Raw genomic sequence first — 144179 nt, forward strand, 5'->3', positions numbered from 1 at the left:
GGGCCCGTCCACCATTTTCCTTGGTCATGCCTACCTTAGGACTGTCAACTCTAGGGGGCGCATTCTCCACATTACTACCTCCCATGTAGAAAAATCAGCCGCACTCTTATGGTATATCTTTGCAAAAATGTGATGTATTTATTCACATGTGTTGAGACAAATTTTTTATATATATATATATATACTAGATTGTGGCCCGATTCTAACGCATCGGGTATTCTAGAATATGCATGTCCCCGTAGTATATGAACAATGATGATTTCAGAATTCGTGGCAGACTGTGCCCGTCGCTGATTGGTCGAGGCAACCTTTATGACATCATCGTCGCCATGGCAACCATTATGACATCTACGTCGATACTGTGCCCGTCGCTGATTGGTCGATTGATTTCCATTATGACATCATCGTCGCCATGCTGTGCCCGTCTCTGATTGGTCGAGGCCTGGCGGCCTCGACCAATCAGAGACGCGGGATTTCCAGGACAGACAGACAGACAGACAGACAGACAGAAAGACAGACAGACAGACAGACAGACAGAAAGACAGACAGACAGACAGACAGACGGAAAAACCCTTAGACAATTATATATATAGATATATATATATATATATATATATATACACACACAGCAGGGAGTATAAACGGAGTAGTAACGTTTCGACCCTGCCTCGGGTCTTTCTCAAACTGCGTTTTCTAGATAGTGTGCAAAATAAGAAGTGTGGTCCCTTTAAGGGCTCCTATTGTTGTGGTGTCAGGACGTCCTGCTTCTGTGGGCGTGTGCCCATTCAGGTCCATACAAAGGAACCATGCATAGGAACCTGTGACCCACACCCTGGTCACATTAACAAGCTGTAACCACTACCATAGATGGGTGGTGTGTGTGTGTGTGTGGCTAGTTCAACCCACACAGCTCTCAGAACTATCCCTGCCAGCCTCTGTCTAAAACAACACAATTACTTATAGGTCTACAGGTCCAAGAACAACCTTACTTCAGGCTGACAGCGCAGAGCATTTCCTGTGCGACACACATACCGGCCATTCACAATAATGCCGGCCTTTGTCTCATCACCATAGTTATGCCTGTGACTGCCATGCATTCCTATGGCCTCAATACGCCTCCATGCGTATTCTGGGAAGACCATGCAGCGCCCCCTACCTGTAACAGGGGTCACTGCATCACACATCCCTTATTACACAGTGCCTTCTTTTGCTATGTACAGCACCATCCCTTACATATCGTATTATTTATAGTGCTCTGTTCTTTATTACATACCGTCCTCGTTTGTTTGATATGTAATGCAATTATAGCTGATGGATCATTGGAAAGCTTCTTTTCTAATGGAGAAGGCTGATCTTCTGGCCACTGACTACTTCATCAGCAGCTATTTTATATCTAACAAGGGAGTACTATGTAATAAAAGACAGCTCTGTGAATTACAAAAACAACAAGAATACACAATGTAAGGGACAGCATTGTACACAGAAGCAGAGTAAGCTATAAAATAAGGGACGGCATCATATATAACTAGAGACGATGGTATGTAATGAGGGATGGTGTTATACGTAATAAAAGAGGAAACTATGTAACTATGTAACTAAGGCACTATACATATAAGTGAGCACACTATATACTAAGGGACTGTGCTGTACAAAATAAGGCTAAATTCCTGTATCTGTGTGCAGTGTTGGATCAGAACAGGACGTTCTATGACCCTCACCGATAAGAGTCCATGTGCCATCCAATAAAAAAAATCTGGCAGCACATGGACATTTCACACAAATTTGAGAATGCAGCCTAAAGGATCTTACAAATAACATTATCACTCCAAGTCATAAAGAACAGATACAGAATAATATTTGCATCCAGGTACTTATCGCTGGCGTCTCGTTTGATTACAGCCATTTTCTACTATTGCAGCCCTGAAAATAACATGGTCACATTTATTGTATACATACAGTACATGTGTCACCCTCGCACTGTGCCCCCGACTACAGATATTTACTCCCACCATTATTATGCTAGTAGCCATGCACCAATCAAAATATAAAGTGATAAGCAGCACTGGGCCCCCCGAGTGGCTATATTCTCTGCCACCCAATAAATTTAAATTATTCAGTCTCTGTGACTCTCCCCAATTAACTTTAAGGCTATATGAACACACTACCTTTTTCTTACAGAATATGTCCAAAGGTTTACAGTACAAGCAAAGTGAATGAGATCCCTGAAGTCTCATGCACACGTTGCTTATTTTTTTCCTTGCCGATTTGCAGAAGATCAAAATCTCCAGTATATCAATTCTTGAATTGTATTTCAACCATACTAATGAGTGGGGGAAAATATGCAACAAGAGCATGTCAATAACGTTGCAAAAAAAATTATTTTATGCAGCGTTCTTCCTGCCAACACATTAGGATATGCTGCAGAATTTACTGCTGCAAATCCTGAATGTGTGCACATAGCCTAAGTCCCTGTCCTGTGTCCTCCCCATTCACTATAAAGGTACCATCACACTGAACAACTTAACAACGATATCGCTAGCGATCCGTGACGTTGCAGCGTCCTGGATAGCGATATCGTTGTGTTTGACACGCAGCAGCGATCAGGATCCTGCTGTGACATCGTTGGTCGGAGCTAGAAGGCCAGCACCTTATTTCGTCGCTGGATCTCCCGCAGACATCGTTGAATCGGCGTGTGTGACGTGGATTCAGCGATGTCTTCACTGGTAACCAGGGTAAACATCGGGTTACTAAGCGCAGAGCCACGCTTAGTAACCTGATGTTTACCCTGGTTACCAGTGTAAATGTAAAAAAAACCAAACACTACATACTTACATTCCGATGTCTGTCGCGTCCCCCGGCGTTCTGCTTCCCTGCACTGTGTCAGCGCCGACTGGCCATAAAGCAAGGCACAGCGGTGACGTCACCGCTCTGCTTTACATCCGGCGCTTACAGTGCAGGGAAGCAGAACGCCGGGGGATGCGACAGACATCGGAATGTAAGTATGTAGTGTTTGGTTTTTTTTACATTTACACTGGTAACCAGGGTAAACATCGGGTTACTAAGCGTGGCCCTGCGCTTAGTAACCCGATATTTACCCTGGTTACCCGGGGACTTCGGCATCGTTGGTCGCTGGAGAGCTGTCTGTGTGACAGCTCTCCAGCGACCACACAGCGACGCTGCAGCGATCGGCATCGTTGTCTAGATCGCTGCAGCGTCGCTAAATGTGACGGTACCTTAAGTCCTTGATAGCATTGTAATGAATTAGGAGTGGGACAAGACATTGTCAGGTACTTAACACCTTTTGCCACCACCCAATTCCTTCCAAGTCCCTGATAGCATCTTCTCCCACTTTTCAATTCATTAAAAAGTGTCCTATGCACCTTACCCCCTCCTCTCCCACTCCCTCAGGCTCCAAGGCCAGATTGCCCTAATTATTAGGGCCCTGCAAGGACCCCCCTCCACCTCTGGTCTCCAGTGCAGTTGTACTGCACTGGCTATATGTCCATCCTTGTGCTATTTTATGCATAGTTCCCCATCAATAGTTTTGTATTATCATCATATTTTCCATACACTTCAGTGAGTTGCTCAAAATAATCTATGTTGGGATTTATTAGACATGGGATAACATTATGATCGGCGAGAGTTTGACCACTGTGATCCCCACTGATCCAGAGTATTAGGGCTTTGAAGAGTCCCCTGTGAGTGAAACAGTGGTCAATCCATTAATTCTAATGGGAGTGCCAAAGACCATTTGAGTTCTGTGCCATTATGGTGTCATCCCCACTCATCATCTTTGTGGAGTCCTCAGTGTCTTAGGGAACAGCAGAACAGCACAAATGTCAGACATTCATGCCCACTCTTCAGTTGTTATGTTGGAGCTGGCGTTCAACAACTGGCCTCTGCTGCTCACAAAGCCTTGTCAGCATGTGCAGTGTGGAGTTACAACACTTGGTCATGTCGCACACCAGTTGAAGAGCTGGCACTTGTATGCACAACTGCAGCACTACCAGAGCGACGGCAGCTGTTGGTGAAATTTGCGGAAATTGTCACTGACACGGCCTACCTTGAACAGAAGCACTACCAAATGTGGGTAGGTTTTCATAAACTGCTGAACCATTGAGTTGAGAACGTGGGCCAAGCATGGTACGTGTGTGAGCTCACCAAGCTTCACAGCCACCACCAGGTTACAGCCATTATCACACATGACCATGGTTGGTTGGAGGTTCAGCAGCGAGACCCACAAATCTGACAAATCTGTCTATTATTCCTTTCAATAACTCTGCAGTGAGATCTTCTTGGCAAATTAGCTTCAGTAGAGCCTATTGCCGCTTCACTGAGGCAGTGTTACAGAGCTTCCTTCTTCCTGCTGATGTGAATGAAATAAATACATTGGAGATGGAGGCTAAGAAGGTGCAGGAGGGGGTGCAGGAACTCATTTTGGAGGTGGGGGGCACCTGATAGAAACAGGGCCAGCAATCCTCGGCGCTTACAGCATATGTGTCGTGCCAGGGTGGGACTGGGTCCCAGCTTCCACAAAGTTCACCGAGCGTGCCATCAGGAAAATGTAGCATCCCTAGCCACAAACGCTTGTCCACGCGTCAATCGTTAAGTGGACAATCCCAGTAAGTGCATTGATAAGGCACGGATAATGTTACTGGACGCGTGCTGGTGCAAGGAGGGGACGCCACACCAGTAGAAATAGTGACGGCTGAGGACAGAGTGCCAAGTGACAACTGAATTTCCTCTCCTTCAGACCCTGGGAACCATAGTATCCTATTGCGCTGCATTGGGTTTCGTGTTTCGGCCGACCCCGACCCCGACTTTTTTATAGGATCGGCCGATTTCACTCGACCCGATTTTTGAGAAAGTCGGGTTTCGTGAAACCCGACTCGATCCTATAAAAATAAAAGTCGCTCAGCCCTACTGCCGAGAACACAGAAAATTTAATTTCTCCATCTTCTCCATTGTCTCTGTTCACTGTGAGGCAGTAAGGCGGTTCATATACGAGGGTCATTACGTGTCCCTCAGGATTTGCATAGAAACATACTGAACCCGCTGAAGAGCATAATTACAGCCACAGCTGTGGCTACAGTGCAAAATAAAAGTGAGTGTGGACTGGGTCTAGATATTTGGCCAAAGCAGATTTAGGAAAACCTGACATGGGTTTTTATTTTTGGAGAGATCTGAAGAAGATAGTAGGATGGATCTCTTCTTGCTTTCCGGGTCTTGAGAGTCGTTCATGTCCACGATTCCCATTTAAACTTTCAGTTAAGTTTTGGGTGTGTCATTATTTGATTTTGCAAGCACAGAGCAGAAGATCTGTGTATGTCAGGTCTTTGTGAGACTGAACAAAGGTCAGAGCCAGAGGGAGCAAAGCCATTGTCGCACCCACGAGTTACATGGTGGTTCAGTTGCCCACAGCAACAATTGATACGGACTGTTATGGACAATTCCAGCTGTGAACCGGAAGATAACGTTTAAGATTATTTTTGTAAGTTGTCAAAATACAGACATTTGAGCTGGACTATCTTGGGTCACTGCTTCATTACTGTATTGCGTATACATCGAACTGCTCTTGTATGGCATCCGAGTGCAGTGATATATTTCACATGCATCCACATGCTTGTAGCTTGTAGCTGAACAGTTGAGCCCCGCAGTTGATGTTACTGGTGTGCCCTTGGCACACCAGTCTGACACTGCCTCAGGTTATATAAAAATTCTATTTCCAATGCAAAATTACATATTGGAGTGCCCCGTGGCATCAGTCCCCAGTGCACTTGCCCAGGTTGTTCTCCCTAGCTTTGCCCCACTTGCAATAAATAAAGAGAAGAAGGTCACAGACAAAATTGCAGCATTAGCAATGATGATTTACCTGGGTATGCCATATTAGCGGAAAACATGCATATGAATGTTGTAAGAATATTGTCGTGTCAGCCGACTATTTTATCTATAGGACATCTGGAAAATGAAGCATACATACACTATATGTTTGGACTTTGTATGTGTCTCATATTTAACCCCTTTCTGACATCAGACGTAATAATCCGTCCATGTACCATGGGCCAATTTTACCAGGAACGGATTATTACATCATTTCGATCGCCCGCGCACACAGGTGGTGTACGGACGATCGCCGCCGGGTTTCAGCTGATTCTGACAGCTGAAACCCGGCACTTAGTGCCAGGAGCGGTCATCACAGCATTCCAGAAGCCGACAGAGGGCTGACAGCCTCTCTGCCTTTGGATCGGAGACCCCGTGGAGTGACAGAGGTCCCGATCGTTGCCATGGTGACCCCATGTCGTCATGACAACATCCGGGTCACCAGAACTAGGAAACTTGTTGATCATGCGCAGTGCATGATCAGCTACTTTCCCTTATAGTGCAGAGCTGACAGTTTATACAGCATGGGAATGTTGCTGCATCCCCGTGCTGTAGAAGCGATCAGCCTGCAGAAAATGATAGCCCCATAATGGTACAAAGTAAAAAAGTAAAAAAAAGTTTAAATAATCGTAAAAATATATATTTTTTTAAATCAAAGATAATAATAAAAAAATCAAAAGATATTGTATCTATAAATAAATATTTGAACGAAAAAAATCAACAATAAAAGTACACATATTTGATATCGTTGCGTCTGCAATGACCCAACCAATAAAACTGTTCCACTCTTAGCCCCTTTAGTTAACACTAAAAAAGACAAAAAACAATGCTTTATCATCATACCGCCGAACAAAAAGTGGAATGAAACACGATCAAAAAGACGAATATAAAAAAAATGGCACAGCTGAAAACGGAATCTTGTCCCGCAAACGTTAAGCCACCATACAGCTCCATCAGCTGAAAAATAAAAAAGTTATAGCTCTCAGAATAAAGCGATGCAAAAGTAATTATTTTGTCTATAAAACAGTTTTTATTGTGTAAAAGCGACAAAACATAAAAAAAGATATATCATTGTAATCATACTAACCCAAGGAATAGAACTGCCTATAAATTTTACCACACATGGAACGGCATAACCCCCACCCAAAAAAACCTCCTGAATTGCTGTTTTTTGTTCTTTCTGCCTCCCAAAAATTGGAATATAGGGTGATCAAGAAATGTCATGTCGCTGAAAATGGTACCAAAAAAACGTAATCTCATACCGCAAAAAAACAAGCCCACACATGACTAAATATGGGCCAAAATATGGCAAAATTATAGCTCTCAAAATATGGTGATGCAAAAACTATTTTTTGCAATAAAAAGTGTCTGTTTGTGTGTGACAGCAACCAAACATAAAAACCTGATATAAATCTGGTATTGCAGTAATCACACCGACCCAAAGATTAAAACTCCTAATTACTTATATCGCACTAGAGTCAGCACAAACTGAATACAGCAATACCTATTGTGAGGCAGTGACTGGTGTTACATGTGAGGGTCACTGTTTGTTCCCGCCCAGGATGCACACGGAGGCGTATTGAGGTCATGACAGGGCATTACAGTCACAGGCGTACCTGTGGTTGCAATGCAGACTAAAGTGAGTATAGGTCTTCGACATGCTGGTTGTCCAAGGCAGATTTAGGGAAAACTTGCTTTGGGTTTTTGTGGTTGAAGCAGACTACAGTATGGTAGTGGTGCAGTCTGTTTTATTCCCGGCCAAAGTTTTCCATGTGGCCCAAGGCCACAGGTTGCTAGTTAAAAACCCTGCAGTATATGGTTTGGGTGTGTTAGTGTCAGTCTGGTGTTTGGAGGAGTATAGAGCAGTCGGCTCTGCACTGCTCCACCTGTGTGAGGCAACACAGGCCAGCAGAGCCAAATAGTCAGGGGAGCTGAGACACCTGGCACCCACAGCGTACACAGCGGTGCAGTCACCCATGGTAACTGGTCTCAAAGGTGGACTTTCTTGTGCCCAGCAGTGAACCGGAGGTAGACTGTCCTGTGCCCGAAGGAGGACTGGCGGGTTTAGTGACTGGATGCAGTCGCCCATTGTAACTTGTCTCAGGAGGTGGACTGGTGTGTTTAGTGACTGTAATCCAGAGGATATGTGCCCAGCTGCAATCTGGAGGCTATCATGTACTGTGTTTATATGAGTTGGACATTAATATAATTATACTTTGTTGTATTTTTTATTTTATATTCCGAGTATGGGCACATGTTTTTGATGTAGTACTACCTTTTATCATTTCTGTTTAATAAAAGTGATTTTATTTAAATATTTATAGTCCTGGTATTTCCTTTTAGACCATAAGTTTGAGGATTTCTTATTCAGTTTCTTATACCGCACTAGGAACGGCGTAAAAAATAAATAAAACCAATTCTTCACCTGCTGTTGAATTTTTCATTCTGCCTCCCAAAGATTGCAGTAAGGTTCAGCGCACATTTATCCTGTACTCTGCGCTGAGTGCTTACCCGGGGGCTTCTGTGTAAATTTCTGAAATACGTTATTCAGATGGCGTAAGATTCCCTATAATGAGGATGATGGAGGCACTGTGGATGCCGCCTGACCTGTGATCCGACGGTCGTTTTTTTACAATTGCATAAAAAGTGCCTTCAGCCACAGTTTTGTGCACTTCTGAAAAGGACACCGCTGATCAGAAGCCAGCCGGAGTCCAGAGTAACTCTGCTGCTTCATTATAGTGAAAGGATCCCTTGGGGGTTTCATCTGAATCCCATCAGAGATTTAGATTTAAACGTTATGTAAAATGTTCCCAATAAAAGTTTCAACTCAATCCACAGAAAAAGCAAGTCCCCACTCAGGTCTGTTATGTTACCTTAAATATAAGGGGCTTCCATGTTACTGATAGTACAAAGACTGGAAAAGCGAAACGACTCCTCAAGCACCAAAAGAAATTCAGCAAATTCTCCCCTCTCTTCCCCTCTCCCTTTCGAGCCTCACAGTGTACCTAAACCAAATATTACATCCACGGTTGGCATTTCTGAAGGGATGAGAGTATAGGGTATTGTCACATTCAGTAGAAATTGTGGGACAAAATTTGATGCAATTTTTACCCACTTCTTGAGTGAAAATGTAAAACATGTGACTAAAACAAAATTTTGGTGGTAAAAATGTAGTTATTTTGTCTTCACTGCCCAATGGTATAAAATTCTGTGACGCACCGTGGTGTCAATATGAGCACTGTGCCACTAAATGAATTCATTAAGAGGTGTAGTTTGTAAAACGGGGTCACTTATAGAGAGTTCTGCTGTTCTGGCACCTCATGGGCTCTCCCTAGGTCATGGCACCTGCAAACCATAACATTAAAATCTGGTGCTCCTTGGCTTCTGAGCTTTGCACTGTGAATGAAAAATATTTTCTGATTACAAGTAGGGTATTGGCGCACTGAGGCAAAAATGCACCTCAGTTTGTTGCAAAAAAAATTCTATTAGCCCTTAGAAAAATTTTAAACTTGGGGCTAAACAACATTTTAGTGGTAAAAATGTAATTTATTCTTTCTTCACCGCTCAGTGGTATTAAATTCTGTGAGGCACATGTGGTGTCAATATGATCACTGCACCCCTAGATCAATTCATTGGGGAGTGTTGTTTGTAAAATGAGTTCACATACAGGGGGTTTCTGTTGTTCTGGCACCTCGGGGGCTCAGCCAATGTGACATGGCATCCTCAAACCATTCCAGCAAAATTTGAACTCAAATATGGCACCTCTTCCCTTCTGAGCTTTGTCATTGTGCTTCAAAAGTAGTATTTCTCCACAAATGGGGTATCGGTGTACTCAGGAGAAATTGCACAACAAACTGTATGGTGCAATTCCTCCTGTTACTCTTATGAAAATGCAAAATTTGGGGCCAAAATAACATTTTTGTGGGGCTTCACGGCTCAACGTTATAAACTTCTGTGAAGCACCTGGGGGTTCAAGATGCTCTCCACACATCTAAGAACATTCCTTGAGGGGTCTAATCTCCAAAATGGGGTCACTTGTGGGGGTTTGCACATCAGGTGCTCTCCAAATGGGACATGACGACCGCTAATGATTCCAGGAAATTTTACATTCAAAAAGTCAAATCACGCTCCTTCTCTTTCGAACCCTGCCGTGTGCCCAAACAGTAGTTTTCTCCCTAATATTGGGTATCGGCATACTCAGGAGAAATTGCACAAAAATTTGTAGGTTGCAATTTCACCTGTTACCCTTATGAAAATGCAATATTTTAGCTAAAAACATATTTGTGGGGAAAAAATTTTATTTGTTAATTTTTACGGCTCAATGTTATAAACTTCTGTGACGCACCTGAGAATTCAATGTGCTTACCACACTTCTAGATCAGTTGTCTGAGGGGTCTAGTTTCCAAAATGTTGTCACTCTTGGGGGATTTTCATTGTTTAGGCACATTAGTGGCTCTCCAAATGCGACATGGCGACCGCCAATTGTTCCAGCAAATTTTGCATTCAAAAAGTCAAATGGCGCTCTTTCACCTCTGAGCTCTGCCATGCATCCACACAGTAGTTTTCTCCCTCACATGGTGTATCAGCATGCTCAGGAGAAATTACACAACACATTTTGGGGGCCATTTTTTCCTGTTACCCTTGTCAAAATAAAAAAAATGGATCTGAAGTAATTTTTTTTGTGAAAAAAGTTTAATATTCATTTTTTTTCCACATTCCAAAAATTCCTGTGAAGCACCTGAAAGGTTAGTAAACATCTTGATTGTGGTATTGAGCATCTTGAGGGGTGCAGTTTTTAGAATGGTTTCACTTTTGCGTATTCTCTATCATATCATATCATGATCATGATCATATCATATCAAAGGGACTTCAAATGTGATGTGAGAAATTACTGATCAACTTTTAACCCTTATAACTTCCTAACAAAAAAGAAATTTGGTTCCAAAATTGTGCTGATGCTAAGTAGACATGTGGGAAATGTACAGTACTTATTAAGTATTTTGTGTGACATATCTCTGTGATTTAAGGGCATGAAAATTCAAAGTTGGAAAATTGCGAAATTTTCGCAAATTTCCATTTTTTTCACAAATAAATGCAAGTCATGACTAAGAAATTTTACAACTATCATGAGGTATAATATGTCACGAAAAAAACTTCTCAGAATCACTGGGATCTGTTGGAGCATTCAAGAGTTATTACCTCATAAAGGGACAGTGGTCAGAATTGTAAAAATTGGCCTGGTCATTAATGCGCAAACCACCTTCCAGGGTAAAGGTGTTAACCCCTTCCTGACATCCGACGTACTATCCCGTCGAGGTGGGGTGGGCCCCCATGACCGCCGACGGGATAGTACGTCATAGCCGATCGGCCGCGCTCACGGGGGGAGCGCGGCCGATCGCGGCCGGGTGTCGGCTGCATATCGCAGCTGACATCCGGCACTATGTGCCAGGAGCGGTCACGGACCGCTCCCGGCACATTAACCCCCGGCACACCGCGATCAAACATGATCGCGATGTGCCGGCGGTGCAGGGAAGCATCGCGCAGGGAGGTGGCTCCCTGCGGGCTTCCCTGAGCCCCCCGCAGCAACGCGATGTGATCGCGTTGCTGCGAGGGTCTTACCTCCCTCCCTGCCTGCTCCAGACCCGGATCCAAGATGGCCGCGGATCCGGGTCCTGCAGGGAGGGAGGTGGCTTCACAGACGCCTGCTCAGAGCAGGCACTGTGAAGCAGCCTGCACCTCTCGCAGATCGGTGATCTGTCAGAGTGCTATGCAAACTGACAGATCACCGATCTGTATTGTCCCCCCCTGGGGCAAAGTAAAAAAGTAAAAAAAAAATTTTCCAAATGTGTAAAAAAAAATTAAAAAAAATATTCCAAAATAATGAAAAAAAAAAAAATATATTATTCCCATAAATACATTTCTTTATCTAAATAAAAAAAAAACAATAAAAGTACACATGTTTAGTATCGCCGCGTCCGTAACGACCCCACCTATAAAACTGCCCCACTAGTTAACCCCTTCAGTAAACACCGTAAGAAAAAAAAAAAAAAAACGAGGCAAAAAACAACGCTTTATTACCATACCGCCGAACAAAAAGTGGAATAACACGCGATCAAAAAGACATATATAAATAACCATGGTACCACTGAAAACGTCATCTTGTCCTGCAAAAAACAAGCCGCCACACAGCATCATCAGCAAAAAAATAAAAAAGTTATAGTCCTGAGAATAAAGCGATACCAAAATAATTATTTTTTCTATAAAATAGTTTTTATCGTATAAAAGCGCCAAAACATAAAAAAATGATATAAATGAGATATCGCTGTAATCGTACTGACCCGAAGAATAAAACTGCCTTATCAATTTTACCAAACGCGGAACGGTATAAACGCCTCTCCCAAAAGAAATTCAGGAATTGCTGGTTTTTGGTCATTCTGCCTCACAAAAATCGGAATAAAAAGCGATCAAAAATGGTCACGTGTCCGAAAATGTTACCAATAAAAACGTCAACTCGTCCCGCAAAAAACAAGACCTCACATGACTCTGTGGAGCAAAATGTGGAAAAATTATAGCTCTCAAAATGTGGAGACGCAAAAACTTTTTTGCTATAAAAAGCGTCGCTGGTTTCACACTTGCGTTTTTGTCTGCAGCGTTTTTTGCACAAAAAAACGCATGCGTTTTTTCCCTATATTTAACATTGAAAACGCATGCGTTTTTTTTGTACACGTTTGGTCGCGTTTTCAAACGCATGCGGTTTTTTTCTGCATGCGTTAATTTTCAGAAATACAACCTGCAGTATTTTCTTGCGTTTTTAAGCACATGCGTTTGTTTGCGTTAAAAACGCATGCATTTTTATCGAAAAAAAAACAGAAAACACACTGAAAAGCCACCCACCACCATCATTGTGATAAAGGGATCCAAACCCTAACCCTAACTCTACCCCTAACCTCACCCCTAACCGTTTAATGAAAAATTTAATTTTCTGACAGTCATAGTGCCACGTATTTCAGTGCCACGTATTTCAGTGCCACGTATTTCAGTGCCACGTATTTCAGTGCCACGTATTTCAGTGCCATGTATTTCAGTGCCATGTATTTCAGGGCAACGTATCACATATTTCAGTGCCACGTGTTTCAGTGCCACGTATTTCAGTGCCACGTATCACGTATTTCAGTGCCACATATTTTAGTACCACGTATTTCAGTTGCACGTGTTTCAGTGCCACGTATTTCAGTGCCACGTATTTCAGTGCCACGTATTTCAGTGCCACGTATTTCAGTGCCACGTATCACGTATTTCAGTGCCACGTATTTCAGTGCCACGTATTTCAGTGCCACGTATTTCAGTGCCACGTATTTAAGTGCCACGTATCACGTATTTCAGTGCCACGTGTTTCAGTGCCACGTGTTTCAGTGCCACGTATTTAAGTGCCACGTATCACATATTTCAGTGCCACGTATTTAAGTGCCACGTATTTAAGTGCCACGTATTTCAGTGCCACGTATTTCAGTGCCACGTATTTCAGTGCCACGTATTTCAGTGCCGCGTATTTCAGTGCCACGAATTTAAGTGCCACGTATTTAAGTGCCACGTATTTCAGTGCCACGTATTTCAGTGCCACGTATTTCAGTCACGTTTAGGGTTAGGGGTAGGGGTAGGGTTAGGGTTAGGGCTAGGGTTGGAGGTAAAGTTAGGGTTGGGGCTAAAGTTAGGGTTGGGGCTAAAGTTAAGGTTGGGGCTAAAGTTAGGGTTAGGGTTTGGATTACATTTACGTTTGGATTAGGGTTGGGATTAGAATTATGGGTGTGTCAGGGCTAGGGGTGTGGTTAGGGTTACCGTTGGGATTAGGGTTAGGGGTGTGTTTGGGTTAGGGTTTCAGGTAGAATTGGGGAGTTTCCACTGTCCAGGCACATCAGGGGCTCTCCAAGCGCGACATGGCGTCCAATCTCAATTCCAGCCAATTCTGCGTTGAAAAAGTAAAACAGTGCTCCTTCCCTTCCGAGCTCTCCCGTGCGCCCAAAAAGGGGTTTACCCCAACATATGTGTTATCAGCGTACTCGGGACAAATTGAACAACAACTTCTGGGGTCCAAGCTCTCTTGTTATCCTTAGGAAAATAAAAATTTGGGGGGCTAAAAATCATTTTTGTGGGAAAAAAAAGATGTTTTATTTTCACGGCTCTGCGTTATAAACTGTAGTGAAACACTTGGGGGTTCAAAGTTCTCACAACACATCTAGATAAGTTCCTTGGGAGGTCTAGTTTCCAATATGGGGTCACTTGTGGGGGGTTTGTACTGTTTGGGTACATCAGGGGCTCTGCAAATGCAACGTGACGCCTGCAGACCAATCCATTTAAGGCTGCATTCCAAATGGTGCTCCTTCCCTTCCGAGCTCTGTCATGCACCCAAACAGTGGTTCCCCCCACATATGGGGTATCAGCGTACTCAGGACAAATTGGAAAACAAATTTTGGGGTCCAATTTATTCTGTTACCCTTGTAAAAATACAAAGCTGGGGGCTAAAAAATCATTTTTGAGAAAAAAAAAAAAAAATTATTTTCACGGCTCTGCGTTATAATCTGTAGTGAAACACTTGGGGGTTCAAAGCTCTCAAAACACATCTAGATAAGTTCCTTAGGGGGTCTACTTTCCAAAATGGTGTCACTTGTAGGGAGTTTCAATGTTTAGGCACATCAGGGGCTCTCCAAACGCAACATGGCGTCCCATCTCAATTCCAGTCAATTTTGCATTGAAAAGTCAAATGGCGCTCCTTCCCTTCCAAGCTCTGCCATGCGCCCAAACAATGGTTTACACCCACATATGGGGTATCAGCGTACTCAGGACAAATTGCACAACATTTTTTGGGGTCCAATTTCTTCTCTTACCCTTGGGAAAATAAAAAATTGGGGGCGAAAAGATCATTTGTGTGAAAAAATATGATTTTTTATTTTTACGGCTCTGCATTATAAACTTCTGTGAAGCACTTGGTGGGTCAAAGTGCTCACCACACATCTAGATAAGTTCCTTAGGGGGTCTACTTTCCAAAATGGTGTCACTTGTAGGGAGTTTCAATGTTTAGGCACATCAGGGGCTCTCCAAACGCAACATGGCGTCCCATCTCAATTCCAGTCAATTTTGCATTGAAAAGTCAAATGGCGCTCCTTCCCTTCCAAGCTCTGCCATGCGCCCAAACAATGGTTTACACCCACATATGGGGTATCAGCGTACTCAGGACAAATTGCACAACATTTTTTGCGGTCCAATTTCTTCTCTTACCCTTGGGAAAATAAAAAATTGGGGGCGAAAAGATCATTTTTGTGAAAAAATATGATTTTTTATTTTTACGGCTCTGCATTATAAACTTCTGTGAAGCACTTGGTGGGTCAAAGTGCTCACCACACATCTAGATAAGTTCCTTAGGGGGTCTACTTTCCAAAATGGTGTCACTTGTAGGGAGTTTCAATGTTTAGGCACATCAGGGGCTCTCCAAACGCAACATGGCGTCCCATCTCAATTCCAGTCAATTTTGCATTGAAAAGTCAAATGGCGCTCCTTCCCTTCCAAGCTCTGCCATGCGCCCAAACAATGGTTTACCCCCACATATGGGGTATCGGCGTACTCAGGACAAATTATACAACAACTTTGGGGGTCCATTTTCTCCTGTTACCCTTGGTAAAATAAAACAAATTGGAGCTGAAATAAATTTTGTGTGAAAAAAAGTTAAATGTTCATTTTTATTTAAACATTCCAAAAATTCCTGTGAAACACCTGAAGGGTTAATAAACTTCTTGAATGTGGTTTTGAGCACCTTGAGGGGTGCAGTTTTTAGAATGGTGTCACACTTGAGTATTTTCTATCATATAGACCCCTCAAAATGACTTCAAATGAGATGTGGTCCCTAAAAAAAAATGGTGTTGTAAAAATGAGAAATTGCTGGTCAACTTTTAACCCTTATAACTCCGTCACAAAAAAAAATTTGGGTTCCAAAATTGTACTGATGTAAAGTAGACATGTGGGAAATGTTACTTATTAAGTATTTTGCGTGACATATGTCTGTGATTTAAGGGCATAAAAATTCAAAGTTGGAAAATTGCAAAATTTTCATAATTTTCGCCAAATTTCCATTTTTTTCACAAATAAACGCAAGTTATATCGAATAAATTTTACCACTAACATGAAGTACAATATGTCACGAGAAAACAGTGTCAGAATCGCCAAGATCCGTCAAAGCGTTCCAGAGTTATAGCCTCATAAAGGGACAGTGGTCAGAATTGTAAAAATTGGCCCGGTCATTAACGTGCAAACCACCCTTGGGGGTGAAGGGGTTAATATACCCCATCAAACATATTTCTATTGGGTTGGAAAAATAATGTTGAAATTTCAATGCAGTCATAATCTGAATACAGTACTACAAAACATGGAAGAAGTGCAGCTAGAAATTCTTATCACACATACAGTATGTATTTATATAAAGCCAAATCACTGAGATCTACGCCTACCATAGCTGTTGGACAAACACTAGGCGTGAGTACATATTTATGTCATCCAAGAAAAGGAGACAAACTGCTGCCAGACATAATTGACAATGGTTTATTCATTTTCAGGACAAAAGATCAGGACCTACAATTCCCCTTACAACTGCCATTGGGGCTCAGTCCAGAGGCCTCAATACACAGTAGCGTGTTAGGCTACTTTCACACTAGCGTTTTTTTTGCATACGTCGCAATGCGTCGTTTTGGCGAAAAAACGCATCCTGCAAAGTTGTCTGCAGGATGCGTTTTTTCCCCATAGACTAACATTAGCGACGCATTGCGACGTATTGACACACGTCGCAACCGTCGTGCGGCGGTTGTGTCGTGTTGTGGCGGACTGCCGGCAGCAAAAAACCTTACATGTAACTTTTTTGGTGCCGACGGTCCGCCATTTCAGACCGCGCATGCGTGGCCGGAACTACGCCCCCACCTCCCCGCACCTCACAATGGGGCAGCGGATGCGTGGAAAAACAGCATCCGCTGCCCCCGTTGTGCGGCGCTTGGACAGTATGCGTCGGTACGTCGGGCCGACGCAGCGCGACGGCCCCGTACCGACGCTAGTGTGAAAGTAGCCTTAGCGGATCCTGCCATAATGCAGCCCGCACAAGACCTGCTTAACACACAACATACAAATAGGGCATTGGCTAGAAATGAAAGGCACTGTACACACATATTAGTATGCAAACACATAACTTAGTATGCCAAAAGGGTGATGTTATACCCTCACAAGCCAATTGTGAAAATGAAATTCTAAGATTTGCTCTTTAAATCAGATTTTTTATTGTATGGAAGTGTCTGTGAAAAACAGAATGAGCAGCAGATTCTCCTCCATACAGTGACATTTCTAGCTAAAGCACAGATATGTAATTGACATTTATCAGATAATTATAAGAATCTAAGTGTGAACTGACAGTCATTAGCTGTCGTGTGCTTGTCACCGAATATCTGTCATTATTTCCATATGTTATCACATTAAATGAAAGATGACTAGCTGCTGTGCGGAGATTGCATTCTCAAGATATTTATAACCTGCTGTAAAAGAAATTACAGAGAAGTATATTCATTGCTCAGAAGCCCCAAATCTTCTTTGTTATGCTTGATACCTTACTCTTCAGCACCCTTCATAAACTGAACACATAGAGGCCTGTTTCGTGGACTGGAAATAAAGACACATATGTGATAAGCTTGATCCATAATATTTGGGCTATAAATGGATGGATTACTGTTTGTTAGATAAACAAGGAGAGCGGCATCATTCACAAGAGAGGTCCCCTGACTTCTATTATCATAACCAAAGTCAATGGGAAAACTAAACACTGTATTACATTAATGGAACCTAAAAGATGCTGGATATTCTGCATAATCACAGGACCTTGAAAAATAATTATATAAAACATCTTCTAAAGAAACTTTCTGAAAGGAAATTTGAAATACAATATTAGAAACAAACTTTTTTTTAAATTAAAATAAAAGGTATTTTTGTAAGCAAGCTACTTGGATGCAACAGCACAGACAATGAAGAGACAGTGGTACTTAACCAACACTTATTATTTGACTAGAGCACAAAGAAAATCTATCAGTATACAGGTGCGTCTCACAAAATTAGAAAATCATCAAAAAGTTAATTTATTTCAGTTTGGAGCGGCCCCCAGACGCAGGACCACGGGGTACTCGGATCCGGGTCTCTCGGTTCTGAGGATGTCACGGTGGCCCGACCCGGTCCGTGGTCCTGCTAAGGGGCGCCCAATAAAAGGTGTAGCTGGTGGTGTAGGTCATAGTAAATAACGAGGATACAGGGTTGCAGTCTCTTTACCTCTTTACTGAAGGCTTCTGCATCCGCAATCCAGAGCACTGTTAACAGGGCTGGCTGAGACCGGCCGGTCCGAAGGCACATCCAGAGCTCCCTTTGCAGGTGGAAATCAGTGCCTACCTACTAGCGCCTGGGTGTTGTAGTACTTCCCTGCTGAGCACCACGGGATAGTCCTCACAACTGTCGTGTATGTTTCTGTTCTTTCTCTCCGTCCCCCAGATGATATGGATAGGACGCACCCGTATGTCGGGGTAGGCCTGGAGTTATTCTGGGACCCTAGAGACGCCCCTCTCCCACAATTGCTTCCGTTGTCTTCATTAGGTGATTTAGGTGAGGCAGCCAACCTAAAATTAACTGCCCTGCCGTTGGTTTAAAGTAATGCGTAGAACCCAATACTTCCTCGACGTTCCGGCCGCCGGCTACGCGCCTCAGTAGGATGTTGCCGATCTCGGGGCACGACACCTACTGGTTCTATCGCCTTTGTGCTGTGATCTCGTTTCTCACTTCTCCACAATATACTTTGCTTCGTTTCCTTTCTTAAGATGCCGCCGCAATGAAGTGCAGGCGCGGCTCCGTAACGATCTGTCCTTTCGCTAGGCCTCTATCAGGATCACACCCCTGACAGGGACCCCCCTGGATCTTCCCAAGCAACGCTCTTCTCTCACTAGATTTTACTTGTCAAAACCCAGTCAGCTTCTTTCTAACTTCCTATCCAACCCCCAGTTTTACCAGAGTGTGAGGAGTGGCCTAATACATAGAACCCTTTGCTCCCCCTGGTGGCTGGAGTGTGAAGTGTAATGTGTGACTGTGATACCAGGTCAGGTGAACTCCTTTAGTGCCATCAGATGTACCATCACTCCCCTTAGTGGCAGAGCGACAGTACTGCAACGACCAGGACTCTGGGGCGCTGCACTCTTCCCCGGTTAAATCCAGTTCTCCCGGTCTGGGAAAGAAGAACAACAATACATGTTAGCAAAAGACATACAAAATTTTGAAATGCAAATAACAAGTAAATTTAACAGTGCTTCCCTTTATGGGAGGTGAGGACACTTGAACGTTACAAACAAAACATATCTACATAGTGCTTAAGATTTTAAATAACACTTATTAAATAACTGACTATAAATAACCTTTATTACCCAGCCGGGTATACTATCCACTATCTACTTAAGTGCAAACTTTTCTCGAACAATAATTTAACTTCTCCTTTAAGGGCGTAAGGCAGGGACCCACTAAAGGCATACTACAAGACTAAAAGTGCAAATCAACATTTTCCTAAGCTCTCTTTCTCCTATGCAGGACTCTCTGGTCTACCCCCACGAGCCTACTGCAACTTTCCTTGGCTCTCTATCATTAGTTCCGATAATCACTTTAACTTCAATTTTATTCACATATCATTATCAACATTTCGATTCCTCATCACTATTTTTCTATCTACATACTACTATGTAAAACATTATTACTAAACAACTTTCTTAAAGCAACATTATATTTTGGCTAATTGCAACAGTGAAAGTTCCCTTTAAGAGGGACATCTCAAGTCTCTTTGAGGTAGTGCAAACTATCAATTTGCAAGTCTGATAAAGCAAGAACTTCTGCTCTGTAATCCGGAACAGTCTCTTCAAAAAGCTCTTCTTTCTGTAAAACCAGTAGGGGGCACCTTTAAGAAGGTGCAACTATTTACAGCAACATCATTCACCGTCCATGATTTGGCATTCTTTTAAAACAGTGATGAACTTTGTGCAAAACAAACATAAAGCAATAGGGATCCCGGGTAAACGAAGGGATCCCTTTAAGAACTAACGCTGGTCGGGTTTAAAACAGCAAGGAACACACAGTTAACTATTTACAGTTGTTCCGGTTCTGAGGTTTATCTTTACAGTAAGTTGCAAGACACCAGCCGGTAGCGAACACTTCCTGACCGGGGAAGTTTCGATTCCCTGTTCTTGGCTGATGCGGTGTCAGTATCAGTGGTTCGTCTCTCAGGTGCGGTCAGGTCACCCGGTGTCTGGATTCGAATGTCAGCTTTGGTTGCAAGTTCGGTAGCAGCAATTACGCACACAGTGGTGATAGTGGTAGAATTTGTCAGGTCAGAGTTAGTCGTAGTCAGGACAGCAGGTGGCGCCACTGCAGGCTTACATCGTTGGACGTTCCGAGCGCACCATCCTTGCGCACTCCGATGGCGAGTGTAGGTCACCTGGTCCCCTTTACATAGTAGTGGGTCGTCACATCTGTTGCGGAACGGGGTCTTCACATTGTAGCTGGTAAAGAAGACTTCAGTCGGCAGTCTCGGTTCTTGTATAGAGCTCCAACCTCGTTTCAGGTCATTGTCGGGATGGGGAGCGGTCACGGGAGCAGGATCGGTCGGGGGAGCAGGGGCGCTTTCCATACCTGCATCTGATGTGTTTCCACCGATGCCGGTCTGTTCCACTGATAAGGACACTGGAGTTGGCAGCGGCTCGGACCGCGGTTCTTCCGGCGCGACCCTCTGGGACAGCTCTGACTTCCATTGCTTCGCACCCGCTGGCTCCATGTCCGGGATAGGTTGAAGCGGCTCCCCGCTGGCGTCTCCAAGAAGTTCGGGTCCTTCAGCTGCGGTGGGTTCAGATCCACTTCTGGCCGGTGGGGATAATCCGGGATCACTTCGTCGTCGTTCAGGTACTCGCTGGTCACCCTCGCTGTCTCGAGGTCGGCAGCTGCACACGCACCTGGCTCCGCCATTTCTCGGGGGTGGAGCTCTTTCTTGTCTTGGTTCCACCCGTTGCAAATTAGGGGGCGGTTCTCCTCTGCTTCCGGGCAGGTCATCATCTTGCAGCAGTAGTCGGAGGGGGCGGTCGCCACTTTTGGCACCGCTTTGATAGTCTCCTCCCATGGCGCGCCCTTCTTCTTCCTCTGTGATCCTCGTTGTGCTGTAATGGCGGCGGTTTTGGCGGGAATTTTTGGCGGCAAATTGCAATACACAGTCTTTGCAATAAATGACGGTTCAAGCACAATTCAATCACAGTTCCAAGGCACACATGACCTGATTCGTCAGGCTTAAGTAGATCCTGTTCGTGACACCAAGTTGGAGCAGCCCCCAGACGCAGGACCGCGGCGTACTCGGATCCGGGTCTGTCGGTTCTGCGGATGTCACGGTGGCCCGACCCGGTCCGTGGTCCTGCTAAGGGGCGCCCAATAAAAGGTGTAGGTGGTGGTGTAGGTCGTAGTAAATAACGAGGATACAGGGTTGCAGTCTCTTTACTGAAGGCTTCGGCATCCGCAATCCAGAGCACTGTTAACAGGGCTGGCTGAGACCGGCCGGTCCGAAGGCACATCCAGAGCTCCCTTTGCAGGTGGAAATCAGTGCCTACCTACTAGCGCCTGGGTGTTGTAGTACTTCCCTGCTGAGCACCACGGGATAGTCCTCACAACTGTCATGTATGTTTCTGTTCTTTCTCTCCGTCCCCCAGATGATATGGATAGGATGCACCCGTATGACGGGGTAGGCCTGGAGTAATTTTATAAAGACCCTAGAGACGCCCCTCTCCCACAATTGCCTCCGTTGTCTTCATTAGGTGATTAAGGTGAGGCAGCCAACCTAAAATTAACTGCCCTGCCGTTGGTTGGAAGTAATGCGTAGAGCCCAATACTTCCTCAGCGTTCCGTGTTATGATCTGGTGGCCTAGGAGCAGCATGGACGAGCTCTGGAGTAGGTGGCCTCTATACTGACCGCAGACCCTGAACTTAACACCACAACTATAAGTAGCCGTGGGATGTTCCTGTCACTCCCTCGACACCTCGTCACAGCCGGAGGACTAATTATCCCTAAAGAAACAGGAAAACTATCTTGCCTCAGAGAAAATCCCCAAAGGAAAGACAGCCCCCACAAATATTGACTGTGAGAGGAGAGGGAAATTACAATCGCAGACTGAAAACAGAATTTAGCAAAGGAGGCCACGCTACCTAGAAAGGAAAGACAGGACAGAGTACTGTGCGGTCAGTATTAAAATACTACAAAAATCCACCACAGAGAATACAAAAATCTCCACACCTAACTAAAGGCATGGAGGGTAACTCTGCGACTCCAGAGCTTCCAGCTTGGCTGAATAAATCCTTACACAGACAAAGCTGGACAAGAAAAAACATAGCAATTCACTGAACTATAAAGTCCACCGCATGTGGACTGCAAAAACAAAGCCAGGACTTATCTTTGATGATTTGGACAATCCAGCAGGAGAAACCAAGCAGAGATGTAAATCCTCCAGAAAAACAATGGACAACTGGCACTCACTAAAGGGTGAAGCCAGACTAAATAGCCCCGTCCAAAGTGGAAGCACCTGATGACTGCTGTGAAGGACAAACAGCAGCACTACCACTTATAACCACCGGAGGGAGGCCAAGAGCAGAACCCACAACAGAATTCACAACAGTACCCCCCCTTGAGGAGGGGTCACCGAACCCTCACCAGAGCCCCCAGGCCGACCCGGACGAGCCAAATGGAAGGCACGAACCAAATCGTCAGCATGAACATCGGAGGCAACAACCCAAGAATTATCCTCCTGGCCATAACCCTTCCACTTGACAAGATACTGAAGCCTCCGTCTAGAAAAATGAGAATCCAAGATCTTCTCCACAACATACTCCAACTCCCCATCAATCAACACTGGGGCAGGAGGATCAACAGAGGGAACCACGGGCACCACATATTTCCGCAACAAAGATCTATGAAAAACATTATGGATAGAAAAAGAGGCTGGAAGGGCCAAACGAAAAGACACTGGATTGATAATCTCAGAAATCCTATAAGGACCAATAAACCGAGGCTTGAACTTCGGGGAAGAAAAATTAATAGGAACATGACGAGAAGACAACCAGACCAAATGCCCAACCCGAAGCCGGGAACCCACACGCCGACGACGGTTGGCAAAACGCTGAGCCTCCTCCTGAGACAACACCAAATTGTCCACAACATGAGCCCAAATCTGCTGCAACCTGTCAACCACAGAGTCCACCCCAGGACAATCAGAAGACTCAACCTGCCCTGAAGAAAAACGAGGATGAAACCCAGAATTACAAAAGAATGGTGAAACCAAGGTAGCCGAACTAGCCCGATTATTAAGGGCAAACTCGGCCAATGGCAAGAAAGCCACCCAATCATCCTGATCGGCAGACACAAAGCATCTCAAATAAGTTTCCAAAGTCTGGTTAGTTCGCTCGGTTTGGCCGTTTGTCTGAGGATGAAATGCGGAAGAAAAAGACAAATCAATGCCCAGCTTAGCACAAAAGGACCGCCAAAACCTAGAAACAAACTGGGAACCTCTATCGGACACAATATTCTCCGGAATGCCATGCAAACGAACCACATGCTGAAAAAACAACGGAACCAACTCAGAAGAGGAAGGCAATTTAGGCAAAGGTACCAAATGAACCATCTTAGAAAACCGGTCACAGACCACCCAGATAACAGACATCCTCTGGGAAACAGGAAGATCCGAAATAAAATCCATAGAAATATGCATCCAAGGCCTCTCAGGGACTGGCAAAGGCAAAAGCAACCCACTGGCGCGGGAGCAGCAAGGTTTGGCCCACGCACAAGTCCCACAGGACTGCACAAAAGAACGCACATCCCGTGACAAAGAACGCCACCAAAAGGACCTACTAACCAAATCTCTAGTACCAAAAATCCCAGGATGGCCAGCCAACACAGAACAGTGAACCTCAGAAATCACTTTACTAGTCCATCTGTCAAGAACAAACAGTTTCCCCGCTGGACAGCGATCAGGTTTATCAGCCTGAAACTCCTGAAGAACCCGTCGCAAATCAGGGGAGATGGCAGAAAGAATCACCCCCTCCTTCAGAATACCAACCGGCTCAAGAATCCCAGGGGAATCAGGCAAAAAACTCCTAGAGAGGGCATCAGCCTTAACATTCTTAGAACCCGGAAGATACGAGACAACAAAATCAAAACGGGAGAAAAACAGGGACCATCGGGCCTGTCTAGGATTCAGCCGTTTGGCAGACTCGAGGTAAATCAGATTCTTATGATCGGTCAAGACCACAATACGGTGCTTGGCCCCCTCAAGCCAATGTCGCCACTCCTCAAATGCCCACTTCATAGCCAACAACTCACGATTGCCGACATCATAATTGCTTTCCGCAGGCGAAAACTTTCGAGAAAAGAAGGCACACGGTTTCATCAAGGAACCATCAGAATTCCTCTGAGACAAAACGGCCCCTGCCCCAATCTCAGAAGCGTCAACCTGAACCTGAAAAGGAAGAGAAACATCCGGCTGATGCAACACAGGGGCAGAAGTAAATCGGCGCTTAAGCTCCTGAAAGGCAGAAACAGCCTCAGAGGACCAATTAGCTACATCAGCGCCCTTTCTCGTCAAATCGGTCAGGGGTTTAACCACACTGGAGAAGTTGGCAATGAAACGGCGATAAAAATTAGCAAAGCCCAAAAATTTCTGAAGGCTCTTCACGGATGTGGGCTGGATCCAATCATGAATGGCCTGAACCCTAACCGGATCCATTTCTATAGATGATGGAGGAAAAATGAAGCCCAAAAAAGAAACGTTCTGTACTCCAAAGAGGCACTTAGACCCCTTCACAAACAAGGCATTATCACGAAGGACCTGAAATACCATCCTGACTTGTTTCACATGAGACTCCCAATCATCTGAAAAAATAAAAATATCATCCAAATATACAATCATGAATTTATCAAGATAATTCTGAAAAATATCATGCATGAAGGACTGAAACACAGATGGGGCATTAGAGAGTCCGAATGGCATCACAAGATATTCAAAATGGCCCTCGGGCGTATTAAATGCAGTTTTCCATTCGTCACCATGCTTAATACGAACAAGATTATATGCCCCTCGAAGGTCAATCTTAGTAAACCAACTAGACCCCTTAATCCTGGCAAACAAATCAGAAAGCAAAGGCAAAGGGTATTGGAATTTGACTGTGATCTTATTCAAGAGGCGATAATCAATACAGGGTCTCAAGGAGCCATCCTTCTTGGCAACAAAAAAAAAACCTGCTCCCAATGGAGAAGAAGATGGCCAAATATGCCCCTTCTCCAAAGACTCCTTTACATAGCTCCGAATGGCGGCATGTTCAGGCACAGACAGGTTGAAAAGTCGGCCCTTAGGAAACTTAGAGCCTGGAATCAAGTCAATAGCACAATCACAGTCCCTATGCGGTGGAAGGGAACTGGACTTGGGCTCATCGAAAACATCCTGGAAATCTGACAGAAACTCAGGAATTTCAGAAGAGGGGGAGGAAGAAATTGACATCAGAGGAACGTCATCATGAACCCCCTGACAACCCCAACTAGTCACAGACATTGATTTCCAATCCAACACCGGATTATGTGCCTGTAACCATGGAAACCCCAGCACAATAGCATCATGCAAATTATGCAACACCAGGAAACGACAATCTTCCTGATGGGCTGGCGCCATGCACATGGTTAACTGTGTCCAAAACTGAGGTTTATTTTTAGCCAATGGTGTAGCATCAATACCCCTCAAAGGGATAGGACTCCGCAAAGGCTGTAAGGGAAAACCCCAACGTCTGGCAAATTCTAAGTCCATCAAATTTAAAGTGGCGCCTGAATCCACAAATGCCATGACAGAGAATGACGATAATGAGCAGATCAGGGTCACAGATAACAGAAATTTAGGCTGTACAGTACTGATGGTAACGGAATTAGCGATTCTCTTGGCACGCTTAGGGCAATCAGAAATAACATGAGCAGAATCGCCGCAGTAAAAGCACAACCCATTCTGACATCTGAATCCTTGGCGTTCAGCTCTAGACACAATCCTATCACACTGCATTGGCTCAGGACTCCGCTCGGAAGACAATGCCATAGTGTGCACAACTCTGCGCTCACGCAAGCGCCGATCAATTTGAATGGCCAGAGACATAGAATCACTCAGACCTGCAGGCATGGGGAAGCCCACCATAACATCTTTAACAGATTCAGAAAGACCCTTTCTGAAAATTGCCGCCAAAGCATCCTCATTCCAATTAGTAAGCACAGACCATTTTCTAAATTTCTGGCAATATGATTCTGCCGCTTCTTGACCCTGACACAGGGCCAACAAGGTTTTCTCAGCATGATCCACAGAATTTGGTTCATCATACAATAACCCAAGCACCTGAAAAAAGGTGTCTACATTAAGCAAGGCTGGATTCCCAGATTCCAGGGAAAATGCCCAATCCTGCGGGTCGCCACGCGACAGAGAAATGACCATTTTTACCTGCTGGATGGGATCACCAGAGGAACGGGGCTTCAGAGCAAAAAACAGTTTACAGTTATTTTTAAAGCTCAAAAATTTGGACCTGTCCCCAAAAAACAGATCGGGGGTAGGAATTCTAGGCTCTAAAACAGGAGTCTGCACGATATAATCAGAAATACCCTGTACTCTAGCAGCAAGTTGATCCACCCGAGAAGCAAGTCCCTGAACATCCATGTCAGCGCCTAACTCTTGAGCCACCCAGAGGTGAAGAGGGAAAAAAAAAACACAACAGAGTACAGAAGAAAAAATGGCTCAGCACTTTCTTTCCCTTCTTTTGAGATGCGGTTAACTAACTGTTGGCCAGTTGTACTGTTATGATCTGGTGGCCTAGGAGCAGCATGGACGAGCTCTGGAGTAGGTGGCCTCTATACTGACCGCAGACCCTGAACTTAACACCGCAACTATAAGTAGCCGTGGGATGTTCCTGTCACTCCCTCGACACCTCGTCACAGCCGGAGGACTAATTACCCCTAAAGAAAGAAACAGGAAAACTATCTTGCCTCAAAGAAAATCCCCAAAGGAAAGACAGCCCCTCACAAATATTGACTGTGAGAGGAGAGGGAAATTACAAACGCAGACTGAAAACAGAATTTAGCAAAGGAGGCCACGCTACCTAGAGAGGAAGGACAGGACAGAGTACTGTGCGGTCAGTATTAAAATACTACAAAAATCCACCACAGAGAATACAAAAATCTCCACACCTAACTAAAGGCATGGAGGGTAACTCTGCGACTCCAGAGCTTCCAGCTTGGCTGAATAAATCATTACACAGACAAAGCTGGACAAGAAAAAACATAGCAATTCACTGAACTATAAAGTCCACCGCATGTGGACTGCAAAAACAAAGCCAGGACTTATCTTTGATGATTTGGACAATCCAGCAGGAGAAACCAAGCAGAGATGTGAATCCTCCAGAAAAACAATGGACAACTGGCACTCACTAAAGGGTGAAGCCAGACTAAATAGCCCCGTCCAAAGTGGAAGCACCTGATGACTGCTGTGAAGGACAAACAGCAGCACTACCACTTATAACCACCGGAGGGAGCCCAAGAGCAGAACCCACAACAGAATTCACAACAATTCCGGCCACCGGCTACGCGCCTCAGTAGGATGTTGCCGATCTCGGGGCACGACTCCTACTGGTTCTATCGCCTTTGTGCTGTGATCTCGTTTCTCACTTCTCCACAATATACTTCGCTTCGTGTCCTTTCTTAAGATGCCGCCGCAATGAAGTGCAGGCGCGGCTCTGTAACGATCTGTCCTTTCGCTAGGCATCTATCAGGATCCCACCCCTGACAGGGACCCCCCTGGATCTTCCCAAGCAAAGCTCTTCTCTCTCTAGATGTTACCTGGGCAAACCCAGTCAGCTTCTTTCTAACTTCCTATCCAACCCCCAGTTTTACCAGAGTGTGAGGAGTGGCCTAATACATAGAACCCTTTGCTCCCCCTGGTAGCCGGAGTGTGAAGTGTAACGTGTGACTGTGATACCTGGTCAGGTGAACGCCTTTAGTGCCATCAGACGTACCATCACTCCCCTTAGTAGCGGAGCGACAGTACTGCAATGACCAGGACTCTGGGGCGCTGCAAGTTCTTCAATACAAAAGTGAAACTCATGTATAGAGATGAGCGGTGTTCAAGTCGAACTGTTCGCCAATTTCAAATTCGAGCTGTTTTGGGCGGTGTTCGAGTCATTCGACGAACCCGAAAAATTTGCTTAAAATTCGGCTGTTCAAGTTTCTGTTCAATAACTGTTCGTTCACCAAAAGCCTAGCTTGATTTGCACATTAAAACTGTTTATCATTGTTAATGGACTGTTTCAGTGTATAGGGGGGGGCGGGGGATAGATCTGTGCTGAAATAACGCCGATCTCCATTTTTTTTTCTTTCCTGCATTTACAGAGGGGCGGAGCAGTCTCTCAGCCTATCAGCAGTGCACACACACACACAGCAATGTGCATGTGATGCACACAAGCAAGGCCATGTGTCATTGGCTTTGTATGTCACATGTCCTTGCCCTATAAGAACCAGCCATTTGCCCCGTCGGCATCATTTCTTCACTGCTGCAGCTTAGTGTTAGACAGCACCGCTGCTGTTGTGGGCGCTATACAGACTAAGAGTGTTTTTTTGGAGCGAATTGTCAGAGAGATAGGTTTAGGGAGTCAGGAGGAGTCCGGACTGGTTGTAATATCAGCCCTTTTCAGGGTAGGTTACAGCAGTTCGTAGCACTGTTTGCCAGGCAGGTCTGAGCCAGTGCTGTGCAAGTGTTAGTCGCAGCATTTGGTGTAATCTAGCTCAGCCAATCCTTTTGGGCTAGTAGCATTGTCTGATAGTCATCTGTGTAGCCCGCCTGTGAAGCTAGCTACATCGCCTGTGTATCTCAATTTTTACTGCATCTAACCCAGTAAATCGTTTTGGGGTTTTGGGCTTAGTAGCAGTGTCTGCACATCAGCAGAGTAGCCCGCCTGTGAAACTAACTACAACGCCTGTGTATCTCTATTTTCACTGCATCTAATCCAGTTAATAGTTTAGGGCCTAGGAGCAGTATCTGCACGTCAGCAGAGTAGTCCACCTGTGAAACTAACTATACCGCCTGTGTATCTCAATTTTTACTGCATCTAATCCAGTTAATAGTTTTGGGCCTAGGAGCAGTGTCTGCAAGTCAGTAGAGTAGCCCGCCTGTGAAACAAACTATATCGCCTGTGTATCTCAATTTTTACTGCATCTAATCCAGTAAATAGTTTTGGGCCTAGGAGCAGTGTCTGCACGTCAGCAGAGTAGCCCACCTGTGAAAATAACTATACCGCCTGTGTATCTCAATTTTTACTGCATCTAATCCAGTTAATAGTTTTGGGCCTAGGAGCAGTGTCTGCAAGTCAGCAGAGTAGCCCGCCTGTGAAACAAACTATATCGCCTGTGTATCTCAATTTTTACTGCATCTAATCCAGTAAATAGTTTTGGGCCTAGGAGCAGTGTCTGCACGTCAGCAGAGTAGCCCACCTGTGAAAATAACTATACCGCCTGTGTATCTCAATTTTTACTGCATCTAATCCAGTTAATAGTTTTGGGCCTAGGAGCAGTGTCTGCAAGTCAGCAGAGTAGCCCGCCTGTGAAACAAACTATATCGCCTGTGTATCTCAATTTTTACTGCATCTAATCCAGTAAATAGTTTTGGGCCTAGGAGCAGTGTCTGCACGTCAGCAGAGTAGCCCACCTGTGAAAATAACTATACCGCCTGTGTATCTCAATTTTTACTGCATCTAATCCAGTAAATAGTTTTGGGCCTAGGAGCAGTGTCTGCACGTCAGCAGAGTAGCCCACCTGTGAAACAAAGTATACCGCCTGTGTATCTCAATTTTTACTGCATCTAATCCAGTTAATAGTTTAGGGCCTAGGAGCAGTGGCTGCACGTCAGCAGAGTAGCCCACCTGTGAAACAAAGTATACCGCCTGTGTATCTCTATTTTCACTGCATCTAATCCAGTTAATAGTTTAGGGCCTAGGAGCAGTGGCTGCACGTCAGCAGAGTAGCCCACCTGTGAAACAAACTATACCGCCTGTGTATCTCAATTTTTACTGCATCTAATCCAGTTAATAGTTTAGGGCCTAGGAGCAGTGGCTGCACGTCAGCAGAGTAGCCCACCTGTGAAACAAACTATACCGCCTGTGTATCTCAATTTTTACTGCATCTAATCCAGTTAATAGTTTTTGGCCTAGGAGCAGTGTCTGCACGTCAGCAGAGTAGCCCGCCTGTGAAACTAACTACACCGCCTGTGTATCTCTATTTTCACTGCATATAATCCAGTTATTAGTTCTGGGCCTAGGAGCAGTGTCTGCACATCAGCAGAGTAGCCAGCCTGTGAAACAATCTATACCACCTGTGTATCTCAACTTTTACTGCATCTAATCCAGTTAATAGTTTAGGGACTACGAGTGGTGTCTGCACATCAGCAGAGTAGCCAGCCTGTGAAACTAACTATACCGCCTGTGTATCTCAATTTTTACTGCATCTAATCCAGTTAATAGTTTTGGGCCTAGGAGCAGTGTCTGCACGTCAGCCGAGTAGCCCGCCTGTGAAACTAACTATACTGCCTGTGTATCTCTATTTTTACTGCATCTAATCCAGTTAATAGTTTTGGGCCTAGGAGCAGTGTCTGCACGTCAGCAGAGTAACCCGCCTGTGAAACTAACAACACCGCCTGTGTATCTCTATTTTCACTGCATCTAATCCAGTTAATAGTTTAGGGCCCAGGAACAGTGTCTGCACGTCAGCAGAGTAGCTCGCCTGTGAAAATAACTATACCGCCTGTGTATCTCTATTTTTACTGCATCCTACCAGTTAATAGTTTTGGGCCTAGGAGCAGTGTCTGCACTGTTTGACAAGCCCTGGTGCAATACGTTAAGACAGCCTGGGCCAACGAGCTCAAGAGGTGGGGCAAATCACGCTGCAAGAGTGGTCTCAGATCAGGGACCTATGCACCGTTCTGCACAGTTTTGAAATAGCAATGAAGATGTTTAGTGCTGATGATGCCATTATCAGCATAACCATTCTGGTGATTTACATGCTGGAGCACACCTTACACAGTGTTCGGAGTCAGGTGGTGGAACAAGAGGAGGAGGAGGAACAGGAGGAGTCGTATGCAGAAGGGATAATGTCTCCAAGGTCAAGAAGGTTGGCAGCTCCAAGGCGGCTGGCATTAGAGGCTAGGGAGAGGGATTACTGAGGGCGCATGGTAGCAGCCAAACTGTTGAGTAAGGTGCAGGAGGCGAGGAAGAAGTGGGGGACGAACTGGCGCTGGGCATGGAAGACTCATCAGATGAGGGAGACCTTGATCAAATTTCTGTTGTGCGAGGTTGGGGGGAGAGGGCAGACGAAGGAAGCATGATTCTCACCTCGCCATTACCAAGACAACAAGGACTTGGTCCTCCTGGATGTGCAAGACACATGAGTGCCTTCTTGCTGCACTACCTGCAACATGACCCTCGGATTGTCAGAATCCGAAGTAATGCTGACTACTGGGTTGCCACACTCTTAGATCCCCGGTTCAAAAGCAAATTTGGCGAAATAATTCCTGCCATAGAAAGGGATTCACGCATGCAGGAGTATCAGCAGAGACTGTTACAGAATCTAACATCTTCTTTTCCACAAAACACCAGTGGTGCACGTAGTCAATCTCTGAGTTCTAACTTGCCAACCGTGGGACTATCGAGTCATCACTCTAACCGTAACAGTAACATCGTATCTGGTGGTAACAGCAATTTTTTCCAATCGTTTCAAGATTTTTTTAGACCATCCTTTGCAAGGCCACAGGAGACAAGAAGTCTGACGCAAAGCCAATGCCTAGAGAGGATGGTACAAGAGTATCTCCAAGTTAACATCGTTGCCATGACTGTGGAACTGGACCCTTGCTCATTTTGGGCTTCCAATCTTGAAAAATGGCCTGAGCTCGCCACTCATGCCTTGGAGATCTTGTCGTGCCCCGCAGCCAGCGTTCTCTCTGAACGTGTGTTCAGCGCTGCTGGTGGTGTGCTGACAGATAAGCGCACGCGGCTGTCCAGTGACAATGTAGACAGACTAACGTTCATCAAGATGAACAAATCCTGGATCCGCAAGGACTTTTCTACCCCTGTGTCATCTTGGGGAGACTAAAAGCTTGATGATTTTTGAAAATCACCTCACCAACCGTTTTAAAAAACTCTGGCGAAATTGATGCCACTTAAGTGGTGTCTGTGGCCGAATTTTTTGAAAAAATTGACTCTTTTATTTAGTCCCCTTGCTGAGTTTTACATGACGTTGCCATCGTCAATTCCAGGTGGGTGGTGGAGTCTGCAGAGTTGTTTACTCATACTATGGCCTGGGATTCAGAGGTCTGCTCCAAAGCTTCAGCGTCTGCTAGTCAGCAGAGCAGCCCAACCACCAACCGCCTGTTTACCTAAGTACTATTTTTAACGGCATCTGGCCCAGGAAATCCTTTTGGGCCTAGTAGAATTTAGTGCTACTCAGCAGCGTACCCCACCCATGAAGCAAGCTACACCGCCTGTTTACCTAAGTACTATTTTTAATGGCATCTGGCCCAGGAAATCCTTTTGGGCCTAGTAGAATTTGGTGCTACTCAGCAGCGTACCCCACCCATGAAGCAAGCTACACCGCCTGTTTACCTAAGTACTATTTTTAACGGCATCTGGCCCAGGAAATCCTTTTGGGCCTAGTAGAATTTGGTGCTACTCAGCAGCGTACCCCACCCATGAAGCAAGCTACACCGCCTGTTTACCTAACTACTATTTTGTAATGGCATCTAGCCCAGGAAATCCTTTTGGGCCTAGTAGAATTTGGTGCTACTCAGCAGCGTACCCCCCCATGAAGTCAGCTACACCGCCTGTTTACCCAACTACTATTTTGTAACGGCATCTAGCCCAGGAAATCCTTTTGTGCCTAGTAGAATTTGGTGCTACTCAGCAGCATACTTCACCCATGAAGCAAGCTACACTGCCTGTTTACCTAACTACTCTTTTGTAATGGCATCTAGCCTAGGAAATCCTTTTGGGCCTAGTAGCAATTTCTGCCACTCAGCAGAGTACCCCACACATGAAGCAAGCTACACCGCCTTCTTTCTTTCTCAATCTAACCCCTCGGCTCTTGGGTGTCCTGTCATGATCTCCATGGCCAGAGAACTAGCATAAGCCTATATAGGAACAAGCTCTTGGAAGATGGTAACTGTACTGACCATGAACTAAACCTACCGCACAACTAGAAGTAGCCAGGTAGCATGTCCTACTTTTTATCCCTATATGCCCAGCGCCGGCCGGAGAACTAAATAATGCTAGCAGAGGGAAATATAAGACCTGACTCACCTCTAGAGAAATGCCCAAAAAGGAGACAGAGGCCCCCCACATATATTGGCGGTGATTTTAGATGAAATAACAAACGCAGCAGGAAAATAGTTTTAGCAAATTTGAGGTCCGCTTTCTAGATAGCAGAAGACAGAAAGCACACTTTCATGGTCAGTAGAAAACCCTAACAAAACACCATCCAGAAATTACTTTAGGACTCTGGCATTAACTCATAATACCAGAGTGGCAATTCCTGATCAACAAGAGCCTTCCAGACACAGTAACGAAACTGCAGCTGTGAACTGGAACCAAAAAACAAAAACAAACAAGGACGAAAGTCCAACTTATCTAGTAGATGTCTGGGAGCAGGAACAAGCACAGAGAGGCTTCTGATAACATTGTTGACCGGCAAGCAACTAACAGAGAAGCCAGGTTATATAGCGACACCCAGATCTGATGAGAACAGGTGAACAGGGAAGATGATGACACAAGTTCAATTCCACCAGTAGCCACCGGGGGAGCCCAGAATCCAAATTCACAACAGTACCCCCCCCTCAAGGAGGGGGCACCGAACCCTCACCAGAACCACCAGGGCGATCAGGATGGGCCCTATGAAAGGCACGAACCAGATCGGAGGCATGAACATCAGATGCAGTGACCCAAGAATTATCCTCCTGGCCGTATCCCTTCCACTTGACCAGATACTGGAGTCTCCGTCTGGAAACACGGGAGTCTAGGATTTTCTCCACAACGTACTCCAACTCACCCTCAACCAACACCGGAGCAGGAGGCTCAACGGAAGGCACAACCGGTGCCTCATACCTGCGCAATAACGACCGATGAAAAACGTTATGAATAGAAAAGGATGCAGGGAGGTCTAAACGGAAGGAAACAGGGTTAAGAATCTCCAATATTTTATACGGACCGATGAACCGAGGCTTAAACTTAGGAGATGAGACCCTCATAGGGACAAAACGAGAAGACAACCACACCAAATCTCCAACACAAAGCCGAGGACCAACACGACGGTGACGGTTGGCAAAAAGCTGAGTCTTCTCCTGGGACAACTTCAAATTGTCCATCACCTGCCCCCAGATATGATGCAATCTCTCCACCACCGCATCCACTCCAGGACAATCCGAGGATTCCACCTGACCGGAGGAAAATCGAGGATGGAACCCCGAATTACAGAAAAACGGGGACACCAAGGTGGCAGAGCTGGCCCGATTATTGAGGGCGAACTCCGCCAATGGCAAAAAAGCAACCCAATCATCCTGGTCAGCAGACACAAAACACCTCAGATATGTCTCCAGGGTCTGATTAGTCCGCTCGGTCTGGCCATTAGTCTGAGGGTGAAAAGCAGACGAAAAAGACAAATCTATGCCCATCCTAGCACAGAATGCCCGCCAAAATCTAGACACAAATTGGGTTCCTCTGTCAGAAACGATATTCTCAGGAATACCATGCAAACGAACAACATTTTGAAAAAACAGGGGAACCAACTCGGAAGAAGAAGGCAATTTGGGCAGGGGAACCAAATGGACCATCTTAGAAAAACGGTCACACACCACCCAGATGACAGACATCTTCTGGGAAACAGGCAGATCTGAAATAAAATCCATCGAGATGTGCGTCCAAGGCCTCTTAGGAATAGGCAAGGGCAACAATAATCCACTAGCCCGAGAACAACAAGGCTTGGCCCGAGCACAAACGTCACAAGACTGCACAAAGCCTCGCACATCTCGTGACAGGGAAGGCCACCAGAAGGATCTTGCCACCAAATCCCTGGTACCAAAAATTCCAGGATGACCTGCCAATGCAGAAGAATGCACCTCAGAGATGACTCTACTGGTCCAATCATCAGGAACAAACAGCCTATCAGGCGGACAACGATCCGGTCTATCCGCCTGAAACTCCTGCAAGGCCCGCCGCAGGTCTGGAGAAACGGCTGACAAAATAACTCCATCCTTAAGGATACCTGTGGGCTCAGAGTTGCCGGGTGAATCAGGCTCAAAACTCCTAGAAAGGGCATCCGCCTTAACATTCTTAGAACCCGGTAGGTATGACACCACAAAATTAAACCGAGAAAAAAATAATGACCAGCGCGCCTGTCTAGGATTCAGGCGCCTGGCGGTCTCAAGATAAATCAAATTTTTGTGGTCAGTCAATACCACCACCTGATGTCTGGCCCCCTCAAGCCAATGGCGCCACTCCTCAAACGCCCACTTCATGGCCAAAAGCTCCCGATTCCCAACATCATAATTCCGCTCAGCGGGCGAAAATTTACGGGAAAAGAAGGCACAAGGCCTCATCACGGAGCAGTCAGAACTTTTCTGCGACAACACTGCCCCAGCTCCGATCTCAGAAGCGTCGACCTCAACCTGAAAAGGAAGAGCCACATCAGGCTGACGCAACACAGGGGCAGAAGAAAAACGGCGCTTAAGCTCCTGAAAGGCCTCCACAGCATCAGGGGACCAATTAGCAACATCAGCACCCTGTCTAGTCAAATCGGTCAATGGCTTAACGACATCCGAAAAACCAGAAATAAATCGACGATAAAAGTTGGCAAAGCCCAAAAATTTCTGAAGACTTTTAAGAGAAGAGGGCTGCGTCCAATCACAAATAGCTTGAACCTTGACAGGATCCATCTCAATGGAAGAGGGAGAAAAAATATATCCCAAAAAGGAAATTCTCTGAACCCCAAATACGCACTTAGAACCCTTGACACACAGAGAATTAGACCGCAAAACCTGAAAAACCCTCTTAACTTGCTGGACATGAGAGTCCCAGTCATCCGAAAAAATCAGAATATCATCCAGATACACTATCACAAATTTATCCAAAAAATCGCGGAAAATATCATGCATAAAGGACTGGAAGACTGAAGGGGCATTAGAAAGACCAAAAGGCATCACCAAATACTCAAAGTGGCCCTCGGGCGTATTAAATGCGGTTTTCCACTCATCCCCCTGCCTGATCCGCACCAAATTATACGCCCCACGGAGATCAATCTTAGAGAACCACTTGGCCCCCTTTATGCGAGCAAACAAATCAGTCAGCAACGGCAATGGGTATTGATATTTAACCGTGATTTTATTCAAAAGCCGATAATCAATACATGGTCTCAAAGAGCCGTCTTTTTTTGACACAAAGAAAAAACCGGCTCCTAAGGGAGATGACGATGGACGAATATGTCCCTTTTCCAAGGACTCCTTTATATATTCTCGCATAGCAGCATGTTCAGGCACAGACAGATTAAATAAACGACCCTTTGGGTATTTACTACCCGGAATTAAATCTATAGCACAATCGCACTCACGGTGCGGAGGTAGTGAACCCAGCTTGGGTTCTTCAAAGACGTCACGATAATCAGACAGGAACTCAGGGATTTCAGAGGGAATAGATGATAAAATGGAAACCAAAGATACGTCCCCATGAGTCCCCCTACATCCCCAGCTCAACACAGACATAGCTCTCCAGTCAAGGACTGGGTTGTGAGACTGCAGCCATGGCAATCCTAGCACCAAATCATCATGTAGATTATACAGCACCAGAAAACGAATAGTCTCCTGGTGATCCGGATTAATACGCATAGTTACTTGTGTCCAGTATTGTGGTTTATTATTAGCCAATGGGGTGGAGTCAATCCCCTTCAGAGGAATAAGAGTCTCCAAAGGCTCTAAATCATACCCACAACGATTGGCAAAGGACCAATCCATAAGACTCAAAGCGGCGCCAGAGTCGATATAGGCGTCCGTGGTAATAGATGACAAAGAGCAAATCAGGGTCACAGACAAAATAAATTTAGACTGTAAAGTGCCAATGGAAACGGATTTATCAAGCTTTTTAGTACGCTTAGAGCATGCTGATATAACATGAGTAGAATCCCCACAATAGAAACACAACCCATTTTTCCGTCTAAAATTCTGCCGCTCGCTTCTGGACAGAATTCTATCACACTGCATGCTTTCTGGCGTCTTCTCAGTGGACACCGCCAGATGGTGCACTGGTTTGCGCTCCCGCAGACGCCTATCGATCTGAATGGCCATTGTCATGGACTCATTCAGACCCGCAGGCACAGGGAACCCCACCATAACATCCTTAATGGCATCAGAGAGACCCTCTCTGAAAGTAGCCGCCAAGGCACACTCATTCCACTGAGTAAGCACAGACCATTTACGGAATCTTTGGCAGTAAATTTCAGCTTCATCTTGCCCCTGCGATAGGGACATCAAAGTTTTTTCTGCCTGAAGTTCCAAATGAGGTTCCTCATAGAGCAACCCCAAGGCCAGAAAAAACGCATCCACATTGCGCAACGCAGGATCCCCTGGTGCCAATGAAAAAGCCCAGTCTTGAGGGTCGCCGCGGAGCAAGGAAATCACAATCCCAACCTGCTGTGCAGGGTCTCCAGCAGAACGAGATTTCAGGGACAAAAATAACTTGCAATTATTTCTAAAATTCTGAAAGCCAGATCTATTCCCTGAGAAGAATTCCGGCAAAGGAATTCTCGGCTCTGATACCGGAGCATGAACAACAAAATCTTGCAAACTTTGTACTTTCGTGGCGAGATTATTCAAACCTGCAGTTACACTCTGAAGATCCATTATAGACAGGTGCACACAGAGCCATTCAAAGATTAGAAGGAGAGAGAAAAAAAAAAGAAAGACTGCAGCATAGACAGACTGGCAAGTGATCCAATTAAGAGCACAAAAAAAAAAAAAAAAAAACTCTCAGCAGACTTCTTATTTCTCTCCTTTCTCAGCCAAGGATTTTAACCCTTTAGTGGTCCGGTCAAACTGTCATGATCTCCATGGCCAGAGAACTAGCATAAGCCTATATAGGAACAAGCTCTTGGAAGATGGTAACTGTACTGACCATGAACTAAACCTACCGCACAACTAGAAGTAGCCAGGTAGCATGTCCTACTTTTTATCCCTATATGCCCAGCGCCGGCCGGAGAACTAAATAATGCTAGCAGAGGGAAATATAAGACCTGACTCACCTCTAGAGAAATGCCCAAAAAGGAGACAGAGGCCCCCCACATATATTGGCGGTGATTTTAGATGAAATAACAAACGCAGCAGGAAAATAGTTTTAGCAAATTTGAGGTCCGCTTTCTAGATAGCAGAAGACAGAAAGCACACTTTCATGGTCAGTAGAAAACCCTAACAAAACACCATCCAGAAATTACTTTAGGACTCTGGCATTAACTCATAATACCAGAGTGGCAATTCCTGATCAACAAGAGCCTTCCAGACACAGTAACGAAACTGCAGCTGTGAACTGGAACCAAAAAACAAAAACAAACAAGGACGAAAGTCCAACTTATCTAGTAGATGTCTGGGAGCAGGAACAAGCACAGAGAGGCTTCTGATAACATTGTTGACCGGCAAGCAACTAACAGAGAAGCCAGGTTATATAGCGACACCCAGATCTGATGAGAACAGGTGAACAGGGAAGATGATGACACAAGTTCAATTCCACCAGTAGCCACCGGGGGAGCCCAGAATCCAAATTCACAACAGTGTCCACTCTCCCTCCAGCTCTCTCCTTCTCACAGGTGGACTACTGCATGTTTTCACACTGTGGTGAATCTTTTGGGCCCAGGCATAAGAAGTCGTCGAGGTAATGGATAATATGTGCCACCTTACAAACGTCCATGACGACACATTCGAGGAAGCAACTAAAGGCCTCAAATAGTGAGCAGGATATGGAGCACCCCATGGGTAAACAGCGATCTATGTAGTATGCTCCTTCACAGAAGCAACCCAATGGAAGGACACTATTCGGAGGCACAGGTAGTAACTGGAACGCCCCCTCAATGTCTGTTTTGGCTATTAGAGTGCCCCTTACCAACTTTTTGACCCGCCTGATTGCCTCATCAAAGGAGGTACAGTACATAGTACTGTACTTGGTTCCACGTCAATGTTGTCGTTTCCTGACCTGCCCCTTGGATATGACAAATGGTGGATTAGTCTGAATGTATTGGGTTCATTTTTTGGCACAACTCCCAACGGGGGTACCACTACGTCCTCTAAGGAAAGTGTTCTGAATGGACCCGCCGCCATTCTACCTAAAGATATTTATTTTTTTATTTTTTTTGTCAAGACATCTGGGTATTGGTAGAGTGAGTTTAGATTTTTACTCCAGCCTTTCTTGATTTTAGAAGGGCATGACATGCCTATATCTGTGTCTCCTCCACCTTTTACTCCTCCACCTCTTTTCTTTTCGCATGACTATATGTAGTTGTGACTTTTCCATGTGTTTGTTGTGTCTTCTGAGCAGTTTGTCAGCTTTTGGACACCTTTTAAGGTGTTTTCTATGTGTTTTCCATGTGTTTGTATGTGTTTGTGTTTGCCTGCCATTGGTTTCAATGGCGTTCGACGGTGTTTGTCGAACACAGTTTGTCGAACACGTCCCTGTTTGACGAACCGAACCGAACCTGAACACTAGGGAGGTGGCTCATCTCTACTTATATATTATATTATTATATATTAATTATAGATTAATTTATTTCAAGTGTTTATTTTTGTTAATGTTGAGGATTATGGCTTACAGCCAATGAAAACCCTATATATAAAGTCACTATCTCAGTAAATTACAATAATTACCAAAAAAACACCTGCAAAGGCTACCTAAGCATTTAAAAAGGTCCCTTAGTCCATTTCAGTAGGCTCCACAATCATGGGGAAGACTGCAGACTTGACATGTCCATAAGGAAGTATTTGACACACCCCACAAGGAGGGTAAGCCACAAAAGGTCATTTGAATCTTGCTGTTCAGAGTGATGTATCCAAGCATATTAATGAAAAGTTGAGTGGAAGGAAAAAGTGTGGCAGAAAAAGGTGCACAAGCAACTTGGATAACCGCAGCCTTGAAAGGATTCTTAAGAAAAGGCCACTCAAAAATTTGGGGGAGATTCACAAGGAGTGGACTGCTGCTGGAGTCATTGCTTTAAGAACCACAAACGTATCCAGAACATGGGCTAAAAGTGTCGCAATCCTTGTGTCACGCCACTCATGACCAATGCCAGAAGCGTCTTACCTGGTTCAAGGATAAAAAGAACTGGACTGTTGCTCAGTGGTCCAAGGTGTTGTTTTCAGATAAAAGTAAACATTGTATTTCATTTGAAAATCAAGGTCCCATAGTCTGGAGGAAGCGTTGAGAGGAACGCTTCTTGAGGTTTAGTGTGAAGTTTCCACAATTAGTGATGGTTTGGGGAGCAATGTCATCTGCTGGTGTAGGTCCACTGTGTTTTATCAAGACCAAAGTAAGCGTAGCCATCTAGCAGGAAATTTTAGAGCACTTCATGCTTCCCTCTGCCGACAAACTTTTTTGAGATGGAAATTTCATTCTCTAGCAGGACTTGGCACCTGTCCACACTGCCAAAAGTACCGATAGCTGGTTTAAAAACAATAGTGCACTGTGCCAGCAAGCTCGCCTAACCTTAACCCCATAGAGAATTGTCAAGATGAAGATGAGAGACACTAGACCCAACAATGCAGATGAGCTGAAGGCTGCTATCAAAGCAAGCTGGGCTTCCATAACACCTCAGCAGTACCACAGGCTGATCGCCTCCATGCTACACTGCATTGATGCAGTAATTGATGCAAAAGGATCCTTGACCAAGTATTGAGTGCATTTACTTTAGAAACATTTTAGTAGACCAACATTTTAAAATCATTTTTCAAGCTAGTGTTATGAGGTATTTTAATTTACTGAGATAACGTATTTTGGCCTTTCATTGGCTGTAGCCATAATCATCAACATAAACAGAAATAAACACTTGAAATAGCACTCTTTTCGTATTGACTCTATATAATATATGAGTTTCACTTGTTGTATTAAAGAACTGAAATAGATTAACTTTTTGATGATATTCTAATTTTGTGAGAAGCACCTGTATATATACGAGAAAGTACTATATTATGTGTAACAGTAGCAATGTCAATGCAGTATGTTATGACACTATCAGTGCAGCCAATCAACAAGCTTTGAGACTGTGGGCACCTCCAGAGCCATCACAGCCATTCCTAGAATTGGCATGGATGTGATTGGCCGTTGCATCATGTGACCCAGCCTGTCTAAAGGCCAGATCATGAGTGCCACCACTATTATGCTCTCATTATTGTAGGGATAGGACAGAGCTGGAGTGAGGTACAGATCCTGACTGCGCACTCTACAAGAAACATCTGTGTGTACTCTGCAATGCATATCTCTGGGAGTTACTGTGCTGAACGCCACTGTGTGTACTCTGCAACCCATATCTGTGGGAGTACTGTGCCATTAAGCCACTGTATGTACTCTGCAGCCCCTACCTGCTGAGTACTGTGCCTTTAAGCCTCTGTGTGTACTCTGCACCCCCCACCTGTGGGAGCACTGTTCCTTTAAGCTTCCGAGTATACTGTGCAACCCCACCCGTGATAATACTGGGCCAAAAAGCTGCTGTGTATACTCTGCCCCTTCACCTGTGGAAGTACTGAGCCTTTAAACTACTGTGTGTACTCTGCACACTCCACATGTGTGAGTACTGTGTCTTTAAGAAACTTTCTGTACACGGCCCCCACCTGTGGGAGTACTGTGCCTTTACGCCGCTGTGTGTTTTCTGGTAGTCTGAGAAATAAAAATGTGGCATCATACATCTCATTGCCATTTGTAGGCCAAATAAATAATTTTCCTAAACTGGTATGTGTTTTCTAGTAATCTGGGAAATAAATAATTGGCATTAGCCATCTTGTTGTAATTTCTAGGCCAAATAAATTATTTTTATAAACTGATGTGTGTTTTTTAGTAGTCTGGGAAATAAATAATTGTCATCAGCGATCTCAGTGCCATTTATAGGCCAAAGAAATAATTTTTCTAAATCGGTGTGTGTTCTTTAGTAGTTTGGGAAATAAATAATTGTCATCAGCGATCTCAGTGCCATTTATAAGCCAAAGAAATATTTTTTCTAAATCGGTGTGTGTTCTTTAGTAGTTTGGGAAATAAATAATTGGCATTATTGCCATTTTTAGGCCAAATAAATAATTTTTAGAAACCAGTTTGTGTGTTTTCTAGTAGTCTGGGAAATAAATAATTGGCATCAGCCAGCTCGCGGCCTTTTATAGGCCAAAGATTTTTTTTTCTGGACCGCTGTTTGTTTTCTAGTGGTGTTGCACATAAATAATTGGCATGAGCCATCTTGTTGCCATTAGTGGGCCAAATAAATAAATAATTATTTTCTCTATGCAAGACAAATATTTTTCTGTACCGCTGTCTTTTCTAGTAGTGTGGCAAATAAATAAATGGCATCAGCCATCTTATTTTCATTTATAGGCCAAAGAAATATTTTTTCTAAACCAATGTGTGCTTTTTAGCAATCTGGTAAACAAATAATTGGCATCCACCAACCTGTTGTCATTTCTAGTGCAAATAAAAATGTTTTATAAACCAGTGTGGGTTTTCCAATGAGCACCTGGATGATTCTGTGAGAGATTGTGAGAAAGTACTGTGGTCAGATGAGACAAAAATTGAGGTCTTTGGCATTAACTCAACTCGCTGTGTTTGGAGGAAGAGAAATGCTGCCTATGACCCAAAGAACACCATCCCCACTATCAAGCATGTACGTGATAACATTGTTTTGGGGGTTTCTCTGCTAAGGGCACAGGACTACTTCATTGCATCAATGGGAAAATGGATGGAGCCATGTACCATACAATTCTGAGTGCCAACCTCCTTCCCTCTGCCAGGACATTAAAAATGGGTCGCGGCTGGGTATTCCAGCAAGACAATGACCCAAAACATACAGCCTAGGCAACAATGGAGTGCATCAAAAAGAAACATATTAAGGTCATGGAGTGGCCTAGCCATTCTCCAGACCTTAATCCCATATAAAACTTATAGAGGGAGTTGAAGCTCCGAGTTGCCAAGTGACAGCCTCAAAATCTTAATCATCAACTACAAAAGACGTTTGACTGCCGTGCTTGCCAACAAAGGTTTTGCCACCAAGTATTAAGTGTTGTTTGCCAGAGGGATCAAATACTTATTTCTTGCTGCTAAATGCAAATAAATGTATATAATTTATACAATGTGATTTTCTGGATTTTATTTTTGATATTCTATCTCTCCATGTTACAATTAACCTACCCTTAAAATTATAGACTGTTCATGTCTATGTCAGTGGACAAACTTACAAAATCAGCAAGGGATCAAAGACTTATTTCCCCCACTGTGTGTATGTATATATATATATATATATATATATATATATATATATATATATATATATATATATATATATCTGTAATTGAGAATACAGGGGGTTCCTACAGTTGCTCATCCACCATGTCTTTGTGTCAGTTATTTGGGATTTTATTATATGTTTTTATCTTTTTGTATTCAATAAAGTTCATTAACTTTTAATCTATTATGTTATTATTCTAAATCTGGCGCTTTTTTTATTTTTGGTATTGTTATGATTAATATTGCCCTTTGGGACACCTTACCCCTGCATGGGTTTACAACTCTTTGATGTGTAATCTTAAAGGTAGAAAAAGGGACATAGAAATGCACTGCTATGTGCAGATGCATCTCCATGTATAATATGCATGTGGGTTCAGAGCTTGCAATGCAGATTCAAGTGTACATATTTTTCCCATGATCGTCAGTGTAGGCTGTAGATTTAGCTGCTGGCCGCAATAATACTGATTCTTGGTTCGATTCCTGGATAGATCAGATCACAAGAAAATAAGAGAATTTTTAAATTAATGTAAGAGTTTGCCGAGCAGAGATCCCGGCCCTTTCCCTTGAGAAGGGAGACCTACAGAGCGATAAAGACACTGGAGAGAAGACAGTGAGTGGAAGTCGGGAGAAAGCCTTGACCTGGCAGGTCAGTAGACTGGCTCCTCAAATCAGAACAGTCCCGTTGAATGCGGGATGGATTGGAGCTATGTCTTAAGGGGTTATATGTTATCTTTTATTGAGGCATTTGGACATCATAAAAGGAGGTCATCACTATGAGTAACAACAAAAAGCGCCACTGTGAAAGAGCGACACCTGCTCTGGAGGACTTGAGTTGTCCATGCACTACTGTGATGGCCATTCACTCGAATGCTACATTTTTCTATCTGATCTGTTAATCTTCACCACTGCTGTAACCTGAAAGTGTTTTCTCATGAGTGATTGTACTTTTGGGTAAATGTGATTTTTAAATAAATGGTCATCTTGACATGAAATGAAAATCACATGCACAATGGAGAGACCCTAATAGATTTAAAGGTACAGAGGAAGCTTTGGAGACAGAGGAAACAAGAACTGACAATGTGTGTTTTTCTATAGTAGGAGACAAACCAGGAAAATAAACAGACACAGAACAATCCTATAAGAAAACAATAACGGCACCATGATCCTCTTTACTAAGTTTAATTTGACATGTGTAAAACAATCTCTGATCGTGTCATCAGTGTGGTGCATCAGTGTGCCATCTTCTCCTACACTTTACAATGTTAAACATGGACGGTACAAAGATGGCACACTGATACCTTGTTTTTCATGGAACCATAGATTTGTATTAGCCCTTTTTAACCATACTGCCAGAAAAAAGCGGAAATGTTCCCGTGTGTTTTGGACGACCACACGGTCCATGAAAAACACAGAGATGTGAACACTACTACAGATTATTGTCCAGAGAAAAAAGAGAAAAGGTGGCACTCACCATCCCTTTAAAAGTCCTTTATTGTATGTCCTTAAAACATGATGGCGAGATAATGAAGTGGACACTGGATGGAACGAATGTTTTTTGCGCCTCCTGTGCTTTAATGGGTCCAGTGCATCAAGGCTACACAAGACCTGTTGAAGTGCAGGAGGCGCGAAACGTCCGTCGTCCATCAAGTGTCAACTTAATTCTCTTACTGTCATGTTTTAAGGACATACAATAAAGGGATTTTAAAGGGACAGTGAGTGCCTATTGTCAATTTTACAGTTTGCAGATCTCTTGTACTATGATGATACAATTAAAACTTTCTAATTGAGCACCTCTTTAACAAGACCATCCCCTCATGCAGACCAGATGTCCTTGCAATATTTTCAATTCCTTCTTATATTAGTATATTGGCCATCTTCTTTTACATTTTTACAGGTACCATTTTGGGGTAGATACAATGTTTTGATTGCCTCTTATTGCATTTTATTGCATTGTTGCAGCAGTAAAAAAACCCTGTAATTCTGGCATTTTGAGTTTTCTTATCGTTACGCTGTTTACTAACCAGATTAATTTATTTTATACTTTGATAGATTGGATGTTTACAAACGGAGCTATAACAAATGTGTGAAATTTTTTTTAGTTTTATTTTTATTGGGGCAAAATGGAGGGTGATTTTTTTAAACTTTTGTATTTTTTGTATTTTTTTTTCTAATTTTATTTTTATTTTAAATGTTTTACTGTATATAATAGTCCCCTTTGGAGACTTGAAGTTGCTATCATCTGATCACATGTACTATACATAGCAGTGCATCAGTACAACTATGTATAGTGAAAATGAAGATCTCCTATGAATGCCAGCTACCGGCTCGCTTTTACAGAAGAATTGTCATGACAAGCAGTGAGATCTTCAGTAGACTCTCAGCTGTTATGGCAACCCATTGGCACCCCATGATCACATCACTGGTGCTCAGATGGGCGAGTGGAATGACATGCCCCACTGCCGATGTATGTTAAATGCGGCTGTCCGAGATTGACAGTAGCCTTTAACAAGTTAACTGCCACGGGCAGGGCTCTGCTTCACCAGCACCTGTTAGAGGCACATGATGGCTGAATAAAGCAACCATCATCTGCTAGGAAAGATGCGGTCTCTGTGTGTGAGCACGCATCAAAGTAAGGGACACAACATATGATGCAAAAATACATTATAATATGTAAAGAGTTTAATAAGTCTACATTTCAATGCAAGTTTAGGTTTATTGTTACTCCCAATTGTAAAATATAAAAGATAAAATCAATACTAATCAAAATAATTTCATTGGATATCTTACTCCATTGATTATGAGAAGGGGCTAACAGATGCATCTAGATATCTGAATTTTGCTACTTTGTCATTACTCTGCTTCACAAACTTATATAGAAATATACTTATCTGATAGATACATCATGGGGCATTTTGAAAAGCTTCAATCAAAGCCAAAATTCACAATTCCATTTTTGTAATGACAGCACACGCATGCCACATGGATGGCATCTGTGTGCTGTTCGTTCACATCACTTAACTATTCTTTAAAATTAATGGGTTTGGTCATTGAATTGGACCACACACAGACATGTCTCTACTTTTTAGGCCTCATTCACCCATCCCTGATGCATGTGCATGTTTTATCCATACCCATTATAATGTATGGTGCTATTCATTTGTCCGTGTTTTTTCACAGACCGTGTGCTCATGCAAAACATATAGAGACATGTCTATTTATTTCCAATAGCACAGATAAAAAGAGCTTATCGATCAGTGAAAAATACGGTCAGCACATGGATGGAATCAGTAGGCAGTTCGTGTGCTGAAAGAAAAACAACCATCAGCTCACCGGATTGAGAAATGCCTGGAATGAAAGCGCAGTGCACGGGAGACTTCAGGCTGGTTTCCTGAGCATGAAACCATAGGAAAGGAGAAGGGAAAATCCAGCAACCGCAATAAAACAGTCTAAACCATCACATTTATTGAATAAATATCTGAAAAAGGAAGAAAAAGCTTTGTCATTTATTTATTTATCCATGACACTGATGACACCAGTACCATTTTTTCACCTATGTGTTTAAACGCGGATGTGTGAATGAGGCCTAAAGTGAATCCGTCAGTAGGTTTTTCTTATGTAATCTGACATCAGCATGATGTAGAGGCAGAGAACCAATTCCAGTGATATGTCACATAGTTTACTGGTTGCAGCAGTTATGATAGTCACAGTATTCTCTGCTGCAGATGTAGAGTTCAGTTGTTGCCCTGTGTATAATCCCAACTATACCACAGCCTTATGTGTACATTGTTTAATGTCAAAGAAAGAAAGCTGCTTTTCAGTGCTGGAGGCATGGTTGGACTATGGTATAGAAGGTTAGTTGTCCTGTAGTGATAACTAGGGTTGAGCGACTTTTACTTTTTCAGGATCGAGTCGGGTTTCGCGAAACCCGTCTTTGTCATAAGTCAAGTCGAGTGAAATCGGCCGATTATCGCGCAAAGTCGGGGATCGACCGAAACACGAAACCCAATGCAAGTCAATGGGGAACTTCCTCCTCCTCCTCTCTCCCCCCTGTGACGCCACAGAAACTCTCTCCCCCCTGTGACGCCGCAGAAAGCAAGCCGGAACCTATGTCATCACGGTGCCCACACTCCTTCATTGGCTGAAAAAATGGCGGGGAAAGCGTCATATGAAACGCGACTTTGGCGCGAAGATCGCTGACCACATGGCCGATCCAATAGTGGGATCGGGTCGGGTTTCATGAAACCCGACTTTGCTGAAAGTCGGCGATTTTTGAAAATGTCCGATCCGTTTCGCTCAACCCTAGTGATAACTATGGTGCTCTCAGATTAAGAAGCAAAACCCTGTTGACAGAGTCCCTTTAAATGCTCATGTGCTCTATATTGTTCTCATCACTATAACATGTTCTTTACATTGTACAAGTAAGTAAGTAATGTAGAAAAACCCGCTCACCCTTGGATAAGGCTACGACATTCCTCAGCATGGCGGAAGACACTCCAGCCCGATATGGAACAATGAAGATCAAGATAAAATAATAGACTTCCTCAAGCAGAATTGGAGTGTGGTGCCAAGGGCCCACCAGTAACAAACTCCAGGGCCCCACTTTTCAGTTACATGCAAATGTGACATTCTCCTCAATCACAGATTTATGTAACAATGACAGATTGTGAAATGAATAAGATGCCGCTTTTGTCTGTTCATAGTGGTTCAAATATATTGTGCCAAATACTTCTCATATAAGCGGGTGGTGGCCCACTCTTACACAGGGGCCCACCGGAGGATTCTCTGGTTCTCCTGTGGGCCAGTCCAAGCCTGTCCTCAAGCATATCCACATTTGTATATTCTTTTCATAAGCATTTAAGACTGCAACTCAGTCCTTATTTGTGTATCTAGTCTTAAACGTGTGGGAAAAGGATATACAAATTTGGATATTTTTGTGGATGTCTATCTTTAACTTTTGTTGGAATAAAGCTTATCATTTCTGTCTGGCACATGGCTCTTTATCTTGATCTTTACATTTTACACAAAGTCCCAACTTTTTTGGAATTGGGTTTCTATAAACACTATACCTCTCACTTCTTCATTGTCTTAATGTGAAACCCCTTATCAAAAGTCTGCGCTATTAAATGCAGAGATTAGGTATTTCACATTTTCTCCATTACTCATACATAACAGAAAGTATTTCTTGAGGCTTATCTGTGTGCCAGGGAACGTCTGTCTAGCTTGCTATCTACACCTTGCTTAGAAAACAATAAGGAACGGCGGGCGGACAGCAAGACAAGTGCCTAGGCCTCCTTCCCTTGAGACTGGAAGCAGAGACGGCGGCAGGGAATGAAAGAGGAGAAATCACAAGCCTGTTGGGAAAATAATAGTGCATACTAAGTCACCGTATACAGGAAGGGTGTGAACAGGATCTTGGTACAGCTGCTCAGCTCGCAGCCTCTGTTCCCACACTGTTTGATGTGTGGGCATATGGCATTCTGTGCCCAGAGATAAACATGCTGTCATACTCAGTTAGTTAGTGTTATACATACCTTTGCAATGCCCACATTGTGCAGAGAAATACTGCAGGTTGTTCATTATCTATATTCTGAAAACTTCTAGCAAATTAAAGAGGTATTCCAAATACAGTCATTTATGGACATCATCAGAATATGCCAAAGAAATCTGATAGATACAGATTTCACCTTTGGGACCCATGTCTATGTGGAGATCAGGTTTTTTCCCACTTTCACTAAGCTGTAATTACCGTAAGTAGTTTATAATATAGAAGGTTTTACAGCTGAATCTAGAGTATTGCATGAATATGCCATGTATTCTAAATCTGGAAAAATTGGCACTCCATCAATGTTGTCACATTAACGTCACCACAAAAGGGACCTGACACTTAGGGGAGTTAGTTAGCTTTATTTAATATCTGCCAGAGATATAGACCTTTTGTTTGGTGCAAATTTTATGCCCTTTACCAATGAGGCGTGACTCACGGCATTATCTTGGAAGCAGCAGGCATAAAATAAGAAAACAATCTGGCCACTTTTCACCTGGTTATCTTCAAAGAGTAACAACTGTTTTAATTTTTATTTTGTAAATTGATAGTACACATGAAAATTAGCAACTTTGTAATACAGTATTTGTTAGCATGGAAATCTGCTTCTTTCTTCTCTTGGACTGATCAGTCATTATCAAAACTTTCAATTCACGGTAATATCTGTATTCAGTGAAGATAGATTTTTACATTGGTTAGAAAGGAAATGACAGCTGTTACTGATAAGATAAGATACGATTATGTGTAGACTGGAGGGGACGAGCTCTATCTCAAGCTTCTCCTCCTCACTTGTTCGTAACTTGGATATGTATTGAAGTTGGAAAATGGTCTAGAAAAAGGGAATTAGACCTACCGGTAATTCGGTTTCCAGGTAGTCCCTCAGGACAGCACCATGGAGGACGTCCTTCCTTAACCTATAGCGGGACAGGATCATAGAGAGGTTAAAAGGACCCTCCCACCTCCACCCTCCAGTGTTTTTTCAAAGTACCACCGAAGGATGGAAATAAATGGTCTAAACGTGCCCTTACAAACACGTGTGTAATAACCATTAAACGGCTTCATCTTAATTTTGAGCCATGGTGACCCAAAGGACGAACAATCTGCCAGTAGATTAATCCCGAACAATCCTAAAAACAGAAACATAAGGGAGGCAATTATGGGTGCTGTCCTGAGGGACTACCTGGAAACCGAATTACGGGTAGGTCTAATTCCCTTTTTCCATTATGTCCCTCAGGATAGCACCATGGCTAATACCAAAGCAACTCTCCCAGGGTGGGTACAGAAGCCCAGGAATCAAAGTCCCAGGCAAAAACCAGACTAGATATATAAATGATCTGAAAGATCAGAAAAACCATAGATATCTAAAAAGATCCGCAAAGAAAATCACCGTAGTGAGTGTCTGATATACATCTATAATGGCCAATTTCAGTATGAATGTGGTAAATGAAATAAGCATCAGGAGCAGAGAGTGAAATTCACCCATTGTACTCCAATACCAATAATGAACCACAGCAAGTTGTTTATTGTGATAGATACTTATAGACATCACAGCCCCAGAATAGGGTTAGAAAACCTTATTGCCCAGTAAAATATGGTGAAAGACACAGCCACCACACAATGAGGACTGTACCGACCAATAATAAGCTGCATGTGCTTATAACCCAGGACTGTGCCTTCATTGGACCTTCTGGGCTCAGGTTAAGTCTTGGTTACAGACCAGCTTACCGTACTACAAGGAGACCTGCAGGACAGAGGCCCTGGACTGCGGGAAGATCAAACCAATAACAGTTAGTACATGGATAATGGCACAGCATTGGGATGTACGCACATTACTCATCCAGGAGATCACGTCTATTCCAAATCCTTAGATGTCTAACCCCATGTAAGGGTTATATATTATTGAAACTAAGGAATACACCATCCGGCAGGTAATATATCCTGCCATTACCAATGTCGGGCTTCTCATTAGAAGCGCTGAAAGAGAAACGTGGATCATCACTCCTGTTTTACATGTTAGACACAGGGAGTCCGGACTCTGAATCAATGAAGGTGGTGGTGGTGCTAGTAAAAATCTTCCGACACTTGAAATTATTCGAAACTGCATTTATACGAGTCATTAGTCCAGACATTATAAGTATGTCAACTTATTTGTCCATACAGTATATGCATATATGCACATACATATCCCAAGAGGCAATCTTCTCAGGGATCTTTATACACTCAGACTGCCATTGTGGGAGTAACCATATTCCATGGCTAGAGAAAAGGTAGGTTTCTTCCTCATCACAGAGGGAGATTATCTACTGTGAGGCAGTGAGACTATGGGGTCTTAACAGTAAGAGCCCTGGATACAGTTTCATTTATCTTAGGAGCCGTGACTGCTGTAAGAGCCGCGAGAATGGGATCCTCTGCCACACGACACTGTGCTGCTGCTTCACCACAAGGTACAAAAGGCAGTGCTGATGTCCCTGGAAAACAAAACGCAACAGACTTATGGGACAAGAATCTGTCTATCTGATTGCTGAATGTGGAGTTTGGGAAGGATTAATAATAATTAGTGTTGAGCATTCCGATACCGCAAGTATCGGGTATCGGCCGATATTTGCTGTATCGGAATTCCGATACCGAGATCCGATACTTTTGTGGTATCGGGAATCGGTATCTGGATCGATATTAATGTGTAAAATAAAGAATAAAAATAAAAAATATTGATATACTCACCTCTCCGATGCAGCCTGGACCTTACCGATGTAACCGCCAGCCTCCGTTCATAAGAATGAGCGCTTGAAAGTCCTTAGATGACGTCGCGGCCTGTGATTGGTCGCGGAGCAGTCACGTGACCGCCCAGGCCATCAATGCAACATTAAACCATGCACTCACCTGTGCTGGCTTTATACCTGCTAGAAGACAAGGGGAGCTGGTAACGCCGAGAGCCTACCGTGGAAGGAAGCGGCGTCCCGTCAGGAATGCTGCAATACTGCCTGTGCCCCCTTCTGTGTTCCATCATGCAATGCACGCCAATCCTATGTGCCGGCGCCCCTCTCTGACATCACCGGAAGCGCAACGGCCTTCTCCACCACACGACTTTCGGAAGTAGCGATGTTTTGCCGGTCGGCGTCCGAGCCGAGAGCCCCCACCGGGAGGAAGCAGCTCTACCCAGGAGCCCGTGCGCTTGACTGGTCTCTGGGGCTGAGGGACTCCCCAACGGGGAGTTTCCACCCTGGGCTACTTGACAGGGGGAAGGATTGGACTTGCTGCACGATCCCCCTAAGGCCATTGCACAGGCTGACTGTTCGCTGAGGAACCTCTCAAAGAGGAGTCGGCCACGGTCCATCTGACTGGGAAAAGGGAAGGTTGAGACCCCCAAACTCTGAGTCCATCTGGTACAGCACTGATAGCTGAGGGACCTCTACCCAGTGAGGTGTCGGCCACGGACCACTTGACAGGGGGAAGAGAATCCAGAGGCTATCTTCCCTCTAGGAGCAACCTCTCATACATCCATCCGTGTAGGGACAGGAAAAACACTGGAGGGTGGAGGTGGGAGGGTCCTTTTAACCTCTCTATGATCCTGTTCCACTATATGTGACCTTTGTATAGTCCGGCGACATCTCCCCTGTGATGGGGGGTGGGAATAACCTCCACAAATGCCCTAGAGATCTCCATTTTCCATCAATATTTCTGGTTTCTGCATTTCTGCATCTCAGCAGTGGAACGCTAGCGTCACTTCTGGCCCTTGGACTGCATAAAGTACCCAATGGAAAGCACGTGTGATCAATCCACTCAGCATTTCCGGTTAGCACGTCCCTGCATTTCAGCAGTGGACTGATTGTGTAACTTCCGGCGCTCAGACCGCATGAGCCCCCTCACTACCTACATTTGAGCTGTGGGCAGACCTGTTGTGAATTAGACTTTTTTGGCTCCCTCTTGTGGTCACTAGTGATATGACTCTGGGATTGTCTTTCCTCAGTTTGGCACCCACCTGGGTCGTTAGTCCAGGGGTGTTGCTATATGAACTTCCTGAATTCTCAGTCTGGTTCTTGGCATCGTTGTAATCAGTCCTTTCTGTTTGCTCCTGTCTGCTGGTCCGGGTTCTTGCAAAATTAAGCTAAGTCTTGCTTCCTTGTTTTTTGGCTATTTGCATTGCTCTTATTTTTTTGTCCAGCTTGTACTAAATGTGATTCCTGTTTTTGCTGGAAGCTCTAGGGGGCTGGTATTCTCCCCCCGGGCCGTTAGACGGTTCGGGGGTTCTTGAATATCCAGCGTGGAAATTTTGATAGGGTTTTTGCTGACCGTATAAGTCATCTTACTATATTCTGCTATTAGTCAGTGGGCCTCTCTTTGCTAAATACCTAGTTCATTCTTACGTTTGTCTTTTCTTCTTACCTCACCGTTATTATTTGTTGGGGGCTTGTATCCAACTTTTGGGGTCTTTTCTCTGGAGGCAAGAAAGGTCTATCTTTTCCCTTCTAGGGTTAGTTAGTTCTCCGGCTGGCGCGAGACGTCTAGAACCAACGTAGGCACGTTCCCCGGCTGCTGCTATTTGTGGTGCTAGGATTAGATATACGGTCAGCCCAGTTACCACTGACCTATGAGCTGGTTTTTTGTGTTTGCAGACTTGATATTTATTTCTGAGACCCTCTGCCATTGGGGTCATAACAGTATGCCAAGCCAACATTGAATGTTTAATGCATTGCAGAAGTGGGATAATAAGAAAGGAAATTCTGAGATTTTTTTTTTTTTTTCTTCCTCTCTTTCTTCCTCCCCTTTACCTCTGAGTGGCTTATGCTTGCTGCAGACATGAATGTCCAGACTTTGATTACAAGTGTGGATCAGCTTGCTGCTCGTGTGCAGAGCATACAAGATTTTGTTACCAGTAGTCCAATGTCTGAACCTAAAATACCTATTCCTGAACTGTTCTCTGGAGACCGATTTAAGTTTAGGAATTTCAGGAATAATTGTAAATTGTTTCTATCTCTGAGACCCCGTTCATCTGGAGACTCAGCTCAGCAAGTTAAAATTGTTATCTCTTTCTCGCGGGGCGACCCTCAGGATTGGGCTTTCTTGCTAGCGCCAGGAGATCCGGCATTGGCGAATATTGATGCGTTTTTTCTGGCGCTCGGATTGCTTTACGAGGAACCCAATCTTGAAATTCAGGCAGAAAAAGCCTTGCTGGCTATTTCTCAGGGCCAGGATGAAGCTGAAGTGTATTGCCAAAAATTTCGGAAATGGTCCGTGCTTACTCAGTGGAATGAGTGTGCTCTGGGCGCAAATTTCAGAAATGGCCTTTCTGAAGCCATTAAGAATGTGATGGTGGGTTTCTCCATTCCTACAAGTCTGAATGATTCCATGGCGCTGGCTATTCAAATTGATCGGCGTTTGCGGGAGCGCAAAACTGCTAATCCTCTGGTGGTGTTGTCTGAACAGACACCTGATTTAATGCAATGTGATAGAATTCAGACTAGAAATGAACGGAAATATCATAGACGTCAGAATGGGTTGTGTTTTTACTGTGGTGATTCTACACATGTTATATCAGCATGCTCTAAACGCCTAACAAGGGTTGTTAGCCCTGTCGCCATTGGTAATTTGCAACCTAAATTTATTTTGTCTGTGACTTTAATTTGCTCATTGTCTTCCTACCCTGTTATGGCGTTTGTGGATTCAGGTGCTGCCCTGAGTCTTATGGATCTGTCATTTGCCAGGCGCTGTGGTTTTGTTCTTGAGCCATTGGTAAATCCTATCCCTCTTAGAGGTATTGATGCTACGCCATTGGCGGAAAATAAACCGCAGTTTTGGACACAGGTAACCATGTGTATGACTCCTGAACATCGGGAGGTGATTCGTTTTCTTGTTCTGCATAAAATGCATGATTTGGTCGTTTTGGGTCTACCATGGTTACAGACCCATAATCCAGTCTTGGATTGGAAGGCAATGTCTGTGTCAAGTTGGGGCTGTCAGGGAATTCATGGTGATTCCCCGCCGGTGTCTATTGCTTCCTCTACTCCTTCGGAAGTTCCTGAGTATTTGTCTGATTTTCAGGATGTATTCAGCGAGTCCAAGTCCAGTGCTCTGCCTCCTCATAGGGACTGTGACAGCGCTATAGATTTGATTCCAGGTAGTAAATTTCCTAAGGGAAGACTATTTAATCTGTCTGTACCTGAGCATACCGCAATGTGTTCGTATATCAAGGAATCTCTGGAGAAGGGGCATATCCGTCCATCCTCTTCCCCTCTTGGTGCGGGATTCTTTTTTGTGGCCAAGAAGGACGGATCTTTGAGACCTTGTATTGACTATCGGCTTCTGAATAAAATCACTGTTAAATTTCAGTATCCTTTGCCTCTGTTGTCGGACTTGTTTGCCCGGATTAAAGGTGCCAAGTGGTTCACCAAGATAGATCTTCGTGGTGCGTACAACCTTGTGCGCATTAAGCAGGGAGATGAATGGAAAACTGCATTTAATACGCCCGAAGGTCATTTTGAGTACTTGGTGATGCCTTTTGGGCTCTCTAATGCTCTTTCAGTGTTTCAGTCCTTTATGCATGATATTTTCCGGAAGTATCTGGATAAATTTATGATTGTTTATCTGGATGATATTCTGGTTTTTTCTGATGATTGGGACTCGCATGTAGAGCAGGTCAGGATGGTGTTTCAGGTCTTGCGTGAGAATGCTTTGTTTGTTAAGGGCTCAAAGTGTCTCTTTGGAGTACAGAAGGTTCCCTTTTTGGGTTTTATTTTTTCCCCTTCTGCGGTGGAGATGGACCCAGTCAAGGTCCGAGCTATTCATGATTGGACTCAACCCACGTCAGTTAAGAGTCTTCAGAAGTTCTTGGGTTTTGCTAACTTCTACCGTCGTTTTATCGCTAATTTTTCTAGCGTTGTTAAACCTTTGACGGATATGACCAAGAAAGGTTCTGATGTTGCTAACTGGGCTCCTGCAGCCGTGGAAGCTTTCCAAGAGTTGAAGCGCCGGTTTACTTCAGCGCCTGTTTTGTGCCAGCCTGATGTCTCACTTCCCTTTCAGGTTGAAGTGGATGCTTCTGAGATTGGGGCAGGGGCCGTTTTGTCGCAGAGAGGCCCTGGTTGCTCTGTAATGAGACCATGTGCTTTTTTCTCTAGGAAGTTTTCGCCTGCTGAGCGGAATTATGATGTTGGCAATCGGGAGTTGCTGGCCATGAAGTGGGCATTTGAGGAGTGGCGTCATTGGCTCGAGGGTGCTAAGCATCGTGTGGTGGTCTTGACTGATCACAAAAATCTGATGTATCTCGAGTCTGCTACACGCCTGAATCCTAGACAGGCCCGTTGGTCATTGTTTTTCTCCCGTTTTGACTTTGTGGTCTCGTATTTACCAGGTTCAAAGAATGTGAAGGCTGATGCTCTTTCAAGGAGCTTTGTGCCTGACTCTCCTGGAGTCGCAGAACCAGTTGGTATTCTTAAAGAGGGAGTAATCTTGTCAGCCATTTCTCCGGATTTGCGACGTGTGTTGCAGAGATTTCAGGCTGGTAGACCTGACTCTTGTCCACCTGACAGACTGTTTGTTCCTGATAAGTGGACCAGCAGAGTCATTTCCGAGGTTCATTCCTCGGTGTTGGCAGGGCATCCGGGAATTTTTGGCACCAGAGATTTGGTGGCTAGGTCCTTTTGGTGGCCTTCCTTGTCACGGGATGTGCGGTCATTTGTGCAGTCCTGTGGGACTTGTGCTCGAGCTAAGCCTTGCTGTTCTCGTGCCAGCGGGTTGCTCTTGCCCTTGCCTGTCCCGAAGAGGCCTTGGACACACATTTCCATGGATTTCATTTCGGATCTTCCGGTGTCTCAGGGCATGTCTGTCATCTGGGTGGTATGTGATCGCTTTTCCAAGATGGTCCATTTGGTATCTTTGCCTAAGCTGCCTTCCTCTTCCGATCTGGTTCCTTTGTTCTTTCAGAATGTGGTTCGTTTACACGGCATTCCTGAGAATATCGTGTCTGACAGAGGATCCCAGTTTGTTTCCAGGTTCTGGCGATCCTTTTGTGCTAAGATGGGCATTGATTTGTCGTTTTCGTCTGCCTTTCATCCTCAGACTAATGGACAAACGGAACGAACTAATCAGACTCTGGAGGCTTATTTGAGGTGTTTTGTTTCTGCAGATCAGGATGATTGGGTGACCTTCTTGCCGTTGGCTGAGTTTGCCCTTAATAATCGGGCTAGTTCCGCTACTTTGGTTTCGCCATTTTTCTGCAACTCTGGTTTCCATCCTCGTTTTTCCTCGGGACATGTGGAGCCTTCTGACTGTCCTGGGGTAGATTCTGTGGTGGATAGGTTGCAGCAGATTTGGAATCATGTGGTGGACAACTTAAAGTTGTCACAGGAGAAGGCTCAGCGTTTTGCCAACCGCCGCCGCGGTGTGGGTCCCCGACTTCGTGTTGGGGATTTGGTATGGCTGTCTTCTCGATTTGTTCCTATGAAGGTCTCCTCTCCTAAATTTAAGCCTCGCTTCATCGGTCCTTACAAGATATTGGAAATCCTTAATCCTGTGTCCTTTCGCTTGGATCTTCTGGTGTCGTTTGCCATTCACAACGTGTTCCATAGGTCTTTGTTGCGGCGGTACGTTGTACCTGTGGTTCCTTCTGTTGAGCCTCCTGCTCCGGTGTTGGTTGAGGGCGAGTTGGAGTACGTGGTGGAGAAGATCTTGGATTCTCACCTCTCCAGGCGGAGGCTTCAGTATCTGGTCAAGTGGAAGGGCTATGGTCAGGAGGATAATTCCTGGGTGGTTGCCTCTGATGTGCATGCGGCCGATTTAGTTCGTGCCTTTCACGCTGCTCATCCTGATCGCCCTGGTGGTCTTGGTGAGGGTTCGGTGACCCCTCCTTAAAGGGGGGGTACTGTTGTGAATTAGACTTTTTTGGCTCCCTCTTGTGGTCACTAGTGATATGACTCTGGGATTGTCTTTCCTCAGTTTGGCACCCACCTGGGTTGTTAGTCCAGGGGTGTTGCTATATGAACTTCCTGAATTCTCAGTCTGGTGCTTGGCATCGTTGTAATCAGTCCTTTCTGTTTGCTCCTGTCTGCTGGTCCGGGTTCTTGCAAAATTAAGCTAAGTCTTGCTTCCTTGTTTTTTGGCTATTTGCATTGCTCTTATTTTTTGTCCAGCTTGTGCTAAATGTGATTCCTGTTTTTGCTGGAAGCTCTAGGGGGCTGGTATTCTCCCCCCGGGCCGTTAGACGGTTCGGGGGTTCTTGAATATCCAGCGTGGAAATTTTGATAGGGTTTTTGCTGACCGTATAAGTCATCTTACTATATTCTGCTATTAGTCAGTGGGCCTCTCTTTGCTAAATACCTAGTTCATTCTTACGTTTGTCTTTTCTTCTTACCTCACCGTTATTATTTGTTGGGGGCTTGTATCCAACTTTTGGGGTCTTTTCTCTGGAGGCAAGAAAGGTCTATCTTTTCCCTTCTAGGGTTAGTTAGTTCTCCGGCTGGCGCGAGACGTCTAGAACCAACGTAGGCACGTTCCCCGGCTGCTGCTATTTGTGGTGCTAGGATTAGATATACGGTCAGCCCAGTTACCACTGCCCTATGAGCTGTTTTTTTGTGTTTGCAGACTTGATATTTATTTCTGAGACCCTCTGCCATTGGGGTCATAACACAGACCACAATGAAACAGACACATCGGAGTATATTAGAAATGTGTCCCAATATCGCTGTCTCACAATTCCAGTAGTGTTTTGATTACTCCCCAAGCTCTAGTTGTGATTCAACCGCTTAAATGTTAAATGTAAGATGTACGTTGCAAAATCAGTGTGCATGTAATATAGCTCACCCCCTCCCATATTCCCCACCGCCCCTCTAGGTATGACTGAATTCTCCTCCCTTGACCTCCTAGCTGAAATAATTATCTAGGATGGGTCATAACTTCCTGGGGGGAGTCCAAACGGGATGACTGACGTCTCAACGGCTTTGTTGGGGCTGGACTGATATGGAGAGTCCAAACTTGGGTCGGCTAAGAGGTTCTAGAGAGCCAAAGATAAACTGATAGGGAATTTAGATTGTGAGCCCCATTGGGGACAATGATGATGATGTGCGCAAAAAAACTGTAAAGCGCTGCGGAATATAATGGCGCTATACAGCTCTGGCAAAAATTAAGAGACCACTGCAAAATGTTCAGTTTGTCTGATTTTTCTCTTTATAGGTATATTTTTGAGTACAATGTAAATTGTTCTTTTAGTCTATAAACTTCTGACAACATGTCTCCGAATTTCCAAGCAATGCATTTTGTTTTGGGTTTTTTTGAAAAAGAGAAATGGTCAAAATTAAAAAAAAAAAAAACCCCAGTGCTTTCAGACCTTAAATAATGCAAAGAAAACAAGTTCATAATCATTTAGAAACAACAATACTAATGTTTTAACTCAGGAAGAGTTCAGAAATCAATATTTTGTGGAATAACCATGATTTTTAATCACAGCTTTCACACGTCTTGGCATGCTTTCCACCAGTCTTTCACACTGCTTATGGCGCAAAAATTTAAGCAGTTCTTCTTTGTTTGATGGTTTGTGACTATCCATCATCCTCTTGATTACATTCCAGAGGTTTTCAATGCGGTTCAGGTCTGGAGATTGGGCTGCCCAAGTCCCAAACAACACTGACCTCATGGAACACAGTACTGTGGGCCATTTCAATGTCCACTCTGGCCATAGGGTAGTCCTCACCATGTATGCACCGAATGGCAACTCTTTTTCCCGGGATCAGTTGGAGAAGAAGGGTTGCCCTCACTAATTTCCCGGAGTCAAACAGTGCCATTACCTCCCTCCCATTCACCTGTACAGTACACGCTTGAGACCCCTCGCTTGGGGAACAGTTCACAGTGCAGGCCGGATACTCATAATATGAACATTGGCATCCTATGCTGCAGTCCATCTGCTCTGGGATCAGGGGACAACGTGGCACCTCCAGCAAACAACATCACCCGTAAGGACCTTGGGCACCACCTCCCCTGCCCATTTGGACCTTGGATGCCCCACCCCTTTTGGGCCTCTGCCTTATGTTGGGATTCCCAGTATGGAGTGGGCTGCCTTCCCAAGGAACCTTCAATCCCCTGGTATCTCTCGACCAGTCCGACCAGTTCATTGGCATTCCAGGGATCACCCTGGGCAACCCAAGTCTGTACGGACTTTGGCAGGGAGTGCACAAACAGTCCATCACCACCCATTCTACCATCTGCGCAGGCGTAGAGGACTCTGGTTGATGCCACTTCTGGACCAGGTGCAAGAGGTCAAACATTTGGGAGCAAGGTGGTTTGTCCCGGTGATACACCCAGCGGTGAACCCGGTGTGCCTTGATAGTGATTGTCACCCCCAAGCGCGTGAGAATCTCAGTTTTTAGCTTGTCATACTCTTTGGCATCCTGCAAAGCTAAATCATAGTATGCCTTCTGGGGTTCTCCCATCAAATATGGCGCTAGTACCTCTTCCCAGTTTTCTGGTGGGAGTTTCTCCCTTTCGGCGACCCTTTCAGACACCGTCAGGAATCCCTCAACATCATCCCCAGGGGTCATTTTCTGCAAAGCCCATCTTACCGCCATCTGGACGTGGGCATCATCAGCTGGACTTGGGGTTGGGTGCTCGTTCTTCCCTGGATGGCGGTTGCCAGAAGCTGCATCTGCTGCCGTTGCTCCTGCTGGATCTGCTGTAACAACAGCCTCTTGGTCTCATGCTGTTGCTGCTGAGACTGGACCACTTGCTTCAGCAAGTCTTCCATTTTGTATGGCAATGCTTGCTGGCTTGCGACAGACTTAATCCAGGACATGCAGTCCTTCCTGTAGCAGTCACACGTCTCTGCTGGGAACGCTGCCCGCATGTCTAGCACCAATTGTAGGGGTTTTACTCACTAGAGTGAGACGGGAGGAAAACAGGAGGCTTGTTCTTTTAAAAGTTCACGGGTATATTGCTTCATAAACCCAGAAGAAAAAAAAAAAAAGAAGAAAACAAACAGCCTTTAGGTCAGGCAAACAAAATACAGATTTCCATAGCAGGGCTCTGCTCCACCAGGCCTGTGGGCACACAGGCTGGGGTAATGTCCAGTATTCAGGCTCGGTCTGGAGCCAAACACCCACATGAGGCCTTCTCTCTCCCAACACACAGACCATGGGCCAAACAGCAGCCTCCATTATATAGGCTGTTAACCACACCCAGAGGTGAGGTATGTGGGTAGCTAGACCCGCCCATCTCTTACAGCTACCCACAACCCGGTCCCAGGTGCAACAAACGAACCTCTTGGTGCTTTTATGTTTATGCACTAGAGAAAATTCTCCGGGTTAAATCAAAGAAACAAGCCATCTCTGCGATATATACCTCTTATCGACTACGCAACCATTAGCCACACTACACTGTTCACTTGTATGAGACTCCATCACATTACTATCGCACATACAGGCGGGCTGCCCAGTGCTGCAAAATGCATGCTGTGTGAATAGAGGCCTACAGTTTACAGAGCCATCTTGGTCCGACTGCACCCTGCTAGATAAAGTGCAAAAAACAAACAAACACATATCAATGTATGTAAGGTATTGGTTTATATTAGGGCCTCAATACCTAAGCTGGCAAACCGCGTCAAGGGTCCTTACATTTTGCCAGTCCTAACGCTAAACATTGAGTAAAAGCTCACAGACACAAAAAGAGGGTCCGCTGCACCCTGATAGTGCATTTGTTTGGAGGCTTCAGCAGGTAATCATCTCTGCTTTTTTCTCTGTGACTTTTTTCAATTTTTGGAGGATTTTTAAGTCCTCTTTTTGTGTCTGTGAACTTGAGACTCCATCACACTAGCAAAAAACTAAACTACATAGCATACAGGTCTTTTATATACTTGCTAAATGTATGTATAAAGAACACTATTTAGGGGGACTTTAACATGCTCTTTCACAGGTTTTTTCTTTTATTTTAATCACCAGCATTTTTGTTAAAAAATTGCACATGTGGAGAAGTGGATGTGGTTAGCTAAGCAAATATGACTAAGCCAAATTTAGGAATTGCAACTTGAAATTTATAAATTTGGTGCAAATAGAAACATTGTTTTCATTAAAACTACTGTAACTTCAAAATTCAACTCATATAAATTCACACTTTGGGCTCCTAAATATGACTTTAAAACTTGAGTGCTCTACGTCATTTTAACCCTAACCTTTAGATGATATCTACTGAATTTTCAATTACAAATAATGTAAACATAGTCTGACATCCATATAAAGTTTGCACCTCCACTGTTTATGCAAGTTGTAGAATTTCAGCTTTCAGTAGAATCTTCTGCATTCATTGTAGGAGACTGAACAAGTTTGTTTGTACCATAAAACAAGCACTATCTGCATAATCATAACATGCATGACTGCAAGGACAGAACAAACACACACAAAAAAGTACAGTATGGGCAAAGTTTAGCTACAAAGCGCCATTTGCTGTCTGGTCAAGGTAGTCCCTACATGGCATAAGACTAAAGCTGTTGTCTATTCAAACAATGCATACTTAATCTACATAAATATACTGATAGGTTATTTGGTTTCTTCCAAAATTGACCATAGTGAGGTTTTGATACTTTCATGGTTTCGGTGTATTTTGAATATGTCACATCACAAAATGGCTCAAATTAAAATGTCATCAATGGATTTATTCTGGTATTTTAATTATGTTTAATATTTAATGGCCACAAAGTACTGAATGCATATAGTGTACATGTAATTAATGTTTTTAAATCAGTTTCTCAGCTGCGGGCACAGCTGTAATTCACATGTATGGGGCATCTAATTAGAGATTTAGCCTTGTTAAAACATTTCCTCCTGGTAGTATAAGACAAGACTAGCTGACAATAGTTGTAATCTCTAGTACTTCCTTCTGGGATGTTTCTCAGACAAGTCTACCAGGGACTTCCCTTGCCAGCCTTGATAATAGATTTTGGAAGATCATTTTGTGAAAACAAACAGTGTATTAGAAGAGGTCATTATACAATGAGTTTATATCTACCATATTTTAAGTATTTTTTGACTGCATTATGAGATTTACATGTTTGTGTCTTCTGCAGACAAATGACCATAACCCTATTTACTCAGATTTACATAATGCTGTGTACTTAGTTCCTAGATTAAAAGCATTATGCTAATGATTTTTGTTTTTAACATTTAATATTTTGCAGATGATTTTCTCAAATCATGATAAAATAGAACATTAAGTTTAAAAAAAATAAAAAAGACTAAAAACACAAAATCCTAACATGTCAGCAGGGTTTAGCACTATAAACTAAAGGTATGACCATAATGGTGCTATTACACTGACTAAATTGATACCTTTGCTAAATGAATCCAATCAGTGTTTCTTTTTTATTCATGGTTTTACGTTTTCTGCTGATGTCTTCTGTGCATTGGGGATGGCCTGGCAGGGTTGGGTCTTCTTCTCGTCCGGCCCCTCCGACTGTCCCCTGTGTTTCTACAGGTCACTGATTGTTCAGTTACCTGCCATCATTTTGAAATGTTGTGCTGCCACTGTGTGAGATTCCACCTCTAGTCTTCATTAAAACGATGGCGAAGTCAGCAGATGCGCACATCAATATCTCAACTAAGATTTTAAAACTGAGAAAAGGAGGATGATTTAACCCCTCCATGCCATGTGCTGTACATGTAGGGCGCAAATCAGAAGAGGGCTCAAACTCAGCAGGTTATGGCTATAGATTACAGCAAGAACCTGTCTCTAACAATCGTGGGTTGAGTGGAGCTCCTCCCACGCTTGTTAATCTGTGAAATGCTGCTATCAATCTCTGACAGCAGCATTTAACAAGTGCTGGCATGGGGGCGCGTCATTCCATGCTCACCTCGATGCACTCGTGACCTGATTGCGTGTCGCCACCGGAAAAATTATGTTTTTTTCCAGTAAAATATTATCTTAGCCCCAAGTTTGTAATTTTTACAAGAATTTATAGGAGAAAACGGACCCCATAATTTGTTACACAATTTTTCCTGAATGTGACAATATCCCAAATGTGGCCAAAAAATGCTGATTGGGTACACTGCCGGGCTCAGAAGGGAAGAAGCACCATTTGGTGTTTGGAGTGTAAACTTGGCTAGAATATATTGCAGACACCATGTTTCACTTGCAGAGCCCCTAGGGTGCTAAACTGCAGAAAACCCCACAGACGACACCACTTTGGAAATTAGACCCCTCAAGTAATACATTTAGGGGTGTGTTAAGCATTTCATCTCTGCATGCAAGTTATGTTTTTGCCAATATTTTTACTATTTAATTCTGTACCACGTCTCTGCAAGAGAGTTACAAGTTTGGCAATACATTTGTCAGGATTCCTGTTGTCCTATTGTGCTGCAATTTCACTCCTTTTCTTGAGCACGCTCGGGTGGTCTCCGAGTATTTGTTAGTGTTCGGAGATATTGTTTTCATCAAGGCAGCTGAATGATTTACAGCTAGTAGCTAGGCTGAGTACATGTGGGGGTTGCCTGGTTGCTAGGGAATCCCCACATGTAATCAAGCAGACTAATAGCTGTGTATCATTCAGCTGTGGCAATGAAAACTAAATCTCCGAGCAGTCATAAATACTCGGAGGTCACCCAAGCATACTTGGGAAAACTCGAGCAACGAGTACACTCGCTCATCACTACTCCTTACCACTGAAGGCTGCTGTTGTGTTCATCAACTGCCCTTTACTAAGATGTCATATTCTAAACCTGTGGAATCCATCTTATTTACTGTTTGGGCCTACTTAAAGCCACTGTTCTCATTCATCTCTGGATTGTTTCCTACAACCCTTTGTTATTTCGAAGAACATCTTTTGCCACTTGTTGTTCCTGCTCATGTTCCTTCGGCCACTGGTTTCCAGCAGTGATACTCCAGTATCGTAACAATTTCTGCTATTTAATTGTGCACTACATCTCTGCAAGCAAGTTACTAGTTTGCCAATTCATCACGAATATTCTGTGGCTAACCAAATACCTGCTACCAATTCCTGATTGATTACTTCTCTGCTATTAAGTATGTCCCTACTGGAATTTCCTGATTACATGCTATTAACCATATCCCTGCAACAAGTTTTTGATTGCATGTACTTCTCTGATATTCATGTGTGTGACTTCCTTCCAGGAGAATCAGGTGCTTCCAGCTTTCTTTGTCTATTTGCTGTCCTGCATACTCTGCTGTGCTAGTACTCACTGATCAACAAGCCATCTTTTCTGCTGCATCATTTCCTACTGATCCTGACCTATAGCTTAGAGAATTCACTTCAGCGGTTAAGCTCATAACAGAAAACTCAGGCCATGAGTGCCACAGGAGCAGTGGCATCAATAGGAAATCTCACTTTGTCACAGTGTTTAGTCAAGAGTAGAGATGAGCGGTGTTCGAGTCGAACTGTTCGCCAATTTCAAATTTGAGCTCCTTTGGGCGGTGTTCGAGTCGTTTGACGAACTCGAACAATTTGCTTAAGATTCAGCTGTTCGAGTTACTGTTCGTTCACCAAAAGCATAACTTGATTTTCAAGTTTATCAATGTTAATAGACTGTTTCAGTGTATAGTGTGCGGGGGGGGGGATAGATCTGTGCTGAAATAATGCCGACCTCCATTTTTTTTTACTTTCCCGCATTTACAGTGGGGCGGTGCAGTCTCTCAGCCTATCAGCAGTGCACACACAGCGAAGTGCATGCGATGCACACAAGCAAGGGCATGTGTCATTGGCTGTGCATGTCACATGTCCTTGCCGTATAAGAACCAGCCATTTTCACCATCACCACCATTTCCTCACTGCTGCAGCTTAGTGTTAGATTGCACCGCTGCTCCTATGGGCACTATACAGTATAAGAGTGTGAATTGTGAACGAATTTGCAGTTAGATAGAGAGAGATAGGTTTAGGGAGTCGGGACTAGTTGTAATATCAGCCCTTTTCAGGGTAGGTTACAGCAGTTCATAACACTTTTTGCCAGGCAGGTCTGTGCCAGTGCTGTGCAAGTATTTGTCACAGCATTTGGTGTAATCTAGCTCAGCCAAAACTTTTGAGCTAGTAGCATTGTCTGGTAGTCATCTAAGTAGCCCGCCTGTGAAGGTAACTACACTGCCTGTGTATCTAATAATTTTTAACTGCATCTAACCCAGTAAATCCTTTTGGGCTTAGTAGCAGTGTCTGCACATCAGCGGTGTAGCCCGCCTGTGAAGCTACACTGCCTGTGTATCTAAATTTTTACAGCATCTAACCCAGTAAATCGTTTTGGGCCTAGTAGCAGTGTCTGGACCACAAAGAACAAAAAGACAGTGCCACAATAGATGGTGAAAAAATAGGAGCTTACATTTATTCTGCCTCCTGTAGCGACGTTTCGGTCAACAGACCTTTATCAAGCAAAGGTCTGTTGACTGAAACGTCGCTACAGGAGGCAGAATAAATGTAAGCTTTTCACCATCTATTGTGGCGCTGTCTTTTTGTTCTTTGTTGTCTTGATACTGGCCGGGATGGGCTCCCTGGTTTTGGACGTGCGCCCTTGTGTCCGCTGAGACCTTCAATTTATATATGAAAGGGTGCGTTTGTTTTGACTATGATAGTAGTAGGAGTAGCCCGCCTGTGAAGCTAGCTACACCGCCTGTGTATCTAATAATTTTTTACTGCATCTAACCCGGTAAATCATTTTGGGTTTAGCAGCAGTGTCTGCATGTCAGCGGAGTAGCCCACCTGTGAAGCTAGCTACAACGCCTGTGTATCTAATAAATTTTTTACTGCATCTAACCCAGTAAATCATTTTGGGCTAGTACCACAGTTGGGCCACTCAGCTCTGGTTTCCATCCATCGTTTTTTGTGCCAACAACTGCACAGTTGCCAATGAGTTAAGCACCAAAATGAGTGGCAAAAGGCCTGCTGCTGGTGGAAAGGGGAAAAGGCGTGTTGGAAATTTTAAAAAAGGTTGTGTCCATGGGGCAGGTGGTAAAGCAACAGTAACATCTGCAGAAGAAAGACCATCTTCCAGCCAAAGTAAGATGTCTACTTCTTTTCGTGGACAATCTGATATGATCCCTTTCTTACGACCATAGCTACGAGCATCGCTACAAATTCCAGATGAGGCACAAAAAGAGCAGGTGCTTGAACGGATATCAAGTGCTCCTTCAAGTGGGCTCTCCTCCACCTCAACTTCAACATCACAAATATTCCAGTCCTCAGAGGTGTCACCCAAATCGCACTTGCTTCCTCACAGCTCCCAAGTCTCCAGCCGCCCATCTGAGTATGGGGTAACACAGATGGTTGAGTCTGCAGAGCAGTTTACTCACGAGGAAATGATCTGCACTGATGCTGAGAATCTTTGTGAGTTGGATCCAGGCCCAGATGAGGAAGGTTCTGAGCATAATATAGACCCTCGTTCCCAAACTGTAACTCCTGTTGGTGGAGACAATGAGGAAGATGATGTTGAGACTGAGATACCTGATTGGAACAAAAAACCTGACTTTTCGGTCAGGGCAGAAAGAAGTTGGCTCCGAGGACGACGGGTGTGAGAACACACAGGGTGATGATGATGAGGTTGGAGACCCCACTGTCAACCCACAGTCCGCCAGTCCATGAGGTCAGCAGAGGAGGTGGAGGAGGATGCTAGAGACGATGAGGTTAGGTTGCGCCTTCCTGGACAGAGACAGAGTACTGGAAGCACGTCAACAAGTGCATCCTCAACCACAACTGTGCCACTGAGCACAAATCGTGGTGGCTCTTCAGGTCGCATGAGCTCTAAGCCTTGCATAGCCTGGGCATATTTTGAGATCACAAAGAATGACCCAACTCATGTTGTCTGTAAGATTTGTCACCAAAATCTCAGTAGAGGCCAAAAATGAATAGTTTGAGTACTTCATGCATGAACCGTCACATGCATATGAGGCATAAGTTGCAGTGGGAAGCTTACTGTGATACAATGCGGCCTAGTGGGCCGGGCCAACCACCACCTGCCCCATCGAGTGCGTCTGTGGCCTCTTCATCCTCTGTGTCTGTGGGGACAGCAGTCGCACATGGTTTTGGATGCAGACCTTCCACCTCTTTACCCGCAACAGCCAGTGTGATTGGCAGGTCGTCAGTACATTTGCAAGTGGAAACACCTCCTGGTGTTGAGCGCTCTCCGACATCGAGACCACCACATTTTGATCAAGGCAACATAATATCTCCGCCTGCACCTTCCTCACAGACCAGCAGTTTGCCGGGGACACCCTACTCAACCCCGTTTAAGCACAGCAGCCATCCCTCGGTCCCTCAGATGTGGACAAGTAAAAGACCATTTCCTCCTAGCCATGACAAAGCTAAGAGGCTGAATTTCACCATCTGCAAGCTGTTGGCTACAGAAATGCTGCCTTTCCGCCTCGTGGACACAGAGGATTTTCGAGACCTTATGTCCATCTCAGTGCCCCAGTACCAGATGCCCAGTCGCCACTACTTCTCAAAAAAAGCTGTGCCTGCGCTACACCAGCATGTCGCAACATCACCACTTCCTTGAGAAACTCTGTGTGTGACAGGGTGCATTTCACCACAGACACTTGGACGAGTAGACATGGACAGGGGCTTTACATGTCAGTGACTGGGCACTGGGTAACTATGGTGACAGCAGGAGAAGGGGCTGCTGTCCAAGTCTTGCCGTCCCCACGAGTTGCTCATCGATCCTCTGTATCTATAAGTTTCTCCGTTGCTTCTGCCCCCTCAACCTCCTCTCGGTCCTCCACCTGCACCCAAAGCCTGTTTGGTAATGCCACCCGCATTCTAACTGCGCAGAAGGAATCCTGCACACCTCCTTACTATGCTGTCACCAGGGCTCAACGGCATCAGGCGGTGTTTACCTTGAAATGTCTGGGAAATGTGAGTCACACAGCTGATGATTTGTGGTCAGCTCTGGAGACCGAGTTTCATCAATGGTTCTCTCCACTGAACCTGCAGCCAGGGAAGGCCGTGTGCCACAATGTGGCAATGTCACACATGTGTCTTGTATGGCTCACGTTTTGAACCTGGTTGTACAGCAATTTTTATCTTACTATCCTGGACTAGATGGGCTTCTGCAGAGGGCACGGTCACTGCGTGCTCACTTCCGCCATTTGCATCCCGCAGCTCAACAACTTACATCTCTACAGAAGTCATTGGGCCTGCCAGTTCACTGGCTGAAATGCGATGTACCCACAAGGTGGAATTCAACTCTGCACATGTTGCAGCGACTGAGGCAGCACCAACGAGCCCTGGTGCAATACGTTATGATGTATAGCCTGGGCCAACGAGATCCAGAGGTGAGGCAAATCACGCTGCAGGAGTGGTCTCAGATCAGGGACCTATGCACCCTTCTGCAGTTTTGAAATAGCGACGAAGATGTTTAGTGCTGATGATGCCATTACCAGCCTGACTATTCCAGTCATTTACATGCTGGAGCACACCTCAAACAGTATTCGGAGTCAGGTGGTGGGACAAGAGGAGGAGGAGGAACAGGAGGAGTCGTTTGCGGAATGGATAATATCTCCAAGGTCTGGAGGTTGGCAGCACCAAGGCAGCTGGCATTGGAGGGTGAGGGAGAGGGATTACCGAGGGCGCATGATAGCAGCCAAACTGTTGAGGAAGGTGCAGGAGCCGAGGAAGAAGAGGAGGACGAACTGGAGCTGGGCTATCCCACCCATGAAGCAAGCTACACCGCCTGTTTATCGAATTACTAATTTTTAACTGCATCTAGCCCAGGCAATACTTTGGGCCTAATAGCAGTGTCTGCTACTCATCAGAGTACCCCACCCATGAAGCAAGCTACACCACCTGTAGATCTAATTACTAATTTTTAACTGCATCTAGCCCAGGAAATCCTTTTGGGCCTAGTAGCAGTTTCTGCTACTCAGCAGAGTACCCCACCCATGAAGCAATCTACACCGCCTTTTTCCTTTCTCAATCTAACCACTCAGGTCTGGGGTGTCCGCTCTCCCTCCAGCTCTCTCCTTCTCACAGGTGGACTGCCGCGTGTATTCTCACTGTGGCAAATCTTTTGAGCCCAGGGCCCAGGCATAAGAAGTCGTCTAGGTAATGGATAATATGTGCCCCCTTAGAAACGCCCATGACAACCCATTCGAGGAAGCAACTAAATTCCTCAAATAGTGAGCAGGATATGGAGCACCCCATGGGCAAACAGTGATCTATGTAGTATGCTCCTTCACAGAAGCAGCCCAATAGGCACAGGTAGTAACCGGAATTCCCCCTCAATGTCTGTTTTGGCCATTAGGGTGCCCCTTCCCATCTTCTTGACCCGCCTGATTGCCTCGTCAAAGGAGGTACAGTATATAGTACTGTACTTGGTTCCGCGTCGATATTGTCGTTTACTGACCTGCCCCTTGGATATGACAAATGGTGGATTAGTCTGAATGTATTGGGTTCCTTTTTTGGCATGACTCCCAACGAGGATACCACTACGTCTTCTAAGGAAAGTGTTCTGAATAAACCCGCCATTCTACCTAAAGATACTTCTTTTTTACATTTTTTTGTCATGACGTCTAGGTGTTGGTAGACTGATTTTAGATTTTTACTCCAGCCTTTCATGATTTTAGAAGGGCATGACATGCCTATATCTGTGTCTCCTCCTCCTTTTACTCCTCCACCTCTTTTCTTTTCGCATGACTATATGTACTTGTGACTTTTCCATGTGTTTGTTGCATCTTCTGAGCAGTTTGTCAGATTTTGGACACCTTTTAAGGTGTTTTCTATGTGTTTTCTATTTGTTTGTATGTGTTTGTGTTTGCCTGCCATTGGTTTCAATGGGGTTCGATGGTGTTCGTCGAACATTCGACGAACATTTGTCGAACACGCCCCAATTTGACGAACCGAACCAAACTCGAACACTAGGGGGGTGGCTCAACACTAGTCAAGAGCTTAATTTCATCCTCTAGTTGCAACAAAAAGTCAACTTTCTGCTATGAATAGCATATCTCAGGGCATTTGTGACTCATTGACTGAGGTGTCTTATGAAGTTATGGGTCTCGCTAAGGTCTTATCCCACTCCCCTGGATATCTCCCATGCCATAGACCAATTTGTTTCACCCTTCCATCCTCCCTCTATATTTGGGACTGATTGGTGAAAAAAGTGGAACATCTCTAATAAGACAGACCTTAAGACCTCTTTGTTTATTAATCCAGATTTCCCACTGACGGTCAGGACATTGAGTTTTCGGGAAATGGACTCCACTGTCACATCTACCTGTGGACACAGGTTCAAAAGGCTACCTCGGACAGACTTGGCACAAGCCGCTCTATTTGGCAGATTCCATGGGAACCCAGACCTTCACACTAACCCCTGTACAGGGATTTGGTCTTACAATGGGGTCCAGTGTATCGCTTTCAGGTAAGGAATTCAATGACATTATGCAGATGGAGTAATTGTTGTCTGATACCACGAGTAGCCACTACAATAATTTTTTTCATACCTTAACAGGATTGCTGGACTTCAGATATTGATTTTGCCCTATCATCCATTCACTCTCCTTTTTCATATTACAGGTTTTCCTCTTCTCCTCATATCCTTCTATTTATTTCTTTTTTTGGCTTTATTTTCCTCCTTTCTTGTTCTTTCTCCTCTTTTCCTTAAATCTCTTATCCGTATCGATTATGTCTGATATATATGTGCTTCCTCTATCTGTGCCTTTACCAGACTTTTGATATTGTAATATACTGCTACAGCCTTTTATACTATTAGGGTATGTGCACACGTTGCAGATTTCCCTGTGGAATTTTCTGTGGAGATTCTGCATCTCTTGGCAGAAAACGCAGGTAAAAATCCAGGCGTTTTTTATGTGTTTTTTATGCGAATTTTCATGTGGATTTGTATGCGGTTTTGTAACCTAAATAACGATCTATTATTTAACAAAAAAAAAGAATTGTGATGTTATTTCTTTGTCCAACCTCTTATTTTGCATACTACATTGAAGAATAATGTTTACACAGACAGTCAGACAAACAGACAGACAGATATAGACAGACAGGTAGATGATAGATAGATAGATAGATAGATAGATAGATAGATAGATAGATAGATAGATAGATAGATAATACCAAGGCTGATGTTTAGTAAAGAACCAAACAAAATGTTACATAAATAGTTAAATAAAGACACACACAAAATCTACACGCAATATCTTTAATTTAAAAAAAAAGGGAAAAAAAATATGTGGGCTCCCGCGCAATTTTCTGTGCCAGAGAGGGAAAGCCAGTGACTGGGGGCCGATGTTTCTAGCCTGGGAAGGGGGTAATACCCATGGAGCTTCCCAGGTAATGAATATCAGCACGCAGCTGTATATTTAGCCTTTGCTGGCTATTAAAATAGGGGGACCCCCCAAAAAATGATGTGGGGTCCCCCTATAATTAATAGCCAGAAAGGCTATGCAGTCAGCTGTGGGCTGATATTCATAGCCTAGAGGGGGCCATGCATATTGCCCCCCCGGCTACAAATACCAGCTCCCAGCCACCCCAGAAATGGCGCATCTGTAAGATGCGCCAATTCCGCCACTTAGCCTCTCTCTTCCATTGCCCTGTTGCGGTGGCATATGGGGTAATAAGGGATTAAAGTCACCTTTGATTGTAAGGTGACATTAAGCCCGGTTAGTAATGGAGAGTCGTCAATAAGACACCTATCCATTACTAATCCTATAGTAGTGAAAGGGTTAAATAAAGACACAGCCAGAAAAAAGTATTTTAATATTCTTAATTTCACCATACTTACAACCACGCCTAATTCCCCGAAGCCATCTATCACCTGCAAAAAATAAAAAAATAATAAACCAACAGTATACTCTCTGTTCCGACTTAGTCCAATTAATAACAACAGTTCCATGACAATCTCTCCTATAGAACAGTGACATCGAGTGATGTCACTGCTCTACAGCACCTCCCACGATGCACTGCCAGGAGATAATGGCTCCTGTAGTGCATCACTGAAGAGGTTACGTGAGTTCAGGCTCACTTTGCTGCAATGCTGCATGGGAATTTTCTCACAACAGCGCTGCCGCTGAGAGAGTGAACTCAGGTGACCTCTCTTCTGGCAGCGGTGGAGGGATACATCACGGACGATTACCTCCGCCTGTCAGTTCATCGCGGAGGCCCTGTAGAGCACTGACTTAGCCCATTGTCACTGTTCTACACTGGAGATCGTCATGGGACACTCGTTATTAACTGGACTATGGCGGAAAGGTAAGTATAGGATGGTTTCTTATGTTATTTTTATTACAGGAGATCGAGGGCTTTGGGGACTAGGTGATTGGTGAGTATGTACTGTACATGTTTTATGTACCATCTGTAATGTATGTCCTGTATGTCTGCTGTATGTTCTGTATGTTTTGGGTTTTTTTTACTACTGAACACATGCATTGTCTGATGGGACTTGCTGTCACTGTGAACACTCATAGCTGGATGGGAGCAGTAGTCCCGTCAGACAATGGCTGCTTACACAGGCCCGCACACACACAGGGACACACACACATGCACACACACAGAGACACACACAAACTCGCACACACACATACATGCAGACCCCTGCACATAGACACACGCATAGTCTCTGCCCACACTCCGCCCACACACTTCCCTCCTCCCAATCTGCAGGGTTCCTTTTACCCACATCCACAGCAAATCCGCAGATCTTTTTTACACCTGCGGTTTTGCTGCAGATGTGCCTGACTCAATGGAAGTCAATGGGTGCAGAAACGCTGCAGATCCGCAAAAAGAATTGACAATAAAATGCTGCAAATGTGCATGGATTTTTCCGCAGCATGTGCACAACAATTCTTCATTTCACATAGAATAACATTGGTTTTGCACTACACTGCGGATTTGATGCAATTCCGCGCTTCCAAAAACACTGCGGATCCTCATCAAAGCCTTAGGATTTAGTTTTCTATCAGTATATGCATACTATGTCTGGGAAACTTGTCTTTAGCAAAATTAAACTGTATCTAAGATTTACATAGTTTCTTTTGTTTAAAACTTTCAATAACATCAGATTAAACCTAGCAATGAACTAGATACAATTTCTCATGTTATGCCCTATTTAGCTTAGGGTCCGTTTCACAATGCTCACATACATCAAGCCTGTTAGTATAATGTTAAATCATTTAAAAACACTTAAGGCAAGCTACTAAACGCATACTGATTACATTTAATCCATGACCAGAAGGTAGGACATGCCAGGTAAAGAGTATGCCACAGTTTAGAACAATACTGTTTAATAGACATGTATTAAACATTTGTTTTTTTCTCATGATCTCTAAGTAGTTCTCTGTTTTCTGGCATACACCTTCCAATGTGGAGCAGATGTAGAAAACTGTTTCTTACATTTGTTACAACTGTGCCCAGGAGCATGGAACAGATACACAAACACTTCTGCTAGTTCAAGAACAGCAATAGGCATGAAACTCTTTCATTGTTGTTAACCCATTTGTCTTTTTTTGTGGATAAATTGCATCCTTAATATTGTATATTTTCTAAGTAATATACGTCTATATGAAACAAAAAATAGTATTTGAAAAAAAATCATAAAATTGTCAAAAAGTTGTGTGTAAAATATTTAACAGCTAATATTAATACCAACAGTGATAATGTCTGTAAAGTGCTGTGTAATTAATGGTGCTATATAAGTGAATAAAGTAAATACATAAAATAAACAGCTAATTACATTTAAAAAATCCAATTAAAGTAACTGTGTGATATAATTCAATACATGGACAAGCTGTTAACATGATAAATACCACTGTCAATCTCTGACAGAGACATTTAACTCTTGATTTCTGGAAGTGCACCAGAAATCCCACTCATCGGTGACCCTGTCATGTGATCGCTAGTGTTGAGCATTCCGATACTGCAAATATCGGGTATTGGCCGATATTCGCTGTATCGGAATTCCGATACCGAGTTCCGATATTTTTGTGATATCAGAAATCGGAAGTTCCCAGGCGTGTGCGGTGGGTATGGTTCCCAGGGTCTGGAGGAGAGGAGACTCTCCTTCAGGCCCTGGGATCCATATTCATGTAAAAAATAAAGAATAAAAATAAAAAATATGGATATACTCACCCCTTCGACGGACCCTGGACCTCAGCGGTGCAACCGGCAGCCTCCGTTCCTAAGCATGCAGTGAGTGTAGGACCTGCGATGACGTCGCGGTCTTGTGATTGGTCGCGTGACTGCTCACGTGACCGCGACGTCATCGAAGGTCCTTCACTCTCTGCATTCTTAGGAACGGAGGCAGACGCTTGCAGCGGTGACAGCCAGGGCTCGTCCGAGGGGTGAGTATATCCATATTTTTTATTTTTATTCTTTATTTTTTACATGAATATGGATCCCAGGGCCTGAAGGAGAGTTTCCTCTCCTTCAGACCCTGGGAACCATCCAGGATAGCTTCCGATATTTGTGTCCCATTGACTTGTATTGGTATCGGGTATCGGTATCGGCCGATCCAATCCGATACCGATACTTTCAAATATCGGAAGGTATCGCTCAACACTAGTGATCGCTTGTCACCGATGGTTTGGCATGACAACCTGAGGTCTCCAGCAGATCTCTATGGTTGTCATAGCTGGAATGCTAGAAAGTGAGCATTTCTGCTACATACAGACAATCTCATCATCGCCTGTATATAGCAGAGCCGATCAAAGTAGTGCAGCTTCTAGTCTCCCATGGAGACAAAGCATGAAAAAAGTTTTTAAAAATATCTAAAAGTTCAAATCACCCTCCTTTTCGCCCCATTAAAAATAAAACAATAAAAAAATCAAATATACACATATTTGGTATCGCCGCGTTCAGAATCGCCCGATCTATCAATATAAAAAAAGAATTAACCCGATCGCTAAACGGCGTAACAAGAAAAAATTTCAAAACATCAGAATTATGTTTTTTGGTCGCCGCAACATTGCAATAAAATGCAATAACAGGCTATCAAAAGATCATATCTACACCAAAATGGTATCAATAAAAACGTCAGCTCAGCACACAAAAAATAAACCCTGACCCAGCCCAAGATCAGGAAAAATGGAGACACTGCAGGTCTCTGAAGATGGCTCCTTCTTTTTCTTTACCAAAGTTTGGATTTTTTTTTCACCACTTAAATAAAAAAGAACCTATAGATGTTTGGTGTCTTTGAATTTGTATGAACAATTCAATAGGTTTATTCTTCCTTCACCAAACTCAACAGTTGGCACAATGCAGGCTGGCAGCCAATGATGTCCTGTCATTCGTCAAACCCAGATACATCCGTTGAAAGGTCTGAGAAAGAAGTGCGATTTGTCACTTTACAGAACATGTTTCCATTTCTGTAGAGTGGCGGTGTGCTTTACACCACTCCATCTAAAGCTTGACATTGTGCTTAGTGATGTAAGGCTTTCATGCAGCTGCTTTATAATTAGCGCTCTCCTGGCTTGGCATGTCAGTTCAGATGGCTGGCCATGTCTTACTAGGTTTGCAGTTCCATTTTTGAATGATAGATTGAACAGTGCTCTGTGAGATGTTTAGAGCTTTGGATATTTTTTTTATAACCTAACCCTGTTTTACTCTTATCCACAACTTTATCCCTCACCTGTCTACTGTGTTCCTTCATTTTCATCATGCTGTGTGTTCCCTAATGTTATCAAACAAGGCATTCACAGAACAGCTGTAGTTATACTGAGAATAAATTACACATAGGTGAACTCAATTTACTGACTTCTGGAAGCAATTGGTTACTCAGGACTTTATTTAGGGGTATCAGATTACAGAAAGCTAAATACAAATGCACATAACAATTTTCAGATTTATATTTTAAAAATATTTTTGAAAACAATGAATATTTCCATTACACATTTTCTTCACAAATACTTGATACTTTTGTGTTCTTATATCACAAAATAAAATACATTTAAATTTGTGGGTGTAGTGTGAAAAAATGTGGAAAAAGTTCACGGGGTATGAATACTCTTTCCAGGCACTTTATAAGCAGGGCAGGATTGGGTCAAATTTATAGTCCTGGCATCTTTTGAAGAACAACTGCCCACATGTTGCTTTTCCACAGCTGTTTCATTAGGTTGGCCGCTGTTTGAAATATAGTCCTGCCACTAGAGAAATTCAGATTTTACATGAACTTAAATGCAATTCCAAGACACATAAAAAGCCTCTTCTCTTTTGCTACATAGGCCAAACCTGGATGCCCTGTTATAGAAGACAAAAATAAGCATCACATATTTAGTGCAGTTTGTGACTTAGGATCAATACGGAGCAAAGTTTAGAAGTTGCCCAACTTAGAAAGTTATAGGGACCACAGTGCAACTTTTGCACTAGGACCACTAGGATCACTATCATTTGCATGTTACTGGGTTATATAAATATATCTATTTTCCTATTCAATAAATTCTGCACATTATGAATGCATTTAAAAATACTTGTATTAGTGATAGTGATGAGCGAATACATTTTGCACTATTTGTTACTTGCCTGAATAGTATGCTATTCGGGCTATTCGTTACATGTCGAGTAATTAGGTATTCACCTCAGTATGGTCAAGTGACCTGCCCAGCATGTTTGGTACGTTCTTTGTAGCCAATGAACATGCTGAGCTGGCTTGCCAATCACAGTAATGCTGGCACCATCTCTGGTGTGGCATTACTGTTCTTGGCTGGCCTTACAGCATCGTAGGGGATATTTAAAGGCTGCCGGTGCCATCTTGCACACATTGCAGCTGGAAACAACATAGGGAGAGCATAGTGTGAGCGTAGGGAGTGTGATAGGACCGTATAAGGAGTAATATTCATTCCAAAAAGCTCTTTTAAGAGCTGAAGAGTGTGAACAGTTCTTTGTTAGGTGGGGATAGCATAGGGAGACATTTAATAAGAGGGAAAGCAAAAGGCAGGCACCTGGGTGTTCTCATCATTGCAAGTACATGCTGTAATTCAGCTAAGTAAAAACTGTTTTTATCCACTTGACTACTACCGCTAAGGACATATGGACATTGTTTCTCCTTTTTCCTCTATAAACATCAACACTACAGGTATCGGACTTCGCATTTTAGCCTACTAGGTGGAGAAGCACATGCCTTATATTCTGGGTAACGCACATGCAGGGTGTCAGTTTTTAAGTTTCACAATAGTGATCCAGCACACACGGATTGATATTAGTCATATCTAGTGCACATATTATTTATTATTTTATATGGTATCACCCTAATTTTATGAATTAATCAAGCGATATACGAGTGACCAAATATCTGTGATCTTATTTTACAACTCCTATTGTTTCCCATTCTAGTCCCTTCCTATGATCAAACCCTGACTCGTTATACACGCTCACAAGCAGAACTCTCAACAAATCCCTCACCAAACAGGTAAATTCCTACTGTGAACGTTGACCAGTGCACCTTAAGTTTTAGCGCAGGTATAAATATTGTTACAATATTTTTACTGTTTCATTTCCTTTTTTTCTCCTTTGTGTGGTAAGGAGCAATACCCGCAGCTATTTACATCCATCCCACGAGCGCCGCTACCTTACGCAATTTTTTCAGTTGTAATTTACATCAGTCTGCTGTTACCATGTATAATCAAGTTGCGATCTCCAAAAAAATAGCCACACATTGCTAGATTCAGTTAATTTGTACATAAAACCTTTGTAAGAGTACTTGTGAAAAATAAAGCAAGCATTTTTTTGTTTCATATGCATAATGCATTCAAGATGAGAAAGGGTGATGTTAAGGGATGTGGATGTAGTAGCTTTCTGTGAGTGCTGCCCAGTGGTTGGCGTTCATAGCAAGTACTTCAGATACATACACTGTGGAGCTAGCGGCGGAAGGCGGGGCTTCACGGAGGAAGTCCGCAGCCCTCCGCAGCTGCTACAAATGCCAGTGTGAAACCGGCCTTATGCACAGCTGCAAACCTCTGAAGGACCCTGCATCTTGTTGTTCTGGGGACGTTGGAGGCACCAGCAGCTTCAAAAACTTGTCTGCTGCTATGACAAGGCATTTTTGCAGCTGCTCTTTTAACCTTACGCAGGGAACACATAAAAGATTTAGAACAAGATTTGGGTGAGATTGTTCTAAATCTTTTATGTGTTCCCTGGCACTTATAACATAGTACTGGTGATCATCAGTGGCATTGATTTATCACCTTATAGATGTTGCCCTTTTTTTTGACTGTAGCATTTATGTATATATTTGGTCTTTCTGCTTTCCCAAAAACGGTTGTATGTTTGAATAACAACCATGAGGGTGGTGCAGTGAACAAATTTGTCTACTGAGTATTTGCCTCTGGACTTTTTATCAGTAATTTGTCTGATTAACTTTGGTTAACGTACATGTTTGTCTTTGAGTGTTGTGTCTTTATATATATTCTTTTTAAATGGTGTAAAATAAATGTTATGTTTTAGGTTTCCCTTTTGTTATTTTGAGTAATACTTTGGGTACCCAATTTGTTTTTTGATTTGGGTGGTTTATAACCCCTTCTTTGCTAGATATTAACGTAGTAAAAAACCCAAACAAAAAACAAGTGTGGGTTTGCACTTTTTTGCAATTTCACCGCACTTGGAACTTTTTCCCATTTTATAGTACACGACATGGTAAAACCAATGGTGTCGTTCAAAAGTACAACTCATCCAACAAAAAACAAGCCCTCACACAGTCATATTTACAAAAAAATAAAAAGGTTATCGCTTTGGGAAGAAGGGGACTGAAAAACGAAAACGCAAAAACGAAAATACCTCCGGGGGTTAAGGGGTTAAAGCCTCTCTTCCAACATGGAGGCGCCTGTGCAATGTTGTGAGTTTGTTCATAACATGCTTGTCAGTTCTCAGGTCCCAGTACTTGTATCTTAGCCTGCTGCACCCGCCAGTGCTTTCTTCAACAGCAGCAGAGTCATCTGCATCTGCCAGTGCTCATCTCAGCGGCACCCGAGCCAGCTGCACATACCAGTGCTCGCCTCAACGGCAGTTGAGCCAGCTGCACCCGCCAAGACTCACCTCAATGGCAGCTACATGTCCATGGTCAGATTAGGTGAGGCTCCTAGTCTCGCCCCTCCAGGTCTTCCTTGGGTTTGGCACAGTGGTTACACCACCCAGCCTGTTACAGTATGGCAGTTTTTTTCTCAAAGTCCTTCAGATGAAACAACTGTAATTTGTAGCATTTGCCAAACCAAGCTAAGAAGTGGCAAGAACACTGACAACCTGAACACCACCAGTATACAAAAGCACATGGCAGCCAAGCACCTCAGTAGGTGGGCGCAACACCTTGGTACCAAATCTGTATCTGACGGTCAAACCACTGCCCCTTCCCCTTTGTTATGGTCTTCCCAAACTGCTGAACATAATGCAGGTGCTGATGCCTCCTGCCCACAACCAGCGGTTGCACACACAAAACAGTCAGCAACCACATCCAGTTAATTTTCCCAGCACAGCATTAAGTTGTACCTGCCCCAAACGTTTACCAGAAAGCAGAAATATCCACCCACCCACAGGCCCAAATACTAAACACCCACATTGCCAGATTGCTAGCCCTGGAAATGTTGCTGTTTCGACTTGTGGGAACTCAGTCTTTCTTCGACCTCTTGGCGATGGCAGCCCCATGGTACTCGATTCCCAGCTGAAACTATTTTTCCCAGAGTACTATCCCCGCATTACATAAGCACATGTTGCACAATATCAGCTGTGCTCTGGCCAATGAAATCACAAGGAAGGTCCACCTAACCACAGACACGTAGACAAGTTCTTGTGGACAGGGATGATACATTTCCCTGATGTCACACTGGATTAACCTGGTGGAGTCTGGGACAGAGTCAGAGACTAGGACATCACACATCTTACTCACACCAAGAATAGCGTGCCCAACTTTCATCAGGGTTTCAATCTCTCCATAATCCACTTCTTGTCTCTCCTCCTCCTTCTCATCCTAAGCGGAACTAGCCTCTCCATCACTCCCTAACTGAGAAATCTGCAGCAAGGCCTTGGCAAAGCGGCATCACACTCTGCTGAAGCTCATCTGTTTAAGTGATAAAGCTTGCGATGCAGTCGAGCTGTTGAAAGGGATAAAAGAACAGACCGATCAGTGGCTCTCCCCGCTGAACCTCCAACCAGTTTTGGTTGTGTGCGATAATGGGCTTAACTTTGTGGCGGCTTTAAAGCTCGGTAAGCTGGTTCACATTCCATGCATGGCCCAAGTGCTGAACTTGGTTGTACAGTGGTTTTTAAAAACATAACCTGACTTGCCTGAGTTACTTGCCAAGGTACACCATATCAGTGCACATTTCTGAGAGGCATCTAAGGCTTTCGCCAGTCTAGCTTCACAGCGGCCGCACTTTAACTTGCTTTGTCACCGACTGATTTTTTACTTGCCCACACGCTGGAATTCGATGATCCATCTATTGGCAAAGCTTAGTGAGCAGCAGAGGGCAGTCTGTGAATTCCAGTTTCTCAATGCCCAGCAGAGCAACACTCAGCCCCCTCACATAACAACTGCCGAGTGGGTGTGGATCGCTGACCTATGTGAGGTTCTTCAAAACTTTGAGTACTGCACTAAGATGGTGAGCGCTGATGACGCTATTATGAGCGTAACCATCCTGCAGGTGGCTATGGAGCAAGATTGTTCAGTGGCTGATACCACACAGCCTCACACAGTATTCTCAGGCCACATTGGGTGATGACGAGGAAGAGGAGGAGGATGAGGAGGAACAGGAGTTTTTTCTACACTACAAACAAGATTCCCAATCACAGATTCATGCCTGTCAAGCATGGATGGCCTGAAGAGGAAGAGGAGGCTATGCATCATGAGGAAGAGAGGATGGTTAGTGTTCTTCCTGGTGAGGACACTGAACGTTTGACTCTTTGTAGTCTACCACACATGGCAGAGTTCATGCCCTGATCCCTTTCCCAAGACCCTTGCGTGAAAGACATTTTCTACACTATGAAATACTGACTGTGCACCTTTCTTGACCCATGGTACAAGGAGGAATTTGTTTCTCGAAGGTCAGAGGCAGATGTGCCATTTTCAGTGCATGCATGCCAGAGGGCCATAGTGGAAGACTTGCTCAAAAGATTTCCCTCAGACAACGCTAGTGTCAGAGGTACTGTCTCTTTTCACCCACAAGGATTACAGAGGAGGGATACGTACACCAGGTGCAATTCGGGGTGGGGAGAAATGTCTACCAACTGAGCCATTTTCATTAGACCATCCCATCAGCAAGGGCTATCTGTGGGTGTAACTATGACGAGGAGAGAAGTTGACCAAGATGGTGAAGGACTACTTAAGTGACTATACCAGCGTCCTTCCTGATTCTTCATTGCCCTATAACTATTGGATGTCCAAGCTGCACACTTACCTGACCTCTCCTTCTATGCCTTGGAAGTGCTTCCATGCCTCTCCGCGAGTGTGTTGTCTGAGCGGGTTTTTAGTTCGGCAGGTGCAATCATAATGGATAGGCACACACACTTCTCAACGGAAAATGCTGACAGGCTAACTCTTCTAAAATTGGACAAGGGCTGGATTTCCCATTACTTTGTAAGCCCTACGGATGACAGCAATGTTATGTAAATGTGGAGCGCACTCTATGAACGTGGGGTATTCGGTACCGGGCCCGTTCTTAAAGAGGATGTGTCTTGGCAGCAATGACCCGATCTGTGGCCCTGGGCATTCAATAAAAGTGAAATAAAAGGGAATAGAGTTTATGGGATAAACTCTGTGGTACTCGGCCAGGGATGGCCGACGCTGCTTAAAGAGGTCCACTGGGGATGATAGTATTGCAGCAGAGTTGGTATAGCTCCCTACAGGTAGAGCTTAGTCCCCAGGGCTCCCGATGCAGTTGGTAAAGGATGATAGATGGTGAAGTGCAGGAAATAATTGGAGGACACATGATTTTCAGTCTCTTTACCTTTTACTGATGAAATTGCAGTCCAGGGCACAGGTTACAGGTGATCTTTAAAATCCTGGCAGCCTGGAAGCGGTTCGGAATCCCCCTAGCCAGGTGGGGTTGGAAGCCTTCCTACCTTCTCTGAATTCTAGGTTCTTGATGCATTAGCTTTCCTCAAATCCCTCTCTGAATCTGTCCCTTAGGTGGCACTCTACCTGTGTGGCAGGCAGCCTGAGCCTTTTTACAGGTGTCCCTCTCTCGTGGTGACTCCGGGCTCTAATCTGCTGCTGTGCCTTTGGGTGTCAGTTGTGGCCAAGAGACCTGCAATCTCCTGCCCTCCGGTTTCTGCTGTGTGGCATACAGTTCCCACACAACCTCAGATTCCGGTGTCCGGTTTCTTTTGCGCTTAATCCTGGGAAGAGCTCAATCGCAGCTCCACCCCAATTTCTCTCTCCTCCTGTGCTTCCTCTCCCTTCACTGTCTCACACAGACTGACTACTATCTCCTCCTCCATGTCAGAACTTATAGGGAGGCTACCCTGAAAACAGGTCTTGAGCTCCCCCTTCTGGCCTGGAGTCAGGAAAGTGTTGTATGTACTGTAAGTGTTATCTCCCAAGGGTATTCCTTCTTGCTTCCAGGCATGGCATCACCCTCCCTGTGAGGCAGGCAATACCACTGTGACAACCGGATTCCTGGGGTGTCACAAATGCAGGACAAAATTTTTTTGGGAAGATGTTTTAATGTCCATCTCTTACCATCCAAAACCATTTTGTTTCGGAAATCATCTCCTCCTCCTTCTGCTTCTGCAACAAGTACTTAGTGTTCATCTATGTATACCCCATGTGGGTAATGTTTTGTACTTTTTAAAACCTTTGCACATTGTGCAATTGTGAAACTTGTACTCTCTATCTATACCTCTTGTAATAATAACTGCTAAGTGTATTGAGATGTCCCCATCATGGCGTCTTTCAGCTGGTCTTAGAGATACCCCTTGGCTAATTTTTTGAAACCTTTGCACATTGTGCAATGGTGAAACTTGTACTCTCTATCGCTACCTCTTGTAAAAGCTGCTAAGTGTATTGTGATGCCCCCATCATGGCGTCTTTTCGCTGATTTGAGAGAGACCCCTTGGCTAATTTTTTGAAACTTTTGACATACGCCATATACTCCTCATACAGTGGGTACGAAAAGTATTCAGACCCCTTTTAATTTTTCACTTTTTGTTTTATTGCAGCCATTTTGTAAATTCAAAAAAGTTCATTTTTTGTACATTAATGTATACTCTTCACCCCATTTTGACTGGAAAAACAAATGTAGAAATTTTTGCAAATGTAATAAAAAAGAAGAACTGAAATATCACATCTCCATAAGTATTCAGACCCTTTGCCCAGACACTCATATTTATGTCACATGCTGTCCATTTCCTTGTGATCCTCCTTGAGATGGTTCTACTCCTTGGAAAGGCCCACACCTGTCTATATAAGACCTCACAGCTCATAGTGCATGTCAGACCAAATAAGAATCATGAGGTCAAAGGAACTGGACAAGGAGCTCAGAGACAGAATTATGGTAAGGCACAGATAAATGGAAGAAGTTTGGGACCACCGGAAATCTTCCTAGACCTGGCCGTCCAGCCAAACTGAGTAATCGTTGGAGAAGAGCCTTGGTGAGACAGGTAAAAAAGAACCCCAAGATCACTGTGGCTGAGCTCCAGAGATGCAGTAGGGAGATGGGAGAAAGTTCCACAAAGTCAACTATCACTGCAGCCCTCCAACAGTTGGGCCTTTACGGCAGAGTGGCCCGATGCAAGCCTCTCCTCAGTGCAAGACATATGAAAGCCCGCATAGAGTTTGCTAGAAAACACGTGAATGACTCCCAGACTATGAGAAATAAGATTCTCTGGACTGATGAGATGAAGATAGACCTTTTTGGTGATAATTCTAAGCAGTATGTGTGGAGAAAACCAGGCACTGCTCATCACCTGCCCAATACAATCCCAACAGTGAAACATGGTGGTGACAGCATCATGTTATGGGGGTGTTTTTCAGCTGCAGGGACAGGAAGACTGATTGTCATTGAAGGAAACATGCGGCCATGTACAGAGATATGCTGGATGAAAACTTCTTCTAGAGTGCTCTGTACCTCAGACTTGGCCGAAGGTTCACCTTCCAACAAGACAATGACCCTAAGCACACAGCTAAAATAACAAAGGAGTTGGCTTCAGAACAACTCTGTGACCATTCTTGACTGGCCCAGCCAGAGCCCTGACCTAAACCCAATTGAGCATCTCTGTAGAGACCTGAAAATGGCTGTCCACCAACGTTCACCATCCAACATGACAGAATTGCAAAGGATCTGCAAGGAAGAATAGCAGATGATCCCCAAATCCACATGTGAAAAACTTGTTGCATCATTCCCAAGAAGACTCATGACTGTACTAGCTCAAAAGGGTGCTTCTACTCAATACTGAGCAAGGGGTCTGAAAACTTATGACCATGTGATATTTCAGTTTATCTTTTTTTAAAAAATAAATAAAATTGCAAAAATTAATTCATTTCTGTTTTTTCAGTCAAGATGGGGTGCAGAGTATACAGTAATAAGAAAAAAATGAACTTTTTTGAATTTACCAAATAACTGCAATGAAACAAAGAGTGAAACATTTAAAGGAGTATGAATACTTTCTGTACCCATTGTATACCCAGCACCCCAGTATGTGAGTTTTCTGTCTCTTTGTTAAACTGTTGCTTCCCTTACATTTTCTAAATTTGGGTCCTTACAAAAAAAATGGTGGTGGGGTATTGGCCAGTTTTTGTATATTTTAAGCATGTCTAAGAGACTGGGTTAATACACTCCACTGATCTATTCAGGCTGCAGCCTTACATATATTGGAACATGGTCATTGTCATGCTAAGGCCTTTACCTGATCTCTGTAACACTGCTTGTCACCTGAGTAATACACTCTGCAGACCTCGACACTCTCTGAGACATGTCCTGTAATTACTCCATTGTTGCTCAAAACCATGCAAAGGATGAATTCTGCCTGGTTGTGTAGTTTCCAGAAGAAGTGCATAGGCTTGTGCAGATTGGTCAGTGGCACTCCTGTTGTGAATTCTGCTTTTCGGCTCCCTCCGGTGGTTGTAGGTGGTAATGCAGTTGCCCCTGAGTTGCAGTCCTGGTCAGGTGTATCTGCTGATTGCAGTTCTGACTGGGGTATTTAGGCGTGCAGGATTCATTAGTCCTTGCCAGTTGTCAATTGTTGTTGGGAGGTGTAGGACCTTTGCCTGGTTCCTCCTGCCTTTCTGCCAAATCAGCAAAGATAAGTGTCTGGGTTTTTTTTCCTGTGGCACACATGTTGTGTGCTTCACAATTCAGTGCTATTCTTTGTGTTTTCTTGTCCAGCTTAGATTGTGTCAGTATTTTCTCAGTCTTGTTGGATTCTCTGGAGTGGCAGATATACATTCCATGTCTTTAGTTAGATTGTGGAACTTTTTGTAATATCTGCTGTGGATATTTTTGGAAGGGTTTTAATACTGACCGCCTAGTAATCTGTCCTATCCTTTCCTATTTAGCTAGAGTGGCCTCTTTTGCTAAATCCTGTTTTGTACCTGCATTTGTCTATTCTTCTCCTACTCACAGTCATTATTCGTGGGGGGCTGCCTATCCTTTGGGGGTCTGCTCTGAGGCAAGGTAGAATTCCTATTTCCATCTATAGGGATATTTAGTCCTCCGGCTGTGTCGAGGTGTCTAGGGCTTTGTTAGGCACACCCCACGGCTACTTCTAGTTGCGGTGTTAGTTCAGGATTTGCGGTCAGTACAGGTTCCACCGACTCCAGAGAAAGTTTCATGCAGCTCCAAGGTCACCAGATCATAACAGTACAACTGGCCTATAATGAGTTAAATGCATCTCAGAAGAAGGGAAGAAAGGTGTTGAGCCATTTTTTTTTCTGCAGTCTGTTTTGTCTTTTTTCCCTCTTTATTTATGGGTGGCTGAGGAGTCTTGTGCCAGCATGGATGTTCAGGAATTAGCTTTTCGTGTAGACCAGCTTGCTGCTAGGGTACAGGGTATTTCTGATTATATTGTTCAGACTCCTGCTTTAGAGCCGAAGATTCCTACTCCTGATTTGTTTTTTGGTGATAGGTCCAAATTTTGGGGTTTTAAAAACAATTGTAAACAGTTTTTTGCTCTGAGACCGCGATCCTCCGGTGATTCCATTCAGCAGGTTAAAATTGTCATCTCCCTGCTGCGTGGCGATCCACAGGATTGGGCATTTTCCCTGGAATCTGGGAATCCGGCCTTGCTTAATGTAGATTCCTTTTTTCAGGCTTTAGGATTATTATATGATGAACCGAATTCTGTGGATCAAGCGGAGAAAACCTTGTTGGCCCTGTCTCAGGGTCAAGAGGCGGCAGAATTGTGTTGTCAGAAATTTAGAAAATGGTCTGTCTTGACTAAATGGAATGATGGTGCTTTGGCGGCAATTTTCAGAAAGGGTCTTTCTGAATCCGTTAAAGATGTTATGGTGGGGTTTCCCACGCCTTCCGGTCTGAGTGATTCTATGTCTCTGGACATTCAAATTGATCGGCGCTTGCGGGAGCGTCAAACTGTGCGCGCTGTGGCATCGTCCTTAGAGCAAAGTCATTGTGGCGACGCTTCTCATGTCATTTCAGTCTGCCCTAAGTGGACAAAAAGGATCGCTAGTTCATTTACTATCAGTACTGTACAACCTAAATTTCTGTTATCGGTGTCCTTGATCTGCTCATTGTCATCATTTTCTGTCATGGCGTTTGTGGATTCAGGCGCCGCCTTGAACTTAATGGATTTTGAGTTTGCCAGACGTTGTGGTTTTCCCTTGCAGCCTTTGCAGAACCCTATTCCTTTAAGGGGGATTGATGCTACACCTTTGGCTAAAAATAAGCCCCAGTTTTGGACACAGGTGACCATGCACATGGCGCCAGCCCATCAGGAAGATTGTCGATTTCTGGTGTTGCATAATTTGCATGATGTTATCGTGCTGGGTTTCCCGTGGTTGCAGGTACATAATCCTGTGTTGGATTGGAAATCTATGTCTGTGACTAGTTGGGGTTGTCAGGGGGTTCATAATGATGTTCCTTTGATGTCAATCTCCTCTTCTTCCTCTTCTGAAATTCCAGAGTTTTTGTCTGATTTTCAGGATGTATTCGATGAGCCCAAGTCCAGTTCTCTTCCACCGCACAGGGACTGTGATTGTGCGATTGACTTGATTCCAGGCAGTAAGTTTCCTAAAGGCCGACTTTTCAACCTGTCTGTGCCTGAACATACCGCCATGCGGAGTTATGTTAAGGAGTCTTTGGAGAAAGGGCATATTCGGCCATCTTCTTCACCGTTGGGAGCAGGTTTTTTTTTTGTTGCTAAGAAGGATGGCTCCTTGAGACCTTGTATTGATTATCGCCTCTTGAATAAGATCACGGTCAAGTTTCAATACCCTTTACCTTTGCTTTCCGATTTGTTTGCTAGGATTAAGGGGGCTAGTTGGTTTACGAAGATTGACCTTCGGGGGCATATAATCTTGTTCGTATTAAACAGGGTGATGAATGGAAAACTGCGTTTAATACGCCCGAAGGCCATTTTGAATACCTTGTGATGCCATTCGGGCTCACTAACGCTCCATCTGTTTTTCAATCCTTCATGCATGATATCTTCCGGACTTATATTGATAAATTCTTGATTGTATATTTGGACGATATTTTGATTTTTTCCGATGATTGGAAGTCTCATGTGGAACAGGTCAGGATGGTATTTTAGATCCTTCGTGACAATGCTTTGTTTGTGAAGGGGTCTAAGTGTCTCTTTGGGGTGCAGAAGGTTTCTTTTTTGGGCTTTATTTTTTCTCCCTCATCTATGGAGATGGATCCGGTTAAGGTTCAGGCCATTCATGATTGGATTCAACCCACATCTGTGAAGAGCCTTCAGAAATTTTTGGGTTTTGCAAATTTTTATCGCTGTTTCATTGCTAACTTCTCCAGCGTGGTTAAACCCTTGACTGATTTGACGAAAAAGGCGCTGATGTGGCGAATTGGTCCTCTGCGGCTGTCTCTGCCTTTCAGGAGCTTAAACGCCAATTTACTTCTGCTCCGGTGTTGCGCCAACCAGATGTTTCTCTTCCGTTTCAGGTTGAGATTGATGCTTCCGAGATTGGGGCAGGGGCCGTTTTGTCTCAGAGGGATTCTGTTGGTTCTTTGATGAAACCGTGTGCCTTCATCTCCCGCAAGTTTTCGCCTGCTGAACGCAATTATGATGTCGGCAATCGGGAGTTGTTGGCTATGAACTGGGCGTTTGAGGAGTGGCGACATTGGCTTGAGGGAGCTAAGCACCGTATTGTGGTCCTGACCGATCATAAGAATTTGATTTACCTCGAGTCTGCCAAATGGCTGAGTCCTAGACAGGCTCGATGGTCCTTGTTTTTTTCCCGTTTTAATTTCGTGGTTTCGTACCTTCCGGGTTCTAAGAATATTAAGGCTGATGCCCTTTCTAGGAGTTTTTTGCCTGATTCTCCTGAGGTCCTTGAACCGGTCGGCATTCTGAAAGAAGGGGTGGTCCTTTCTGCCATTTCCCCTGATTTACGGCGGGTTCTTCAGGAATTTCAGGCTGATAGACCTGACCGCTGTCCTGTGGGGAAATTGTTTGTTCCTGACAGATGGACTAGTAGAGTGATTTCTGAGGTTCACTGTTCTGTGTTGGCTGGTCATCCTGGTATTTTTGGTACCAGAGATTTGGTTGGTAGGTCCTTTTGGTGGCCTTCGTTGTCACGTGATGTGTGTTCTTTTGTGCAGTCCTGTGGGACTTGTGCGCGGGCCAAGCCTTGTTGTTCCCGTGCTAGTGGGTTACTTTTGCCATTGCCGGTCCCTGAGAGGCCCTGGACGCATATTTCTATGGATTTTATTTCTGATCTTCCGGTTTCCCAGAGGATGTCGGTTATCTGGGTTGTTTGTGACCGGTTTTCTAAGATGGTTCATTTGGTGCCTTTGCCTAAATTGCCTTCCTCTTCAGAGTTGGTTTCGTTGTTTTTTCAGCATGTGGTTCGTTTGCATGGTATTCCGGAGAATATTGTGTCCGACAGAGGTTCCCAGTTTGTTTGTAGGTTTTGGTGGGCCTTTTGTGCTAGGCTGGGCATTGATTTGTCTTTTTCTTCTGCATTTCATTCTCAGACAAATGGCCAGACCGAGCGAACTAATCAGACTTTGGAGACTTATTTGAGATGCTTTGTGTCTGCCGATCAGGATGATTGGGTGGTCTTTTTGCTGCCATTGGCCGAGTTTGCTTTTAATAATCGGGCTAGTTCGGCTACTTTGGTTTCGCCTTTTTTTTTTGTAATTTTGGTTTTCATCCTCGTTTTTCTTCTGGGCAGGTTGAGCCTTCTGACTGTCCTGGTGTGGATTCTGTGGTTGACAGGTTGCAGCAGATTTGGGCTCATGTGGTGGACAATTTGGTGTTGTCTCAGGAGGAGGCTCAACGTTTTGCTAACCGTCATCGGTGTGTTGGTTCCCGGCTTCGGGTTGGGGATTTGGTTTGGTTGTCTTCCCGTCATGTTCCTATGAAGGTCTCTTCCCCTAAGTTTAAGCCTCGGTTTATTGGTCTTTATAGGATTTCTGAGATTATTAATCCGGTGTCTTTTCGATTGGCGCTTCCGGCCTCTTTTGCTATCCATAATGTCTTCCATAGATCTTTATTGCGGAAATATGTGGTGCCCGTTGTTCCCTCTGTTGATCCTCCGGCCCCTGTTTTGGTTGATGGTGAGTTGGAGTATGTGGTTGAGAAGATTTTGGATTCTCGTTTTTCAAGGCGGAGGCTTCAGTACCTTGTCAAATGGAAGGGTTATGGCCAGGAGGATAATTCTTGGGTTTTTGCTTCTGATGTCCATGCTGCTGATTTGGTTCATGCTTTTCATCTGGCTCGTCCTGATCGGCCTGGGGGCTCTGGTGAGGGTTCGGTGACCCCTCCTCAAGGGGGGGGGGGGTACTGTTGTGAATTCTGCTTTTGGGCTCCCTCCGGTGGTTGTAGGTGGTAATGCAGTTGCCCCTGAGTTGCAGTCCTGGTCAGGTGTATCTGCTGATTGCAGTTCTGACTGGGGTATTTAGGCGTGCAGGATTCATTAGTCCTTGCCAGTTGTCAATTGTTGTTGGGAGGTGTAGGACCTTTGCCTGGTTCCTCCTGCCTTTCTGCCAAATCAGCAAAGATAAGTGTCTGTTTTTTTTTTCCTGTGGCACACATGTTGTGTGCTCCACAATTCAGTGCTATTCTTTGTGTTTTCTTGTCCAGCTTAGATTGTGTCAGTATTTTCTCAGTCTTGTTGGATTCTCTGGAGTGGCAGATATACATTCCATGTCTTTAGTTAGATTGTGGAACTTTTTGTAATATCTGCTGTGGATATTTTTGGAAGGGTTTTAATACTGACCGCCTAGTAATCTGTCCTATCCTTTCCTATTTAGCTAGAGTGGCCTCTTTTGCTAAATCCTGTTTTCTACCTGCGTGTGTCTATTCTTCTCCTACTCACAGTCATTATTCGTGGGGGGCTGCCTATTCTTTGGGGGTCTGCTCTGAGGCAAGGTAGCATTCCTATTTCCATCTATAGGGGTATTTAGTCCTCCGGCTGTGTCGAGGTGTCTAGGGCTTTGTTAGGCACACCCCACGGCTACTTCTAGTTGCGGTGTTAGTTTAGGATTTGCGGTCAGTACAGGTTCCACCGACTCCAGAGAAAGTTTCATGCGGCTCCAAGGTCACCAGATCATAACACACTCCTGTCTCATTCCCTTGAGGAGGCTGCTTCCAAGTAAAATGATGCTTGTAAATGTTCCTGACATGGGTTTTAGGCCTGACAAACTGACTACAATACAGGCCCTTACTTGCATACACTGTATTCAGAATTTAATTGTAATGCTTTTGGTGTCTGGTAGAATCCAATTTACTGACATTGATTATACAGCTCCCCCAACTCCTGTATTATATTCACCTCACAGCGGCTTCACCTGCTATGACAGTGGTTCCATTGGGATCCGGTGGCAAAAAAAGAACTGTTGAGCTTACAAAAAGCAGGTTTCACAGCACCTGCTGGCCATCTGAAAATGTGAAACGAGGGATGCATAATGAGCTGGCGATGAACGTGGTGGTGGTGGGCGAAGCCCAAAATTCTAATGGGCATGTTTGAAATGGCATTGAAAATCGTTGGGGAATATGTATTCCACTATCTTCCAATTTGGAATGAGGGAGGGACCTCCCAAATGTAGGAGTGAGAATTCTCCCAAATGTATGATACAGGGCCTCCTGAGGTCCCTTACTAAACTCAGGGTTTCACGGCACCTGCTGGCACTCTGCAAATTATAAGCGAGGGCCGCATAATGAAATGGCGGTGAACATGGTGGTGGAAGAGGGCGAAGCCCAAAATTCAAATGGGCATGTTTGAAAGAGGCCTTGTGAAGGGATGGGGAATATGTATTCCACTATCTTGCTAACTATTTGGCATGAGGGAGGGACCTCCCAATTGTAGGAGTGAGAGACCTCACAAATGTTGAAGAAAAAGCTGAAGCCAAAATGCTCCATGTGAACATATGCCAAAGGGGAGACATACAGTGGGGAAAAAAAGTATTTAGTCAGCCACCAAATGTGCAAGTTCTCCCACTTTTAAAAAAGAGAGAGGCCTGTAATTGACATTATAGGTAGACCACAACTATGAAAGTCAAAATGAGAAAACAAATCCAGAAAATCACCTTGTCTGATTTGGCAAGATTTATTTAGCAAATTATGGTGGAAAATAAGTAATAAAAAAATAATCTTTATTTTTATATAGCGCTAACATATTCCGCAGCGCTTTACAGGTTGCACACATTATCATCGCTGTCCCCATTGGGGCTCACAATCTAAATTCCCTATCAGTATGTCTTTGGAATGTGGGAGGAAACCAGAGTACCCGGAGGAAACCCACGCAAACACAGAGAGAACATACAAACTCTTTGCAGATGTTGTCCTTAGTGTGGTTTAAACCCAGGACTCCAGCGCTGCAAGGCTGCTGTGATATCCACTCCACCACCGTGCTGCCCAATAAGTATTTGTTTATTAACAAAAGTTCATCTCAATATTTTGTTGGCAATTACAGAGGTCAAACATTTTTTCTAAGTCTTCAAAAGGTTGGCACACACTGTTGGTGGTACAGTGCTGTGCAAATTAATTGGGACAAAGCAAAAAAAAAAAATGTTTTAATGCACCGTTACATACTAATTCTGAAAATTACATATTTCCACTGGCTAGTTGACAAAGATTTATTTATTATATATTAAAACTGGTTTGAATCACTGACTGGTAACCAACTTACGATTTTACTTAAAAAATGCTTTGTCCCAATTAATTTGCACAGCACTGTGTGTTGGCCCATTCCTACATGCAGATCTCCTATAGAGAAGTAATGTTTTGGGCCTGTCGCTGGGCAACACAGACTTTGAACTCACTCCAAAGATTTTCTATGGGGTTGAGATCTGGAGACTGGCTAGGCCACTCCAGGACCTTCATATGCTTCTTATGAAGCCATTCCTTCCTTGCCCTGGATGTGTGTTTGGGATCATTATCATGCTGAAAGACCCATCCACGTTTCATCTTCAATGCCCTTTCTGATGGATGGAGGTGTGCACTCAAAATCTCACGATACATGGCCCCATTCATTCTTTCATGTACACATATCAGTCTTCCTGGTCGCTTTGCAGAGAAACAGCCCCAAAGAATGATGCTGCCACCTCCATGCTTCACAGTAGGTATGGTGTTCTTTGGATGCAACTCAGCATTCTGTCTCCTCCAAACTCGATGAGATTTGTTTCTACCAAACAGTTCTACTTTGGTTTCATCAGACCATATGACATTCTCCCAATACTTTTCTGGATAATCCAAATGCTCTGTAGGAAACTTCAGATGGGCCCAGACATGTACTGGCATAAGCAGGGGGACACGTCTGGCACTGCAGTATTTGAGTCCCTGGTGGTGTAGTGTGTTACTGATGGTAGTCTTTGTTACGGTGGTCCCAGCTCTATGCAGGTCATTTGCTAGGTCCCCTGTTGTGAATTCTGTTCTCGAACTCCCTCCTGTGGTTATGAATGGTACTTCGGCCAGGTCTGTCCATGGACTCCCTCTGGTGGCTGTGAGTGGAGCTGCTGGTTCTGAGGTTCCTTCCCCAGCTGACCTCGTTCAGGCCTTGGCTGGCTGCTCTATTTAACTCCACTCAGATCGTTACTTGATGCCAGCTGTCAATGTCCTAGTACTGGTTCAGTTCTCTTGGATCTTTCAGATGACCTGTCTACTTCAGCAAAAGCTAAGTCCCCGCTAGCTTATTTGTTACCACTGTGTGTTTGTCTAGCTTGCTATTATGATTTTGTCTTGTTAGCTGGAAGCTCTGGGATGCAGAGTGGCACCACCGCGCCGTGAGTCGGTGCGGTGCTCTCTTTTGCATACTCTGCGTGGTTTTTTGTTAGTTTTTTATGCTGACCGCAAAGATTCCTTTTCTATCCTCAGTCTGTTTAGTTCAAGTCTGGCCTCCTTTGCTGAAACCTATTTCATTCCTGTGTTTGTGACTTCCATCTTAACTCACAGTCAATATGTGTGGGGGGCTGCCTATTTCTTTGGGGAATTTCTCTGAGGCAAGTTAGGCTGTATTTTCTATCTTTAGGGGTAGTTAGCTCTTAGGCTGTGAAGAGGCATCTAGGCAGAGTCAGGAACGCTCCCCGGCTATTTCTAGTTGTTGTGATAGGATTAGGGGTTGCGGTCAGCAGAGCTCCCACTTCCCAGAGCTCGTCCTGTATTACTAGTTTGCTCATCTGGTCATTTCTAGTGCTCCTAACCACCAGTTCAAATCATAACAGTACAGCTGGCCCGTAAAGTGTTAATGCATCTCAATAGAGGGATAAGAGAAGTTCTGAGACCATTTTTTTTTCTTTTTCTCTGCAGTGTGTTTTGTTTCTCTTTTCCCCTAAATCTCTGGGTGGTTCAGGACACAGGTGTAGATATGGACATTCAAGGTTTGTCCTCTTGTGTGGATCAACTCACTGCAAGGGTACAAGGCATTCAAGATTATGTAGTTCAGAACCCGATGTTAGAACCCAGAATTCCAATTCCTGATTTGTTTTCTGGGGATAGATCTAAGTTCCTGAATTTCAAAAATAATTGTAGACTGTTTTTTGCTTTGAAACCCTGCTCCTCTGGTGACCCCATTCAGCAAGTAAAAATCATTATTTCTTTGCTGCGTGGCGACCCTCAAGACTGGGCATTTTCCCTTGCGCCAGGAGATCCTGCATTGCGTAATGTAGATGCGTTTTTTCTGGCGCTTGGATTGCTTTATGATGAACCAGATTCAGTGGATCAGGCAGAGAAAATTTTGCTGGCTTTGTGTCAGGGTCAGGATGAAGCGGAGGTATATTGTCAGAAGTTTAGAAAGTGGTCTGTGCTTACTCAGTGGAATGAATGTGCCCTGGCAGCAATTTTCAGAAAGGGTCTTTCTGAAGCCCTTAAGGATGTTATGGTGGGATTCCCCACGCCTGCTGGTCTGAGTGAGTCTATGTCCTTGGCCATTCAGATCGATCGACGCTTACGTGAGCGCAAAAATGTGCACCATTTGGCGGTGTTTTCTGAGCGGAGGCCTGAGCCTATGCAATGTGACAGGACCTTGACCAGAGCTGAACAGCAAGAGTACAGACGTCAGAATGGGCTGTGTTTTTACTGTGGTGACTCCACTCATGCTATCTCTGACTGTCCTAAGCGCACTAAACGGTTCGCTAGGTCTGCCACCATTGGTACGGTACAGCCAAAATTTATTTTGTCCGTTACTGATTTGCTCTTTGTCATCCTATTCTGTTATGGCATTTGTGGATTCAGGCGCTGCCCTGAATTTGATGGACTTGGAGTTTGCCAGGCGCTCTGGTTTTTTCTTGGAGCCCTTACAGTATCCTATTCCATTGAGAGGAATTGATGCTACACCTTTGGCCAAGAATAAGCCTCTGTACTGGACTCAATTGACCATGTGCATGGCTCCTGCACATCAGGAGGATATTCGCTTTTTTGTGTTGCATAATCTGCATGATGTGGTCGTTTTGGGTTTGCCATGGCTACAGGTCCATAATCCAGTATTGGATTGGAAATCAATGTCTGTATCCAGTTGGGGTTGTCAAGGGGTACATGGGGATGTCCCATTGTTGTCTATTTCATCTTCCCATCCTTCTGAAGTCCCTGAGTTCTTGTCAGATTACCGGGATGTATTTGATGAGCCCAAATCCAGTGCCCTACCTCCTCATAGGGATTGCGATTGTGCTATTAATTTGATTCCTGGTAGTAAGTTTCCGAAGGGCCGACTGTTCAATTTATCTGTGCCAGAACACGCTGCAATGCGGAGTTATATAAAGGAGTCCTTGGAGAAAGGGCATATTCGCCCGTCGTCGTCACCGTTGGGAGCAGGGTTCTTATTTGTGGCCAAGAAGGATGGTTCTCTGAGACCTTGTATAGATTACCGCCTTCTCAATAAAATCACCGTCAAATTTCAGTACCCTTTGCCGCTACTGTCTGATTTGTTTGCTCGGATTAAGGGGGCTAGCTGGTTCACCAAGATAGATCTTCGAGGGGCGTATAATCTTGTGCGTATTAAACGGGGCAACGAATGGAAAACAACATTTAATACGCCTGAGGGCCATTTTGAGTACTTGGTGATGCCTTTCGGGCTTTCTAATGCTCCATCTGTGTTTCAGTCCTTCATTCATGATTGTATATTTGGATGATATTTTGGTCTTTTTGGACGATTGGGAGTCTCATGTGAAGCAGGTCAGAATGGTGTTCCAGGTCCTTCGTGCTAATTCCTTGTTTGTGAAGGGGTCTAAATGTCTCTTTGGAGTTCAGAAGGTTTCATTTTTGGGCTTCATTTTTTCCCCTTCTACTATCGAGATGGACCCTGTTAAAGTTCAGGCCATTTATGATTGGACTCAGCCTACTTCTGTGAAGAGCCTTCAGAAATTCCTGGCCTTTGCTAATTTTTACCGTCGCTTCATCGCTAATTTTTCTACTGTTGTTAAACCATTGACTGATTTGACCAAGAAAGGTGCTGATGTGGTCAATTGGTCCTCTGCGGCCGTTGAGGCTTTTCAGGAGCTGAAGCGTAGTTTTTCTTCTGCCCCTGTGTTGTGTCAGCCAGATGTTTCGCTCCCGTTTCAGGTCGAGGTGGATACTTCTGAGATTGGAGCAGGGGCTGTTTTGTCTCAAAGAGGTTCTGATGGCTCTGTGATGAAACCATGTGCTTTCTTTTCTAGAAAGTTTTCGCCTGCTGAGCGCAATTATGATGTGGGCAATCGAGAGTTGTTGGCTATGAAGTGGGCGTTTGAGGAGTGGCGACATTGGCTTGAAGGAGCCAAGCATCGCGTGGTGGTCTTGACAGATCACAAGAATCTGACTTATCTCGAGTCTGCCAAGCGGTTGAATCCTAGACAGGCTCGATGGTCGCTGTTTTTCTCCCGCTTCAATTTTGTGGTTTCGTACCTTCCGGGTTCTAAGAATGTGAAGGCTGATGCCCTTTCAAGGAGTTTTGTGCCTGATTCTCCGGGAGTTCCTGAGCCGGCTGGTATTCTCAAAGAGGGGGTAGTTTTGTCTGCCATCTCCCCTGATTTGCGGCGGGTGCTGCAGGAGTTTCAGGCTGATAGACCTGACCGTTGCCCAGCGGAGAAGCTGTTTGTCCCTGATAGATGGACTAGTAGAGTTATCTCTGAGGTTCATTGTTCGGTGTTGGCTGGTCATCCTGGAATCTTTGGTACCAGAGATTTGGTGGCTAGATTCTTTTGGTGGCCTTCCTTGTCACGAGATGTGCGTTCTTTTGTGCAGTCCTGTTGGACTTGTGCTCGGGCTAAGCCCTGCTGTTCTCGTGCCAGTGGGTTGCTTTTGCCCTTGCCGGTCCCGAAAAGGCCCTGGACGCATATTTCTATGGATTTTATTTCAGATCTCCATGTCTCTCAGAGGATGTCAGTTATCTGGGTGGTTTGTGATCGCTTCTCTAAGATGGTCCATTTGGTACCTTTGCCTAAATTGCCTTCCTCCTCTGATTTGGTTCTATTGTTTTTCCAGCATGTGGTTCGTTTACATGGCTTTCTGGAGAACATCGTGTCGGACAGAGGTTCCCAGTTTGTTTCAAGATTTTGGCGGTCCTTTTGTGCTAAGATGGGCATTGATTTGTCTTTTTCTTCAGCTTTCCATCCTCAGACAAATGGCCAAACCGAACGAACCAATCAGACTTTGGAAACATATCTGAGATGTTTTGTTTCTGCTGATCAGGATGATTGGGTGTCCTTCTTGCCTTTGGCTGAGTTCGCCCTTAATAATCGGGCCAGCTCGGCCACTTTGGTTTCGCCCTTTTTCTGTAATTCTGGTTTCCACCCTCATTTTTCTTCAGGGCAGGTTGGGCCTTCGGACTGTCCTGGTGTGGATTCTGTGGTGGACAGGTTGCAGCAAATTTGGACTCACGTAGTGGACAATTTGACATTGTCCCAGGAGAAGGCTCAACGTTTCGCTAACCGCCGTCGCTGTGTTGGTACCCGACTTCGTATTGGGGATTTGGTTTGGTTGTCGTCTCGTTATGTTCCTATGAAGGTTTCATCTCCTAAGTTTAAGCCTCGATTCATTTGTCCTTATAAGATTTCTGAAATTCTTAATCCTGTGTCATTTCGTTTGGACCTTCCAGCTTCTTTCGCCATCCATAATGTGTTCCATAGGTCGTTATTGCGGAGATATGTGGCTCCTATGGTCCCCTCCGTTGATCCTCCTGCCCCGGTGTTGGTTGAGGGGGAGTTGGAGTCTGTGGTGGAGAAGATTCTGGATTCTCGTGTTTCGAGACGGAAACTTCAGTACCTAGTCAAGTGGAAAGGTTATGGTCAGGAGGATAATTCCTGGGTGGTTGCCTCTGATGTTCATGCTGCCGATCTTGTTCGTGCCTTTCATTTGGCTTGTCTGGATCGGCCTGGAGGCTCTGGTGAGGGTGCGGTGACCCCTCCTCAAGGGGGGGGTACTGTTGTGAATTCTGTTCTCGAACTCCCTCCTGTGGTTATGAATGGTACTTCGGCCAGGTCTGTCCATGGACTCCCTCTGGTGGCTGTGAGTGGAGCTGCTGGTTCTGAGGTTCCTTCCCCAGCTGACCTCGTTCAGGCCTTGGCTGGCTGCTCTATTTAACTCCACTCAGATCGTTACTTGATGCCAGCTGTCAATGTCCTAGTACTGGTTCAGTTCTCTTGGATCTTTCAGATGACCTGTCTACTTCAGCAAAAGCTAAGTCCCCGCTAGCTTATTTGTTACCACTGTGTGTTTGTCCAGCTTGCTATTATGATTTTGTCTTGTTAGCTGGAAGCTCTGGGATGCAGAGTGGCACCACCGCGCCGTGAGTCGGTGCGGTGCTCTCTTTTGCATACTCTGCGTGGTTTTTTGTTAGTTTTTTATGCTGACCGCAAAGATTCCTTTTCTATCCTCAGTCGGTTTAGTTCAAGTCTGGCCTCCTTTGCTGAAACCTATTTCATTCCTGTGTTTGTGACTTCCATCTTAACTCACAGTCAATATGTGTGGGGGGCTGCCTATTTCTTTTGGGGAATTTCTCTGAGGCAAGTTAGGCTGTATTTTCTATCTTTAGGGGCAGTTAGCTCTTAGGCTGTGAAGAGGCGTCTAGGCAGAGTCAGGAATGCTCCACGGCTATTTCTAGTTGTTGTGATAGGATTAGGGGTTGCGGTCAGCAGAGCTCCCACTTCCCAGAGCTCGTCCTGTATTACTAGTTTGCTCATCTGGTCATTTCTAGTGCTCCTAACCACCAGTTCAAATCATAACAGTCCCCCCATGTGGTTCTGGGATTTTTGCTCACCGTTCTTATGATCATTTTAACCCCATGGGGTGAGCCTCAGATCGAGAGAGATTATCAGTGGTCTTGTATGTCTTCCATTTTATTATTATTGCTCCCACAGTTGATTTCATCACACCAAGCTATTACTGCGCACTGTGATACTCACCTAGCTTCCCGGGTCCCTCGCTGTGTTCCTCCTCCTCCTATTCAGGGTCCTCGGCCGCGCTGGGGATCTCGTTTCCCACGCATGTGCGCTAGGCCGCATAGGTCGCAGTCGCGAGCACTCCCGGCTTCTTTATGTTGCCGGTTTGTACTGACATGGAAACGCTGTCCTGTCTGGGCAGTGGCCTCCAGGTATATCAGGTCGTTTCCTGCTAGAGGAAGCACCTGATTATTATTGTATCTCTCCGTGCTCCCACCAGGTCCACTTAGGTTTCAGTACTTCAGGTCCCTGTACGTTTCCAGTGCGTGCATGCTCTGCTCTGTCCCTGTACGCTTCCAGTGCATGAATGCTCTGCTCTGTCCCTGTACGCTTCCAGTGCATGCGTGCTCTGCTCTGTCCCTGTACACTTCCGGTGCGTGCGTGCTCTGCTCTGTCCCTGTACACTTCCAGTGTGTGCGTGCTCTGCTCTGTCCCTGTAAGCTTCCAAATGCGCCATCTCTGGGGCGGCTGTGAGCTGGTATTTGTAGCCGGGGGGGCAATAACCATGGTCCCATCCTAGACTATGAATATCAGCCCGCAGCTGTCTGCACAGCCTTTTCTGGCTATTAATTATAGGGGGACCCCACAGCATTTTTTTGGGGTCCCCCAATTGTAATAGCCAGTAAAGGCTAAATATACAGCTGCGGGGTGAGATTCATAGCCTGGGAAGATCCATGGGTATTAACCCCTTCCTAAGCTATAAACTTTTCCTGAAAATATACTTTTATTAAATATATACAAGTCCCATAATTTGCACGCACACTATATTAATTGTATTAGTCACACACATCTATATATCAAACTATTCTGCATGGATTTACTTTTTTTTTATATGTAAACCATGTCTCCTATCCTGTCGGCTCCTGCATTGATTTTACAGAAGCCGACAAATGAATTAACGGCTAATCTTCTATCTATATCTCTATGCAATATAAAGATATATATATGTGTGTGTCACTGACATATATATATATATATATATATATATATATATATATATATATATATATATACACTATTTTATGTGTATGTATGTATTCTATATTTTCTATTCTAACCTGTCAGTGTGATTTTACTGTAGCCGCATATGAATTGCCGGCTTTTCAAAGGACACCGGTGCGTAAAAATCGGACAGCACTTGCATGGTGCGAGTGCTGTGTAATTTTTTCTCGCAACCAATGGACTTGCATTGGACTCTCTACTCGTTATGAATACCCGAGTAATGGGACCTACTCGTTACGAGGATAGCGAGTCCGAATATTTCACTACTCGCGCATCCCTACTTATGACCATGTGATATTGTAGTTTTTCTTTTTTTATTAAATTTGCAAAAATTTCTACATTTCTGTTTTTTTCAGTCAAGATGGGGTGCAGAGTGTACATTAATGTGAAAAAAAAAGAACTTTTTTGAATTTACCAAATGGCTGCAATGAAACAAAGAGTGTAAAATTTAAAGTGGTCTGAATACTTTCCGTACCCACTGTATCTCTCCAACACCAAGACCAGTGTATGACCATCCAGATCTGATTTTCTGTGCAGGGCTACTCACAAAAGTCGCCATTTGGAGAGCTGCTCTTCATAGTTGTTTGTTAGACCTTGTGCTTATGCACTAAGCTGGTAGACAGCAGCAAGTCACACATCATGGGCCCCCAAGCCACAGGTTGGGGGTCCCTACCTTAGAGAATAAAGGAAAAGACTGCGGAATATTTGATGCTTAATATTTTCCTGCCCCACACACAGTAAAACAGACGTTAACACCTCTTCAACATTTTCCCGCCACATCCAATTTGTACAATTTATTGTTTTCCTCCCTTTCTTCCAAGAGCCAGAACTTTTTTTTATTTTTCCATCTTTATAGCCATATGAGGGTTTCTTTTTATGTAAGACGTGTTGTAGTTTTTAATGAAACAATTTATTTTAATATATAATGTACTGGAACATGGGAAAAAGATTCCAAGTATGGTGCTTTCTGAAAAAAAAATGCAATTCTGCCATGGTTTTTTGGGGTTTTGCTTATACAGAATTAATTGTGTGGTAAAAATGACCTGGTAATATGGTTCTTCAGGCCAGTATGCTAATGACGATACCAAACATATATGTATTTTTTATTTAAAATTTAGTTTGCCTTGTCATTTTCTGTGCCCAGTAACTTTTTATTTTTTCATAACTGAGCAATGTGAGAGCTTGTTTTTTACTGGGCAAGATGACGTTTTTGGGGGGTAAATATATTTTGATCAACTTTTATTGCATTTTTTGCAGAGGTTCGGCAATTTTTCTGTTTAGATTGTTATTGCTTTACACACTGATTAAATAGTTTTTCATAATTTGATAGATTGAATTTATACAGATGCAACAATGCCAAATATGTTAAATTTGTAATAATTTGATTTTTAATGGGGGGGGGAGGGACTATATTTGATTTTTTTTTTTCAAAATTTTTAAAAACTTTGTGTTACTGCTCTTTCTTTTAACCTGCTGTAGTCTGATTGCATGTCTTAAATACTGCAATAGGTAAAGAGAAATTCATGCTCTCACACAACAGGCCTCAGTCACCATGGTATCCCATTGGTGATACAACCACAGGGGGGATTCTGAAGGAAAGTATGTGATGACGAGGTGGTGGTCCTGCCTTGTACTCACGCAACCAAAATCTGCTTTACATGTTGATGCAGTTGCAGCGGTTGTGATAGTTACAGCATGTCACCACTGCAGCCAATCACTATGCTCAGGATTATGCCAATATAGTCTGTACAAGATAGCTGAGGCGAGTGATTGGCTGCAGCATTCATATGCTGTAGTCATGTTGTCACTGCAGCATCAATATCAACAAAGCGTGGGGACAGACAGAGAGGCAGCACGGGAGCAACAGGCTTAGGTAAGTTTGATTTTTTAATATTTAGAGCAAGCCTGTGCCCTAAAAAATAAAACCTGGAAAATTCTTTAAAGAGTAACTAAAACTTTGTAATGTTTTGTTCTGAGATGCCCACAGATCACTTTAATCCCCTCCTCCCCCACCCCACCCCCTGAAAAATGCACAGCTTAGGAGATGGGAGTACACAGCTCCTTGCTCAGCATGCACACAACCGGGAGTACTGATCCAATATATATAGACTATGGGACCTGTGCTCTATAAGGAATCCGTAACCCTCACTATGCTCACTCAGCCATGAGCTTTGTGCTCCTGACTACTGAGCTACTCACCTCTTGGGGAGGGGAGTTTGAGTGATTGGTGGAGGTCTCAGGACCTGAACCCCACCGGTCTGCTTGTAACCGATCTGCTTGAAATAAGAAACAGGGCTCACATGCACATTCCTATAGATAGCAAAAAAGGATGAGAACTGTGGAAATCAAATCAGGAATTTAGAGAAAATGCTGCCCTGATTCTACAGTAGAATGACAACTATTTCTCAAGTGGCCCTGAATTACATTTCACCATTTCACAACACAAAAACAGATCTTTTACTTTTCGGTCACAGAACAAGGATTTGATTCATATTGCAGAGCGGCAGGAATACATTATTATTTTGCCTCATCAGCAATTTCCCTTCAATGATGGGAATAGTCCAAACTTTGGTCCCAAATCTCAAAGGCAGCTATTTCACAAACAAGCATTGGGAGACAGCAAAATTAAAAGAAGCCATTAATACTTTAAACTTATTACAAAAATTGCATTTTCAGCAATTCTTTCTGTAAACCAAGATCACTATAAAATAGCTTACAGCTATATGGTGTACGGGACTATAAAAAGGAGGTGGTTGGTCTCATTCTGCTTTTAATTAGGCCCCTCATGCTCAGTTTTTTTAAAGTGTCTCTGTTTCCATGCTTTATTTTTACATTTGACTATGGTTCCTTAAATCTTCTTATGGCGTATTCCAGTAACAAGAGATTACCACCGATCAACAAGATACATAATAACATCTAGATGGGAGATACACCCGACCCATCACCAGAAAAGGGCACTTTTATCCTCCATTTGAATAAAGGAACAATGCACCTGCTCTATTTCTGCTCTATGAATCCGTTGTGAGACTGGTACAGAAAACTGATCATTATTTATAGGGAATGAATAGAGTGATTGAGCATGCGCACCAGGAGCTTGAGCACTGGTATAATAGTGCCCGTTTTTGCAATCAGTGGGTCTATTTAGTGGTTTTACCCCAATCTAGAAGTTATCATCTATTCTTAAAGATAAGTGATGGTTCTTTAGTTCTTGTTATCGGAATACCACCAGAATCACCTCCAATATGACTATACTATAGGTGGGTTTCCTGAAGTCAACTGGAAGCTAAAAATTTGCTATGACACCTTTATTCTATAAACCAGTAGGGTGTCAGTTCCAAGATCCCTACTCATAAATCAGCAGACATTTTGAATATGAAGACAGGAAAAACATTCTAGACATTTAAAAAAGGCAAAAGGTTTACAAAACTGACCATACAACTTGTAATAAAGTTGCAACTGCCCTAATCCACCAATCGACACAGCTAAATGTGAACACACATTTATTAACTGCCTCTGTAGTTATAATGTAATACAATAAAGCGGAAAGAATAGAAAAAATGATCCCAATGCGTAAAATCAGTATACAATAAAGTACCAATATACGTGAAGGAATGGATCAGAAAACACACTAAAATGAGTACACAATGCTATATAACACCAAACAAGTGCAGATAAGATATACCAATGAGAAGAGGTATCCCCAATGGGAAAAAAGAGAAACATGTAAAAGGTATCGTATAACATGGACAACCAGTCATTTCCCATGAGCATAGCAGGTCATGGGAAAGAGGCATAAACAAAGGATATAAACCCAAAGGTATATACAATTAAGATAAACGATCCATCCATAATGAACCGTATGATCATATAAAACCTGTGCCAATTATCAGGTAGGAGTAGGGACCAAATCCCACGAATATCACCACAAATTTCTGTTCGCTTCAGGGGCTAATGTGCAATAAACATTGGCCCAATAAAGTTATATATGGATGTAAATAATTAAGAAATCATTACCAGCTAGTGGCGAAAAGATGTTAGTCACTCAAAAATGTTGGTGTCTCTCATTGTGTAATGCGCATGCGCAATAAAGTGACCGGTGCATAAACAAGAACGACGGTCATGTGCCCCACAGATCCAATAGGAGTTCATCTAATATGATGATGATGACGAAAAGTGATAATCAGACATGGGGGCATCCATGCATGTGGCGGAACTCATTTACCACCGCACTGCGGAGTCACATGCCATTTTTGGAGTAATTGAGATGAATGTAGACAGTCTAGGCTCACTCAATAAGATGCCCCAATGTTTCCTCAAGATGCGATAAATGTCCTTCCATTGGTTATTGAAGGAAGTAATCAAATTGATGGCTTGCAAAGACTGTCTTATTCATGGTCTAAGTGCTTCCTGTCAATCACTATAGTAAGTGTATTCATATGCTTGCAAAATAACTTTCCAAGGGTACCACCTAGCCATAAATCTAGTCATCAAATCACGTGACTGGATACGGAAATAAATCATGAAGCTACAATTTCTCCTAAGCCGCAGGAATTGTCCCTTGGGTATACAGTTACACATATGCGCCGGGTGAAAGCTTGAGTAATGCAAATGATTGTTGGTAGCTGTCGTTTAGCAGAACAAGGAAGTGACCACTCGAGTATCTTCAATCGAAATTTTCAAGTCCAAAAAGTCTGTCCAAAACAGGAAGGTATCATCTATGTAGAGGAATCAAAGCAAAACATGTGTTTGCAAGGTCAACAATTTTCGCACCCATGTGTCTTCCCACCAACCCATGAAGAGGTTAGCGCAAGATGGAGCACACCTGGCCCCATCACCTTTCCGGATGCCTGCTTTGATCGTGTTGAATACTTGTGTATAATGACTCCACGTTCATGGTAACCAGAATAGCTTTAGGTGGCACGGATAGATCTTCCAATTTATTAATCAAATCCAATGAATCCCTGACATAGGAGCCAGGAGGTTTATGTGCATATGTGTGTTCCATTTTCTAATAAGTGAGAACTCTCTCATGCAGTGAGCGGTGTCGTAAGTAAGTTCACCGGGGTTCAGCTATGAACTGCAGTGAAGTTTCTCACAGCAACCCTAGGCACTGACAGGAGCGATTACTAATGTGACTGCTCTCCAAATCATCCGAATCATCATGGGACATTCTGAATTATCTTTTCTTCAGATAGATGAGGGAGATGGTTGTATATTACTTTTCTTTTTTCACAGGGGACATGACCATCAGTGGATTAGGTGTAAGGTAAGCATGTGGTTGTTTTTTTTCCTGTTTTTTTTACAGGTGACAAAGGCTTCAATGGAATGGGCTTAAGGTAAGTATAATATTGTTTGTTATTTTTAAATAAATTTGTAAAACAGGGTGTGGATTTTTATTTAAAAAAATTGACTTTATTCTGGGTGTTTTTTTTATTTACAATATGATTATGGGGTTAGTAATGGATAGGCATCTTAAAGATGAGCTTGATGTCACCTGACAACACAAAGGTGACATCAATCCCACAAATATTTCCCCACTTGCCACCACCACAAGGCAAGTGGGACGAGTCAGGCAAAGCACCACAATTAGAGTATCTAAAAGATATGCCTTTTCTGAGGCAGCTGCGGGCTTCTATTTTTAGGCTGGGGGGGGAAAGATCCAGCCTCTTACCAGCTTAAGAATACAAGCCCCCAGCTATCTGCTTTAGCTTGGCTGGTTGTCAAAAATAGAAAAATTATTTATTTTAAACCTTTTTAAAAAACAGAGCAGGACCCATTTATTCTTGATAACCAGCCATGATAAAGCTGACATCTGAGGGTCGCAGCCCGCAGCTGCCAGTTTTGCCTTGTTGGTTATAAAAATAGAAGCGACCCTACATCATTTTTTAATTATTTATTTATAGTTGTCAGCTGATGATCCCACCTGCAGCTCCTACTCTCGCTGCTGTCAGTTACAGCAGGCATAGGCTAATGGGAGTAGTCAATGCCTCTGTGATGGCAGTAAACTATTTATCACCGTTTACATCTGCAAGCCCATGCTCATCTGACAGCATGGGAAACGCAGCTCTCTGACCTGCGGTAATAATCTTCAGAGTTGCTGGTGTTTTATGCAGATGACAGCGTGGGAAACAGCCGATATTCAGGGTGCTGGACCCAAACAGTAAGGCCGGCATCACACATGCGAGAAATACGGCCAAGTCTCGCATGTTAATACCTGGCATTGCCGCCATCACTCAGGAGCGGAGCGTGCGGCTGCATGTATTGCCGGGTATTAACATGCGAGACTCGCCCGTATTTCTCGCATGTGTGATGCCGGCCTATCACGGACTTCCTAGATAAGTCCATGTTCGGGGTTTGTGCCCAAACAGTAGGTGTTCAGTATGGATGCCAAACTTTACTATTCGGATTCGCCCATCACTAGTGGCAACAACTATGGCATGCTACAACATATTCCAGTAATTCTGAGAATGTTTTTACATGACATACTGCAGTTTATGATAGGATTTGTGTTTATTTGTTAAAATATTGGAATTTTGGCAAACATATTTGGAAATTTAAAAAAATTAGCAATTTCCAAATTTTCAGTTTTTGTATCCTTAAACCTGTTATTCATGTTGTACAAAATAATTAATAAATAACTTTTCAGATATGTCTACTTTACATTTGCATCATTTTTCAATTTTTTTATTTTGTTTGGATGTTAGAAGGGTTAAAAGTTTTACAGCTTTTTTTCATTTTTTCACGAAATTTAAAAAAATAATTTAGGCACCGATGCAGATTTCAATGGACTATGAGAGGCCTATATATTGGAAACTCCCCTAAGTTATACCATTTTAAAAAAGTGCAGCCCTCATAGACTTAATAGCTGCTGTCAGGAATTTTTTTTAACCCTTCAGGTGCTACACAGAAATTAATGCAATGTGAAATTTAAAAAAAAAAAGTTGTGATTTTTCCTCTAAATTGATGCTTTAGCCTCAATGTTTTTCACTTTTGCAAGAAATAGCACAAGGAAATAGACTGCAAAATGTGTCACCCAGTTTCTTCTGAGCACACTGATAGCTCACATGTGGTCAGAAACCTCTGTTTGGACAAATGGCATGGCTTGGGGGAGAGGGGCACCATTGGAACATAAATTTGAGTGACATAGATTGCATGCACCATGTCGCATTTGCAGGGCCCTTAAGGTGCCTAGACAGCATGCTGGCACCATGCCGGCCCCCTGCTCTGACAGGCTGGATCTCTGGCGTGTCACTTCACTTACCCGTGCTGGGTGGGTGCTTCCCTTCCCCATGCTCTGCATGCTTCTAGCGTAGCTTCCAGCTGGGCCTCCAGCCATGTCCTTAGAGCACGTGCGTGCACACTCTCACCCTCTTAAAGGGTCAGCGTGTGCTATGGCTGTGGGGTATTATGTATATATTGTTTTCTTCTCTCTGGGGAGGTGCCTGAGAAACCTTCCTGTTTTTCAGTCTAAGTTGTGTAAGGTTGTGTTCCAGTCCTTGCTGCACTCTGGTGCAGATCCTGCCTGCTGCACTCTGACACGCACTCTGACTGCTGCACTCTGGTGCAGATCCTGCCTGCTGCACTCTGGTGCAGATCCTGCCTGCTGCACTCTGATGCATATTCTGCCTGCTGCACTCTGATATGTACTCTGCCTGCTGCACTCTGATTCAAACTCTGCCTCCTGCACCATCCAGTCTGTCCTTCCCGGTCTTGATTTTGACTTGCGGTGGACACCTTGTCCTTTCTTCTCTCTCCCGTAGCCCTTCTGCGATTTGATTGGCCATTCCTCGGCCTTCAATAATATTACCAACATTTTCACTTTTATCCCCTATACTGATGCAAATGGTCTTTAAAAGGTTTTTTACCATACACACCCATTCTTTGCTATTATTAGCACACTGATGAAGGTCCTTGCAGACCGAAACGTTTGTGACTACTGTATGTATTAAATAGCCTTTTTGCATCACATTTATTGGAGTGTGCTAAGTATAATTATTCCACTTATCAAGGTTTGGTTACCTATTCTTAAGCACCTCCCCTTTAGGCTGTGCTGGACAAATTTATTTTCTCTAGTGAACAGTCCGGTGCTCGTTTAGTCATGCCCCTCCAGGCTCTCAGCGGTCTGAGAAACAGTGGTTCCACAAACCATATCCGTGACACAGCAGAAGCAAGTACAAGTGACCCTATTTTGGAAACTGCACCCTCAATGTATTTTATACAGGGGTATAGTGAGCATTTTCAGCAAACAGGTACTACACAGAATTTGATAACATAAGGACATCAGATTGAAAATGTTCATTTCTTTCACAAAAATGCTGCTTTAGCCCCACGGTTTTCACTTTTGAAAGAGGTAACATAAAAATTGTACCTCACAGTTTGTTCCCCGCTTTCTGAGCGTGCCTATACCCCAGATTTAGTCAAAAGTTCTGTTTAGACACACGGCATGGCTCAGAACGGAAGAAGCGACAATTGGTATTTAAAGTGTAAATTTTCCCAGAATAGATTACAGACACCGTGTCCCATTTGTAGAGTCCCTGCGGTACCAACATAGTAGAAACCCCCACATGCCCCCATATTGTAAAACTGGACAAATCAAGGAATTCATCTTGGGGTGTGTGGATCATTTTGAACCCATTTGCTTCACAGAAATATTTAAAATGTAGATGTGAAAAAGAAAATTATTTTTTTCCACTAAAATGTTGTTTTAACCTAAAATTTGTAATTTTCACAATGCATAATAAGAGAAAACAGACGAAATAGATTGTCACGCAATTTCTCCTGAGCGTGATGATACCCCTTACGTGGTAAAAACTGCTGCATGGCAGGGCTAGGAAAGGAAAGTGCTCTATTTGATTTTTGGAGCTTAAATTTGTCTGGAACAGATTACCGTATGCATGCCATGTCACATTTGTAGAACCCTGGACATCCTAAGACAGCAGAAACCCACCTCAAGTGACTCCATTTTGGAAACTAGAATTTATCTAGTGGTGTACTGAGAAATTTTAACCTACAGGTGATTCACAAAACATCATAACTTTTAGATGTGAATACAAAAAATATTTTTTTTCCACTAAAATACTGTTTTGGAATCAAATTTGTAATTTACACGAAGGTAATAGGAGAAATGGGTCGCATAATTTTTTAATGCAATTTTAACCGAACAAGACTGTGGGGCTCCATTACACTCTATGGGGGGGCTGAATTATATTCGGTGGGGTGGCTACATTATACTCTTTGAAGGGACTGCATTATACTCTGTGAGGAGGTTGCATTATACTCTATGAGGGGGCTGCATTATTGTCACAGAGTGTAGGAAAGAATAAGTGCAACACGAAAGGATGAGGGGAAAGGGGGAGTGGTGACCCCTAGGCAGATCTAAAGTCACCCTGTCTGCCCTAAACATCCCTATATACTGTAAGTTCTGCACCTATTGCCGAGCAGTAACCTAATCCCTGCCTGCCCCTGGCAATAAGCCCTGCTTAGGTAAGGACAGGGTGCACTAGCCGATCCCTACTACAACTAAAGGCAGCAGGGATAGACGAACAAGGGGAACACTTATCTTGAGGAGACTCGGACTTGTAACACAGCAGTCCTCCAGCAAAACCACAGAGGAAGATAGCCAACTGCTATTGCTCCAAGCCTCAACAGGGAGAATGATTATAGGGGATAACTCAGGAGACTGCGTGGAACAAGACAACTACAGGACACAGTTTTATAAGTGGTAATGTCTATATTATCACATGGTGATTCAAACAGGTGCAGAGAGAAACTCAAGTCCACAACACTTGGTGTAAATATAAAACGCAGCTTAGCAGTCTATAGGAAACTTCAGAGGAAAATGCAATCAAGCAGAAAGTCTATGATGCACAGTTATTTTTGAGGATACTTTGACACGAATAAATCCTTGTCTTAGTCCAAACACAGATAGATAAGCTTATAAGGCAGTTCAAATCATATATTAGCTCAACCAGGGAGACCTGGTTAATAGTCTCAGGTTCTTGCAGAGCAGAAACAGCTTACATGTCCAGCAAATGCAGATGGAAGTAAACACGAGCAGCAGATGAAGGAGGATTACTGGAACTGGTGTATGCAGCAGGATCTCAGAGCAGAGTAGCAGGATAACCACACAGGTTCACAGGAACAGGTATATAGCCAGGGAGTAATCAGAGGTCAGGAGCTGGATGCAAGGCAGAATACTCTAGCAGACTGAAGGCTGGGGTGAAGTTTTATAGCAGGAAGACACAGTGCACATGAGACCAAAGACGCCATCTTGGAAAAGGGCAGTAATGCACAAAAGGTAAAAAAATGTTCAGAGTCCTGACATTACTCCCTCCTTAGAAGCGGCCTCAGGACGATCCTGGACCTGGTTTCTCAGGGAATCTCTGATGAAAATGAGAAATCTTCTGTTGGGCATTGATGTTTTCCACAGGTTCCCAAGAGTCTTCCTCAGGGGGATATCCCTGCCATCTTATCATATATTGGAGCCGATTCCTGCGAATCCTGGAATCAATAATTTCCTCCACCACAAATTGTTCTTGCCCATCAATCACCACAGGCTGCGGAGGTGGCACAACACGTCCCTGGAAGGTATTAGGAGATACAGGCTTTAGTAAAGATACATGAAAAACTGGGTGTACCTTCATAGTCCAGGCAGCTTCAGCCGGCAGGCCACAGAGCTCACAATACCGTCGATCTTGAAAGGGCCAATTAATTTCTGTCCAAGTTTTTGTGAAGGAACATTTAACTTCGGATTCTTAGTTGCTAACCACACGGAATCTCCTACCTTGGACATGGGTGCAGGTTTACGGAATCTATCAGCCGATCTCTTATAACATTCTTGAGCTGTTGTCAGGGATTCCTTCAGAACCTCCAGATTTTGTCTCATCGCAGTCAGCCTTTCCTCCACTGCCGGAACCGGAGAATTAATTGGAGACCTAGGTAAAATACACGGATGATAACCCAGAATGGCAAAGAAAGGTGTAAATTTAGTGGAGGCGCTCTGAGAATTATTATATGAAAATTCGGCTAACGGCAGCAATTCCAACTAATCATCCTGGAGATGGCTGACATAGCATCTTAGATATTGTTCCAGCGTCTGGTTGGTCCGCTGAGTCTGACCATTTGTCTGGGGATGGTAAGCGGAAGAGAGACAGACATTAATATTGAGTGCAGAGCAAAACCCCTTCCAGAATCTTGAAGTGAACTGCACTCCATGGTCAGAGATGATCTCATCCGGGACCCCATGCAACCGAAAGACATTCTGTATGACCAAGTTCACTGTATCTTTAGCTGAGGGGAGGCCGGTGCATGGAACAAAATGAGCAGCTTTAGTCAGGCGATCAACTACCACCATGATTGTATTCATGCCCCCCGATGTAGGCAGCTCCACAATAAAGTCTATTGATATAGACCCCCAAGGGCGGGACGGAACAGGTAATGATTTTAGACCTGTAGGTGCCACATGAGGAGTCTTGTAATGGGCACATACCTCGCAAGAGAGAATATAGTTCTTGGTATCCTTCAGGCATGTTGGCCACCAGAAGAATCGGCTCAGGAACTCTTGTGTCTTCTGTACCCCCCTGTGACCAGCCAACTTGGAGTCATGTACCAACTTGAGGATGTGCAGACGGACGACCTCAGGGACATTGATACGTCGATCTCTGAACCACATGCCACCCTTAATGACAAGATTAATATCCACAGGTGGGTTGGCCAGAAATACATCACCTTCATAGGCCTCCCTGCACTCCTTCCACAAGTCCTGATCATGGATAACTCCGATGAAATTGGGATCAGATAGAATGGTCTTGGACGGGGCTCCAGGTACGGAAATCGCAGCATTTATTTGGGATAAAGCATCAGCCTTCCCATTACGAGAACCTGGACAGTACAAGATAACAAAGTTAAATTGATTTAAAAATAAGTTCCAACGAGCCTGACGAGGAGAAAGACATCTAGAGGATCTAAGGAACTCTAAATTGCGATGGTCAGTTAGCACTATGATCTGTTGTGCAGCTCCTTGCAGATGATAATAATAATAATAATAATTTTTATTTATATAGCGCCAACATATTCCGCAGTGCTTTACAACTTATAGAGGGGACTTGTACAGACAATAGACATTACAGCATAACAGAAATCACAGTTCAAAATAGATACCAGGAGGAATGAGGGCCCTGCTCGCAAGCTTACAAACTATGAGGAAAAGGGGAGACACGAGAGGTGGATGGTAACAATTGCTTTAGTTATTTGGACCAGCCATAGTGTAAGGCCCGGGTGTTCATGTAAAGCTGCATGAACCAGTTAACAGCCTAAGTATGTAGCAGTACAGACACAGAGGGCTATTAACTGCATAAAGTGTATGAGAACACGATGCAAGGAACCTGATTATGTGTTTTGTTTTTTTTCTATTTTTAATAGGCCACACAGGGATAGTTAGGTTAATGCGTTGAGGCGGTAGGCCAGTCTGAACAAATGCGTTTTTAGGGCACGCTTAAAACTGTGGGGATTGGGGATTAATCGTATTAACCTAGGTAGTGCATTCCAAAGAATCGGCGCAGCATGTGTAAAGTCTTGGAGACGGGAGTGGGAGGTTCTGATTATTGAGGATGCTAACCTGAGGTCATTAGCGGAGCGCAGGGCACGGGTAGGGTGGTAGACTGAGACCAGAGAGGAGATGTAGGGTGGTGCTGAGCCATGGAGTGCTTTGTGGATGAGGGTAGTAGTTTTGTACTGGATTCTGGAGCGGATGGGTAGCCAGTGTAATGACTGGCACAAGGTAGAGGCATCGGTGTAACGGTTGGTGAGGAATATGATCCTGGCAGCAGCATTCAGGACAGATTGGAGCGGGGAGAGTTTGGTAAGAGGGAGGCCGATTAGTAGAGAGTTACAATAGTCCAGACGGGAATGAATAAGAGAAACAGTAAGAGTTTTTGCAGACTCGAAAGTAAGAAAAGGGCGAATTCTAGAAATGTTTTTGAGATGCAGATAAGAAGAGCGAGCCAGTGATCGGATGTGGGGGGTGAATGAAAGCTCGGAATCAAGGATGACCCCAAGGCAGTGGGCATGTTGCTTTGGAGTAATGATTGAACCGCACACGGAGATGGCAATGTCAGGCAAAGGTAGGTTAGTAGAGGGAGAGAACACGAGGAGTTCAGTTTTTGACAGGTTCAGTTTCAGATAGAGGGAGGACATGATGTTAGAGACAGCGGTAAGACAATCACTGGTGTTTTCTAAGAAGGTCGGAGTGAAAGCAGGAGAAGAGGTGTATAATTGGGTGTCATCAGCATAGAGATGGTACTGGAACCCAAATCTACTGATTGTTTGTCCAATAGGGGCAGTATACAAAGAGAAGAGGAGGGGGCCTAGGACTGATCCTTGAGGAACCCCAACAGTAAGGGGAAGGTGAGAGGAGGAGGAACCAGCAAAACATACAGTGAAGGATCGGTCAGAGAGATAAGAGGAGAACCAAGAGAGAACGGTGTCCTTGATGCCAATGGAGCGGAGCATAGTGAGGAGGAGCTGATGATCCACAGTGTCGAATGCTGCGGAAAGATCCAATAGAATTAGCATGGAGTAGTGACCATTAGATTTAGCTGTTAGTAGGTCATTAGAGACTTTAGTGAGGGCAGTTTCAGTAGAGTGTAAAGAGCGGAAGCTGTTATGACCCCAATGGCGAGGGTCTCAGAGGAACGTGGAAGTCTGCAGAATACAAAAATCCAGCTCATAGGGTAGTGGTAACTGGGTTGACCATATATCTACTCCTAACGCCAACACTAGAAGTAGCCGGGGATCATTCCTACGTTGATTCTAGATGACACGCGCCAGCCGGAGAATCTAGCTACCCCTAGTAGAGGAAAACAAAGACCTTTCTTGCCTCCAGAGAAGGGGGCCCCAAAGCTGGATAGAAGCCCCCCACAAATAATGACGGTGAGGTAAGAGGAAATGACAAACACAGAAATGAACCAGGTTTAGCACAGAGAGGCCCGCTTACTGATAGCAGAATAAAGAAAGGTAACTTATATGGTCAACAAAAACCCTATCAAAATCCACACTGGAAATTCAAGAACCCCCGAACCGTCTAACGGTCCGGGGGGAGAACACCAGCCCCCCTAGAGCTTCCAGCAAAGGTCAGGATATAGATTTGGAACAAGCTGGACAAAAATACAAAACCAAAACAAATAGCAAAAAGCAAAAGGCAGACTTAGCTGATATAACTGGAACCAGGATCAGTAGACAAGAGCACAGCAGACTAGCTCTGATAACTACGTTGCCAGGCATAGAACTGAAGGTCCAGGGAGCTTATATAGCAACACCCCTAACTAACGACCCAGGTGCGGATAAAAGGAATGACAGAAAAACCAGAGTCAAAAAACTAGTAACCACTAGAGGGAGCAAAAAGCAAATTCACAACAGGAAGCCAGATTGAAGAGGGTCGAGAAGAGAGTTATCTGAGAGATATCGGGTAAGGGTACTGTCACACAGTGCCATTTTGATCACTATGACGGTACGATTCGTGACGTTCTAGCGATATCCATACGATATCGCAGTGTCTGACACGCAGCAGCGATCAGGGACCCTGCTGAGAATCGTACATCGTAGCAGATCGTATGGAACTTTCTTTCGTCGCTTGATCACCCGCTGACATCGCTGGATCGTTGTGTGTGACAGCGATCCAGCGATGTGTTCGCTTGTAACCAGGGTAAACATCGGGTAACTAAGCGCAGGGCCGCGCTTAGTAACCCGATGTTTACCCTGGTTACCAGCGTAAACGTAAAAAAAACAAACAGTACATACTCACATTCCGGTGTCTGTCCTCCGGCGTCTCAGCTTCTCTGCACTGTGAGCGCCTGCCGGCCGGAAAGCGAACACAGCGGTGACGCGGTGACATCACCGCTGTGCTTTCCGGCTATGGCGCTTACACAGTGCGGGAAGCTGACGGCGAGGGGACAGACACCGGAATGTGAGTATGTACTGTTTGTTTTTTTTTACGTTTACGCTGGTAACCTGGGTAAACATCGGGTTACTAAGCGCGGCCCTGCGCTTAGTAACCCGATGTTTACCCTGGTTACCCGGGGACTTCGGCATCGCTCCAGCGCCGTGATTGCAACGTGTGACCGCAGTCTACGACGCTGGAGCGATAATCATACGATGCTACGACGTCACGAATCGTGCCGTCGTAGCTATGTAAATGGTACTGTGTGACGGTACCCTTAGACGGGAGTGGACCAGGCGTTCCAGGAGTTTAGAGATGAAGGGAAGATTAGAGACAGGTCTATAATTAGCGGCACAGTTTTGGTCGAGGGAGGGTTTTTTAAGTAATGGATTTATGATGGCATGCTTAAATGAGGAGGGATGATGCCTCCATTCTTTGAAAGCCGCAATAATAGCCAGCAATTCCTTGTCTCCCACGTCGTAATTCTTCTCTGCTGAGGTTAGTCTACAGGAAAAGAAAGCACAAGGATGTAGCAGACCCTTCTCTCCAGTTCTTTGGGAGAGAATAGCCCCCAAAGCATTATCAGAACCGTCCACCTCCACAATGAATGAAAGTGTTGGATCTGGGTGTATCAACAGCGGTGCTGATGTGAAATAGATCTTAAGCCGATCAAAAGCTTCTTGAGCCTGTGATGACCACTTAAAGGGCTTTTCCTTTTTGTCAAGGAAGTAATGGGACAGACAATATCAGAAAAATTTTGAATGAAGCGTCTGTAGAAATTTGCAAAACCAATAAAACGTTGGATCTCCTTAACGTTCTTGGGTACCGGCCAGTCAAGGATAGCCTGAATCTTACCAGATTCCATGTTCAGCCCCTGGGGAGAGATGATATAACCTAAGAACTGTATCTCAGAACGATGGAACTCTCATTTCTCCGGCTTAATATACAGATGGTTCTCTTTCAGACATCCTAAAACAGTTTTGACATGTTCTTCATGTTCCTGTAGAGAGTCAGAAAAGATCAGTATATCGTCCAAATAGATCACTACAAACTGGTCCAACAAATCTCTGAAAATGTCATTAGCAAGGTGTTGAAACGTTGCCGGGGCGTTACAAAGCCCGAAGGGCATCACAAGAGATTCAAATTGTCCATGTCACGGGAGTACTGGGTAGACTAAGGCTGGTTACACAGGCCCCTGCGATATCCCTCAGGCTAGGGAAACCCTGTATGTCCCTCTCCCAGAAGTTACACTAAAGGCGTGCATGTCTGGGCCGCCAGGCCTGACCCTGTCTCCTGTTTCAGCCCTAAGCTGAAACCACCACCCGCCACCCAGTGAAGAGACCACACACCAATCCCCACAGAAAGCACAGACAGGGAAAACTGAAAAACACACCACGCCGCAGACACACAGGAATACACTATAATGTGCACAGGGCAAAACAAATACAAATAGGAAGGAGGAATATGACAAAGGATAATACACCACCAGATACGATATTCCTACAACAAGACCACCACTCCAGACCGGAATCACTAGGCACAAAGCACAAGCTATAATCGGCGACGCCCAAAGTCCAGCACGACTATTTAAAGGCCGTGGGCGTGACCCAGCCTCCAACCTGATTACCAGCTAGATTAACCCCGAGCAAGCTGGATAAAGTCTAGCCGACGCCACTGAGCGTGTAGTGGACGTATGTGGAATTACCGCTGTTTGTCGGATGCCCTAGTGTGAACAGCGTCCGACATGACAGTACCCCGCCTTCTACGAGGGACCCCAGGGCCCTCACGACTAATAGGACCCGGCTTGTCCAGATGGCAGCGGTGAAACATACCAGCCGGTCCGCATGTATGTCCAAGGCTGGTACCCAGGACCTCTCTTCCGGCCCATAACCACGCCAGTGTACCAGGTACTGTAATGTGCGGCGCACTACTCGAGAGTCAACCACCTTGGAGACTTCAAACTCCAAATTGCCATCCACCAAGACTGGAGGTGGCATAGGCGCCGTGTCCACAAAACCCACCACCTTTTTAATAAAGATCTGTGGAACACGTTGTGTATTTTATATACCGTAGGGAGCGCCAAACGGTAGGCTACCGGGTTAATGATGGCGGCAACCCTAAATGGACCAATAAACCTTGGACCCAATTTCAAGGATGGAATCTTGAGTTTTATGTTTTTTGTGGACAACCACACCCAGTCACCCACACTCAGGTCCGGACCTGTCACACGTTTACTGTCAGCCACTCGTTTGTACCTTGCACCTACGCTTAGCAAGCGCTGTTTCACTCTCCTCCAAATGGATGACGGTTGTGCTCCTAACTGGTCCTCCTCCGGGACGCCAGTAGAGCCCCCCTGACGCAGAGTACAAAACTGAGGATGGAGCCCGTAAACACAAAAGAACGGGGACTCCCCAGACGATTCCTGACGGTGATTATTTATAGCAAACTTAGCCAAAGGAAGGAACGTCGACCACTCCTCCCGATTGTCAGAAACAAAACAGCGTAAGTACTGCTCCAAATTCTGGTTCATACACTCGGTCTGACCATTTGACTGAGGATGAAACGCAGAAGAATGCGACAACTTGATCCCCAGCCGTGAGCAAAAAGCTTTTCAAAATTTTGCCACAAACTGAGTACCCCTATCAGACACGATGTCAGACGGAACCCCGTGAAGTCTGACCACCTCCTGCACAAATACCTGAGCCAGAGTCTTAGCGTTAGGCAATGAAGGCAAAGACACCAAGTGCGACATCTTTGAGAACCGATCAACAACCACCAGAATGACCGTGTTCCCAGCAGAGGAGGGCAAATCTGTGATAAAATCCATGGAAATCTCCGTCCATGGCCTACTGGGTACCCCGAGAGGATGTAGTGTGCCAGCAGGACGAGAGTGGGACGTCTTAGCCCTAGCGCACGTGGTACATGCTGAAACGTACGAGACCACGTCCTGTCGGATTTTGGGCCATCAAAACCGACGCGACACCAACTCCAAGGTACCCCTAACCCCTGGATGACCAGCCAGGACAGCATCATGATGCTCACCCAACACCTTTAGGCGAAGATGGAGCGGTACAAACGATTTGTTAATCGGAAGCTCTGGTGGTACCTCCTCCTGAGCCTCCTGAGCCTCTGATATTTTACATCTTTTTTCAGGGCTGTGTGGTACTGTGATACTGGTGCTCTCATATATATGTGCACACATTCTGTTTATGTGTCTTCTGTAGCTGTGTGTTGAGAGTCATATTCTTTGGGGGTTATATCATTAAGCTCCATATCTTTGTACTGTATACATATTTCCATCTGGTGTAAGGGATAGGGATGTGGTTAGTCATTTTTCCCATACTAGGAGATGACTGTTGTGCAGTGTCTTGCTGCATTTTTTGCATTTTTAAATGGTTTTAAATTGGTCTTCTGTGTTATATGTGAGTGTTATGTCATTTACAAATAAAAAACCTTACCTTTTCTTATATTTTGTCATTTGTTTTGTGGTGCTCCCATAAGTATGGACATGATCTTTTTCTGCTCAGAATGTAGGACCCCAATGTGGAGTTTAACCTCAGCCACAAACTCAGTAATCTCCCCCTGTGGGAGAGGGGTAGCATTGATGGTGACCACCCGGATAGGATGAGGCAATTTTTCGACCATGAACCCGGCCGTGCGCGCAAACTCCTCATCAATGAGATTAGTGTCCGAACCACTATCCACAAAAACAGTGATTGGCAGCTCTCTGCCAGTGACCACAACTCTGGCAGGGAGCATACATGGAGAGACCACCATGGAGGATATGCATAAGCTCAGATTGGCCTCCTCCACACCCTCTGAGCTTAGTAGTTTTCCGCCGTTGCGCTTTTCTTAGAAAACAGAGTACAAGCATTTACATAATGCCCCTTTTTACCACAGCAAAAACAGGCTCCCTGCTTCCTGAGCGACGGGGCTTGATGACGTGACACCCCTGCAATTTGCATAGGCTCCGTGGGCTCACCTGCAGCAACCTCACGTGCACCTACGACCTCCCCCAAAGGCGGCATCTCTAGCGCCCCCTGACGCAAACGGCAATCAATGCAGACCACTAGACTCATGGCAGACTCTAGAGAAGCAGGAGTCTCATACATCAGAAGGGCTTGATTAACCCTTCTCGAAACCCCATATACAAACTGACTCCGCAGCGCTGGGTCATTCCATTGAGTGTCCACCACCCAGCGGCGAAATTCAGAACAGTAATCCTCCGCCATTCGCTCCCCCTGGCGTAGAGCCCGTATTTTAGATTCTGCTAGAGCAAATCTGTCAGGATCATCATATATGAGTCCAAGAGCAGAAAAAAAACTCTCCACTGAGTTAAATGCAGCTGAATCAGAAGGCAATGAAAACGCCCATGCTTGGGGGTCTCTGTTCAGTAATGACAAAACCAAGCCCACACGCTGAGCCTCATTACCTGAGGAAAGCGGGCGCATAAGAAAATATAATTTGCAAGCTTCACGGAAAACCCACAAATTTACTGCGTTCCCCAGCAAACCTCTCAGGTAAAGAGATTTTTGGCTCTGCAACTCTACCTGCAGTTTCCACTTGCACATTAGATACCACAAGACCCTGTTGCTGAACTGCCCCTTTAATGACCTGTAAGGACAGCGCCTCCAACTGGCGGGTTATGGAAGTCATGGGATCCATGACATACAAAAAATATTTTATTTTTATTTTCTTTTTGGGCCGATTATAAAGTCATGGGGGTACTGGGTAGACTAAGGCTGGTTACCCGGGCCCCTGCGATATTCCTCAGGCTAGGGAAACCCTGTATGTCCCTCTCCCAGAAGTTACACTAAAGGTGTGCATGTCTGGGCCGCCAGGCCTGACCCTGACTCCTGTTTCAGCCCTAAGCTGAAACCACCACCCGCCACCCAGTGAAGAGACCAACACACCAATCCCCACAGAAAGCACAGACAGGTAAAACTGAAAAATGCACCATGCCGCAGACACACTGGAATACACTATAATGTGCACAGGGCAAAATAAATACAAATAGGAAAGAGGAATATGACAAAGGATAATACACCACCAGATACGATATTCCTACAACAAGACCACCACTCCAGACCGGAATCACTAGGCACAAAGCACATGCTATAATCGGTGACGCCCAAAGTCCAGCACGACTATTTAAAGGCCGTGGGCGTGACCCAGCCTCCAACCTGATTACCAGCTAGATTAACCCCGAGCAAGCTGGATAAAGTATAGCTGACGCCACTGAGCGTGTAGTGGACGTATGTGTAATTACCGCTGTCTGTCGGACGCCCTAGTGTGAACAGCGTCCGACATGACAGTCCATACCGGCATCTGAATGCTGTCTTCCACTCATCCCTTCGACGAATACGCACCAAATTATAAGCCCCACGAAGATCCAGTTTAGAGAACACCTTAGCATGGCGGACTCTTCCCAGTAATTCGGGAATCAGAGGCAAAGGGTAACGGTTTCATACGGTTACCTTATTGAGTTCCCGATAGTCAACACAGGGTCTCAGGGTCCCATCCTTCTTCTTTACAAAAAAGATAGGTGCCCCTGCTGGTGAGGAAGAAAGACGTATGAAGCCTTTGGCCAGATTTTCATCAATATACTCTTTTAAGGCTTGAAGCTCAGGTGCCGCCAAAGGGTATACATTACCAAAAGGAATAGCTGCCCCAGGAAGCAGCTCAATGGGACAGTCATAATGCCTGTGTGGAGGAAGCTGATCTGCATTCTTCTTGTCACAGATGTCAGAGAACTCTTTATATGCTGGAGGTAAAGAAAATACCTGTACATGTGGTTCCGTAGCCGTGGACTCAGGGACAGCTTCTGTTAACGCTGAGTTGCTCCTTGTTGGAAAGATAATCTCCTTTGTCTCCCAGTTGATAATTGGGTTCTGAGAACGCAACCAAGAAATGCCTAAAATCACAGGAAAATGAGAAGAAATTAGCAAGAAAGAAAGTTGCTCCTGATGATTAGGCTCCAACAAAATTTCAAGGGGTACGGTCTCCTGATCCACAGGCCCAGAGATTAAAGGTGACCGATCCACTGTTTCCATGGTAATTGGAGAGGCTCTTTGCTGAATTTCAATACCATGCTCCTTGGCAAATGCGATATCCATGAAATTGCCACCTGCACCAGAGTCAATCATAGCTGCACTGGAAATCCGCTGTCCTGAACACAGGATCTTAATAGGGAGAGAACAGTGAGAGTTCTTTTCCTTCAGCACCTTGGGGGGTGAAGTCTTAGAAAGTGAATGAAATACAGTGTTTAAAGGCAGGCTACATGCAGAGATGTCAGATTCATCATCACAGTTGTCATACTCCCCTTCTGCTGCTAGCACCTTGTTAGGCCATCTAGGACACTTAGGAAAATTGATCAAGAAGTGGTCAGACTGGCTGCAGTAGAAACATAGACTTTCACGAAGGCGATGCTCCCGGCGCTCATTGATCTCGCACCTCTGAACGGAATCAATTTGCATGGGCACCTCCTCCACCTCCTGAGAGGTTTTACCTGCAGGCTCTTTGGAAGGAAGGGAAAAGTTAGAAATACGGTTATATGCAGCAAATGTCTCCTGCCTACGCTCAGTAAGGCAAATGTCAATGCGCACACAATGCTGTATAAATGTCTCTAGCTCTTGTGGTGACTCAGAGCGAGCTAGTTCATCTTTTATAATACTAGACAGACCCCTTTTAAAAATAGGCAATTGTGCATAACTGTCCCAATTGGTATCTACCGCTAATCTCCTGAATTCAGTGGCGTACTCAATAACAGAACATTTAGCCTGGCGTAAAGACAACAAAGCAGATTCAGCGGTTGCACGGCGATTAGGGTCATCAAACATTAATGTCATAGCGGCCAAGAAGTCATCCAAGTTATTTAACTGTGGGTCATGAGACTCAATCATCGGATTCGCCCAGGCGAGCGCTTGTGAGGTCAGTAGCATTATTACACACAATACTTTGGATCTATCAGTAGGAAAACGGTCAGCATGCACATCAAAATATAGCATACATTGATTCACAAAGCCATGAAATTTGTCGCGATCACCATTAAATCTGAATGGGGGCAACTTAGGTGGGCTAGCTGGTGGCGGTTGCCCAGAGGGTAAAGTCACTTGTGCAGCTATTTGCATGCTTATGTCCTGAAAAGCGCGTCCATACTGGGACTCTATGCCAGCAAGTTTGTTTTCCTGGGCTGCCATGCGGTTGCTTAAGTCCTGCAAAGTTTGTCCAAACACTTGTTGATTGTGTTCAAAGCTTCCAAACTTCTTTTGCAGACCTTCCACATCTCTCTGCAGTGATCTAATTATGGAAAACACCTGCTCTAATCTGCTTTCTGCAGTCATTGTTCCAGCAGTCTCCTTTTTTTTATGGCTAGAGTATCCTGTAATAATTATAGGGGATAACTCAGGAGACTACTACAGGACACAGTTTTATAAGTGGTAAAGTCTATATTATCACACGGTGATTCAAACAGGTGCAGAGAGAAACTCAAGTCCACAACACTTGGTGTAAATATAAAACGCAGCTTAGCAGTCTATAGGAAACTTCAGAGGAAAATGCAATCAAGCAGAAAGTCTATGAAGCAGTTATTCTTGAGAATACTTTGACACGAATAAATCCTTGTCTTAGTCCAAACACAGATAGATAAGCTTATTAGGCAGTTTAAATCATATATTAGCTCAACCAGGGAGGCCTGGTTAATAGTCTCAGATTCTTGCAGAGCAGAAACAGCTTACATGTCCAGCAAATGCAGATGGAAGTAAACACGAGCAGCAGATGAAGGAGGATTACTGGAACTGGTGTATGCAGCAGGAACTCAGAGCAGAGTAGCAGGATAACCACACAGGTTCACAGGAGCAGGTATATAGCCAGGGATTAATCAGAGGTCAGGAGCTGGATGCAAGGCAGAATACTCTAGCACAGACTGAAGGCTGGGGTGGAGTTTTATAGCAGGAAGACACAGTGCACATGAGACCAAAGACGCCATCTTGGAAAAGGGCAGTAATGCACAAAAGGTAAGAAATGTTCAGAGTCCTGACAGGGAAATGCAAATATCATTGGCAACTCCCAGCAACAGGCTAGGAGTCTATAAACACCCAGGTCCAAGAGGGTCAATTAGAGCCGGAGAAAGTTTGCCAGTAAGTCAAAGATTCAGAAGGGTTAAGAAGGTGTCTGCAAAGCCAAACTCAGAAACCTTCTGCAGCTGGATGCAGTGCGACTGTCTGCAGCATCTGACATGCCTGTGACAATTATACTCTTTGGGGTTGCTGCATTATACTTTATGAGAGGGCTGCAGTATACTCTGTGGGGTGGCTGCATTATACTCTACGGGGTGGCTGAATTATACTCTATGGGGTGGCTGCATTGTACTCTATGGGGTGATTGCATTATACAGTAAGAGGGGGCTACCTTATACTCTATAAGGGGGATGCATTACACTCTTTGGGGTGGCTTCATTGTACTCTATAGGGTGGCTGCATTATACTCTATGGCATGGCTGCATTATACTCTATGGGGTTGCTGAATTATACTCTATGTGGTGGCTACATTGTACTCTTTGGGGTGGCTGCATAATACTTTATGGGGTGGCTGCATTGTACTCCAAGGGGTGGCTGCATTATACTGTATAAAGGGGCTGCCTTATACTCTACGAGGGAGTTGCATTATATTCTATGAGGGGGCTGCATTATACTCTATTAGGGGGCTGTGTTATACTCTATGGGGTGACTGCATTATACTCTATGGCGTTGCTGCTTTATGCTCTATGGGGTAGCTGAATTATACTCTATGGGGTGTCTGTCTGCATTATTTTCTATGGGGTGAATGCATTATACTCTATGATGTGGCTGAAAAATAATATGAGAAGAGCTGCATTAAATTCTGTGAGGTGCTGCCTTAAACTCTGATGGAGGGCTGCATTATACTCTATGAAGGGGCTGCATTATACTCTATGGGGAGGCTGCATTATACTCTATGGGGTGGCTGCATTGTACTGTATGGGGTGATTGCATTATACTGTGAGGGGGCTGCCTTATACTCTATAGGGGGTTTCATTATACTCTATGAGGGGGCTGTATTATACTCTACAGCAGAGGTCCCCAACGTATCTGACCTTGAGAGCCACATTCAGCTCTGAGAGAGGGTCGGGGGCCACAACCAGCCTTGAGAGAGGGTCAAGAGCCACATTCAGCTCCTACCCCCTCACAATAGTGGCAGCCAAAGCCCCCACTACAGGCATAATGGTTAACCAAAGCTTTTCCACAAAAATCACGCCAAAGCAGTATACTAAGATCCAGGGGTTCCCACAGTACCCCCATCCAGTATTCTCCTAAAAAGCACTCCCAAGACACTGTCACATCCAGCTTCAAACATCTCCTCTGACAGGTGGTATCATCTTGTCTCCAGCTTATCATGCTTAAATCATCTCAAAACCCCTAAGACCAGTTCTGGTTGCATTGATGGTTGCATTATACTCTATGGGGCGGCTGCATTATACTCTATGGGGTGGTTGCATTATACTCTATGGGGTTGATGCATTATACTGTATTAGGGGGCAGCCTTATACTCTATGAGGGGGTTGCATTATACTCTATGAGAGGGCTGTATTATACTCTATAGGGTGGCTGCATTATACTTTATGGCATGGCTGTATTATACTTTATGGGGAGGCTGTACTATACTCTATGGGGTGGCTACATTATACTTTATGGGGTGGCTGCATTATACTCTATGGGATGGTTGCATTATACTCTATGGGTAGGCTGCATTATACTCTATGGGGTGGCTTCATTATGCTCTATGTGATGGCTGCATTACACACTTCGTGAAAGAAGTTATGTCGCTTATCCATGTTATGTAAATAAAAGCTTTTAACCTGACGTTAAATTCATCCATTGGTTGTATAAATTATTCTTTTGAAAGCTGAAACCCTCCGAAATGTGGTTTAGGTTAAGAAAATAAATTGTCATCAATGCAGAAATATTGATCAGTTAATGGACACAGAATGGTCAGATTTTGGCAAGACAAACGTTTTGTCGCCTGGTCATATAATGCACCCAATCCTAAGTTACATCGTCACCTGTGCTCTGTAAATGAATGGTTAATTAGTGCTGATAATATGATACTGTATGTGGAGAGATTTATCTACTAGTGATTGTTCTGTCCCCATCTTTATTCTTCAGCCAGTGTAAAGAGGCCTGGCAACAAATGCCAAATGACTTAAATATTGTTTATCTCGTATCTCGTTTAGCGGCCTGAACTCAGGGCATGTAAATGCAAACTAAATGTTTCTGTGTGATGGTGCACTATGTTAGCAGTAGGGGGCTCAGGCTAAACTTTTGCACAGAGCCCCACTTTGTCTAACACCGGCCCTTGGTCCAGGGTCAGATACAAAGAGGACTCATCATATACAAAAGGGTAGGACAAAAAGGCATTGTCTGGTCACAGTCCAGAGTCAGAATTCCAAGGTCAAAGTACATCAAGACAAAATGAATAATACAAATGGGTAGTCAATAGGCGAATCCAGGATTCTGCAACAAAAGGTCAGAATGTTAGAAGTAAAATCTAGTTCTAGTGATAAAAATGAACTGTGTTCATGGGAGAACCCCTTTAAGGTGGTTAAGTTGAGGTTATGCTCACATTTCACAAGGCTAGTTTCATTTGTTTCTTAATTTTTTCTGTTGAACCAAAATTCAAAAGCAATATCAGATTTTCATTAATTGATATTCAGTTTCAAGTTATTCCAGTAACGATTGTGCATTTTTCTTACTTTAAGAGGATGGTACCAACAATTTTGTCCATATCTATATATGTTTATTAGTGGATATTGATAGATCACATAACTCTGGCCCCTGGGCCTAATCTGGCATGCAGGGTGAGTATATTTGTCACATAACACCAGGTCGCCATTCTTCGTTGGGGGATTTGAGAAAGGGGGGTACATTAGGGTCATAATACTGTGCTTGTGGAGGGTACTGTGGATATGGAGGAATTCACTGTGGTATCATACTGTTTTTTTTATTTGGGGGGCACTTTTGTAGGCATCATACTTTATTTTGTCTATTATTTTTTTATCCTTTGTTATTACATATTTAAATTTGCCCATTGGGCCATATGTTTTTTACTGCTCTTAAATAATAGATTGTATTATTCCAATATTTTATTCCAAGAGCTATTTATAAACCTGTACATTGTACATGGGACAACCCGTTTAAGTTTGTTTCCATATGAAAAGATTCATCATTATATTTAATGATAAGAAAAAACATCCTCAATTATAAACATTTTATTAATAAATATCAAGGTTGGCCTGCGAGTTTGCCCAAGCTTTTAATTTTGACCGTTTGTGTTTATGCGTTTGACATCCCTTAGATAGATGGACAGAAAGATACATAGATAGATAGAGAGATAGATAATAGATAGATACATAGATAGATGCATATGAAAATTTATGTATGTTTTTGTGTTTAAATTGATGCATATATTACTTTGAAGCCAAGAATATGGGGACATATTCTTATCTGCTATTCATCTAGGGTGAGGCGTGGAAGTAGGTATAGCATGTGACAGGCATCTAGTCATGGATTATTGCCTTATAAATTCTAAGCCTTCCTGAGGCTGCTTTTTTCCATGCATATTTACATTCAAAAAATCAAATGGTGCACCTCTCATACAGAGTTCTGCCGTGTGCCCAAACAGTGGTTTTTCTTCTTATATAGTATATTGGCATGCTAAGGATAAATTGCACAACAAATTTTGTGGTCCGTTTTTTCCTGTTATTCTAACAAAATTAAAAAAAAATGTGGGTCTAAATGAACATTTTTGTGAAAAAAATTAAATGTTAATTTTTTCCTTCCACATTTCATTAATTCCTGTGAAGCATTTGAAGAATTAATAAACTTCTTAAGTGTGGTTTTGAACACCTTGAGTGGTGCAGTTTTTAGAATGGTGTCACTTTTGGGTAAATGCAAGTCATATCACACAGATGTTATCAGTATCATGAAGTACTATATGTCACACAAAAAAAATTCTCAGAATCAGTGGGATCCATTGAAGCCTTCTAGAGGTATGACCACTAGTGTTGAGCATTCCGATACTGCAAGTATCGGGTATCGGCCGATACTTGCTGTATCGGAATTCCGATACCGAGATCCGATATTTTTGTGATATCGGGTATCGGTATCGAAACAACATTAATGTAAAAATGTGTAAAAGAGAGAATTAAAATAAAAAATATTGCTATACTCACCTCTCCGACGCAGCCTGCACCTTACCGAGGGAAGCGGCAGCGTTCTTTGTTTAAAATTCGCGCTTTTCTTTCCTTTACGTGAGTCCCGGCTTGTGATTGGTTGCGTGCCGCCCATGTGACCGGGACGCAACCAATCACAGCAAGCCGTGACGTAATTTCAGGTCCTTCAGGATTTTAAAATTACGTTCCGGCGTTGTGATTGGTTGCGTCGCAGTCACATGGGCGACGCAACCAATCACAGCAAGCCGTGATGTAATTTCAGGTCCTTAAGGATTTTAAAATTACGTCCCGGCTTTGTGATTGGTTGCGTCGCAGTCACATGGGAGACGCAACCAATCACAAGCCGTGACGTTACGGGAGGCTGGACACGCGCGCATTTTAAAATGGGCGCGTGTCCAGCCTCCCGTGACGTCCCAGCTTGTGATTGGTTGCGCCGCGATCAACCAATCACAAGCCGGGAGGCTGGACACGCGCGCATTTTAAAATTTTAAAATGCGCGCGTGTCCAGCCTCCCGGCTTGTGATTGGTTGACCGCGGCGCAACCAATCACAAGCCGGGACGTCACGGGAGGCTGGACACGCGCCCATTTTAAAATTTTAAAATGCGCGCGTGTCCAGCCTCCCGGCTTGTGATTGGTTGACCGCGGCGCACAAAATGAGTGAGGATGAACTAAACCAAACAAGGGGAAACTGCCAATGTTGTCAAAACATCAATTATTGCATAATAAGTTTGGTCGAATTTGCAGGATGTGTCTCACATTCCCATGTATCACCTCTCAGCTGATGTATTATACAAGCCTCCCGGCTTGTGATTGGTTGACCGCGGCGCAACCAATCACAAGCCGGGACGTCACGGGAGGCTGGACACGCGCCCATTTTAAAAAGCGCGCGTGTCCAGCCTCCCGTGACGTCACGGCTTGTGATTGGTTAATGGCGGCCATGTTGCCGGGACGCGGACCAATCACAGCAAGCCGTGACGTAATTTCGTCACGGCTTGCTGTGATTGGTCCGCGTCCCGGCAACATGGCGCCGTGACCAATCATAAGCCGGGACGTCACTGGAGGCTGGACACGCGCCCATTTTAAAAAGCGCGCGTGTCCAGCCTCCCGTGACGTCACGGCTTGTGATTGGTTAATGGCGGCCATGTTGCCGGGACGCGGACCAATCACAGCAAGCCGTGACGAAATTACGTCACGGCTTGCTGTGATTGGTCCGCGTCCCGGCAACATGGCCGCCCTGACCAATCACAAGCCGGGACTTCACGTAACCAAGTAAAAGCGCGAATTTTAAACAAACAACGCTGCCGGTTCCCTCGCTGAGGTCCAGGCTGCGTCGGACAGGTGAGTATAGCGATATTTTTTATTTTAATTCTTTCTTTTACACATTTATATGGATCCCAGGGCCTGAAGGAGAGTTTCCTCTCCTTCAGACCCTGGGAACCATCAGGAATACCGTCCGATACTTGAGTCCCATTGACTTGTATTGGTATCGGGTATCGGTATCGGATTGGATCCGATACTTTGCCGGTATCGGCCGATACTTTCCGATACCGATACTTTCAAGTATCGGACGGTATCGCTCAACACTAATGACCACATAAAATGACACTGGTCAGAATTGTAAAATTTGTCAGGAAGGTGAAAACAGGCTTCGGGGTGAAAGGGTTAAAGATATAAGCCTGAAAATTGTGACGTCCATTTGTATTCAGCCACCTGAGACAATTCTGTTACTAACAGAAGCCATAGATTGTAATAAAAAATTACAGTAGTCCTCTACTATTTAAAAGTAGTGTCTTTTATCCTGTGTATTGTCTTGAGGAGCTCTGAAAATGGGACATTCTTACATGTTATACATAAAGCCAATGTATATTGACAATAATTGGTACTATACAACTTTAACTTAAGGGAATGTTGTTTTAGGCAACCATGAGGTGATCAACGGTACCGCAGACAAACTGACCAATTACATCAACTTTCCCAGAACAATCTTCCTCCATTATCCTATCTAAAAATCTAGCATCTGTTCTATACCGTCAGTGACATTATCCTTTTGACTATATACATGTGGGACACAAATCACAACTGCATAGTAATCATGGTAGCATAATAATCTCTTTCCTAACGTTTATTGAAATTTTTCCAACAGAGGAATAAAAATAAACTATAAAATAATACAAACAATACAAAATAACAGATAATACATGAGTTAAACACATGTTCAGCTAGAATTTAAAATACCATACTGTATATGAGGAGCATGGGGGAAAGTTTACAAAGTCAAATAAAATCCTGCAGTACTACCTTTATGCTTTTCTTGCCAAATAAAAGAGTTGACACAGTCACGAATATTGTAAAGGTGTGTGTCTTTTTGTTTAAATATTCTTTTATGTGTTCGCCAGCAAGGGGGTGGAATAGGAGCGGGAAAAGTGTCTAACATAGCTGTCATGAACACTGCCAGCTCACTGCACTTGGGACTGTAAAGTGGTATTCCACCTTTCACACTTCTTTATCCACTCCCCTATCATAATAGGCTAGCAGTGAGCTAAGCGCACCCCACAGCCAGTTCACACATCCACACCACATTTCTTGCTGTCTCCACTCGCCATTTTGTATGTAGCATCTCACTAGACACTGAGCTTTCCAGCACCAAATACCTCTAGCACGCTTGTATGCACAGGGTACGACAGCTCAGCTAACTTTCCGTCTTCAGGGCTGTAGGTATGTTTAGAGCAGCAAGGAACCAACCTATTACATTTTAGAATTAATATAAAAAAGGTACAGTGCTTACAAAATAAAAAAAGATGAAATAACAGAAAGGCATACCCACAAGGCGCCCAGTACAAAAATAAAAGGGATAAATACACAAAGCAATTAATCATTGAGTCAGGGAGGGATTTTTTTGCAGACAGATCTACAATTCTTTTTGCTTCTCCTGGGTCTGATACTGGGTGTCTGTGAGCAAGATATTTTAAAGGGCTTCATCATGACAGCTCTCCCCTCTCCTGATCATGTGAGAGGAGGATAGCTAATGATATATGTAACACCCCAGGTAACCGGTTGTTACAGTGATGTTACCTACCTTTCGGGGAGGGTGATATCGTGTGTGGAGGCAAAGAGGATTCTCTTTACCAGGTAAGCACACACATGCAACACATTCTGAATCTAGGCCAGGAGGGGGAGCTCAGGACCCAGATTCAGGGGAGCTTCCCCAGCTTTAAGGATCCTGGTCTGGAGGAAAAGTTAGACAGTTGGTCCAGGGAGACCAAGGAGAGCAGTCTGAAAGAGACAATGAGACAGAAGGAAGTCTGTGAGGCAGACAGCGGAGCCGTGCAGCCAGGACTGAGCTGTGGCTCCTGGGAAGGAAGAGAACCTGAAGGGTTGTTATATGCAGTGGAGCATTGAGGAAAAGTGCACAGGAGTGGCACAGGGCTCAGAGGGGAACTGTGACCGGGCACCCTCAGAGCCGAAGCGCAGAAACCAGGCACCGGGAGCCCGAGGCTTTAGTGGGACTCTAAGACATAGCAGAACCAGAGGGCACTAATCTACATGTTAACTGCCTGCACCAAGCCTGAGGTACAGCAGTACTCTAAGAGCCCGGGTCGTGGTAGAGACCCCATAAAAAGGCTCAAACTGCCTACCGTGCAGGCAGCTGTTCCAGGATAGGAGAGAGAGAATACCTTGCCAGTAAGCTACAAGCAGCAGGGGCCTCGCCATCTTAGCGCAGGTAGGAAAGGCTTATGGACCTCACCTGGGAGAGGGGTCACCTTTGCCTCTAAGCCGGCCAGACCACATCACCACCTGTGCCTGGTACCCTGGACTGTGGACTACTACCACCAGTAAACCAGGTAAAGACTTTACAACTTGTGTCCTCCACTTATTCATTGGCATACAACATCCTTGCCACACACCTTGGGAGCCCTGGGGACCCTGCTTCACCTGTGGAAAGCGTCATAATCCAGCCGCCATACCATCACCCCAGAGGACCCCTTTAAGCGGCGTCGGTCCCTACTGACCGAGAACCACAGGTGGCGTCACAAAAATAGACTTTATGCCAAAACCCCTTTAAAAGACCTTTCCCCCTTTAATTGGGCACCCAGGGCCACAGACCAGGTCGCAGCCACCATAGAAAAACCCTTTTAGAGTGACCGGACCCGGTACCGAGTACCCCACTGCCCTAGTGGGCGACTCATATGCAAAGAAGGACAGTTGAAAACTGTACAGGGAGTCCTAGACTTAAAAACAACTGACTTACAACCCCCAGGTACGAATGTTGGATGTTATAAAATAATAATAAAATAATAATATTCAAGTCATCGCTCACCTCTCTGACCTCCTCGCTATTTCCTGCCCACCATCCACTCCTCTACTTTCTGCTGCCATCAAGCCACATCTCTGACATCTTCACCATAGCCAGGCCAGAGGTCACAGCACTTCACAAGGTCGTAATTTTATGACATACAATGACCTCAGGATCTTGGATGCAGCCAAATGCCTGGCCTATATTGAAGACACTGGAGATTCAGTGAGCAACGGCAGACAAAAGAAGACTGAATGGCACACATTGAGTCAGCAAGAGAGGTAAGCAATGACGTATTGGTAAAAAAAAATTCTAATTTCTTCGGCTACCCCACTGCCCGCTACCCTCTGTCCAGTCTTCTTTTTTGCACTGTTGCATGCCGCATCTCTGGCCTCTTCACTATTGGCCAGAACTTCCATTCGCATCCAGGTCCAGGAGGTCACAGTGTATCACAAAGTAACGTTTTATGTCTAGACATCACTATGACACAACCTCACAACAGATATTAGCCTCCAATTCCTGAATGTGTCCAGAAGTTCTAACCTAGGGTGAAAAGGCTGATGATGCGGCACACTAGGGCAGAAAGAAGAGGACCAGAAAACATGCAGTAAGTAGCGTGGTGGCCGGAGAAGTCAGCAATGAAGTGAGTATTAGTTTGTTTTTCCTGGACACTATTCCAACTTACACACAAGTTCGGGTTATGAACAGCCCTACAGAACCAATCTAGTTTGTAATCTTGGGATTACTTTTAATTCTAACTCAGGTCATATTTTCCCATAGGAAACTCAAAGTGGAATAATATGATCTACATGTTTCTAAACATATTTTTACAATCCTACACACAGCAAACAGGGCACTAATATATCCAAAATTTGGGTTGATATTACATTTCTGTGGTCTCTCAAGGTCGAAAATCCTGGTGCTTGAAACCACAGAAGCAATTATGTTCTCCAATTACGATACATCCATGGGTTGTTTTGAAATCGGATGATTCTAGAGAGGGCTTCGAAATATTGCATTTCATTGTATTTTTATTGTGCCATATTAATGTCCCTGGTGTAGGCTGGAGATGGCCAGTCTGTGTTTATTAAGTCTTCTTTGATAAGTATGAAGTACACACCGACCATTTGGTCTTCCTGTAGACAGTCAACTTCTAGCTAATGTAATTACCTTGATGATCAGATTTACAATGGTAAAGTAATATCAGATTTTATTCACCTAGTTCCCAATAATAACTAATTTGTTACATAGAGTAAAATGTATACATATTTTGTCAAATAGCTAATAACACCAGGGCTCCTTCACATACACTACTTTTGTAACATAGTAACATAGTTAGTAAGGCCGAAAAAAGACATTTGTCCATCCAGTTCAGCCTATATTCCATCATAATAAATCCCCAGATCTACGTCCTTCTACAGAACCTAATAATTGTATGATACAATATTGTTCTGCTCCAGGAAGACATCCAGGCCTCTCTTGAACCCCTCGACTGAGTTCGCCATCACCACCTCCTCAGGCAAGCAATTCCAGATTCTCACTGCCCTAACAGTAAAGAATCCTCTTCTATGTTGGTGGAAAAACCTTCTCTCCTCCAGACGCAAAGAATGCCCCCTTGTGCCCGTCACCTTCCTTGGTATAAACAGATCCTCAGCGAGATATTTGTATTGTCCCCTTATATACTTATACATGGTTATTAGATCGCCCCTCAGTCGTCTTTTTCTAGACTAAATAATCCTAATTTCGCTAATCTATCTGGGTATTGTAGTTCTCCCATCCCCTTTATTAATTTTGTTGCCCTCCTTTGTACTCTCTCTAGTTCCATTATATCCTTCCTGAGCACCGGTGCCCAAAACTGGACACAGTACTCCATGTGCGGTCTAACTAGGGATTTGTACAGAGGCAGTATAATGCTCTCATCATGTGTATTCAGACCTCTTTTAATGCACCCCATGATCCTGTTTGCCTTGGCAGCTGCTGCCTGGCACTGGCTGCTCCAGGTAAGTTTATCATTAACTGGGATCCCCAAGTCCTTCTCCATGTGAGATTTACCCAGTGGTTTCCCGTTCAGTGTGTAATGGTGATATTGATTCCTTCTTCCCATGTGCATAACCTTACATTTATCATTGTTAAACCTCATCTGCCACCTTTCAGCCCAAGTTTCCAACTTATCCAGATCCATCTGTAGCAGAATACTATCTTCTCTTGTATTAACTGCTTTACATAGTTTTGTATCATCTGCAAATATCAATATTTTACTGTGTAAACCTTCTACCAGATCATTAATGAATATGTTGAAGAGAACAGGTCCCAATACCGACCCCTGCGGTACCCCACTGGTCACAGCGACCCAGTTAGAGACTATACCATTTATAACCACCCTCTGCTTTCTATCACTAAGCCAGTTACTAACCCATTTACACACATTTTCCCCCAGACCAAGCATTCTCATTTTGTGTACCAACCTCTTGTGCGGTACGGTATCAAACGCTTTGGAAAAATCGAGATATACCATGTCCAATGACTCACCGTGGTCCAGCCTATAGCTTACCTCTTCATAAAAACTGATTAGATTGGTTTGACAGGAGCGATTTCTCATAAACCCATGCTGATATGGAGTTAAACAGTTATTCTCATTGAGATAATCCAGAATAACATCCTTCAGAAACCCTTCAAATATTTTACCAACAGTAGAGGTTAGACTTACTGGCCTATAATTTCCAGGTTCACTTTTAGAGCCCTTTTTGAATATTGGCACCACATTTGCTATGCGCCAGTCCTGCGGAACAGACCCCGTCGCTATAGAGTCCCTAAAAATAAGAAATAATGGTTTATCTATTTACATTACTTAGTTCTCTTAGTACTCGTGGGTGTATGCCATCCGGACCCGGAGATTTATCTATTTTAATCTTATTTAGCCGGTTTCGCACCTCTTCTTGGGTTAGATTGGTGACCCTTAATATAGGGTTTTCATTGTTTCTTGGGATTTCACCTAGCATTTCATTTTCCACCGTGAATACCGTGGAGAAGAAGGTGTTTAATATGTTAGCCTTTTCCTCGTCATCTACAACCATTCTTTCCTCACTATTTTTTAAGGGGCCTACATTTTCAGTTTTTATTCTTTTACTATTGATATAGTTGAAGAACAGTTTGGGATTAGTTTTGCTCTCCTTAGCAATGTGCTTCTCTGTTTCCTTTTTGGCAGCTTTAATTAGTTTTTTAGATAAAGTATTTTTCTCCCTATAGTTTTTTAGAGCTTCAATGGTGCCATCCTGCTTTAGTAGTGCAAATGCTTTCTTTTTACTGTTAATTGCCTGTCTTACTTCTTTGTTTAGCCACATTGGGTTTTTCCTATTTCTAGTCCTTTTATTCCCACAAGGTATAAACCGCTTACAGTGCCTATTTAGGATGTTCTTAAACATTTCCCATTTATTATCTGTATTCTTATTTCTGAGGATATTGTCCCAGTCTACCAGATTAAGGGCATCTCTAAGCTGGTCAAACTTTGCCTTCCTAAAGTTCAGTGTTTTTGTGACTCCCTGACAAGTCCCCCTAGTGAAAGACAGGTGAAACTGTACAATATTGTGGTCACTATTTCCTAGATGCCCAACCACCTGCAGATTTGTTATTCTGTCAGGTCTATTAGATAGTATTAGGTCTAAAAGTGCTGCTCCTCTGGTTGGATTCTGCACCAATTGTGAAAGATAATTTTTCTTGGTTATTAGCAGAAACCTGTTGCCTTTATGGGTTTCACAGGTTTCTGTTTCCCAGTTAACATCCGGGTAGTTAAAGTCCCCCATAACCAGGACCTCATTATGGGTTGCAGCTTCATCTATCTGCTTTAGAAGTAGACTTTCCATGATTTCTGTTATATTTGGGGGTTTGTAACAGACCCCAATGAGAATTTTGTTACCATTTTTCCCTCCATGAATTTCGACCCATATGGACTCGACATCCTCATTCCCTTCGCTAATATCCTCCCTTAAAGTGGACTTTAGACAAGACTTTACATAGAGACAAACCCCTCCTCCTCTTCGATTTTTACGATCCTTTCTAAACACACTGTAACCCTGTAAGTTAACTGCCCAGTCATAGCTTTCATCTAACCATGTCTCGGTTATTCCCACTATGTCAAAGTTACCTGTAGATATTTCTGCTTCTAGTTCTTCCATCTTGTTTGTCAGGCTTCTGGCGTTTGCGAGCATGCAGTTTAGAGGATTCTGTTTTGTTCCAATCTCCTCGCTGTGGATTGTTTTAGAAATGTTCTTACCTCCCTTCTGAGTATGTTTTCCTGGGTCTTCTTTGTTCGAGTCTAATGTTTTTCTTCCCGTCCCCTCTTCTTCTAGTTTAACGCCCTCCTGATGAGTGTAGCGAGTCTTCTGGCAAATGTGTGTTTCCCAGGTTTGTTGAGGTGTAGTCCGTCTCTGGCGAGGAGTCCATCGTACAAGTAATTCACACCGTGGTCCAGGAATCCGAATCCTTGTTGTCTGCACCATCGTCTTAGCCAGTTGTTCGCATCAAGGATCCTGTTCCATCTCCTGGTGCCATGCCCGTCTACTGGAAGGATAGAAGAAAAAACTACCTGTGCATCCAGCTCCTTTACTTTCTTCCCCAACTCTTCAAAGTCCTTGCAGATTGTCGGTAGGTCCTTCCTTGCCGTGTCATTGGTGCCAACATGTATCAGAAGAAATGGGTGGACGTCCTTGGAGCTGAAGAGCTTTGGTATCCTATCAGTCACATCCTTGATCATCGCACCTGGAAGGCAGCATACTTCTCTTGCGGTTATGTCCGGTCTGCAGATGGCTGCTTCTGTGCCTCTCAGTAGTGAGTCTCCCACCACCACCACTCTTCGTTGCTTCTTGGCTGTACTTTTTGCTGTCACTTGTTGCTGTGTACCCTTTTCTTTTTTGCTTTCTGGTATTGCTTCGTCCTTAGGTGTGCCATCTTCATCCTCTACAAAGATTTGATATCGGTTCTTCAGTTGTGTGGTTGGTGATTTCTCCATGGTCTTCTTGCTTCTTTTGGTCACATGCTTCCACTCATCTGCTTTTGGAGGTTCTCTGACACTTTTTTCACCTTCTGTGACCAGTAGAGATGCTTCTGTTCTGTCTAGGAAGTCTTCATTCTCTTTGATGAGTTTCAAAGTTGCTATTCTTTCTTCCAGACCCCGCACCTTTTCTTCTAAAAGGGCCACTAGTCTACACTTCTGACAGGTGAAATTGGATTCTTCTTCTGGTCGATCTGTGAACATGTAGCACATGCTGCAGCTCACCATGTAGGTTGTCGCATCTGCCATGTTGCTCCTAGATCCTGCTGACTTGCTGTGTGTTTTCCTTCTTGTGTAATCTACTCAGCCAAGCTTTCTTGCAATAATGTCCTACAGGCAAAAATTCGCTGTAAGGCGCGCGGTTTGGTGATGCTTTCCAAGCAGCTGGTCCCGGCTGTACCCAACGATCTTCTTGCTGAGGGAGACTCTTTGCTTTTCCCAGAAGGCACCTGGAATATGCAAATTATCCTCCTCAAGCTTGAATCCCTGGTTTGGTGATGCTTTCCAAGCAGCTGGTCCCGGCTGTACCCAACGATCTTCTTGCTGAGGGAGACTCTTTGCTTTTCCCAGAAGGCACCTGGAATATGCAAATTATCCTCCTCAAGCTTGAATCCCTGTCATGATAGATTTTATATAGTATTTTTTACAAGCATTTTTGGTGGTATTTTCTATTCACTGTCATTTTATATGTTTTTTTATTTTCTATAGAAAAGCCTGTAAGAAAAATTTTTGAAGTCTCTGACCCCAAATCGTCCCTAAAACACCACAAACTAAAGAGCTTTGTATTCTATTGATTCGAATATAACTAGTGATGAGAGTGCATGCTCGGTAATGCTTGGTACTTGTCCGAGCATCGCAGCGCTTGTGATGCTCGGCGAGCGCCGGGAGTTCAGGTCCCTGCCCTGCATGTTTGGCGCTCTTTAGAGCGCCAATCAACAATGAGGGATTGTCTGCCACACATTGTAATGCCGCAGCCATGTTTGTTGTGGCATTACAGTTATTGGCTGGCCGAACAGCATCATCAGGTCTATAAGAGAGCTGGCGCCGCCCTGCTCGTCACACTCAGCTCCGGAATCACCAGTGTAGGGAGAGGTGCTGCTGAGCTTGGCACAGAATAGGTGGGGTATCAGTTACTGTGTGGGTATACCATTGTAGAATCCACAAATCCAGCTAAACCAACAGTCCTTCAAAGGACTAATTACATGGTATATACTGTAGATATCAGTGATAGGTAGGCAAGTAGTGTATGTGGCTATATATATCAGTGCAAGGCATGCAGGCAGTGTTTGTGTGTATATAGATGTCAGTGTTAGGCAGGCAGGCAATGTACAATGGCATACTTAATTGCATACAGCAAGAGGATCCATTCCATTACTGTCTGCTGCTGCTGCCTATTGCATATATTGACTGTATATACATAGCACCAAGTATCAGTGGCCAAGAATATTTTTTTTGCCTCTTAATCCAGATTATTTTATGTAAAAGCAACCCAGAGCACATGGTTTGTTTCCTCCATTTGCTTATTGGCTCTGCAGAATACAGCCAGATCCTTTCCATAGTACAGCATTAAAATACAGCTATTTTAAACAGGGGTTGGGCCATCACAGTGATCACATCTGCCATTTTTGCGGTACTGTAAACATTTTTGGAGTGTCTTATACAAGTTCTTGACACCAGTTTGCTTAAAAAAAATTACCTACAGGGCAGATATTTTACACTGTGTTTTGTCCGCCACACGGATTGCCTATCATTGTTCTCAAAATTGTGCCATTTCAGGGCTCCATTGCATTTTTTTGTTGCGTGTTAGTCTAGTTATTGACAACATTTTGCTGCAAAAACTTAAAAAAATAGGACAGATATTGTAAAGTAGGGTATTTGTGTAACACGCCTGCCCTATGAGCTGGTTTTTTATGTTTGCAGACTTGGTATGTACTTTTGAGACCCTCTGCCATTGGGGTCATAACAGTGGGACTGAGTTTCTCCCCCCACACCGTTAGTTGGTGTGGGGGTTCTTGAAATCTCAGAGTGGATATTTTGTAAGGGTTTTTTACTGACCGCATAGATTCTCTTTTCTATTTTCTGCTATCTAGTATTAGTGGGCCTCATTTGCTGAATCTGCTTTCACCCCTGTGTATGTGCCTTCCTCTTACCTCACCGTTATTATCTGTTGGGGGCTTCTATATCTTTTGGAATTATTTCTCTGGAGGCAAGAGAGGTCTTTCTTTCTCTCTAGGGGTAGTTAGTTCCTCAGAACAAATAGAGGAGAAAATCCAGCTTCCAAAAATATCAAAATTTATTAAAGATAAAATCCAAAGTCCAAAAACATGGTTCACAGGAGAAGAAATAGCAGCAAGCTACATGTTTCGAACAATAAGTTCTTTTTCAAAGCTGCTCACCATGCACCAGAGTGAGGTTTAAATAGCAACCGTGAAAATCACAGAAAATCACTCCACCACCTGATGCAGCAGTGATTATATACAATAAAAACGCAAAAATATCACAAAAAAACAAAGAAATATATAATATACATATGTGAAATATATAGTACAACTAGACAATGTGAATCTCTCAGTAATGAAACATGATTTCCTTGCGAGCATTTAAGCCCATGGGATGGCAAGTGTTAAGGTAAAACATCCAATAAGCTTCACGCGTCATAAGACGTCTCTTCAAGTCTCCTCCTCTGGCTGTCACTCCAAGCCTCTCAATGCCGACAACCCGAAGGAATGCAGTATTTCTTTGATGACTGGTGATAAAATGCTTAGAGGCATGAGACACAGAACGATTATTATTAGTGGACACAACAATATCAGTGATATGTTCAGAGATACGCGTCTTTAACATGCATCTTTAGCAAATATGCACCGGATCAACGGTTTGATTTATTTCATACATTGATAGACATCAACAGATTTATTCGTAATTTGACAGTCAAAAGACATTTTTTCAAACAGGAATCTACCTCCATTGTGGATACCTCTGCTGTCAGGAATGAATTTTGTGACCTTACGTTTAATGAACAATGTCTTTTGAGAAATCTGAATGACTTGAATGGGTCTAATGTATCTTTAAACCGAGATGTAAATCAAGCTGATCAATTTGTAACAAAAAATCCATCATTTTATCCTATTCAATCACGTGTTGACTGCATGGACAGATTTCAAGCTGTCATTGAACGAGATCTGAGATCTTTAGACACACATGTCCAGCATAGAACACATAAAGGTAATTTAAATTGGAAGCAGCGCAGAGCTCTCCAGGAAATTAAAAAGATGGACCAGATCACTATAAAAAAGGCAGACAAAGGTGGCCTGATTGTTGTCATGGACACATTGATGTATAAAGATCAGATGAACAATCTCTTGAATGACACCACAACGTACAGAAAACTGCCTTCAGATCCCACATCGGTTTACAAAAAAGAACTGTTCAGCTTGATAGATGAAGGCGCAGCTTTGGGTGTTCTAACCAGAACACATGTTGAGTATCTCAAGGTTGATTGCCCCACTATACCTACAATGTAAGGCTTACCCAAAGTACACAAAGGTATTACACCTCCACCAATGCGCCCTATATTATCAGGGATGGGTTCTCTAACAGAACGTCTAAGCCAATGGGTTGACTCTCTTCTACAGCCATTGGTTGTGAGAGTTCCAGGTTTTTTGAGAGACTCAAGAGATGTTCTACATCAGCTCTCTAATATTGCATGGTGTGATGGTTTTCAATGGATAAGTTGTGATGTCATTTCATTGTATACCTGTATTCCACAAAACATTGTCATTCAAGCACTAGAATTTCATCTGCATAAGTACAGTAACTACACTATTGATTTGTGCAATTATGTTATACAGGTTATCTTTTTCTTAATGACTCATAATTATTTCTCCTTTGATCAGCAGTTCTTTCTCCAATGCAAAGGAGTTTCTATGGGAGGTAAACACTCACCATCTGTTGCTAACTTGGTAATGTCATATTGGGAGGAATTGTTTTTTTATTCGGATTGCAACCCATTTGCGATGGACATTTTCTGGTATGGTAGATACATCGACGATTTACTCCTCATCTGGAGTGGCGATGTGTCTGCCATACCAGAGTTTCTTGTCCATCTCAATTCTAATGACTTCAATCTTCGCTTCACATGCAGTCATAATCCGCACATGATCTCTTTTTTGGACTTGACACTGTGCAGTACTGTGGGCCATGTTATTACCACCTCCACATTTCATAAACCCCTCTCTGGCAATAGCATTTTACATGCGTCCAGCAGCCATCCTGGACATACAATAAAGTCCATACCAGTGGGCGAGCTTACCAGAATAACCAGGAATTGTAATGATGCCAGTATTTTAAAGCAAGAGACCGATCTGTGTTGTAAAAAATTAGAAAAAAGAGGCTATTCTAAGTGGTCTCTTGATAGAGCTAAAAATATAGTACAACAAAAAAAACGCAGCGATATGCTGGTATCAAAAAATAAGGAGAAAAAAGTGTATCAAAATCAAAAAACCTTTTGCTCTATCAAATATAGTCCTCAATACAACGATATTAAATCTCTTATCTTGAAAAACATTCCTATTTTATATGAGGACGAGATTCTTTCTGAAATTCTATCTTCAGGCTGTCAGGTGATTGCAAAAAAGGCTACCACTTTGTCTGACATTCTCTCACCCAGCCTATTTAAATCTAGCAAAGTCTCCCATACATGGTTACACCATATAGGTTTTTATCACTGTGGTGCTTCTAAATGTCGCACATGTGCCCATTCCGTTGTCACGCATTCTTTTACTGATAGCAGTGATAAACAAGAACATAAAATTCAGCAATTTATTAACTGCAATAGTAAGAATGTGGTTTATATGATAACATGCATGAAATGCAAATTAAGTTACATAGGTTGTACCACTCGCATGTTAAAGACGCGTATCTCTGAACATATCACTGATATTGTTGTGTCCACTAATAATAATCGTTCTGTGTCTCATGCCTCTAAGCATTTTATCACCAGTCATCAAAGAAATACTGCATTCCTTCGGGTTGTCGGCATTGAGAGGCTTGGAGTGACAGCCAGAGGAGGAGACTTGAAGAGACGTCTTATGACGCGTGAAGCTTATTGGATGTTTTACCTTAACACTTGCCATCCCATGGGCTTAAATGCTCGCAAGGAAATCATGTTTCATTACTGAGAGATTCACATTGTCTAGTTGTACTATATATTTCACATATGTATATTATATATTTCTTTGTTTTTTTGTGATATTTTTGCGTTTTTATTGTATATAATCACTGCTGCATCAGGTGGTGGAGTGATTTTCTGTGATTTTCACAGTTGCTATTTAAACCTCACTCTGGTGCATGGTGAGCAGCTTTGAAAAAGAACTTATTGTTCGAAACATGTAGCTTGCTGCTATTTCTTCTCCTGTGAACCATGTTTTTGGACTTTGGATTTTATCTTTAATAAATTTTGATATTTTTGGAAGCTGGATTTTCTCCTCTATTTGTTCTATTGCCTCACGTGAAGACTGCACGTCATCCGGGCTTCCCCACAACAAATGCTTAGTAGGTGAGCTGGTTTTGTCACATTTTTTTTTTCTTCAGTTAGTTCCTCAGGCTGGCTCGAGATGTCTAGGATTTTTAGGCACGTTCACCGGCTACTTCTAGTGTGTTTGGATAGGTTCAGATTTGCGGTCAGTTCAGTTTGCCACCTCCCTAGAGCTTGTCCTATGTTTGTTACTTAGCTGGAGTAATTTGTGATCCTCAACCACTAAGGATCATAACAGAAGCCATTTATCTTGCAGATGGAAGCAAAATAACCGCAGAAGGTATCGGACAAGGTATGCTAAATTGTTTAAACAAGTTCGGGCAGGATTCAAAGATATTTATACAGGATGTGTTGTATGTTCCAAAATTGGAAGGCGGATTATTATCTGTGAAACGTTTAACAGCAAAAGGACTTACAGTAAAATTCAAAGACAAAGAGTGTGCAATTATTGCAGGAAACAAGGTGATAACCAAAGTCAAGGCAGATGAACAATTATATCATTTTGACACACCAAAGGAACAGATGAAGGTATGTACACATGATCACAAAAACTGTATTCACATGTGGCATAGACAGCTAGGACATAGACACCCTGACAGTATAAGGGAACTACAGAGAAAAGAATTGACAAAAGATTTAAAGATATCAGATTGCTCAATTACCATAAGATGTGAATGTTGTATAAAATCCAAAGCCACAAGGATATCTATTCCAAAAGAAAGTGAGATGAAAAGCGAAAGGCCTCTTGATTTGGTGCATACTGACGTATGTGGACCCATGAAAGTGACTACATCAGGAGGCAATAGATACATGTTGACTTTTATAGACGATTACTCAAGATACACAGTCACATACTTAATTAAAAACAAAAGTGAAGTTTTTGATAAACTTGCAGACTATGTAACAAGATCAAGTAACAAATTTCAAAGGAAGCCAATTGTCATCAGAAGTGATAATGGAGGTGAATTTACAGGTCACAGAATAGAAGACTACTTGAGACAAAATGGAATAGAACACCAGAAAACTGTTCCATACACACCTGAACAAAATGGAGTAGCAGAAAGAAAAAACAGAACTCTAACAGAAATGATAAGATGTATGCTGACGGATTCCAAACTACCAGAGAAATATTGGGGTGAGGCAGCAA

The sequence above is a fragment of the Ranitomeya variabilis genome, chromosome 2 (assembly GCF_051348905.1).
Source record: "Ranitomeya variabilis isolate aRanVar5 chromosome 2, aRanVar5.hap1, whole genome shotgun sequence".
In the NCBI taxonomy this organism is placed as follows: Eukaryota; Metazoa; Chordata; class Amphibia; order Anura; family Dendrobatidae; genus Ranitomeya; species Ranitomeya variabilis.